This window comes from Spinacia oleracea, chromosome 6, assembly GCF_020520425.1.
Source record: "Spinacia oleracea cultivar Varoflay chromosome 6, BTI_SOV_V1, whole genome shotgun sequence".
NCBI lineage: Eukaryota > Viridiplantae > Streptophyta > Magnoliopsida > Caryophyllales > Amaranthaceae > Spinacia > Spinacia oleracea.
Window position 1 is genome coordinate 127,439,359 of NC_079492.1, and position 142,879 is coordinate 127,582,237.

The 142,879-nt window shown below is 35.1% G+C and overlaps 12 protein-coding genes and 2 long non-coding RNA genes across 22 annotated transcripts in view; 10 read left to right on the forward strand and 4 right to left on the reverse strand.

The window, feature by feature from the left end:
* LOC110787092 (threonine--tRNA ligase, mitochondrial 1) overlaps positions 1-12,793 on the forward strand; it is a 16,899-nt gene extending 4,106 nt beyond the window's left edge. The window contains exons 11-20 of the mRNA XM_021991668.2: positions 2,891-2,975; positions 3,306-3,400; positions 3,785-3,817; positions 3,895-3,981; positions 6,502-6,594; positions 9,169-9,261; positions 9,344-9,565; positions 9,760-9,831; positions 11,475-11,546; positions 12,214-12,793. Of these exons, the coding sequence (XP_021847360.1) occupies positions 2,891-2,975; positions 3,306-3,400; positions 3,785-3,817; positions 3,895-3,981; positions 6,502-6,594; positions 9,169-9,261; positions 9,344-9,565; positions 9,760-9,831; positions 11,475-11,546; positions 12,214-12,309 (948 nt within the window). The 3' untranslated portion in view covers positions 12,310-12,793. The remainder of the gene's footprint in view (positions 1-2,890; positions 2,976-3,305; positions 3,401-3,784; positions 3,818-3,894; positions 3,982-6,501; positions 6,595-9,168; positions 9,262-9,343; positions 9,566-9,759; positions 9,832-11,474; positions 11,547-12,213) is intronic.
* A 2,892-nt stretch (positions 12,794-15,685) lies between these two features.
* LOC110787091 (glutathione gamma-glutamylcysteinyltransferase 3) lies at positions 15,686-24,287 on the forward strand. Of its 2 annotated transcripts, XM_021991665.2 has the most exons (8): positions 15,688-16,525; positions 20,000-20,156; positions 20,712-20,950; positions 21,399-21,562; positions 22,396-22,447; positions 22,738-22,965; positions 23,069-23,563; positions 23,958-24,287. In XM_021991665.2, the coding sequence occupies exons 1-8, from the start codon at positions 16,448-16,450 to the stop codon at positions 24,021-24,023; spliced, it is 1,479 nt and encodes a 492-aa protein (XP_021847357.1). In that variant the 5' UTR covers positions 15,688-16,447; the 3' UTR covers positions 24,024-24,287. The 2 variants fall into 2 exon arrangements, with proteins under 2 accessions (XP_021847358.1, XP_021847357.1); XM_021991666.2 differs by lacking the exon at positions 20,000-20,156 and having other exon boundaries at positions 15,686-16,525.
* Positions 24,288-28,878: 4,591 nt separating this feature from the next.
* LOC110787046 (uncharacterized) lies at positions 28,879-30,629 on the reverse strand. Of its 3 annotated transcripts, none has more exons than XR_002533017.2 (3): positions 30,210-30,629; positions 29,873-30,109; positions 28,879-29,647 (listed from the first exon to the last, which is right to left on the reverse strand). It is a non-coding gene; the product is annotated as an uncharacterized lncRNA (long non-coding RNA). The 3 variants fall into 3 exon arrangements; XR_002533018.2 differs by having other exon boundaries at positions 28,880-29,647; positions 29,873-30,071; positions 30,183-30,629; XR_002533016.2 differs by having other exon boundaries at positions 28,881-29,647; positions 29,873-30,071; positions 30,210-30,628.
* Positions 30,630-32,528: 1,899 nt separating this feature from the next.
* Positions 32,529-33,302, reverse strand: LOC110787065 (uncharacterized). The gene has a single exon (XM_021991630.1). The coding sequence runs from the start codon at positions 33,300-33,302 to the stop codon at positions 32,529-32,531; it is 774 nt and encodes a 257-aa protein (XP_021847322.1).
* A 228-nt stretch (positions 33,303-33,530) lies between these two features.
* On the forward strand, positions 33,531-39,770 carry LOC110787089 (glutathione gamma-glutamylcysteinyltransferase 3). Of its 2 annotated transcripts, XM_021991664.2 has the most exons (9): positions 33,531-33,848; positions 35,363-35,519; positions 35,992-36,230; positions 36,338-36,501; positions 37,250-37,301; positions 37,672-37,896; positions 37,985-38,494; positions 39,487-39,563; positions 39,674-39,770. In XM_021991664.2, the coding sequence occupies exons 1-8, from the start codon at positions 33,594-33,596 to the stop codon at positions 39,547-39,549; spliced, it is 1,665 nt and encodes a 554-aa protein (XP_021847356.1). In that variant the 5' UTR covers positions 33,531-33,593; the 3' UTR covers positions 39,550-39,563; positions 39,674-39,770. The 2 variants fall into 2 exon arrangements, with proteins under 2 accessions (XP_021847356.1, XP_021847355.1); XM_021991663.2 differs by having other exon boundaries at positions 39,487-39,770.
* A 117-nt stretch (positions 39,771-39,887) lies between these two features.
* LOC110787088 (long-chain-alcohol oxidase FAO2) lies at positions 39,888-49,101 on the forward strand. Of its 2 annotated transcripts, XM_056830913.1 has the most exons (4): positions 39,888-40,024; positions 41,679-41,974; positions 44,241-44,513; positions 47,098-49,101. In XM_056830913.1, exons 2-4 carry the CDS (start codon positions 41,708-41,710, stop codon positions 48,832-48,834), a joined length of 2,277 nt encoding a protein of 758 aa, XP_056686891.1. In that variant the 5' UTR covers positions 39,888-40,024; positions 41,679-41,707; the 3' UTR covers positions 48,835-49,101. The 2 variants fall into 2 exon arrangements, with proteins under 2 accessions (XP_056686891.1, XP_021847354.1); XM_021991662.2 differs by lacking the exon at positions 39,888-40,024 and having other exon boundaries at positions 41,411-41,974.
* Positions 49,102-50,147: 1,046 nt separating this feature from the next.
* Positions 50,148-50,949, reverse strand: LOC110787064 (uncharacterized mitochondrial protein AtMg00810-like). The gene is made up of 3 exons (XM_021991629.2): positions 50,526-50,949; positions 50,378-50,475; positions 50,148-50,279 (listed from the first exon to the last, which is right to left on the reverse strand). The coding sequence occupies exons 1-3, from the start codon at positions 50,947-50,949 to the stop codon at positions 50,148-50,150; spliced, it is 654 nt and encodes a 217-aa protein (XP_021847321.2).
* Positions 50,950-58,780: 7,831 nt separating this feature from the next.
* Positions 58,781-65,566, forward strand: LOC110787087 (uncharacterized). Its single transcript, XM_021991661.2, has 2 exons — positions 58,781-58,998; positions 65,079-65,566. Exon 2 carries the CDS (start codon positions 65,088-65,090, stop codon positions 65,301-65,303), a length of 216 nt encoding a protein of 71 aa, XP_021847353.1. The 5' UTR covers positions 58,781-58,998; positions 65,079-65,087; the 3' UTR covers positions 65,304-65,566.
* Positions 65,567-65,668: 102 nt separating this feature from the next.
* LOC110787086 (cell wall / vacuolar inhibitor of fructosidase 1-like) lies at positions 65,669-66,392 on the forward strand. The gene has a single exon (XM_021991660.2). It carries the CDS (start codon positions 65,681-65,683, stop codon positions 66,227-66,229), a length of 549 nt encoding a protein of 182 aa, XP_021847352.1. The 5' UTR covers positions 65,669-65,680; the 3' UTR covers positions 66,230-66,392.
* Positions 66,393-69,034: 2,642 nt separating this feature from the next.
* Positions 69,035-71,227, reverse strand: LOC110787085 (uncharacterized). The gene is made up of 3 exons (XR_002533022.2): positions 70,428-71,227; positions 69,746-69,856; positions 69,035-69,645 (listed from the first exon to the last, which is right to left on the reverse strand). It is a non-coding gene; the product is annotated as an uncharacterized lncRNA (long non-coding RNA).
* A 2,873-nt stretch (positions 71,228-74,100) lies between these two features.
* LOC110787084 (protein BCCIP homolog) lies at positions 74,101-79,673 on the forward strand. Of its 2 annotated transcripts, none has more exons than XM_021991659.2 (9): positions 74,101-74,264; positions 77,452-77,613; positions 77,722-77,798; positions 77,911-78,135; positions 78,337-78,546; positions 78,646-78,711; positions 78,819-78,908; positions 78,996-79,052; positions 79,307-79,673. In XM_021991659.2, the coding sequence occupies exons 2-9, from the start codon at positions 77,463-77,465 to the stop codon at positions 79,403-79,405; spliced, it is 975 nt and encodes a 324-aa protein (XP_021847351.1). In that variant the 5' UTR covers positions 74,101-74,264; positions 77,452-77,462; the 3' UTR covers positions 79,406-79,673. The 2 variants fall into 2 exon arrangements, with proteins under 2 accessions (XP_021847351.1, XP_056689105.1); XM_056833127.1 differs by lacking the exon at positions 74,101-74,264 and adding an exon at positions 76,973-76,997.
* Positions 79,674-88,269: 8,596 nt separating this feature from the next.
* LOC110787083 (protein NPGR2) lies at positions 88,270-93,826 on the forward strand. 3 transcript variants are annotated; one of them, XM_021991658.2, is made up of 6 exons: positions 88,270-88,654; positions 89,295-89,533; positions 89,910-90,162; positions 90,557-91,761; positions 92,020-92,115; positions 92,303-92,441. In XM_021991658.2, exons 2-5 carry the CDS (start codon positions 89,318-89,320, stop codon positions 92,098-92,100), a joined length of 1,755 nt encoding a protein of 584 aa, XP_021847350.1. In that variant the 5' UTR covers positions 88,270-88,654; positions 89,295-89,317; the 3' UTR covers positions 92,101-92,115; positions 92,303-92,441. The 3 variants fall into 3 exon arrangements, with proteins under 3 accessions (XP_021847350.1, XP_021847346.1, XP_021847349.1); XM_021991654.2 differs by lacking the exon at positions 92,020-92,115 and adding an exon at positions 93,304-93,826 and having other exon boundaries at positions 88,276-88,654; positions 92,303-92,453; XM_021991657.2 differs by lacking the exon at positions 92,020-92,115 and adding an exon at positions 93,304-93,826 and having other exon boundaries at positions 88,276-88,654; positions 89,298-89,533; positions 92,303-92,453.
* A 35,080-nt stretch (positions 93,827-128,906) lies between these two features.
* LOC110787082 (40S ribosomal protein S16-like) lies at positions 128,907-129,607 on the forward strand. The gene has a single exon (XM_021991653.2). The coding sequence runs from the start codon at positions 129,002-129,004 to the stop codon at positions 129,455-129,457; it is 456 nt and encodes a 151-aa protein (XP_021847345.1). The 5' UTR covers positions 128,907-129,001; the 3' UTR covers positions 129,458-129,607.
* A 2,883-nt stretch (positions 129,608-132,490) lies between these two features.
* Positions 132,491-137,385, forward strand: LOC110787081 (rho GDP-dissociation inhibitor 1). Its single transcript, XM_021991652.2, has 5 exons — positions 132,491-132,749; positions 133,802-133,865; positions 133,955-134,176; positions 135,259-135,383; positions 135,934-137,385. The coding sequence occupies exons 1-5, from the start codon at positions 132,579-132,581 to the stop codon at positions 136,000-136,002; spliced, it is 651 nt and encodes a 216-aa protein (XP_021847344.1). The 5' UTR covers positions 132,491-132,578; the 3' UTR covers positions 136,003-137,385.
* The last annotated feature ends 5,494 nt before the right edge of the window (positions 137,386-142,879 follow it).

The following is a 142,879-nucleotide window of genomic DNA, read 5'->3' on the forward strand; positions in this document are numbered from 1 at the left end:
AGAAAGATGGTTTTGGTGATCATACTCTGATATTTGTATAGAATTCCTTTTCCTTAAAAACTTTCAGTCTTCTTTTCTTAATGCATGAACTGATTTTTGAAGCATGCAGCCTTAATATATTTGAAATTGAATGTTTTTTTCCCGTCATCTTTCCATGGAACAAAATGCCTCTAGTAGTTTGGATGAAATCAACCTACTTAGAGACAAACTTCCATAGAGAAATCGTTTATGAACATTGCAGGGAAAGATAAGTCATGGTTTTGCTAGTTAGATGGTAAAATACTTCTTTTAAGATTGTATTCTTGCCACGTTCCATATCCGATTGAGTTATTTTGCCTAATAGATGTGTTAAAGATTACAATTCATATTTTGTCTGTAGTGAACAAGGTAGATTTTGATGACTCATGACCAACTTCAGTAGGTCCATATTGTATGTCCCTATTTGGAGACTAGACAAAGTAGCTTTTGAAGAATCATGACCAATCTTACTAGGTCATGTCATCTTTCCCTATTGGAAGATGAGAAGCTAAATAGCAGAAGGCATAGATTTAGTATTAGGCTTTTGCTCTTTGTACCTCTTCCCAGCCGAGCTTTGCTAGTTTTTTGTTTTCTTTAAAATCCCAACAGAATGTTGCACTGTTTATGTTGGCTATGTTTTACACCTTTTCCAATACCATAAGGTTAATGATATTTAGAAAACAATAGGTTAGTTTCGGTCCAACGCACGGATGAGACTAAGTGATTTTTTTTTCTTCTGTTATGACTAATTTATTTAAAAGAATTTTTTAGTAAAATAAAGTAAACCATGTTTTATCATGGGTTGTTAGAGAAATAAGAGAAAACTGTTATTTATTCGAATTATTAAGTGATTAGTTCGGAGTACAATTTTAGAAGTTTAGGGTTTTGGCCAAAATATTTATGTTTGGAAAAAAGAGGATTTTTTTTAAACCGTTATTAGGTATCCGTTTTTTTAATAATTGAATGATATTCATAACCGTAAGCATGCCCGTATGGCCGTATCTGCTATCCAAAATTTCGGATCTGGTATATGATCTTATAACCATATCGATTATAAACTTATATTACCCTATTTTCTAGACCGGATATCTAACCGGGTTTTGCGTTTATAGGGAATTTGTTGAACCGACTTTTTAACTCTTGCTTTAACTAAAATGTAATAAAATAAAAGAAAATAAATAAATTCTTGTTTGGGTATGGACGTATAATAACATACGGAGTATAATTTATTTACTTGTACCTATCGTAGGTTTATAATTTTTTTTATAAAAAATCAAAATAATTTTAATATTGCTATTGCGAAGTAGTTACATACTACATATACTAGAGAAAAGCAATACCATAAACTTATGATTTTTTCCATTCTTAACATATATTATTCAAATTAGTATTAATATATTTTACTTTAGATTCTTGCTATAATACATGAAATCGTATTTTTTTTCATATACGAAGTACAGTCTATTATATAGAAGGAAACAAAAAGGAAAAAAATAATAATAGAGATTTTAAAAAATTCTTGAATTGAAATAATTTTTTATATAAAAATCTAAGGATACACCAGGAGATGACGCATGTCATTCCAGGTGTGTCTTTAAGTATATAGTTATTGGTGGTTGCCGCTATGATGCGGTAGTAATCATGATACTATTGTAAATTGATTGTGGCAATTTCATTATAAAATAATAATTAAATTCTTGCACCCTTTTTGGAATTTTGAAAAGAAAAGAAAGTTTTCTTGTGTTCAATAGTCCGAAGTTCATAACAACTTTGGTAACACGGTCTATAATGATCTTAAGACACTCACACGACTTTCCCTTAAACGGAAGTTGAAAAACCTTTATGTAACTTAAGGAAATGGCTTTGTTTTAATGCCTACTCCATATAGTCATTCTCTTGATTCTTAAATACTCCATCCGTCCCTTTTTGATTGCCATTATGCACATGGGTAGATATTAGATAAAGTGAGTCCATGAGGAGAGAGGTAGATAGAGAGCAAGTGGGAATTTTTTTCATTTAAGGTATGACGCAATCTTAAAGGGACATTCAATAGTGAAATATGGGGAAACAAAAAGGGATTGAGGGAGTATGCATTAAAAGCTATGAATTTCTTTAGGTATTTTAAGTGATTAATCTTTCCTCCCTCCATCCTTAGGTATAACCTCCTCTTTTTGGAGAAGGAGATGGGTGGTTGTCTACAGAAATATATACATCTTCCGTTATTTTTTTTATACTTGCACCATTTCCCTTATTTGGAAGTTGCATATTAATTGCATATTTCCTTTTGTAGTTTGCTTTCATATGCCTTTTCATGTGTTCACACAACAAATTCCCATTCTACCCTTGCATAAACATTTTATGTTTACCATTGTTACCCCACATTTTCTCTCTATTTTGTTTGTATTCACAATTTCACACGGGCACTTTTGATACATACTCTCTTTCTTAATCTTTGTGTCCAACCCAAATGTGCTATTATCAAAAGAGGAAGTACCTTGATTAAAATATCTATGTTGAGTAGCCATCAATTTAACTTTTAAGAGCTTGATTAGTAAGAAAATAGGGTGCGTTAGTAATCAGCCAACACAATCACTAGTAGTATAGTATAAATACTTTATTTCCTCAAACAGGGGAAGAGGAAATTACTCACAATTAAGACCTACTTAAACAACTCACAACTATTCTATTCACTGATTCTAGAATCACTACCTTTACTATGATGGGACAGTTCTTTGCAAGTAACTTGTTGCCACTGTGAAAGGAGAAAAAAAAGTTATGTTGAGTTTCTAGTTTGAATTTTGTCTTCTTACGGAGTATACGAAATGAGATAGGATTTTCCAATTGGTGTTTTGACTAAATTTTCCTCTTGCAGATTGAGAAACAAGAGTTTGGGCTTAAGCCAATGAACTGCCCTGGTCATTGTTTGATGTTCGATCATAGAGTGCGCTCATACAGAGGTATTCACTTCATGTAGCTCTGATGATATGCTATAGATATTGTTGGATTTATTCTTGTTTGGTGTGCTGTACAATTAGTTGGAATCTATCCTAAATTTTGGACACAAGGATGTGAAAATGCTTCCTAATTACACTTCTAATTAGATTCGCAAACGTGGCCATGTTAAAAAATTATAATGTGTAAATAGTTCACATTTTTATTGTAGTTTTCTATTATGTGATCTCCAGTGAAATGCACAAAGGACTTTCTTCTGCTTCTTACAGACTTTCTTAAAGAGTATCATCTTGTTCTGATTTGGTGTTCTACCTAACAGTTTTAACCAAATGCAGAACTTCCTCTTCGCTTTGCTGATTTTGGGGTACTGCACAGGAATGAGGCTAGTGGTGCGCTGACGGGATTGACTCGTGTTAGGAGATTCCAGCAGGTACCTTTTAACTATTCTGCAACTTTATGGTGTTAGGGTGAAGTGAACTGAGTTCCCGAGAGGGAAATTCTCTCATAAAAGGGGATTGAGTTCAAGAATATGGACAAAACCAAAGCTGGAGCTAAAGTGTGGCCCAATGAACTTTAAATGATGTCCACATTACCATATGTGATCCAATGAGCTGCATGCATTGGGTTATTCACTTAATTGCATGTTATAGGGTATAATCAATTCTTCTTTGCAAGTCACTAAGCTGGGTGGTTTCACAATAGAATTGTATGCTCAAGGCTGTCATGTTGCAATATCCCCCTCCCTGAATCCTTCGTAATTTCATGTGGGCCAATTGAATTTGTGTTGACAAGTTGAAGTTCACAATGGTTTCAGGATGATGCTCATATCTTCTGCAGGGAAGGCCAAGTAAGTTGGACTGTAAAACTAAGTCTGTTACTTTTTCATATACCCCGAATAACTAACTTGTGTTTGTTAATGTTCAGGTGAAAGATGAAGTCAGGGCTGCACTAGATTTTATCAACTACGTGTATGACAAATTTGGGTTTACCTTCGAGCTAAAGCTGTCAACTGTATGAGAATACCCTCTTATTTCCTTTTTAGTACTTGCTTTCATCTGTATTAGTATATGAAACAGTGTTTGTAAGATGATTTCCTGTTTTAATCCTCTTGTGTTTTGTTTTTATGTAATGTCTGGTGAATCTGGTCGTTCCTCCACTTAATGCCTTTACATACACGTGATACACCTTTTCTCAAATTACCAAAATCTGAAAGAAAAGGGGGGCGGGGGGATGTTTGCCATGTTTATCTGATAATTATCGCCGATGATGATCCTATAAAATTGCTGGTATTGTTTGAGACCTTTGAGTACATATAGCTTTTCAAATGTGTGATTGGTTCCCTCTTGTAGGAGGCCTTAAGCAGATAGTGTTTTCTCCGTATAAAAATCTACTATGAGTATTTCTGTGTTGATAACCTCTGGTGCCCGTTTGCCGAGTAAGAAATTACAGTAGGTCCTTTCTTGATGAGTCTGTCCTGCTAATCTGCTACCTTGCAGTCAGCTATATTATTCCTTTTCTTCCTGCGAGTCTGCGACCTGTGGAAAAATTGGCTGGTGAGTTTGGGCTCTGTTAGCTAATGTTGAACTGTTTTGGGCCTGGTGAACAAGCATGGGCCTGGTGAACAAGCATATATTGCTCCCTGGGTCATTTTTTCTAGAACTTGATCTAAGATAACTCATTTACGTATCTATAGGAATCTCGCATTTTTCTTGTGCAAGGTTATCATCCTTGTTACTTGTGTAGCACTTGTGTAAACTAGATGGTGAAACCATATTAAGGAAGTTGGAGTGTAAAAGGAGGTTTTTTCACATTGGATAAGAAGTTACTAGCATCACGTTGTGAAGGTTGTGAACCAAACGTCCCCTGAAAAGAAAAATTGTCCGCATAAGAGGTGGGGAATAGTTCCACTAAGAAATAATTTTTAATTTATTTACAGCCATTTGAGACTTGTGACCATAGACTCACAGTTAATCCTGATTTTAAATTTTACACTTCTTTTTCAAATTTTCTTCGTTGAATAAGTTTGAGCCATTGCTATAGTTATCTTCCCTTAGGGTTCACGGACTTGTAACTCCATCCCATGTAGAAACTCTGCTACATGTTCCTTTTCCTTCTTCGCTGAAGAAACTAATGGATGACTGACCTACTCTGGGTGAAAGTTTATTCTTCAACCTGAAACAACCTTTTTATTTAGTTGAAAAGAAAAAGGCCTGGCATTTCACATCAACTGTGCCACAGTGATCAACCCCACTGTCAAACTTCCTGAAACTAATCTGTAACCACTGTTTCAGAGTCAATGGAGAATTTTATTGACTCTCTGTTACCGTTCTACCTATAGCTGTCAAAAATCGACCCGACCCGAAAACCGACCCGAACCCGACCCGAAAATACCGGGTCCTGAACAAGATTTTGTGACCCGAAACCCGATTTTATCCGAACCCAAACAACCCGAAAAGGAATGGGTCAAAACCCGATCGAACCCGTTTTGGACCCGACCGATTGAAAATCATTGTATTTATAGTAATAAATGAGATAATGAGAAAATTTAAGCATAATAGACACGTTGTTTTTACTATTGTTGTGTGTAATATGATTTTATTTTGAATTATACGCCATTTTATGGTTGAATTTAACTAAATATAAACTTTCGTAGGAAAATTTGTTAATTTGTGCCAATATTTTGTATATTTATCACCTAAATTAATGAAAATATAATGCGCGTTTTAAAATCTCTCAACCCGTTGGGTCGACCCGAACCCGAAAGTTCTGGGTCTTGAACAAGCATTTGTAAACCCGAACCCGAAAGTGTCCAGCCCGATTCAACCCGAACCCGAAAGTAATTTTTTATAACCCGACCCGACCGACCCGTTTGACAGGTACTTCTACCTATAGCTAATGTATAAAACGGGTAAAGATTCTGTCTATCTTACAACTGTTCATTTTTTTGGGTCAAACAATGCATGCCAACTGTTTTCTTTCCCCTGACTAACGAATTTTCCTCAAAAAGACATTGTCAGTTCGCTCATTTACCCCTAATGACCTGATTCTGTTTGTATGTGTTTTGATCCCTATACTTGTTCATGTACTTTCCACTTGTAAAACCTTCGTCACGATTTTATGCATTAGGGTGTGTAGGCTTATGTTTGTTTGGAAACTGTACATTTTAGTTCTGTGGAGGAATATTCGGGGTCATATTTTTACTGGTTGTTATCTAGGGGTATGTCTTGCTGGAATTTTTTACAACAAAGGTAGGCACCTTGATTATACGGTTCTTTTTGTATGTGCATTATTTAACCAAGATGACCTGAGTCTGAGACTGTTAGAGTGCTCGACGAAAACAAGATATTTAGACAATTAAAAATTGTATATTTAGACAACACTGATGTCACATTGTACTTTGTGCTTTATATTTAGATAAATTTTCAACCTGTTTTCTTTGTATCCTTCACTGGATTTAGATAATCGATTCTGCATGTTTTTGCCTTATATATATTTAGAATTTAATTGTTTTTAACTGTTCTTTTTACATAGAGACCAGAGAATTACCTAGGAGAAAAAGAGACTTGGGAGAAGGCTGAGACTGCACTTACAGAAGCTTTGAATGAGTTTGGTAAGCCATGGCAGGTAAAATTTCGCCCTTCCAGTTAATCCCTTTATTTCCTATTCAAAACCTTGAATGCTTTCACTCCCCCTCAATCAATGAAAAAGTTAATTTTTTTCACATATAGTGCTTCAATTCAACTTGTAATTTTTCTTGCACTGAGACACTATCATGGCTTAAATATCATTGCTTGAAGTTGATTTTATGGAAGGAATTCATTTCTCTTATATAATGATGTCAATGCTATGATACCCCGACACTCCAGTGAAAGGAGGGTGTCGTAAAGATTGCTGTTGGCCGGGTTTTGGGCTGAGCCCATGGGCTGTGGGCCAGAACGGACCCACTCCCCGGCAAGCACACTCTGCACCGCGCCGGACCGGGTCAAAAATTTCAAAATGGGGCCTAGGCCCACAGGCCAGCATGCCCGGCCTGGCCCACAACCATCTTTAGGATGATGCATGTCGACACGACGGCAGGACGCGACACACGACACAACGCTTGACACGTGTCCTAGGAGGTGTCGACACCAGAGTCGGAAAAGGATCCGAAATCAGGTGTCGAGATCGGGAGGAGAAGAGAAAAGGAGTAAAAAAAAAGTAATCAATTTTTTGTTTCCAAGATGAAGATAAAGCTTCATAGGTGAATAGATGAGTCTTACCCGAAACCAAAGACACTGGATCTTGAAGCTTTTACTAATTCAATGAAATAGCTCTAGCAATCGAAGAGAAGAAAAAAATATGTTAGGGCTTTTGTTGTAGAGGGAAAAAGAGAAGAAAGCATTGTCGGCCTACTACTTTCTCCTTCCGTTATTGTGTTCCTCTTTTCTTGATGTTTCGGTGTTGCGGCCTTATTGCTGGTGGGCTTTTGCATGTTTTTTCTTTGATTTTACCTTTTATATTTTTTTTTAAGTAACTAGGGTGGGAATTGGGAAAGTAAAACACACCCACGTGACTACTCTTTATCACAATCTCAATGTTCGCTTTATTTATTTGTTAATTTTTTATGTTTACTTTTTTAATTTTTTAAAATACTTATTCTTATTATTATATATATATATATATATATATATATGTTTCTTATGTTTACTTTGAAAAAATGTTTTTATTTTATTTTATATTTATAAAAAGTATCGAATTTTTTTCCGATACTTTATATGGTAGCCATGTTTAAAAAACTAGCCAAGACAATCCTTTGACCTTGCTGGAGTGTGCAAAAATCTGGATCGGAGTATTAGATACTCCGCACAGACACAGTGTATGAAAAAGCGCGCTTAAGTGCTGAAGCGCTAGGGAAAAACGCTTAATTAGTCTTAGGCGAAGCGTGCTTTTCTGCTCTTCATTGAAATTATTTTTTCCTGTTTTCATTTTATGTTGGAATCTTCTCTTTGCATGTTGTTACTGTGTTATGGACCATGCCTTGTTAATCTTTAACAATAGAAAGTGGGCAAGAGTCCAAAAGAAAAGGAAAAAGAAGAAAAGAAGAAGATAACGGCCGGCGATGTTCATAGTATATTTGTTTCCTAGTGGGTAGTGCATGATAAACACTATTTTATATGCTTTAATTTTGTTAAAACAAAGAGTAATAAGGAAGCAAATCTGATGTTCATATATATTTTTTGTGGTTTAAATACTCTATTTTAGTCATATATATGCATAATAGTAAAGAAACCTTTAATATTTAAAAAGTGTGCTTCACTTTGATGAGGCGCGCGCCTTGCACTTTGCGCTTAGGCTCTAGAACTCTTATCGCTTTATTGTGCCTTGCGCTTTTTTATACACTGCTCTGACACCATGTCAGACATAACACTTCAATCCGTGTCTAAGCAACATAGTGTCAATGCTCTTCTAAATTTGTAAATTTTGACGTATTGAACTTCTTATTGTTGCCGTTGACTAACTACTTCCCCCACTTATTAAAACCCTTTGGTAAATTGAGATATTAAAGACGGTGTTCATTTTCACCAAGACTTCGTGTTTTACCTTTAAGTCTGCTATAATTTTTGAAAATTTCTGCCTTATTTTTAGTGCAGCGTGTCATTTTTCAATGAACTTTCAGTAATATAGATGGTGTGATGCTTAGTGGGCTGGGCATTAACGCATCACTGGAAGTAGGGTATTAACGAGTTGAGACGAGACCAAACCTAGGCTCGGCTCAAACTTCAAATGGTGAGATTGGGCTCGGCTAGAAGCTCGTGTAGCCTTGAAAATTGAGCTCGTGCTTGAAACTCACAAGGGTGAGCTCGACTCTAGGTTCGATTCAAGCTCGACTCTTAGGCTTAGCTTGACATGCAAATACGCAAGCAAAAGATACTTCGTATTGATTTGACAGTTCACTATTAATGAATTGTTTGTCTTGTAAATTATAATAAGATTATAATAATCTCATGAGAGAAGCTTTTTCTTGTGATGTTGTGCGTACTTTTTTTTTTTCCAATATGAATATAGAAGGATGTATGTTCGTCATGAGAAGGGCAAAGTGTGATGGCAAACAAGAAACTATGTTGTATTTTGTTAGTTGAAGGGCTAGTGTTATCTGTGTTTTTTCTTATTGCATGTGCGTCCATGTTATACTGATAAATTTATGTTCTTGTACCATAGTTAAATGAAGGAGATGGTGCCTTTTACGGGCCAAAGATAGATATCAGTGTCTCTGATGCCTTAAAGAGGAAATTCCAGTGTGCAACTTTGCAGGTTTGTTGTGTTCCACATTCAGATAATTGCAGAAAACTGGTATTCTGGATTTTAATGTTTGACACTATGAACCTAATGGCAGTTGGACTTTCAACTCCCCTCGCGATTTGATCTGTCGTACTCAGCAGAAGATGAAGCTAAAAGGGAGCGGCCTGTGATTATCCATAGAGCAATCCTTGGCTCTGTGGAACGTATGTTTGCAATTCTTTTGGAGCACTTTAAGGGTAAATGGCCTTTTTGGCTTAGTCCACGTCAAGCAGTTGTATGCACTGTATCAGAAAAATCTTCAGCTTATGCTCACGAGGTAATGAGATCAGACGATGATCATCACTGTTATTACTTTTCTTTAGGTGCTTATTTTGCTTGTTTGACAGCATCAGTTATTACTATACATCACAAGGAGTGCCCTGTAGCCTCGGATTTAACAATTAGCTCAATCTGCTAAGTGCTAGAAGAGTGTATGGATACTTTCTAAATAGCTTCTTAAAATGTTTGTAGGTGCGTGATCAGATCCACAAAGCTGGATATCATGTTGATGTAGATACAAGTGATAAAACCATCAACAAGAAGGTAAACAGTTTTTTTTTTCCTACGTAGTGTTATTTTAATGTAGTTATTGTCATAGTTGGCGCCTGTTTCCTTGTTTGTGCGGTTTTCAAGCATGGTATTGGTTCTATGAATATGACATGTATGTTTGTGCGTACTTATCTGTTTAAAGCATTGATTTATATGGTCCAATACACCGTTACCTGATTCGCGGCACCCCCCACGAACCACGAATTGGTTCTTCCGAGTTGGTGGTGGTTTGCAAATTGAAAATGATTATGCAGTATGACGATTTGTTATTAAGTTTTTTGTTAATTTATAATTGGACCGAATACTAGAATACCACAAACCATGATACAAAAATTTGTACCAAAAAAGTATCTAGCGAACCGAAAATCAACCCACTTGACCTCGAACCCTAATCTATACAATGTACCGAAGGGAACCACAAATTCTGTAACTCTGGTTCAATATTAGTAAAGGAAAAGAGTAGAAGGGAAAGGAAAGTGATTTTATTTCCAATGTTTGGTTTAATGAAAGGGAATGAAGGGAAGATAAAAGCAATTTGATTGTCAAACTTAAAATTTTCTCTTTCCTCTTAATATCCTCCAATGTTGGAGGAAAGGAAAGTGAAAAATTTAAAACGGAGCTTTCCTACCAATTCTTTTCCTCTCCTATCAAATCTCATGTTATATGTCTAACCAAGTTACCAAACATGGGAATAAAATTTAAAACTTCATTTTTTTTCTTTTCGTACCAAATCCCCCAACCAAAAAGGGTCTTAATAGTTGGTGGATGGACAAGGTCGTGGATATCTTATTTTCCATTCATCATCTTATGGATTTGTTTCCCTGGTTCCAGTCTCAAGTTGGCTACTTGGCTGTCTGTTATTTTAGGAGGTGCGAGGCTATTTCTTTATTTCCGTTTGTGTTTAATAGCTTTATCATTGCCTATATTATTTGTCTCTTCCCTGTCGAAAGTCTAGTGTACCCAAAGCATTCAAGTTATAACTTGATATTTTCCGGATCATGCTCTAACTGCGACAGAGTAATTTTGAATATGCTACGGAGTGTACTTTTTGTTTCCCTACCATATGAAACAAAGTTAGATTGAGCTTGGAGCATCTCGTGATATTATTTATTTATTGACAAAGAACTTTATCTACAATAACTCTGTATATTTCTTTGTTTTAACTTGAAGATTAAATTTTAAAATTTTGACCTTGGCCCCTCCGGCCAACTTGATGAATATTTTCAAACCAAGAATCTGCTAGTTGTATTGGCACCTGTGTCCGGTCACTCACATTGATGTTTTATCTTGTGTTGCATCTCACTTTTTTTAATTATTTTAAACTTTATTTATTTTATTATCGCTTATAATTTTTTTTTTCTTTTAACTTCCCGCTCCTTTCTGGTTTGTTCTGGTCACATTGACGATCTCCTATGACGATTCATGTTAGCCGACCTCAAATCATTTTGGGAAGGCTTTGTTGTTGTTGTTGTTGTTGTTTGTATTTCTGAAGACTTAAAAATATAAAGTGGGAGAGCGCTACCATATAGGAGTATTGTGCCATGTTGCACTTTTATTCATTGCTGAGAAGTAGTAATATTTTCAACCCCTTAAGTTGTGAACTAATGGTTGACGTCTGTTATTTTTGGCTCCTGCAGGTAAGAGAAGCTCAGATGTCACAATACAACTATATACTGGTAGTTGGGGAGAAAGATGCTGAAAATCGAGTGGTATGTTTTATGCTCAATTTTACCTTTTTTTGGGTGCATCTTTGAGTTGCATTTGGCTATATTTGTTACTCCCTCCGTCCCTTAATACTCGCACCGGTTTGACCGGTGCGGAGTTTAAGACATTTGAATTCACTTATTAATTTAATGAATGTTTGTTGATAGTGGGGTATTTTTTTTAATATAGTTAGTGGGAAGTGTGTAAGGGGTGGGGAGTGGTGAGTGAGGGGTGTTGATTTTTAAATGATTTTTTGTAGGAAATAGGGGTGTAGGTGGGGTAGTAGGTAAATGTGAGAAATAATATAATATTGGTAAAGATTTCCATTTATAGAAGCGGTGCAAGTATTAAGGGACGACCCGAAAAGGAAAACGGTGCAAGTATTAAGGGACGGAGGGAGTATTAACTTTTAGGCTTCATATCGATCACATTTTCCCATTCCTTGTTTCCTAATCTCAACCTACTAATATTACTTTCCATCTCCATTTGAGATTGTGACAGTCTATACTGATTAGCACTACGATGTTTAATACGCCATATTTCTCATTTTTATGAATAGTCGCATGTGTGTCTTTTATCTCATATGTCTGAAATTCATATCATTTTATCTCATATGTCTGAAATTCATATCATCTACCTTTGGGGCTCATGTATGCCCTGCTGTATACACAGGTGACTGTTAGGGTAAGAGATAAGAACGATCATTCCCCAATGTCCTTGGAGGATCTGCTTGTCCACTTTGGTGAAGAAGTGAAAGCATTCCACTAGCTTCTTGAATAGCTCAAGTGCGATTCTACAGCAGCATTATCAAATAGTTGATTTTGTTAGTTTTGCACGTAATTTAGTCTTTTTGGACCGCTCTTGGACTGACAGTTACTGATGCTTATTTCTGAGAATTCTCTCAATATTTTCGTTTCCAGATTGAGTGAAATGATAAATTTGGTTTGGTTCATATCTACAGCCAAATTAGTGGGTATCGACTCCAGCGAATAGTCAAAATTAGTTATAAGATCCTTCTTATTGTACACCAGTTTTCCAAAGCCTCTTACTTCGTATATCACACACCTGCTCTGTATTTTTATTGCCCAATCTTGAAGGTTCTATGGAGGAGAAAAAAGTTGTAACTTGTATGCTTTTTGACTGAAGAGTTGCTCATCTAATCTATTTTTCTGTATTTCCAATCTTGAAGTTGCAACGTAGGAGAAAAAAGTTGTAAGTTGTATTCTTTTTTAATAAAGAATTTCTCATCTAATTTATTTGCCAAATCTAGAAATAGACGTTTAATTTCTTGTATGATTACTTGATTAGTATTTAAGTGTCTAAAGTACAAATATTTGTTTAGAGACGTTTGAGTTGGCCAGAAGAAGCACCGCTCTTGGCTTGGCTAACCCTTATATATATAGGAAGACAGAAGGAAGACCTACTCTAAGATAAATTCTAAGCTTCTAATCCAAATTTATTTATACGGATTTTTCATGAAATACCCCTGAATTTTGGTGAAATTCACCAAATGCCCATCGACTTTCAGAAATTCACTCCTGTTTCATAACTTAATGTACCAAATATCCTTATGATGTCATCAATTCTAATTAACCCATTTAACTCACCCATTTTTCCCAATTAATCCAGTAAACTCCTAATTAACCCAATTTTTTTCTTTTTCTTTTTTCTTTTCTCTCTCCCCCACTTTTTCTTCCATCTTCTTCCATGGATCTCTGCCAAGCAACAATAACAACATCAACAACGTCGGTGGATCTCCCACCTCCACCAGGATTGTCAACTTGTCAGCCGCCACCATCGCCGCCAAGCAACAATAACAACATCAACAACGTCGATGGAAGCAAGCCGACGATTGATTTTCTTTGGTTTCCGGCTGCACCACCAACTCATTTTCTCTCCTCCCGTCGCGACAAGTCCAACTCCGTCAACCCCATCAGCGCCATCGATCAACAACTCCTACATCTCCCTTGGCAACTCCATCAACAACAAGAATTCTCTCTCTTCTGCTGTACTCAGCTACCTTCATCCCAAAAATTACTTACCCAGAAAAAAAAATCATGTAAATCTCTTCGAATTTCTCTTCGAAATACTTCGAAATTCTGTTTCAAGTCGGGCATTCTTGATTTTGGGGTTTGTTAAATTGATGAAATTTGTTAAATTTGTTCAATTGCTTTGACTTTTTTGCTTGTTTTGCGTTTTTTGGGGTTGTAATCCATTCAATTAATTCTGGGGTTTGTTAAATTGATGAAACTCGTTGAATTCATTCAATTGCTTTGACGTTTTTGTGTGATTAAATATGATGGACTTTGGTTTGGTTTCAATGGAAAAAAGTAGTCATGATTTGCTGGTGCTGATGGAAGGAGGAAGGAGGAAGGAGAGAGAGAAAAAATAATGGGTGGGCTAGTGGGTTAATGGGTGGGTTTTTTAGGTTTGTTAATGGGTGGGTTGATTAGGCTATTAATTAGGGATTAGCTGGGTTAATTAGACATTAATTGGTCGATTATAGTTTTGATGACGTCATTAAAAATATTTGTTGTATTAAGTTTTGAAATAAGGGTATTTGGTACATTAAGTATTGAAACAAGGTAATTTATGAATTTCTGAAAGTCGAGGGGTATTTGGTGAATTTCGCCAAAATTCAGGGGTATTTCATAAAAGATCCGATATTTATACCGAACCTCTTTGGCTAAAGAAGGTTTACCGGGCAACGCCATCATTCTTCGTACGGAGTATTCTTTAACGGGCAATAGTGCAATACCGATTGCCTTTGCCCTTTACAACTCCTATTTCTTGGACATTGTAACATTTTTTTCCATTAGTAAACTTTCTTGGTTTTCGTTTCTACGATAAATAGTACAGTAAAAAGAACTGGAGAAATACTAAGTATGCAAATCTAATTCTACTAGTACAAAATATATTACTCCGTATAAAAAAAGCTTACATTGTGGATTTAAGTATGCTCCCATGGCATGAAATATAAAATTCAAATACGGTACGACTTGTGTACAATAGGTCTCATGTTAGATTCTTCCCCGCCCCTATTTGTAATTTATATTGCCCTCGTGGCTCATTCGCACGAAAAAAAAAAAACTAATATTAACAACTTTAAGTCACCAAAGGGTTATAGAGGATGTAACACCTTAACTGCGTGTGAACTTTTCTGATCATTTGGACTAGACCTGATCAAGACGAGCCCGACCCGCCCCGCCCCGCTCGAATTTTTTGCGGGTTTGGGCAGAATTTTCCGGGCTCGGCCCAATCCGACCCGATTTTTTTTGGAGGGCGGGTCTGGGAAACACAAAAATACACTTTTTAGTTATAAATTTGGTCCGGCCCGAAAATGGCCTGAAAATCCCGGTATTTTAGACCCGAAAATAACGGGTATGGGCACAAATTTTTGGCCCGAATCTTGGCCCGGCCCGGCTAGACATAGCAGGTTGATTTTTTATGCCCAAGCCCGGCCCGCCGTTTGATCAGGTCTAATTTGGACAGAAGAATCACTGGACCGTCAAACGGAACCTAGCATTGGCATAAAATTATTCATACTTCTCGAAAAGGCTACATATATCCTCAGGATTATGAAACCCTTGGTTGTAATTGGTCTAAAATTTCAAATTTCATGTGGGATTGCTATTTTAGATTTAAATTTTAACCCCATGTGAGATTGTTTATGTGAAAACAACCAATAGGAGCCCATGATATGTTACTATTTGGTACCATGGGGGTGCATATAGCAGCTTTCCATACTTCTGGTGTAGTGGTGAACTGCTTTATCCTTCTCTGTTTCCTACGACTATTTTTGTTTTTATTAATAGTGTCTCGGTATTCGGTAAGAAGAACCCGTCCAAATAGGATCCTACTACATGTACATCTAGTGTACAACACATCTTGTACACCATGCCTTACTATTGGTTGAAATGACATATTTATTGTCTTTCATTCTCATTTTTTAGTGGGTTTGATGATGTGTCAACAAATTAATGATGTTGTATAAGATAATCTTGTATACTAGGCTTACATGAGGCTTTTTTCCGTCCAAATATGCAACAGCCTCCTTTATTGCATGAAAAATCATTTTCTCCTCCACATTCTGACCCCACTTTTCAATAGAGCCGGCCACATTGTTGAATTTCACACCAATCAGCAATCACACACACACACACACAATTTCTTTCGAAAATTCCCACTCTCTTTCTCCTTTCCTCTCCCCTCCCCTTGTTCACCGACTTCACTCCAACAGACAATTTTCCCGGACTTCCTTTTTCTTACTCCTATTCAGCTTTTCTTTAAGTTTAGTTATAGTTATTTTCAATGGACTTGTTCTCTCTTTTCTCTTTTCTCTTTTTTGATGCAAGCCAGGAACTAGAATAGATGTTCTACCTTTTCTCTTTGCGCCATATTCACAAACACTTGGTGTGCACTTCTTTTCTTCAATCATATTTACAACATTCACACCTTTTCTTTCCACATTTTCAGCTAATTCTACTACCTTTTGTTTCCACTTTTTCTTTAATCTTCATACCCTTTTCTTCTTCATCATCAAATTTCTTACTCCCAACAAAATCTTCATTTAATTTGACTGGATTCTGGTTTTTTTCTTCAATTTTTGCATAATCCGGGGAATCATTTTCTTGATCACAGGAAATAAATAAGAAACAATAGGTTGCTAGCACGTTATCTCGGTGAATATTCTCACTGTCCCACTTGTGTTGTGTAGTCGTATTTTAATCTCTAGTGTACTCCACTCGTTAGTACGGACTGCGTATCAAATAGTCTAACTTTTTCTTTTTCTTTTCTGGAAAATAATAAATTCCCAATTTTCAATCAATAGCTGACATTTTTTCGACACTACAACATTAAAAGCCGAGAAAATTAATTAATTTGGTGATAGCATCTGGGCAAAACAATGGCAGCAGTAGCTGGTCTGTACAGAAGGGCGCTTCCGTCGCCCCCTGCAATCGAATTTGCTTCTCCAGAAGGCAAGGTTAGTTCCTCTCTCCTCTCCTGGAATCTTCTCAATTTGTTTGTTTGATTTAGTGAACTGTGAAATTATATGGAATTATTATTTTTTGCAGCTGTTTTTTTTCTTTCTGTTTTAGTTGCAGTATGAAAATAAATTCTTTTGAGGGGAAAAGAAAATGCAGTTGTGCCCAATTTGATCAGTAATAGGGAAAGTTTGTATTTTTGAAAATAGTAGAACGAATCAAACATAATCGCATGATGACGATGTTTCATGTTTGATTAAGCAGTTTAATAATTAATTATTTTTTATGTAGCTGTCAAAAAAAAAAAAAAAAAAATTATTTAGGGTCATTGATTGTTTTATTGCATTGGTAATGCGCATTTTGATGCATGTTCAGGTTGCCCTTGATTAGTTATTGCAAATTTGCTAATTATGGTTAGGCCCTTGAACCCTTGTGGAGTAATGGTTTAAGTTTGCAAACTGTTTGATTGGTATTTATTGTAGTTGAGTGAGAAATCCTAATTCCATGATCATTTATTTGCTACGTTCATTTGAGTTGAAAAGAGGGAACTAAGGCTGATTTTCCGTCTTGCTTGTATGATTGCACCTTTCGTGTTACGGTGTTAGTAGACACTATCTTAGTTAGGGTTTGAAAGATAGTCTCAATTAGCAACTCGTGATCGTTTACCATCTTCCTCGATTTCCTTGTCAATTTGATGCATGTGTGGTTGGTGTTGAAACCCAATTGCTAGCTTCCTTTAATTCCTGATGTTATCCAATCCTGTTTCGTTTCTCTAGCTTTCAGAATTCAATTCCATTTATCTTCGAGCTAGCTTTTGCTTTCCTGCTTTTCATTATTAGACTTAGGTGAGTCCTAGTGGATTCGATCTTTACTAGCTGGTATGTTGGTTACTCTAGTTCTTTGTTTTAGGCGTTTTGTATGCAAAATTCCTATTTCAAATGGGTCCCGAAAAACTTGATTTGTTTTTCCTGAAACCTAACCTGACCAAACATGACCTGAATTGCCCGTTTTAGTCTAGTTCTCTAGAGACGCAAACTAATCTGACTGGTCTTGAACTAGAATGGTTTCCTACTCAAGCTAAATTGATAATAAGTTGGCCTGACATAACCTGACCCAAATCCCAACTTAAAAGGACATAGTTAGGAACTATTTTTGTCATATTTTGTTGGTAGAATATTGGAGAATTTTTTCAGTCTGAGTATGTGTAACAGTGGAAGGGACATTTTTTTTGACGGGGTGGAAGGTACACAATTGTATCTTAGTCTTCAAATGTTCCATGCTAAAGCTGGGTAATGAGTGACTTTCTTCAAATAATTGAGGCTAATGAAATTGGGTGTGTGACTTTTTTATGAGTGAAGCTTTGTTATTACCAAGGAAGCTGCCTCAATGCATAAAGCTTACTTGAATGGCGAGAAATTGTGAAGATAAACAACAAAAAGTCAAGAACCTGTTTTGGTTAAATTATCACTTGTGGACCTGTGGCGTCGAGGACTACTCAGTTTGGGTGCAATGGCCGCGAACACCTGGATATAGAAAACTGGTTAAAAAGTGAAGAAAAGTAAAACAAAAGAGTCGAGTTGATAATTATTTACGTGGAAACATTGTAAATGGGAAAAGCGGGAGAAATTTATCTCTCCAGTACACTGCAATGTTGACCTTGATATTACAATTTACAATTACTACCATGTCATTGAACTTTTTCTCTGGTTAATGTCAGATGGAATGAGGGAAGGGAGGAAGGTGAAATGAGAATTGTGCTGGAGATTGTATATCATTTTTATTCTTCGTGAGAATCTTGTTATAAGCCTTGATTTGTTGTTTTGTTTCTTAGTTGAAAAGATCTCTCCATACTTCTCCAGTTTCCTCAATCCCTTGTTAATTTAGTTGGAGCATTATACAATTATTGAGAGATTCTCACCTTTCTTTGCTGATCCTTCTATTTCTTGGTCAAGTTGTGCAAAACCTGTTTCTTCCTTTGTACTGCATTTTCAGAAAACATAATCTTCTTCATTCATGCCCATATATTTTTCTCTTGAGCTCATTGCTTTGAGTAGTAGCCATGGCCTCTAAGGCTCCATTTGTTTTGACAGGAAACACTTCCCTAGAAAATGGTTTTCCTATTTTCCTTTGTTTGTTTTGTTAATGGGTGAAAAACAATTTTCCCAAAGGTGAAAAATAACTTTCCCAAGGTGGAAAACATTTTCTTTTTGAAAAGAAGGAACGCCACATTTTCCTCCCTACTCCCGTACATTTCTTTTTATCTCCTCTTATCCATCTCTCCTTTCCACTTCCAATTTCCTTTTCTTGTAAGGAAAAACCAAGGGAAACTACTTTCCCCATGGTGTTTTCCCTTGAAAATTTCTTTCCATAGAAAATAATTTTCCTTTCTGAATTTTTTCCGTTGAAATATGCTTTAATCCTCCTCGTTCCGGTAACACTTTCCTATTTCTTGTCATCAATGGAATAATTCTTGTGAATTCAAACTTGTAAACTTGTTATTAAAGGCCTCTATTACTTTATACTAAAACATACATCATGAATGACACATGTCACTTCCTGGTGTAAAATTTTCCCGCTTAAAATATTTATCTTATTTTATTTTATTTTTATTCTCTACCATTTTTATAAACTATCTATATATGGAAAAAATATTAGTTTATAAATTATGGCAATAATAGATACCACGTAATAATAATTTTGCTAAATACTTTTTTATAATATTTTAGTCAAATCGGTACACTAATAATGGAAAATATATTCACTATATGTCGGTCAAATTAGCATATTACACATATACAATATGCATATTAGATGAATAAATTTAAACGAGTATGTTTTAAAAAAATTATAATTATGCAGTAGTTTGGGGATATTTAGTTTAATATTTTGTTAAAAAAATGATCATTATCCGTGTGTGCACGGGATCTAATCTAGTTAGTTGCTAGTTCCCTCCATTGGCAAAAATGTTACTTAAGGGGCGCACTCAAGGGAGGGACTTCCTTTCACAAATGAGGGAAAAATATTATGGCAAACCTATTTTACCCTTATGCATATGAATGTCTTTGAGCACAACATTTAAGAGGGGATATTGCAATCATCTTTAAGCTGTGTTTTGATTGCTTTAATAAAAATGTGCAAGTGTGCAACCTACTTTACTTCCTTAGTGTTTCCTTTGTCAACAGAGGAAATAACTATAATACACAATCTTAACATCTGATGAAGTATTAGACTGTGTTGTTTCAAGGCCGGTAATCTGTGTTCAAGTGAATTGCGAGTTTGTAACGCTAGGATGGTGTATTCTGTGACTTATCTCACTGACATCAACAGATCAATTATAGCTCTGTGATGTAAGACTTTGTGCAATGCTTGGAATTGGTGGTTGTCTATGCCGGGAATTCCTAGTGTAACCTTTATATGTATTCGTTGTATTTTATCTCTCATTTCCGTCTTTCATAAATTGTTCAAAATTGCAGAAAATATTTTCCGAAGCTCTTTGTGATGGAAACATGGAAGGCTTTTTTAAGTTGGTCTCGTATTACCAGACTCAGTCAGAACCTGCATACTGTGGGCTGGCTACACTTGCTGTGGTCTTGAATGCCCTAGCAATTGATCCTGGAAGAAAGTGGAAAGGTGATCTATTAAATTGTCAACTGACATTAAGAAGGATCAAGTGCTTAAAGAATCTTCTAGATCCCCCCCCCCCCTCACTTTTCTAATGCAGCCACTGCATTGAAATAAAGTTACGGTTACCAAGTGTCGATTTGGTCACGACTCTTGATCTTTAGCATGATTTACGTGCTTCAAGAGATACTAAGGGTATTAAAACACAATGTATTTGGTTAAATTTTCATTTGTTATTTTATAAGGAGTTTCTGGACTGGCCTCCACAAAGCATATTGTCAGTTAACTGTAATACTTAAAGAAATATAAGATGATACAGCTGCTACATCAGTGACTATACTTTGCTGCTAGGGGAATATTCTTTACTCATCACATATTCTATAGCTTTTGGCTAACGAGCTTATCTTATTTGATAACCAAGTCAAGTTTCTAAGATGAAATATGCAACTGATTTATATAGCGTCCGCTGATTTAAAAAGAAATTTGTTGTGTGAGCTTCTTGCACTTGCTTTGCATCGTTATTATAAAACATCTCACACGAGTTAAATGTTGAATTGCTGATAGGCCCATGGAGATGGTTTGATGATTCAATGTTGGACTGTTGTGAGCCTCTCGAGAAGGTTAAGGTTAGCGGTATCTCATTTAGCAAAGTTGCATGCTTGGCCCATTGCAATGGAGCAGAAGTTGACACATTCCGTACAAATGAAAGCACTGTTGGCAACTTTCGGAACTATGTGATCTCATGTACTTCTTCTGAAAATTGTCATATGATCGTCTCATACCACAGAGGATCTCTGAAGCAGGTACTCGATCCTTACTGCCACTAGTGAACTTTTGGAAACATACGTAGCTCATGTTACTTTGGCTGTCATGAGTTAAAGTTTATCTGTCAAGTTAAGTTGTAAGATAAAGTTAATTTTCATAAGTCTAATTCGAGATCCTTAAATATTTCTATTCTTGTTTATACCAAGGCTCTGTTTTCCTCACCTTTTTCACTTATTTCAAGTCTAATAAGTTCAGATAAGATAAGTTCTACGCCTAAATGTCTAATAAGTTTTGATAAGTTTAAGGCTAATAAGTCCAGTGCTAATAATGATCATCTTTTATATTGGGTATGTACCTTTATCCGACCCTAATACATGAGTCTGAATAAAATAGTTCTCTGATAGACTTAGTAGTTTGTGAATGTTATTTCCTTCTGAATCTAGTTAAAGAATGAAATTTGTTACTTTTGTTTTTGGCACTTGGCAGACAGGAGGTGGTCATTTTTCTCCAATTGGAGGTTATCATGCTGGAAAGGATATGGTTCTGATTTTGGATGTTGCTCGTTTTAAGTACCCTCCTCATTGGGTACCCCTCACATTTTTGTGGGATGCAATGAACACTATTGATAAAGATACTGGTCTTTATAGGGGGTATGTGCACGAACCTGCTCTATACTTTCTGATCTGCTTGCATAATGCCCAATTTTGTGGGATATTTTTTATACGTACACTATATTAGTGGGTACCCTCTATAAGGATTTAGAAGTCATCATCTTGTGATTGTCTGTGTTAATGAATAATGGCTTCAGAAATCCAGTCCCCATCCAAGTGATAAGTTGACTTAGGATTTGCACCTGTGTTCTGAAGATGCTGATTCTTCTTGAAATATTTAATGCATGGCAGGCCTTTAAATCTCATTGCTAGTATATGCTATTTCCTTGGAAGAGTATTTTGCAGTCTTAGGAATGCTTCTCATTTGATCAATAGCATGGTTTTAGTTGTCAATAGCAATGCTCTCAAGGATTTAGTTTGTAGCTGGATGTATAGTATGAAGTATGAAGTATGAAGTTAGTCTCAACAGAATATTGGAAAATTATACTATTGTTGTTGGATACACATGAAATAGATTTCTACATGCGGGGCATCAAAGGCGAGCTTGCTTCTTTTCAAACGGGAAAGTTTACGTTTGATTAAAGTCACCCTCGAAATACTAAGAAGATCTCAGGGGTTTCCTTATCCATTTTCTTGCCATCTTGTGATGCTCAACCTCTATGTGTTAGTACCTTCTTCTATCCCTCATACACTGCTTTCCAACCACCTGCACTATGCCCCTCACCCCAAGGCACAAGAAAAAGCAATAGGCGTAAAGAGAGGAAGTTCTTTCTTCAATGGTTAGATATGTCATCACTGCCGAAAATTTTAATTGTTTTAGCTTGATTTCATTGTGTTTGAAATTTCGTAAGCCTTATATTTATGGTTTTCAGGTTCATGCTTCTGTCAAGGTTTCAGACGGCATCATCAATTCTTTATACTCTGGTATTTTGTTTATTATCTTTTCCTGCCTAAGTGTTTCATGAAACTTTCTTGAATTTTCCAGCTTGTTTACCATTCTTTGAGTCCATCACAATAGATATATTTGTTTTTTTTTCCTTGAACAAACTTATAAAATGAAGGAATCATGTTTTGCCTAATGTTGTTTGTGGTTTATAGTATCTGGCAAATTATTAAAATTCTCTTAAATCATTGTTACCCTTGCATCTGTTTTTTCTGGTGTTCTGCTGGTCTACTGTAGTATTGGAGGAGCTGAACATTTGTATTCTTTGCAGAGTTGTCGTAATGATGGCTGGGATACTACTGCTAAGTACTTGAGTAAACAACTTCCACAACTTCTATCTTCTGAAGAAATTCATAACATTCAAGATATGCTATCTGTTATCGTGACATCAGCTCCTACAAATCTGAGTGATTTCATCAATTGGGTTGCTGAAGTTCGAAAACAGGAGAATGGGAGTAAACTTGTTACTGAAGAGGAACGGGGAAGGTTGGTTACCAAGGTTGGATTTTTTTTCTTCTTCTATCTTTGTCCTTGTTCACCGCTTTCTCGTAGTCTTGTTCAGTCTTGTTCTTTTCCACTACATAATTTCTTTTGGCTTTCAGGAAGAGGTGCTGAATCAAGTACGAGAGACTGAACTGTATAAACATTTATCTGGATCATCTTACATGCGCAATGCAATCTTGGATCGTCACCATTCTTTAGATACAATTGCTTCTGAAGTGTGCTGCCAAGGTGCTCAACTTTTGTGCGGTAAGGTTGGCTCTTGCAATGAAATCAGTTTGAAAACAACACAGTTGAGATCCTCAGACTGTGACAATGTTGAGTCTGTCACGGTAGTATCCGCTAAAGTTACTGCAGAAGATGCTGTTTGTGGAACAGAAATGCTGGTCCCAAGCTGCCCAAGGAAGTCTGGCAGTCCGTGTGAGTGTGGTTCAGATACTTCTAATAGGGAACATCCGTCGGTGGTTGATGGTCTAACCGTACTAATATTGGCCCTACCTCCTGATACATGGTCTTGTCTTAAAGATGCAAAGTTGCTAGAAAATTTTTGTGGTATAATATCCTCTAATAATCTTCCGGACTTGCTCCAACAGGAGGTAACTACTCTTTCTTAAATCTTAATATAGATTATTTATATGTTCCCTTATAACTTCCTGAGTAATTGGAACGTTTGAAGACTGAACTCATCATTTCAAAGCAAATATAGCTTAGAGTTGGTGTGTGTATATTGAGGAACATTAGCAAATTGATAGGAAAGCCGAAAGTGTTATTGATCTTTTAATGTTATGCACACATATTGAGAGAATGTTAATAATTCCTCCATACTTTGGCATTCGTTTGTAGTCTGTCGAAAGGTCTCGGCCTCCTGTCAATGATTCGTAGTTTTATTTACTGAACTGTGCTGTTCTATCTTCTTTTTTTTTTTTTTTTGAAAGATCTAACTTAAGAAGCCTAAAACCATGTTTGTTGTTTGGTGGTGATTTGTTGCAGATACTGCATTTGCGAAAGCAGCTGTATTTCCTTGTGGCTGATGTCTGCTGTTCTTCGGCATGCTAAGATAAATTGGTAGGAAAGTACGATTAGCAGTTCCGGAAAAGAAAGTTGAGGAACTTTCGGCCCGTTTGGTAGCTGGTGATAAATGGTGGGAATGAGAATAAATCTAAGTGTTATTTGGCAAGAAAAAAAATATCATGATGCCCATGGTAATGAAATTTTGTATCAAACTTAAATGTTTTTCTTTATAAATTTGCATTCCCGCCTAATACCACTCTCCAAATGGTAATAGAAATTTATAAACAAAAAGAGATAATTTTGAGTGAACGAGCATTACCATGGGAATGATTATTGATTTTCCTTATAAATTTACGTACAAATTCATTCTCATTGACACCACAGATGCTTTTGTGTCAGGCGGCCTGACGCGCGAGTGGGCGTCAGACCACGCTGACGTCAGCTTAATTGCCCACGCGCGGGTGACTTCACGCGCGTATAAATGCTGAATTTCATTTTTCTCCTTCTCGTTTTCTCCGTCTAACCCAAGCTCTCCTCCTCCCACCTCATTTTCTCTCTCTTCCTCCCCCACCCCATTTTCTCTCTCTTCGTCCTTCCACCACAAGAGAAACTTCAACAAATCGGGCCAAACTACAACCTCAACAAACGGTACTCTGCTTCTTGCGATGGTGGCTGCTGGTGGCCGTCCCAGACTACAACCTCAACAAATCGGGCCAAACTCTTCGATCTAGAGGAGATTAACCCTAACTCGGCTTCTTGCAATGGAGACGGAGACGAGTTGATGGCGACAGAAGGAAGGAGGAGATTCGCGGGGAGATGGGAGGAGGAGATCGCGGGGAGCAGAGGCGGCAATTCGCCTCCTCACAAAGCTGCGGCTGTGGTCGGTTGGTCGCTGCGGCTGGTTATTGTTGGTCGTGGAGGAGCAAACCAGTTCATAAGATGGTTTCATGTTGTTTGTCCAGATATTTGATTGCTTTGTTTATTAAATTACTGGACACAAAAGTGGGGCTCTTGAGATAAAGTCATGAAGAGATCTTGCCATCTGCAATTCATGATGTTGCTAGAACATTTGGAGAACCATGGGAACTTGATTACTCATTGTTAGTCTAAAAGCATATTATGTAAATTAGTTATAGTTTTCTCATATTTAGTTATGAAAATAAATAGTTTAGTTATAGTTTTCTCATACTGTATTTAGTTATGAAAATAAATAGCTTAATTACAATATTTTTGCATATTAGTATATTTTTGTTGTAATTAGTTGAACATACTTCCGTTTTAGTTAAGAATAATAATCGTTTAGTTAAGAACCATTGTACGCTAAAAAAAATAACTAAAACCAAGAAAATCATTACTAAAACTAAGAAATTTTAACTAAAACTCAAAAAAATCTAAAAGTAAAAAGTACGTGACTAAAACAAAATTATTTTTAACTAAAACTAAATTAATCTTAACTAAAACGAAATAATTCTTAATTAAAATAAAATTTATTCTTAACTAAAACGAAATTATTTTTAACTAATTAGTTTCAATATTTCACTAATTAGTTTCAATATTTAACTAATTGGTTTTATTACTTAACTAATTGAATTCCAGAGCTTAACTAATTGGTTTCATTGTTTAAACTAATTTATTCCATTGCTAACTAATTGAAGTAATTGCTTTATTAATTGGTTCATTACTTAACTAATTAGTTCATTTGCTTAACTAATTAGTTCATTTGCTTTACTAATTGGTTTCAGTGCTTAACTAATTAGTTCAATTGCTTTACTAATTGATTTCATTGCTTAACTAATTTAGTTCAATTACGTTACTAAATGGTTCTATTGCTTAACTAATTAGTTCAATTGCTTCACTAATTAGTTCTTTGCTTTACTAATTGGTTCCATTGCTTACTAATTAGTTCAATTGTTTAACTAATTGGTTCAATTCCTTAACTAACTAGTTCATTGCTTTACTAATTGGTTCTACTGCTTAACTAATTAGTTCAATTGGTTAACTAATTAGTTCAATTGCTTTACTAATTAATTGGTTACATTGCTTAACTAATTTGTTCCATTGCTTAACTAATTGGGTCAGTTGCTTAACTAATTGAATTTTAGGCTTAACTAATTGAATTTCAGACATAACAAATAATTTCCATTATTCGATTTAATCTTAACTAAAACCCTATTATTCTTAACTAAACCTAAGAAAATCATCACTAAAACTTATAAAATCTTAGAAACACGTGACTAAAACTTATTAATTCATAACTAAAGCTCCGAAAATCTTAACTAAACTTCTTAAATCATAACTAAACTTCTTAAATCATAACTAAAACTTCTAAAAACTTAACTAAAACTTCTAAAATTATAACTAAAACTCATAAAACATTAACTAATTGCTTTCATTGCTTAACTAATTAGTTCCGTTGCTTAGCTAATTAGTTTCAATGCTTAACTAATTGGTTATATTGCTTAACTAATTTGTTCCATTTATTAACTAATTGATTTCGGTTCTTAACTAATTAGTTAAGCAACGGAACTAATTAGTTAATATGCTTAACTAATTGATTCTATTGGTTAACTATTAGTTAAAATGCTTAACTAATTGGTTCCATTGCTTAACTAATTGGTTCTATTACTTAACTAATTGGTTCCAGTGCTTGACTAATTGGTTTTGTTGCTTAACTAATTAGTTCCGTTGCTTAATTAATTGAACTTCAGGCTTAACTAATTGGTTACATTGCTTAACTAATTGGTTCTATTACTTAACTAATTGGTTCCAATGCTTAACTAATTGGTTTCATTGCTTAACTAATTTGTTCAAATTCTTAACTAATTAGTTCGATTGATTAACTAATTAATTCAAGTGCTTAGCTAACTAGTTTCATTGCTTAACTATTTAGTTTAAATGCTTAACTAATTAGTTCGATTGATTAACTAATTAATTCCAGTGCTTAACTAATTGGTTTCATTGCTTAACTAATTGGTTCAAATGCTTAACTAATTAGTTCGATTGATTAACTAATTAATTCCAGTGCTTAACTAATTGGTTTCATTGCTTAACTAATTGGTTCAAATGCTTAACTAATTAGTTCGATTGCTTAATTAACTAATTGGTTCCAGTGCTTAACTAATTGGTTCCAGTGCTTAACTAATTGGTTATGTTGCTTAACTAATTGGTTTCGTTGCTTAACTAATTGAATTTCAGGCTTAACTAATTGGTTCCATTGCTTAACTAATTGGTTCTATTACTTAACTAATTGGTTCTAGTGCTTAACTAATTGGTTCTGTTGCTTAATGTAATACCCCGAATTTTTAAAACTGGATTAATTATGCTTAATTATTTTTATTTAGCTTAAAATCGTTTTAAATCCTAAATTTAAACTTTATTTTAATTAACGAAGTTTTATTTCGCTTGAATTTTTAATATTGCTACACGATTTTTTTTTTTTCAGTTTATAATTTAATTTTCATATTTACGAGCTTAACGAACTTTTTAAATTTTAATTATTTTCGGATTTCTAAATTTATTTTATTCGGAAACTAAATTAATTATGTAACGTTCTTATTTTATACGAAAACTAAATTTATTTTTCGTTAACGATATTTTTATAAAGAATTATTTTAGCTAAACATTTCTATTTTTAGTAGTTTCCTAAAATAGCAATTAAAATTCAGAAATTTGCCTAACTAGTGAAAATTACTAAAATGTCTTTGAAAGAGCAAAAAGTTCCATTTTTCTTCTTCTTGCATCTCTCCACGTATTTCTTCACTCCCTTTCCTAAAAATGAGTCTAAATTCATGCCTTGGGGAGCAAGGACTTCTCCTTCTCCTTCTCCTACACTCTACCTATTTACAAATTAGGAAACTCATTTTGAGTTTCATGAACAAAATCAAATCAATTTGACAAATTCACTTCCATCTTGTTTTTCTCTGATTTGATCATCCACCACCTATTGCCCAACCACACAGACTCACCACCTTGCTGCCTCGACCACCCTCCTCCACCGCACGCACCACCACACCCCTCGCCCTATCCTCCTCTCCTTCGCACTCCCCTGCTTCCCTTTTCTCTCCTCCTTGCGCCGTCGGTGTCAACCACCACCACCTCCAGCCACCTTCAATCACCATACCATAACCACCATTATCGCCACCTCAATCACCGTCCAACACCACCTCAATCCCTCGACCACCACCGTACCCCACCGTACTCCCCCTATTTTCTCTCTCTCTTCTCCTTCGCGACCCACCTCCCCTGCCTCCCCTGTTTCTTTTTCCCCTGCTCGATGCACCACCCACGCAACAACACCACTTCCCGGCCACCTCACTAACCCTCCTAGACCCACCTCCGCCTCTCAACCCCGACGAGCTTCTGTTCCGCCGCCCAGAACCGCCCAACCATCCTCAAACTCCTCTGCTTTCTCTCCGTTGCTCGACCTCCCTCGCCCCTTCCGTGTTGTTCCACCGCCGCGAACCAACCACCTTCACCATCACCGTCATGCTCCGGCGCGGTCTCGCGCTGCTGCGACACCAGGGTCGCCGCCCAGCCGCCCCTCTTTCCTCCCCTGTTCATGCTCTGTTTCGCACTCCCCTTTCCCTCTTTGGTCGACTTTCCAGAAACCAAAAACCCAATTCATGACTCTTGCTTCCTTGCTCTAATAAACCCAACACAAAGGTTGGCCCAATACTATTATTTGGGCTTTGGTAAAGTCTTTTAACTCCCTAATATAACAAAAGTATAACTTTAAAGCAATAATTCTTAACTAAAACAAAATAAATCTCAATAAAACAAATTCAATTATAACTAAAACAATAATCGACTTAAATGAATAAAAGTTTAACTAAACCATTTTATTTCTTAACTAAATACAACAAACATATAGCTAAAACAATAATTGAGAACATATGTAACTAAACCATTTTATTTTATAACTAAATATAAAAAATATGTAACTAAAACAATACAATTTTTAAACTAAAACAAAAATGACTTAAATATAAAATAAAGTAATCAAACAATTTTTCTCATAACTAAATATAACAAAAGTTTAACTAAGACGAAATTATTAACTAAAATGAATTAATCATAACTAAAACAAATAACAACACCACCAAAGCAACATGAGCTGACACTACTCTTCAAAGATTGCATCAACAACAACTAACAACATGAACCAAGTAATATCAGCAGAGGCGGCGACAGAGCTGCCACCGCAGACCACCAGGCCGCACCGAATCGCCGAAACCAAAAGGAGGATATCCTCCTGAAATCATACACCTTATGATTTATCAGATGCTTGCCATGATTTCTGCATATGAAACAAGAGCATATCAGACCACCTTCTTACTACCCTTACGAGCTTTTAAAACACTATTGTGTTCTTGGAGACTGGTTCGGGAAAGACATTGATTGCTGTCATGCTTCTTCGAAGTTTTGCTCATTCCCTTCACCGGCCTGCACAGTCCAATATTGCCGTATTCTTAGTGCCTACTGTTGTTCTGGTTACGCAACAAACAGAAGTCATTGAGATGCATACGGACTTAAAGGTGGGCAAGTATTGGGGGGATATGGGTGTTGATTTTTGGGATGTTGCTACTTGGCAGAAAGAGCTTGATCAACATGAGGTCCTTGTAATGACACCAAAGATCCTGCTTGCTGCTTTGAGCCATACTTACATCAAACTGGACAAAATTAAAGTTTTAATATTTGATGAATGCCACAATGCCAAAGAAAATCAATTAAGAGTAAAGTGTAACCACAAAACCACAAAGCTTAACTTAAACAAAGCAAAATCGAACAAAGCCAATAAGATCGAACAATGCAACAACAAAGACGCATTGTATTTGATCAAAATTTAACCAAACAAAATCACGAAAACAAAGGAAAAATTGAAAGATCAGACAGACCTTCTTCCGAAGATGATGATGCTATATGAGGCACGCCATAATCACGATCTGTGTAACTAGGTCTAGCATTATTTCGTTCACCGGAACCCTAACTTCTCGTCGGAACCATAGCTGCATCTGGAGACGACAACAAGGCCGAGATTACATCTCGGGAGGAGCTTTGACCTTCCATTTTTTCACGCAATCCTAACCAAACAACCTGAAATCGTCCAAATTTTCGACAAAATCCAAATCAACCTAATATAAAAAATCAACAACGAAAATCAAGTTATAAATCAAATATTTTTTCTTCTCAAAATGAATCACTTACTGAAAATTCAGAAGAATCTCAATATACCTAAACATAACTTCAAGAGTCAGAACAACTGTCGCCATGGAAAGGGAGAGGCGGAACTCGCCACCACCGCGTCTAAACTCTGCGAAACTCCTACTATCACCTTCACCTGCTTGTATCTCCTTGTCCGACCAGCCGAAACCAACCGCGCCTCCATTGATGTTGTAGGGTGTAAAAAAAAATCAATAATTAGGTTTTGGAAATCAAAATTAGGGAAATTAAAGATTTCCAGAGGAGCAAAAAAAGGAGAGAGTACCGGAGACGGTGTAGATCGTGACGGAGATGAGGACGAGAAAGAGGATGGAATTGTCGGACGCCATCGGAGAAAGGAGAGAGAGAGAGACGGAGGCGGAAGGAGAGAGAGAGGGGCGGAAGGAGAGAGAAAGTAGCGTTTGAGGTGAACAGTGATTTCAAAATCAGGAAAATGAATTGGCAAAGCGGATTTTATATGCGACCCGATAAACAACCCACGAATTAATTTCGACCCGCGAAATTAAGTTTGACCCGCGACATAGGGTGGTCTGACAGAAAAAGACGGTCTTTTTTGAAAGTTTGTATTGACACCATTAATGGCCGGCTACCAAACGGGCCGTTTAAGTTTTGGAGTTAGTGATGTATGTGCTCATATTGAATGACATGGAGAAGCTCCTGTGTAAATTTTTTTTTTTTTTTTTGGACAGCTAACTGGGTAAATTTTGTATCATCATACTCTTTGTAATTTGTATACTTATAGTTATCGATCTGTTCCATAATGCCATTGAAATACATTCATCCTGCTTGCAGATGAGCATATCTGATTGTTGGTCTGAAAATGCTGTAGCTGTTGATGGAAATGTTTATCTGATTGTGTTCTATATCTATACTAACAAGTACTCCGTATTCGTTTTGCTGGAATCGTAAACTGAGAAATCATCCAGTTTCTATCCTAATACTATAATCGACACAAGTTCAGAATTGTCAACTGAATCAATTTACAACACTGTCATACATCGTTACTCCCTGGATATAAACGTTAGAAGACCAATACTTGGTACTCTCTCCGTTTCTTTTTGTTTGTTACGTATTCATTTTAGGGTGTTTCACAATGTTTGTTACGTGAGAGAATCTTTCCTTTTATAAACTTATTATACCCGTCTTTTAAAGTTGCTACTTTTATTGAGGGTTTGGGATTTTAGTGCGAGTATATGATTTATATAGGGGTGAAATTTAAAAGTTGATAAATGTACTCCGTATAAAGTAGATTGTGAATTAGTGTTAAAGCGGGAAATGTAGTACGAGAGGTTGAATTATCGAATGTTGGAATTAAATGGTGATTTGATGTTGAATGAGTAAGATAGAATGAAAAAAGTATTGAAGCTGTAAAAATAAGTAATTCGTATAACAAACCACAAAAGGAAAAATTGAAAAAATAAATAAATAAATTTGTGGATGAAAGAGGGAGGAGACACTTGTCATATAATAATCAATAAGGTGGAGGTGACACTTGTCATATAATAATCAATGGTTTTCCTTTTTAAATACTAGGTATAGATTGGTCCAATTTTTTCAACTCATTAAATATTTTTGCAATTTCTCAAGTATGTTAAGTTAGCAATGTTTGTGCTTTTCCATTATTGGTTCATTTTGATAAACAAAATAATTTTATTGGTTGTTGTAATGATTAGTGGATTGGGGTTTTATTTGGGTTTATTTTTTTAATTAAAAAAAATCTTTATTATACGTTAATAAACGTGCAAAAGTCCAAACTTAACAAACAAAAAGAAACAGAGGGAGTATTTGGTAACTGAAATGAACAAGAACAATGCATAACGATTGTAAAAACACTAGTCATTGTAAAAACGAATGTCAAAAAACAATTTAACCATCAAACAACACCACAAATTTATAATTATATAATGTAATGCTTAAATTAATTATCAGATAAACATGCTTAAAATCTTAAAATGTCTGATTGTTGCTCTACAAAATGTAACTACTAAGTATAATTAAGAATTCTACTTCTAACGTGACTGTTACGTATAATTATTCAACAGAATGACAAATTCTAAACCAACTACTCTAAATCAATAACTTAAAAAAATAAGATCAATAACTTAAAAAAATTACATGGTGATCGAAAGTCAGGACGACAAGCCATAGATCTATTTAATTTGGAATTATATAAGAAAACCCTAACTATTCAAAAGAAAACACCATATATATCATACTCAAACAAATCTAAAGAGTATTAGATTTATTTATTTAATATTCCTAATAAAACCAAAAACTAATTAAAAAAAAAAAAAGCCAAATTCACCATGTAAACGAGGTACCCTTTTTCAATTATGGAATGGCTGGATAATTGAACAGACCATGAGGCTCAAGTTGCTTGCACAATGCCAAGTATGTATAAAGAAGCACCCGATTTTTGGCCCCGGTTCGATGAATATTAGTATGCTTGCAAAAATATTTAAGTTGATCCAAAGTACAACACCCTATAAGTTGACCTAGCAACAAAAACAACCAATTGATTGATTTCTTCTTCTCAGATAGTATAGGCTTACAACTATCTTCTTGTCCACAAAACTTGCACGTAGGAAGCTTAATCGCGGTCCATTGCTCGGGTGCACGGTCGTGCCAATCCTCTAGCCCTTCCATAACAAAATTAGCAATCCCTTCAAACTTGTCTTTGACATCATACTCAATACTATAACTCTTCTCACACTTTTTGCATTGCACTAGACCAGAAATCATTAGTATCCCATTATCTAACAAATACTTCAACGTATGAACCGTAGCCCGTCGGTCCGTAGCCCACGGGTATGGGTTCGGGATAGTCTCACTCTTGACTACCCTTCGTCCACCCTCGGTTCCGGTTCCGATTCGGCCGCCCCGTGTCGTGTTACGTCGACCACGTTGCGGCCTAGATGAGGCCGCATGCTTAGAAGGGAGTTTCTTAACGGGTTCCGGTTCTGGTTCAGGTACCGGAGTAATAGGGTTTGGAGAAGGAAGAGAGAGCGAAAGATCAAGTTTTGAATTATTAGCCTCATCTTCTGCTTGGTGAATTGCGTCAATGTACTTCCTTTTTCTTTGGGTATGTTGGTTATCACCCTTCATGGTCGTAACAAAGAAGCTAAGGATTCAGAAAGTATTTGATTTACAATTGAAATTAGGTTGTTGTTGTAGGAAGAATTAGATATATATTGATTTTTTTTAAAAGTAATTTAAATTCAAATTAGTAAGAGTCCTCATTTAATTAGAGATATTGTTTGACAAAAGATAAGCATGAAATCCTAACAAGATTATATTCCTAACAGTTAACAAAACGAGTCAAATATTTAAAATAAAAGAAGGGTCAACATTAAACATTTACCCGCCATTTAAAATAGGTAACAGACTTCAATTCAAATGTATCCCCTTGTGCACAGCGCACAAATCACAATCGGAAAAACATCCCCCAGATTCCCCTTTCTTGAAAACCCTAATTCCCAATGTCAATCCCTGTGTTTTTACCAATTTCAAATTCAATCGAGTAGGAAAAGACCAATAGCGAGGGCTTCAGTTGCTGATCAAAATCGACAAACAATGGCGGCAGTTGCTGGTGTTTACAGAAGATCACTTCCTTCTCCACCTTCCATTGAATTTGCTTCATCGGAAGGAAAGGTGAAATTCTCTCCCCTCAATACATTTCATCGTTGATTTTGATCATTAATTGTGGTATCTGCTTGATTCTGTCGACTATGAATTTACAGATTGTATGATTTTTTTTTAATTTCATCTATTGTAAATTGTGAGTAAGCGTGAGAACAAAAAAAGATTAAGCAGAATGTTTTTGATGTTCAGACTTCAGAGTTAATTTTTTTATTTGTGAATGGTAGTAGAAATTTGATCATTTTGATTATGTGGAAGGAAGGTATGAGAGAACAAAGCTTTGTTTGTAAATATGGGTAATCAGTTGCCTGGGTCTTGGTCTGCAGATATTACATGGTAAATTTTGGGAAGGCGTGAATTTAATCAAATGAATTAGGGTATATGAAATCGGGTGTTTGATTTTGTGCAAGAGAAGCTTTTATTGTAGTGTGAGGAAGCTGTGTAATGATAAAGCTCACTCGTACAGTTCAATAATATGAGAAAGGTAAACAAAAAAGAACCTAAGTTGGTCAAATTGTCACAATGTCAGCGCAAATGTCTTAAAGACAATTGAAAAAATTTGGAGAGTGCATATACTTTTTAATCTTTGTCACTTTCTTGTGTTGACTTTGATTTTCCAATTGCTGAATGTGAGCACCTAAGTGATAGAATGACAACAAGAATACGTGCTTGGAGTTCTATAGGAGACTACTTTTGGCTGGGGTCAGGTGACAGTGTTGCCTAAGTCTCGGGAATTTGTAGAGCTTTTCTATGGCATCGAACTCTGTCTAGTAATGTAATGCTCTCCGTGCTATAGCATGAAAAAGTGTTTGTAAACCTGAGAGTGCTAGTGGCTTAGGCATAATGAAGATTGATTCGTGGAATAATTAATGCAGCCGTAGCAAAGCATGTATAATGTATTGCCTGTAGCTAAAAAGCAAGACACTTTATGGGTAAAAATCTGTGGTCTAGTGCCTGAAACACTTCAGCAGTTGTTCTTTGAGTGCATGTATAGCAGGAGAGTATCACTGTTGGGTTCGTATCGTTGCTACTTCTCAATATTTGCAGGGGAAGATCAAATGGATAAAAAACAGGAGCAAATTCAAAAAGGGATATTTTGCTGTTTATAATATCTGGTTGGTGAGGAATGATTCTTTTTCAAACCAAAAAGTTCAGTCATTCAGTGTATAGAGGTGTTGACAGAAATAATTCAAAAGCAAGTTATAGGGAGAGTTCTATGAATAATCCTCAGGAAAACAACAAAGCACGATAGACATTGGTGTGTTAATCTAGAGTGTATAGATTTTAGGTCAGTTGGTCTTGTTGGTTGTGCTATGATTTTGGTGACTTGCTTGTCTTTGACTGCTTAGGTTTATGTTGTAATATGTATTTTTTTGGTAATATGATCTTACTTGCTTAACAAAAAAAAGGCAGGGAAATATTTGGTGTCTTTACCTGGAAATTCTCATGTAGCCGACATATTACTCCATTAATTTTTATGTTATTTTCTCTCATTTCTAAGTTTCAAAGGACGTTTGAATTTGCAGCAACTCTTTTCTGAAGCTCTTCTTGAAGGAAACATGGAAGGCTTTTTTAAGTTGGTGTCATATTACCAGACTCAGTCAGAACCTGCATACTGTGGGCTGGCTACACTTGCTGTGGTCTTAAATGCCCTTGCAATTGACCCTGGAAGAAAGTGGAAAGGTGATCTTTACATTTCGATACTGATATAAAGAATAATAAAGTGCTAATTTCGATACTAAATGACTGAAAAATATTTTACGTTTACCAAGTGTTGATTTGTGTACGACTCTTGATCTTTGAAACGAGTTGTTGGCTAATAGTGATGCTATGGGTATTCAGAAACAATTTATGTTCCACTGGTTCTTTCTGGCTATGTTATTTCATGAAAGCATACTATTGGCAAGATGACACTGCTGTTATTTTAGTGACCATGCTTTGCTGATATGGAAAACTTTATTGCTCATCACATTATACGGAGTAGTATATTGCTATTTGCTAATGATCCCGTCATATATGGCGGCCAACTCAAGTTTTTAATTCAGAAGATAGTCACGGCTCATTCATGTAGCATCTTTAACTTCGTAAAAATTCCGTAACGTGAACTTCTCTGCTTTATTGCTTTATATAATTAAAATGGATTACATTTTAATAGGTCCATGGAGATGGTTTGACGAGACTATGTTGGATTGCTGTGAGCCTCTTGAGAAGGTTAAGGTTAGTGGTATCTCATTTGGCAAAGTTGCATGCTTGGCTCATTGTAATGGAGCAGAAGTTCAAGCATTACGTGCTAATGAAAGTACCATTGAAAACTTCCGGAAATATGTGATCTCATGTACTTCTTCTGAAAACTGTCACATGATTGTATCATACCACAGAAAATATCTGAAGCAGGTACTGAGTTCTAACTGTCTCTAGTAAGCGTTCAAACTACATAGATCATGTTAGCTGAATCTGTTAAAAATATGGCAATTCTTTTTATTTTGTTGTTATTTTGCCAGACAGGAACTGGTCATTTCTCTCCAATTGGTGGCTACCATGTTGGAAAGGATATGGTTCTAATTTTGGATGTTGCTCGATTCAAATACCCTCCTCATTGGGTACCTCTTACAATTCTATGGGATGCTATGAACACAGTTGTTGAAGATACTGGACTTCATAGAGGGTACGTGAACACTTGTTCTGTAAGTGATAGGATGAAAGAGATACATATCTTTATCACGTATCATCTGGTTCTCTCTGCAAAGTTCCTTGTGATTACTAGCAATAGGCTAATGGTTTCACAAATTCAATCCTCACCCAAGTAATAATTTGGCTGGAGGACTTACAGATTGCGTTCGATATCAATGCATGGCTGGCCAGGTGGCCATGGAATATCATTGCTGGTGATATATTTATGATGTCTTCTTAGAAGAAGAGGACTTCATGTTTTCAGCACGCTAGTCATTTGATCAATAGCAGGTTTTTAGTAATCATCTCCAAGGTTCTTCGAGCCTTCTGAACTGAGTGCTGGCTCATCTCATCATCTTTGGGCATAAAACATTAAATTTGTTATTGCATATATCTAGTTAGTCTCATTGGAGAAACATACATTTGGGTGATTTCAACATCTTTAGCTTGCTGTTATTTATATGGGCAAGTTTACATTTTTATTAAATCACCGTTGGATTATTAAGAGTCTCCGGGTTTTCTCTCCCCCACATACAAATTCTTTCCATCTTGATATTACCATCCTCTGTATATCACTTCAAGAAAAAATTTAGAAGAAAAGAAAAGAGAAAAGAAGAGAGTCAAAGGGACAATAGTTTATTCTTTCATGTTTAGGCATGACACCACTCACCAGTAAAGCTTAAACTGATTTTGCTTGATCTTAAAAGCTTTGACATTTTATTAATACGAGACGATATTGTCAGGTTCATGCTTCTATCCAGGCTTCAGAGGGCACCATCAATGCTTTATACTCTGGTACTATGTTTTTTTCCCTGTTCCGCTATTCCTCCCTATTTGTGCCATCAAATTTCTAATGCTTTCCTTGCCTGTTTGCTATATAATCAATGAAATTTTATCAAATTACATGTATATATTTCAACATGAGCCCTAAATTGACGTGTCAATTAGAAGTAGTCTTTTTGTTTTACCCTTTCGTGTAGAAATTAATAAAAGTTGAGAGGAGTCGTGTTTTGTCTAATGTTGTTTTGTGGTTATAATGATTTGCAATTCATCAGAAACTCTCTAAAGTTTCTGTTACTCATTGCTTTGTATAATTTTTTTGATATTTTGCTGGCCTACTGTAGCATTGTGGGGCTGAAGTGCTGAACATATAGTTTTTCTGCAGAGTTGCCGTCATCAAGGCTGGGACAATACTGCTAAGTACTTGTGTAAAACGATTCCACAACTTCTATCTTCTGAAGAAATTAATAACATTCTAGATCTGCTATCTGTTATCTTTACGCCAGCTCCTGCAAATCTGAGTGTTTTTATCAATTGGGTTGCTGAAGTTCGAAAACAGGATGGAAGTAAAGTTGTCAGTGAAGAGGAACGGGGAAGGATAGCTATCAAGGTGAAAACTCAACCACAATTTGTAATTGTTCAACCCCTTCCGATAGACATTAGATTTTCATCTATTTGATTCTTTTTATTTATTTTAGGAAGAAGTACTGAAGCAAGTGCGCGAGACTGAACTTTTTAAACACATTACCAGATGGATTTTATCTGGGTCATCTAGCATACACAAGGCAATTTTGGATGGTCGTGATTCTTTAGATAAAATTGCTTCTGAAGTGTGCTGTCAAGGTGCTCAAGTTTTGTGTGGCAAGGTTAGCTCTTGCAATGCGACTTGCTGTGAAACAGCGGAATTGAAATCCTCAAACATTGACGATGTTGAGTCTGTCACTATAATCTCTGGTAAAGTGATTGTGAAAAATTCTGAGTGTGGAGTAGAAATGCTGGTCCCATGCTGTCAAAGGAAGGCTGGTTGTTCGTGTGAGTATGGTTCAAATACTTCTAACAGAGAACATCCATCAGTAGTTGATGCTCTAACTGTATTAATATTGGCCCTGCCTCCTGATACATGGTCTAATCTTAAAGATGCAAGGCTGCGAGATAATTTTTGTGGTATAGTATCCACCAACAATCTCCCAGACTTACTTCAGCAGGAGGTTTGTTTATCTCTCTAGTCAATCCTTTTTTGTTTCCCTTAGAACTTCAAAGTAGTAGGAACTTGTGTAGGGTCATTTCTGCAATGACATAATTTACAATTATTTTGGGACTTGAGGAACAGATCCATAAGATTCGAATTTCAGAGGTTTACAGTCTATACTGATAGTCAGATGGGCATCTCTGTTAGCCATAAGATATGTCATTATTCCGGCTAAACGTCAGTTAGTTTCATGCACACAAAGGATTAAACAGTGAGATTAAATACCCCTTTTCTGATGGAATAATTCTTCGACATAAACTGCATATAAGTAGAAAGTTAGAAAGATAGCTGATGAGTGTTGTGTGTTGGAAAACTAAGGTTGTAAGTAAAGTCTTTAGTTTGATGTTTATTTGGAAGTAGAGAGAGTATTAGTGAGGGAGAATATAATGATACTAACTTCTATTGCAATTTTGGAAAAAAAAATCTACTGTATGTTCTGAAGAAAGTATGCAATGAAATTAAAGTTTGTGGTTTGAAAGATAAAAACCCAACGACGACATTAGAAAGCAGATAGAATTTCAGGCTATTTGCAACACTATTTTTCACAAGTAGAAATGTAAAACTATCATTACAAAATGGTAAACAAAAATAAATTTAATTTGCATCTGCGTTGGACATTTTGCCTAAACAAATCCATCTTCTCCCTCCTCTCCCCCGTGCCCTCTGCAACTTTATGTGAATTTCTTGTTTGCTTTGATGCACAATAGTTACTGATATAGTATGATATAAGATTCATGCATGATTTCACAGCCCATAGCTTTAATTTTGTAGACGTTTGATTTTTATATTGACAGTAACCATCACATTATCCTCCTCTGATCCCCTTTATGTAGTGTAGAAGTCTTTTCATTTTGGTATTTCTCATTACTAGTTTTGTTTGGTATGTCCCTTTTCCAAGATCTTCTTTGGTATATAGACTCAGCAATTTTGTGCGGTTGTGAATTTTTGCAGATACTGCATTTGCGAAAACAACTTCATTTCCTCGTGGCTGATGTCTGTGCTTCTTGGACATAATACGTTAACTACTGGTGCCTCTTTTCTTCTTACTTACCCTTTACAGCAGCTGTTTTTTTAAAAAAAAGGAGAGATTTGATGAACTTGACCTTTTAAAGTTATTGATTGATATGTATTATCACAGGGATCAACACATGGGAAAATTCTGTGAGGATTTAGAGAGATGACGGAAATTGAAAAACCACAGCGTTTGTCAAATTAATAATCATTGTCTGTGTTTACTGATAGTTGTCTTTTACATAAACTCAGAGTTGTACATTCCTCTTGACACATACTCCGTACAAAACAATTTATGCACACATATACAAAACGAGGAATGGAATTGTTTATCTGATTGAGCGGTATGTTTGAATGGCTAGTGTAAGATCGTGGTTGTTCATGCTTAGGAGAGCACCCATACAGCTACACCCTTGACCATTGCTATGGGATCGGTGCTCCTGCAGTCTGCAGACAGATGCGTCTCATTTACTGTCAGGTAAGGCAAATATCAATATCATCCACCATGATTTTTCATACTGTCGCGTATGATGCACTCACAGACTTGGCGAGTTTGTAATATCCCATACCGACAACAGCATGTACATAACATAGCATAGAAATTTCCAATAATATTGCTATCAGACTATGATACTAATAGAGGATACTAAGGGTATACTCGTAATTGTACTACTGTACGATATTAAAATATAATGATACGACTTACCCTAATACGGGTGGGTGTCTGAGACTCATATATATAATAATGACGGTAGATATTAGTCAATTTCAAATTCTTTGAAAAGGATGTTTTGGAGTGTAATAATCTTTACCAGGGAAGACAATTTATGTGGCTCATCAATCATCATTGCACTTGTATATTTGTAGGTCACAAAAGAAAATGTCTTCGTCAAATTTCACAAGAGTTCTTTATTTTTTTTGTGAAATCTTTTATAGCCTATATGTATGAGTATTTTTAGATCAGCAAATTTCTCCGTAGGTCCAAAATTCCATTCAAACTCAAAACTAAAATACAATTAAATTTCAAAGTACGAATTTTGTCATCTAGATTCTTGAAAATTCAACCAATCAATTATATTTTTAATACTGCAAGAGTAACTTTATTTCTTTAATCTATAACTTTTTACATTGCTAACACAAACCTTTAATTTATATGAGTATATTTTAGAATCATAAAAAGTTAATATTTGATTGAAGTATTGTGCGAAGTATAATATACAAAGACAAATATAATAATATCTCACATCTATGTTTCTTTTTGCGTAGTAATTACAATATTTACTCAAAATATAGTATGTGTATAGTGTGAAAAGATAAACTTTGTTCGGCATTGAGGTTAGTTGTTAGTTACTTGCATTAGTTGTTGACTTTTAATCGATTGTATTAGTGGTGAACTTTTAGCTGATTGTATTAGTCGTTTTCTTAAACAATAAGCACCTGCTGGTGTCTGGTAAATCGACGTGATTAATTAGTTTTTCTCTGGTTTTACTTTATAAGGTCATTTGTATAACATGTAAGTTATCCGATGCAATTTTTACTTTTATTGTCTTATTGACCCTTATCTTATTTTATTTTATTAACCATTTATACTTCGTACTATATTATCTTATAAAAGATATAATTTGAACTCATTAACTTATAGAAGTATTATCTTATCTAAATTTATCTTATTGCTATATATTTTCTTATCTTATTAGACCTAAAATAAGATAAACAAATATAAGTATTTTTTAAGTTAAAAAGAGATCCTGTAAAATAATACGGAGTATAAAATAAAATAAATGAGATTTTGCATTTACAACAGATTCCAAAATATACTGTAATTCATTTTGATGGGAAGAGCCCACAGGCCACAGGTTCCCAAAATTGGATACACAGTAACCCTATTGTTGGGTAAGGAAGTTGAGTACTCCGTAGTTAATTACTCAGATGCAGTTAGAATCTTGAGTCTGATCTGAGGCCACGTCATCCTCAAAATCGTCACATGTCTATTTAAACGAGGGAAAATTCAACCAACAAAAACAGACTTTCACAACAAAACAAACACACATAACAAAACTCTATAAATAAATAAATAAATATAACACCCTGTTAATAATAATATCTACTCCGTATGTGTAAATTAATCGAAGGAGCAAATCAAGCAACAAAATCAGCCACCATGGATATGGATTGCCATCCTTTATTGAAGGGAGGGAGGAACCCAGAGAAAGGCGGTGGCGGCGACGGCGACTACGGCGGCAGTAGTGGTGGTTTTAAGCATGGATTCTCTGCATCTGAAATCCAAACATTGGCTTCTTTGTGTGAAGCTGTTATCCCTTCTCTTCCACCTTCCTCTGTCACCCAAGAAATCAAGTCTATCAATCCCAAAGAAGCCGTTTTTTCCTTTTTTGGTGCCTCTGCTTCTCAGTCTACAATCCCAGATGAGGTAATTTTTTATTTATTTTTCCATTGATTTTGCACAATTTTTGTCATGTTAAAATCTCGATACATATTTTTAATGTTCAAATTGGTTAAATTTCTACATATACATATTAAATACAGTAGCAGTTAAATAGGTGTCCTGTTGTAGTAGTATATTGGAGTGATAATTTTTTGACAAATTTTAGATATTTAATTCCCAATAAATTATATCATTGTGATGCTAAAGTTTAGAGCACCAATCAATTCGTATTAGATTATTAAAATTTGGCAATCACAGAATGGTCAACTTGTTTCGTTTTCTGGGTGGATGACTTTCTTTTTCTACAATAATTGAAAAGTTCATGGAAAACCTCCCCTTATTATTGCTGAAAATATTTAGTACAACGATTAGATATAATGTTGGTAAATATCATGGACAACATAACAATTATTATAAAGTTATAAACAATATATAGGGTGTATGTTCTTATATCAATTATGCCATATTTTTACAAATATATTGATTTGGATGCAAAGAAAACATTGTGTTTATGTGTCCATAGTCTAGATTTGGAGTAAGTAACGCTGTTAGTGACGTGTTTGCATGCAACCCTCTCACATAATAAATTAAATTATAAGTAAATTAAGAGCAAGTCAATTACTTTTTAGTTGTACCAAATCAAATTTACAATGATTTCCTCGATTATTTTGACTACCCCTCCCTACTTAATCTTGAATAAATCTACAATGATGGGCATATAATCATATATAATTTAATGGGTGAATCATTTTGTTTGTTGCATCCTTTGTATGACCGTGTCTTTTTCATGCTTGCTACTAGTAGTTGTAGTTGCCAGTTGGGTTTAAGAATTTTATTGTACAAAAAGTTTATGCATTTACTATTCCAACTTCTTTAATGCCCATGATTGCTCTACCAAACACCAATATTGGATACAAAAGTATCACTTAAATGATACATACCATTTCATTCCTTTGGAAACAACTGAACACTATCCAATTCCATTCTACACATGAGGTTCCACTAAATTTGTACCTATATTTTTTATTATTATTATTACTCAAACTCACACAAGATTAAACCCTACGTCCCTAAAATAATTCTAGATTTAATACTGATAATGTCTAAGAAGGCTGGTTCGATCTTCTCTCCCACATTTGTAATTTTATATTGTCCTCGTGGCTCATTTGCGAAAACAATAAAAAAAATCCAGACTTAATTAAATTACTCAAAATTTGATGGTGTGGAATGACTTTATTGTGAGAGAAATATGGATTGGCATTTGGCATTCAGCGTTCTCACGTGAAATGACCACCAATAAAGTCTAGAGTGGAGTTTGTAAATCCTTTTCAAACTTGCATGAGTTTCTTTACCTATCCTATGAGACTTGCATATGATCACACATCTTAAGACTCTCTTAATTAAATGCATCCTAAGTATTGCCGCCCTCGGCTCCCAGCCACACCAATACCCTATTGGGAAGATGGAAAAAGAAAACTTAATCTAAGATTTGTTTTTAAAAAAATTAAGATGGAAAAAAAAAAACTTAATCCTAGATTTGTGTTTAATAAAATTAGAGCGCATTCTTTTCAACTTAAGTAGAAAGCCCCCTCAAAAAAAAAAAAAAAAAAAGTAAAAAGAACTCTCTAATCTAGTAAGTTCAAATGCTTTAATAACTTTAGATAAGTTTCAATAAATTTAAAAAATTTCAATCAAGTCTAATTAAAATCTAATAAGTTTCAATAAGGAAAGTTTGTTTTTTTGTTTTTTTTTGCTTTTAAGGGGTTCAATAAGGCATTCTATATTTTTGTAAGTTTTATAATGTAAATTTCCTATTTCACCATCACATGGCGACATGGGTAAGTGAAATGTGGGTACATGGTTAACGTGTTAATGGGTTAGAACAAAAAAGAACGGAAGTAGTTATATACTTATATATACTACCTCCGTTTTAAAAAGATCTTTACATTTACTATTTGCATGAATTTCGGTGTAATGTTTGACCATATAATCAATTCTGTATGGCAAAAAAATTATAAAAAATTGATATTTATAAAATACATTTTGAGACGAATCTAACAAGATATCTCATTTTAATTTTTGATAGATATAATAGTGAGAATTTATAGTCAAAATTTTGATTTTTGGACACATTTTTCAAAGTGTAAAGAACGGAGATAGTAGTACTGTAATTGTAGTATTATCGAATAACAATATACTACTAGTATGTAATTGATTATTGATTGATTGAGTGAAATGAATTTGGATGCAGGTGGCTGAGTTGATAACCAAAAGAGGAGTAACAGAAGCAGTAGTTCTAATAAGAGTGGTGATGAAACTGTTGTCAAGCAGATTAGGGACACTATTGCTTTGTGGGAGGCATTGTTTGGAATGGAAATGGCCTTTTATTAACAAAGTATCAGAAATGAGTTTGGACAAGAGAGAGAAACTGCTACAAAGATGGTCTACTGAAAGTTATTGGACTTCCTTAAGAGTTGTATTTCTCTTCATCAAAGTTGCCACTAGCTTCGTCTTCTACTCCCGGGTAATTAACTATCTACTCCTTTTCGTCCTGAATTAATATTAATTGATGGATTTTGAAACATTTTAGGTTACGTGGAGATCGAGATGATTACATAACGTAACAAAACTAGTAAACGTTATGTTGTGGACCTTGGTCTTTTGTAAAATCGTGTCACTTTTATATTATATGGTTTAAATGTCGTGACAACTAACTTTGGACGAAAAGTAAACAAGCTAGGGACGAATTCGAATTGAATAAACTACTTGTTGGACAAAACTTAGTAATCAGAATCGAATTCTGTCACTGTTAGCAACCCCCGTTTCTTTGATTAACATTTAACAGCATCATTAATCAAAGAGTCAACAAAGTAATTATGGAGTATTTATATAATTATATTGTACTAACTCCTCAATATTTTAGCCCAAAGATTATAAGATCATTAATCCCTGCCTTTCAAAAAGTTGTTGCTTTAGCAATTGCGCAATAATTTAGGATGAGGAAATTAAATGAGATATTTACTTTGTTTTTAACTAATATTATTACGGATTAATTAAAGACCATAGAATCCAATTCATCATAATTTGTTGTTCTCTTGTACTCTGTAAATGTTATTTCACGTAAATTTCTCTAGGAGATACGACTCTAACTTCACATTTCCTGTGCTTATTTTTATAATTTTAACACAATTTCGTAATAATGGTCAGTATTTTTGTGCAATTTTTAATGTGAAACTTATATCGATAATTCAAAACGGAAATTAAAAAAACAACCCGTATAGTTAATGAACGCATAATGAACGCATAAAGCACAGGAAATCATTAATTTAATTTCAATATGGTTCGGAAGTCTGCTTTCAAAGCAATTTAATAATTCAATGTTGAATAATGTTGTCTCAATGTCTTTAATTTGAACTTATCTAGATTGAATTGTCTTTGATTTGATTTTGTGTCTCATTAGTCATTAGTCATTAGTCATTATATTCCGTAATTCACAAGAAAAGAATTCGGCACAAACAAGGTAGGGGGATTTAACTTTTAATTTGTTCATCTTTTAAGTGAGATGTCAATTTTCAAGTACGTACGTATTGAGTTAAAGAAACTGTTTTCAAGTGGGTAATTATGTTATTTTGTACGTACCAAACAATTATGCGACAAACGTTAAAGTTCGTACATTATATTATCTCGGTGTACCTTATTTAATGGTACAATTGCGTTCTATTTAGCCGATTTTTTCTAAAATTATCTGAATTTAATTGAATTTATGAAAACTTATAAATTGTACTTGAGTAAACCTAATTTTTGATGAACTTATCTTATCTTAAGTTATTTTCCTTGTGAACATAACAAATTTTTTACTTTAGGATAAAGGATTTACTATATCATCGGTACATACTTTCATAGTTAGACTTACCCTTTTGTCTGAGATTAGAATCTTGGTGCGAATGAGCCACAAGGGTTGAGATTAGGATCATAGCAGGTGGGTATGGGTAATGGGTGTGGAAGGATAAGGTACGTGAAGAATTGGAATGTTAAGTGTAGAACAATATGTTAATGTTATTATCTGGAGAAAATAATCGACAGAGTTATCACTTGCCACTTTTCCCCATACCTTTCAGATTTCCCTTTCATTTGTCTTTTTATGATTTGGTACATTCAGATTTTTTTTGGTTGAGTTATTCAATATTGCCAATTTAGCTAGCACAATATGTAGTATAGTGGTCCTAGTTAGCATTTCCTTTACTTGAAGGTTTTAGTAGTGTGCCCACAATCATATGCTTTGTGGGTTGTGGCCCTGTTGGGTGGAGTGGACTGGACTAGTGGAGGGCTATTTGGCAATCGTTAAATTTTTACCCCCTTTTATTTTAGGTGGTAAGTTTCAAAAGTGTGTATATAAAAATTAATAAATATAAAAAATAATGCGTAATTAGTTGTCACATTACATCTTTACAAAAAAGTATAAGACTTGTTTAGTTGTATTTCTCCAAGCATATTTTTTTTCCTGTACCAAAAGTTATTTACTACATAATTTATTTAAGTTATTGTAGCAATGGATAATTCAATGCATTTCGTTATTTATACTCCATTTATACACCATTTATACACCAATGATATCGTCTGAAAGGCTTGTTACATGAGAGAAATGCAGATACAACACACTACAAAATAATCTTTTTATAGAGACGAGAAATTCCGTCTCTATATAGTCCAAATCCGTGTCAAAATGATGTTTAGAGACGGATTTGAGATGTTTGCAAATCCATTACAAATTTGAGACGGAATTTTCGAAACTCCATATACAATTCTATCTCAATTTTAATGTAGAGACAAAATTTTAGTAATCCATCTCAATTTTGAGACGTTTATAGCATCCGTCTCCAAATCCATCTCTAATTGATGCATAATTTTGTAGTGAGCGAGTAATATCCTCTGGCAGTACTCATTCGATTATTTGAACCTTTGGACTGAAAATTCACCTTAGTGAAAAAGGAACAAGATTAAACAATGATTACTGAGTTACATAACAGCTATGATCAATTTCATCTAGAATCTCATGTCACCTAATTCCTAATACCTTAATTTTATTTTTCTTCTGTTTTTTCCTGCAGGTTGATGGCAATGCTAAAAATCCGGCATGGGAAGCCATTGGTTACAAGGTGGACACTAGAAAGCCATCAGTGAACTCCCAAGAAGAGAAACCACTTGAAAAGGGTATAATTGACTGCAGGAAGTTGAGTGACTCAACCCTTGTTCAAGCTTTCCAAGAAAAAGGCCTAAAAGTTGCAGAAGATGTGAATCAACAGGGAGTTATAAAGATAAAATGTGATGTTGTAATAGTTGGTTCTGGTTGTGGTGGAGGAGTTGCAGCTGCTATTCTTGCAAATCAAGGTCATAAAGTAGTAGTCCTTGAAAGAGGGAACTACTTTGCTCCAGGTGAATACTCTTCTTTAGAGGGCCCATCGTTGAACGAGTTATACATGTCAGGAGGATTATTCACAACTCTTGATGGGAAAATGACAATCTTTGCTGGATCAACTGTTGGTGGAGGATCTGCTGTCAACTGGTCAGCTTCCATTAGAACACCAGATGATGTTCTTAAAGATTGGTCAGTGAATCACAAACTACCCATGTTTGGTAGTCCTGATTACAAATCAGCCATGAATGAAGTGTGGAAGAGGTTAGGAGTTACAGAGGATTGTTCAGAAGAAGGGTTTCAGAACTTAATTCTTCGAAAAGGGTGTGATGATCTTGGGTTGAAAGTTGAGAAAGTGCCTAGGAATACATCTAAGGATCATTACTGTGGTTCGTGTAGTTATGGGTGTAGAACTGGTGACAAGAAAGGAACTGATACTACTTGGCTGGTTGATGCAGTAAGTAAAGGTGCTGTGATTTTGACAGGATGTAACGCAGACAAGTTCATACTAAAACAGGAAAAGAGAAGAAAGAAATGCCTTGGAGTCCAAGCAACATTATCGAGCAAAGATGTATCGAAGAAGATTTACATCGAAGCTAAAGTATCAATTTCAGCTTGTGGGTCTCTCGCAACACCCCCTCTTTTGATATCTAGTGGACTGCAGAACTCAAACATTGGCACAAACCTCCACCTGCATCCTACTCTGTTAGCCTGGGGTTACTTTCCTGAAAGTGAAACTACACCTGTTTTCAAAGGAAAATGTTATGAAGGAGGAATCATTACTTCAATTCATAAAGTGGTTTCTGATAAATCTCAAGTTGATACTATCATAGAAGCATCAGCATTAGGCCCTGCAGCATTTTCCTCCTTAATGCCATGGGTATCGGGCCTTGACTTCAAAGAGAGGATGGTTAAGTATGGAAGAACAGCTAGTCTGTTTGCATTAGTCAGAGATCAGAGTACAGGTGAAGTTAAAAAAGAGGGAAGAGTTAAGTATCACTTAAACCAAGTTGACAAGGAAAAACTGAAGAAAGGGTTAAGACAGTGTATGAGGATACTAATAGCAGCAGGAGCAGTTGAAGTAGGAACATATAGAAGTGATGGACAGAGTTTAAAATGTAAAGGGCTGAAAGATGAGGAGGTGGAGGAGTTTCTAGACACGGTAATTGCGCCAGGTGGCGCAAGGTCAAGGACCGAGAAGTGGACAATATACGGGTGTGCTCATCAGATGGGTAGTTGTAGAATGGGGGTGTCTGAGGAGGAAGGGGCAGTGGATGAAAATGGAGAAAGTTGGGAAGCTAAAGGGTTGTATGTATGTGATGGAAGTGTTTTGCCAACTGCATTAGGGGTTAATCCTATGATTACTATTGAATCAACAGCTTACTGCATTTCAACAGGAATTGCAAGAGTCCTTAAACAAGGAAATATATAAGGAAATTAATATACATTTTAACTTGCACAATATGCACATAGCCAACCTTAGCATACAAATAAAGTTAAGTTCTTGTAGACAATAGGTCTTATATTTTAAATTCAAATATTTACAATAAAATTTATATTTCGTGTTGCAATAAAAGGAACTACAGGAGTAGTTTTTTAGCTTTTACCATATAAAGGATGTGTACACACATTTTGAAAGTCAGTTTAATCATTATTTTGCGTACAAAAGATGAAAGGGTACGTGATCATTCATGCCGAATATTCGACTATTTCAGTACTCCATATTTTCTTTGAGCTTTATCATTTTTATCTGAACTTATTTATTTAAACTTATTTTATCTTATCTATAATTATTTTATCTTATAGAAGTTTATTTTTTTAAAATACTTATGTTATCTAAATTTATTTTATCTTAATTAATATGAACTTATTTTATTTTTTACGAATTTATATGAATTTATTTTGTCTGAAATATGGAGTAACTTAAAATAAGTCGAACATAATAGAATCTTAATTATTTAAGTCATTTATGACCGTATGAAAAAAAAAAACATTGAATTATATCCGAGTTATTTCTAATAAGAAATTCTTTTCTCCTGGTATTTATTAAACTTTAGCCGAATTTAAATTATTTTTGTTGGACTTAAATTATTTTACTAATTGGTTATTGTATTTGTTCATGGAAGTTTTTTTTTTTAGGTGCGAATGAGCCACAAGGGCGGGGATGAGAATCGAATCGTTTCCCCTTCAATACCTCAAAATTACTCTTCCATGTCTTTAAAAATTAAAATTAGGACATGCAAAAGACAAACCTGAAACCGGCCAAACTAACTCTTAAAGATTTGGAAATGAAACTGGATCGAAGGGTACTGATACCAAATCGGGTATCCACACACGTATTTATTTATTTTTTAGAAAAACAACTTTTAAACTTTTTTGGACTTGTACAATTTTTTTTATCGGGTCTAATAATTGAAATTTGTATAGTTGTAGGCAATTTAATTTCAAACCAGGTTTTAGTGCTTTTTTGGGCTCACTAATTCAATACAAACAAATTAATATATTGTTAGATTTTGTGAACTCTGTGAATTGGAGTGTATTCCATTGATCAAATATATAGTGATTACACTGAGTCCTAATAGAATTAGAAACACTAATATGACTAGAAGTCTAATATACTTCAAAATCCTAAGAGATTAAATCCTAGTAGATTTCTATCTCTATCATACCCCCGCAGTCGTAGTGGGAGGAGGTCGTACGCTAAAAATGGATCTGAAATCCAAAACCAATTGTCGAGGAATGCCCTTAGTGAAAATATTTGCAAACTAATACCGCGAAAGAACGTGCAACATCCATACCTGACCCAACACCACTTTCTCGCGAACAAAATGGATGTCCATATCCACATGTTTGGTGCGCTGATGTTGGACGCGGTTGCTGGATAAATAAATAACACTGACATTATCACAATAAACAATGGTGGTTTGGCGTAGAGGGCAATGTAACTCTAGAAGAAGGTTACGTAGCCAACACACCTCTCTAATGACGTTTGTGACGCCTCTATATTCTGCCTCTGCACTTGATCCAGAAAGAGTAGGCTGACGCTTAGAAGACCAAGAAATAAGATTGTCACCTAAGAAACAACAATATCGTGAAGTCGAACGGTGAGTGTTAGGAACCCACCCCAATCTACATCAGTATAAGTAATCAATCGCAAAGTAGATGTAGGATATAAGTGTAATTCGTGATCAATGGTGCCTTGAATATAACATAGGATGTGCTTTAATGCATATAAATGAGGCTCCCGTGGATCATGCATAAAAAGACACACATGTTGCACCGCATAGGCAATGTCAGGGCGAGTAAATATAAGGTACTGCAGAGCACCTGTCAGACTGCGGTACTGAGTTGGGTCCGCCATAGGAGGACCTGAAACTGCACTAAGCTTTGCATTAGTGTCAACAGGAGTGGCAACATGCTTACAAGTCCTCATGCCTGCACGTTCCAAAATTTCATGTGCATACTTTTGCAGAGAGAGAAGCATATAAGAAGGTGTACAGGAGACAAAAATTCCCAAAAAGTAATTCAGAGGCCCCAAATCAGACATCGGGAATTATATTTTCAAATGGGAGATCAATCTTTCACGCAAAGCATCAGATGATGTGCATAAAATTAAATAATATCATTAACATAAAGTAATAGGTAAGCCATATCATCACCATTCTGAAAAGTGAACAAAGATGTGTCACTTTTTGCAATGACAAAACCCATAAGTAATAGAAAATGTGAAAACCGTTGGTACCATGCACGGGGTGCCTGTTTTAGGCCATAAAGTGCCTTACAAAGCAAGCAGACATAGTAGGGAGCTCGTTTGTCAATAAAACATGGTGGTTGATGCATATAAGCTGTCTCCTGGAGATCACCATGTAAGAAAGCATTTTTAACATCAAGATGGTGAATAGACCAACGCCTTGCCATAGCAAGGCCCAAGACCGTGCGAGTAGTCGCCGGTTTGACCACCGGGTTAAAAGTTTCATCACAATCAACTCCCTTTTCTTATGACCTGCCATCACAAACAAGTCTAACTTTGTGCCGTAAAAGGTCACATTTATCATTTTTTTATGAAAAAAAATTCCACATGCAATTAACAATATTCACCCCCGTAGGTTTAGGCACCAATTCCCATGTCCCGGTATTAAGTAAAGCACCATATTCATCTTGCATCGCCGCATTCCAATTTCGGTCATTCGGGGCTAGCTTGTGATTTTTCGAAATAGGTGAGCGGGTTAGGTTAGGGTTAGTGGATTGCACATTGATGCCATATTTGGATTTGGTTTTGGCTCCTAGTAATGCAGGGAGAGAGTGGGGCCGGTCTAGTGGGCTGGAGTGGTCGGACACCACGAAGGGGAGGTAGTGTGTAACGTAGTTAGGCTGTACTGGGGGTCCTATGGGCCGATTGGGAGAGGTGCGGGTCCAGTCCACAAGGGATAGGTGTCATTGGGCCGCGTTGCACTCCTTGGGAAGGGGGGGGAAGTGTGCTGCTGGGCCTGTAAGGGGGAGGGTGGACTAAGCTCCTGCTGGGCAGTATTGTATAGGGAGTTGGGTCGTTGGGCCTGGTTGTGAAGAACATAAGGAGTTGAAGAGTTGTTGGGCAATGCATGCTGGCACGGCTCAAGGTTGGGCGTGGCGGATTGCTCAGGCCCACAGCCCAACCGCGAAGCGGACTGTCCAGTGGCACCTATTGGATACACTACTGGGTCGTCTCTAATTGGGCTGGTGTAAGCATTCTGCTGCAATATGTGAGAAAATAAGGGGCTGGGTTCATTGGGGTCCAAGAATGAGTAATCAGAAACTTGAAATTGTCCCAAATTCTGAAAGGGGAAGGTATGCTCATCAAAGGTGACATGACGGGAGATAATAATTTTCATAGATGAGAGATCTAAGCATTTATACCCTCTATGGTTCGTATGATAGCCTAAAAATACAAATGGGGTGGACTGAGGTGCAAGTTTATGTGGGGTCGTGGCTGATAGATTAGGAAAACAAAGACACCCAAAAATCCTAATGTGCTCATAAGAGGGAATATTACGAAATAAAATTTCGGCGGGAGTTTTATTAGCGAGTGTTTTAGTGGGCACTATATTTACCAAGTAGGTGGTCTTTTCTAATGAATCTACCCAATAAGGTGGTGGAAGAGAAGCATGAAAAGGGAGAGTACGATACATGTTGTTAATTGTTTTTATCATGCGTTCTGCTTTACCATTTTGAGAACAAGTGTGTGGACAAGAGAATCGAAAAATCAATCCATTCTGAACACAAAACAATTTAAACGGGTCATTATCAAATCCCTCCCATGGTTACAAGGTTAGTAACATATTTTTTTAGTTTTATAATTTGATTTAAAAAAATAATTCTAGGGTTTTTTTTATTTCAGTTTTTAATTGGGGATAAATTTTGTTGCAGTAAAATTGATCTGGCCATCAAATTTTATTTTATTTATTTTCTGCGTTTCCCATCAACTTTTTTAAAATATTTTTTTGTGGTTTACTTTGTTGCGTTTGTTCTGCTATTTTTCTTCAATTTTCTATTTAATTGGGTACTTTTTTTTGGCATGAATGTTTTTTTGCAGGGTTAATAATATCAAATTCGGGGAGGTTAAAATTGATCTGGCCAAGCGTCAGCATTTATCTCAAAAATTTGCAGGTATCTCTTTTCTCTTTCAAATTTGTTGATTGATTAGAAAGAGAAAAGATATACCATAAGATAAATTTATTCAAAGTGAGGAATACAATGCCTGGATTTCACCATAGCTCGGTAAGAAAAATTAATAATTCAATTTACATTAATTAAGATATTGTGTTTTGAACTTTGGAGAAAATTATATGATTATGAAGTAAGATATAATTCTTCGTTAAATACAAATTTTTGGTATGCATAATACACAATTACACATCGTAACTCTTTTCTGCTAGAGATTACAAGATACATGAACATTGAAAAGGTGTTTGTCGCTTTCTATGAAGGGAAGTAACACGAATATCAATGGAAAAAAAGTTAAACTAAAACTATGAAAATAATATGAGAATTTGACCCCCAAATGTGGGTTTCTATAGATGGTAAAAAGTTCAGATTATTCATGTTAATTTTTGGGGAACTTTGATAAGTTAGTCCCCATTTGTTTCCTAGGAAATTGGAATTGTAGTGACCATATTTTTAATTAAACATGCATACAATTCTAATTCACATTAATTCAAATTTCTCAAATAGTTTCCAATTAGAAAAAGACCTTTAGTTTTGGGGTGGTTGCGGGTGGTTGCGGGTGGTGGTGGTTGCTTTCGGGTGGTGGGGGGGGGGGTTGTGGTGGATTTTTGTGGTTGTGAGGGTGGCAGTTTTGGTGTTGGTCTGTTGGAGTTGGGTGGTAGTGTGGTGTATAAGTTGATCAATGTTTGTCAAGGAAGATGAGTTAAAGAGGAATTTGGGGGTAAGGTTGATACCCCGGGGGTGGGGAATCATGGTAAAGGAAATCTGGGGAATGAGAGGGGTAAAAGAATGATTGAAATGGATAACAAACAAACAACAAAGGGAATGAGAGGTATTGATATCCTTTTCCTTTCCTAAAGACTCCAGAACAAACGACCCCTAAGTTGCGTGGGTTTGTGGCCAAGTGGGGGTATGTTTTATCGTTTCACAAAAAAATTCCATTTACTTTTGTTATCAATTTTTTATTATAACTAGTGTGTGGCCCGGGCGATGTCCCGATCGCTACATTGAATAGTTAAAATTTTAGATTTTTCTTGAGCTCAATATTTGACGAAATGCATGTATACCTTAAAGTGAGAAACATCAATTAAGTTTGTCAACTACACAGACACACTACGTCATTTATCATGCCAAGTAATTTTTCAATTAGATCATCTTACAATTGTATAATTTGTTTTCTAATGGAACTAAGTGCTTCAAATTAATAACACCAAATTAGATATAAGCAGCCATGCAAGGTATTTCTATAGTTGATGCTTATGAGATTCATGACATCATGTTTCTTCATATAGTTGTCCTAATTATTTATTTTTATTTTTATTCAAAATATTCCATAGAAAATAAAAAATCAAATAAAAATTTAGTTGGTTTAGACATCATGTTAACATTTATTTATAAACTAATGTGAAGAAATAAACCACAATTGGTGGTTGGTTAAGATGGTAATGAGAATTAACATTCAGACATGAGGTCTAGAGTTCGAACCTCGTTGTATTGATTTTTGGTTATCCATGACATGACATACCACTTGGTGAGTGAATGATGTGGCGCAAAGGGAAGAGTACTACGTGACACATAGACGTTTTCCAAAACGCCTTTTAATATATTAGTATAGATTGTACAACTTACTAAATATTTGTGGGGGCCATTGGAGAGGAAGAAATAATAAAATAAGTATGGTCCCATACTAAAAATAGAAAGTGTTGGAAGTATTCAGGAACGGCCGAAAAAGAAAGGTGTTGCGAGTATTCTTGAACGAAGGGGGAGTTGTTATGTGTTGCTAGTTGCTTCTTCAATTCTCTGAGAAAGCTACTATTGTAACAAACTCTAGGCTAATGCCTAATTAATATGGAGTATAATCTCCTTTCCGCGTTAAAGAAAAAGAGCGGATACTGGTTCAAAAACATTAGGAATCAAAAGTGAACGACCCCACACAATCGTTTCCTAATTTTATTACCCGGAATCCAAATTACCAAATCTATTTTTCTTTTTTATTTCGGGTACCCAATTTTACTCACCCCTACAAAAATCAAATACATCTGTAGAACTTCTACCCATAATTTTTTAATTTGGAATGAATTATTATCTCTCCTCAAACTAAACTCCGTCCAGTCAATATCGCTCATTGGCTAGCAAAGAATATCAAGAGAAGTAAAGTGTCAAAATATATTGTTTGAATATTAAATATACAATGTATCTTATAATGTAATTATTTTCTTTTTTTATATATTTTTTAAATATCAATTAGACTATAAATGCAAATTTTAGACTGTATACTCCCTCCGCTTCCTTATAAAGTCGTCCCTTAATACTCGCCTCATTTCTATAAATGGCATACTTTTAATAATATTATATCATTTCTCTCACTTAACCATGGACCCACACATATTCATACTTCCTAAAAAACCATCAAAGAATTCAACCCTCTCCCACCCCCACCCCTTTATTTTACTAATTTCTCACTAAGTATTAAGAAACGATTTTTTCATGAAATGCCCATGAGGTTTCACAAAACGCACCTAATACACATGCGCGTTTCAAATCACATAATATACCCCTGTTTTTTTTAAATGCACCAAATGCCCTTAAATATCTTTAATGACTAACGATTGTTAACTCCGTTAGTATTAACCTCTAATTGCCTCTAATTAACTCTAGCTAACAAATATAATTGAATTTGAAGCCCAAAATTGAAGAACAATAAATCTGAAAATTGAAGAACAGATTAAACCCATAAAATTGAAGAAGAGAATATGAAATATTGAGAGTTTAATTCCTAAAATCGAAAATCTAAACTACAAATTCGAATTCTAGTGGCTCTAATCTCTCTCTAATCTACCTAAATTCTGCTGTTTTTCACCCCTTGTTGCTGTTGCTGCCGCTGCTATTCTATGATCACGAAGAACTCGACTCCAAAATCTAAATTAGGAAAACCAACGAAAATCAAAATCTGAAAAACATAAAACAAATCATGTTGCGCTATTCTCTATCTCCTCTAATCAAAGATGCCCCCTCGAACCAAAAAGAAGAACAGAAATGCTGCAGAATGAATTCGAGAACGAAATTCTGATTTGTATTGGGCGAAGTAGAATAGCAGTAGTTGCGATTAGGATAGAGAATAACGCAGGGTAGTTAGAATTAGATTAGAGAATTCGAAATAATTCGTATATTAGAATGAATTTCGTTTTCAGATTTTAAATTCTTTTCCGATTTTGTTTTCTTATTATCGTTCTTGGGGCCGAGTTCTTCCGCCGGAAGAGATAGCAGCAGTAGTAGCAAATAGGCGAGTAGAATAGCAGCGATTGGCATTAGAGTAGAGGGGGATTGGAATCGAATTTGTAGTTGAGAATTTAGGAATCAAACTCGATCTCAAATTTCAGATTAGCTTTTCCAATTTTTCTGGTTTATTTTGTTCTTCATTTTCAGGTTTATTTTGTTCTTCATTTTCAGATTATCAAACTCTCCAATTTTTCTGCTGCGTTATTTACGATTTCAATTCACTTCAAAATCTTGGGTTCGAATATTGGGGGGTTTGAGTTAGCAATTAATGTTTGATGAAGATGGTTTGAAGAAGGAAACATTATGGTTGGGTTCACCATTTTGATACCCAGAAAAAGGAGACGTGGGATTGAGAGGAGAGAGGGGATTTAGAGTTAGTTAGGGTTCATTAGGTGTTAATTAGGATTAATTAGGCTAATCAATAGTTAATTAGGGTTAAATTAGATTAATTAAGAGTTAGACTTCCGTTAAGTCTAGGGGCATTTGGTGCAAATATGTTTAAAATAGGGGTATATTATGTGAATTAAAACACGCAGCCGCGCATGTGTATTTGGTGCGTTTCGTGAAACCTCAGGGGCATTTCATGAAAAAACCGTTAAAAAAATCTCACTATCAACTACCACCTAATAAATTAAAAAGTTAATTAAATTGACTAAAACTTTGTGACGGTCAAACCGGGGCGAGTATTGAGGAACGAAGGGAATGTACAAATTTGATCATTAATATATAATTTTTTTTAAGTAAAAATTATAAAAAATTGATATTTTGAAAATACACATTAAGACAAATATAACAAGATCCACGTGAATATGTTTTATCTTACGTATAAATCTCCAATAAATCAAGGTAGAATATGTGAATAGTGTTGCGGGCATTAAAAACGGTGGAAGTGTTTTATAATGCGGATTTTTCATGAAATACCCCCGAATTTTGGCGTAATTCACCAAATGCCCCTCGACTTTCAGAAATTCACCAAATGCCCCTCACAAATGACTTAATACCCAAAATACCCTTACTAATGACGCGCCGTTAGTCCTCCGTTAGCCTAATTTTTAAACTCACCAAATACCCCTATTTTATTACTTATTTCACATAATACCCCTATTATGAAACTTAATTCACCAAATACCCATAACTTAAAATTACCCATTTTGATGCTCAACGGTTAGTTTTTGTGTTTGAAAATTAGTCGTTGCTTATTGTTTGCTTATAAAAACCCCTTTTCTGACTATTTATATTGTTTTGTTAATTTCTTATCACTTTTGTCATGAGTTTTATTTCAAAATCATCATCCACACCCATGAATCCACATATGTAAGAGTCCCAAACAATTTCTAATATTGTGGGAGGAAATTTCCATTCGAGGCTCCTATACAACACTCAGTAAGTTTCAATTATGATCCAATAAGTTCAGGCCTCATCCAGTAAAGACAATGCACTTTAGCTGAGCAAAAGTCCAAAAAACACCCCTTTTCAAAGGAATCTTATGTGAGTGAAGCTGAAGTAATTCAATTTAAATCTAACACCTTAATTTTCTTATTGTCCGAATGGTGAAGATACTAAGAAATCAAGTTCAATAACGCATACATTTTTATCACAACCTCGATTTCAACTTGGATTCATGATGTGAAAATATTGAGTTTGGAGGCAAATCTTTGTCCCAAGATTCGTGTTTTTTCACTAGTTCATGAGATTTGGAACATACTTTAGTTTCATTTTTTTCTTGTTCCCTCAAATCCAAAAATAGATATTTGTCCATAAATCTGACTATCTCAATAGGACCTAGCTCAAAAGAAAAATGGGAAAACCTTTATGCCTCGACTGTAAAGTTGAGAGAAAATTAGGAGATGGAAGAAAGATGTTTGGAGGCAGTAGAGACAAGAGACAAAAGGGAGTTAACGTTAAATAGGTGGCATGGAAGCGATATAAGCCGAGGTAGCTGGAACATATGCGTTAGAATAAAACTAATAGGAGCTTTATTTTTAATCTGTTTGCACATGTTAAAGATATTTCCCATATTGGAAAAGGAATACCTTCCGATTGCGTGGTAAATATAATTACTTGGTCACATAAAGACTAAGGTACAAAAGAAGTAGCTATTTTCTTGAAGAGTTGCGACGTTTTGAGGTGTTTTTAAGTTATTGGTATTTGGTGAACTAAGTTTCAGAATAAGGGTATTTGGTGAAATAAGTATTAAAATAGGGGTATTTGGTGAATTTGAAAATTAGGTTAACGGAGGACTAACGGCGCGTCATTAGTAAGGGTATTTTGGGTATTAAGTCATTTGTGAAGGGTATTTGGTGAATTTCTGAAAGTCGAGGGGCATTTGGTGAATTACGCCAAAATTCAGGGTATTTCGTGAAAAATCCGTTCATAATGCCTACATTCACATATTTCGCCAATCTAATACGAGGTGGATTGTTTAGAAATTTCTCTCAAACTCCAACTTGCGTTGCTCTCATTTCCTTCCTCTTCCTACCTTCATCCAATAAAAAAAATCGAGTAGTTGTATCACCACCAGTAGTCGGCGGCGCCTCTGCCATTCTGGATTTTCAATTTGGAGGATCCCGACCACCACTCCTTCTCTGCCGCTTCTATTCTCGGTGTTCACCACAGTGTAAAACTTCTTTTTCCTCATCTATTTTCTTCATTTTTATCGAATTTTTGCGAATTTCTTGTTGATTTTATTTATATTTTATACATCTAGAAAGTGTTTAAATACATTATGTTGCCTGATATGATGCTTCAAATGATGAAATATGTTGTTAAAATATATTCTGGTGGGTTTTTTTGTTGGCATTGTTTTTGTGTTGAGCATAATAAAGTTTTGTTTGATTGATTTTTTTTATACACACGTATCGTTTTTTGAGTTTGATTGAATAAGAATTTGGCAATTTTTTATTTTTAATTTGAATTATGGAGCTCGAGGAAATGTAGGTGGTGGTGTATGTTCCTGAGAAGTAGTGTATTAGGTTAGATTTGAACCCCTGATGCCTTAAGAAGGTTGATGATTAACAAAGCCTCAATTCAGCCTAATTTTGCAGGCTTTTGTTTATTACCAGGTTGGGAGGTCCTGTTCACTTTGGAACAAATATAACGAAAATAGAAGAGAGGTGAGTAGATAACGGGTGAGTGAGCCCAACTTTTGTCTAAAGTAAAAGAAAAAGGTGAAAGGGTACTTAATTTTGGGACATACTTTTGTGGTAATATGGAAATCTAATATAGGCCGACATTAGTAGAAGATGATTGTGCTGCTATGCTTTGCAGGCTTCAAGTTCTTCTTGCTTAGTTATTTGAATCATACTTGAAATGTCTTGGTTTGACGAGGTGTAGGCGTAGATGTTTAAGATAAGAAAATGTTCCTTTGGAAGAAATGGTTCATTGAGGGGGTGAGTTTCATCAGAAATATGCTCTTTTGTCCCTCGTATTAAATTTTCTGTCTATAGCCCCACTGTAACCTGATTCACCAGTATGAGATTGGGTACGGGTTCGCAATTCGATATCTATTTTGCTAAATTAGACTAAACTTGTAATTTGCCTTTTCGGTTGGCGGTTCATGGGGTGATTAGGGAATTAGGTAACTCTGTATAAGCATGTTGTGGGCAGGTTTCCGGTGCTTTATACATTTTAATAGTTATCTTACAGAGCCATAAATGAGAGAGCTTCTCATATTTTCGCTTGGCTAGTGCCTTGTGGGTGCTATTTATTTTCCGGACGATGATTTTGCAGCGTAAGAGCAGCGTAAGATGTGTTGGTCATTGCTAATATGCTATGGGTTTTAGATTTGATTTGGATAAGTGGCTGAGAAAATAATTCTGTTGACATTTGATGGCTATCAGATACTTAGATGACTCTCAGGCTTTCGGTTGATTCTGTTTTGCTGCTTAGTTTTTACATAGGCATGTAATCAGTGCTTAACCACTTCAGAGGCTCAGACATCTTCAGAACTTTTCATTCTTCTTGTCACTGCTTTCCTTGGGAATTATTGATCGACAAGTGCCCTCGAGAGTTGTATAATATAGAATGTTACGCTGGCGTGCTGGACAGCCTATAAGATATCGAGAAACTTCTAATTGGTTTTTGTCCTTCGAAAGTATAGGGTCATTCAGGTTGACATGCTACTAACCCCCGTCAGCATTTATCTTAGTAAACACGATTCAAACTGGTCTAATCCCATCATTAATGTGTAAAAGATAAGCCGTCCTGTAGTGTATTGGAAGGACTATAAGAAGTAAACGCTCAAGCTAGCTTAGTATCCTGGAGTCCATTGGATGCAATTCAATGTCAGTGTAAACTTTAGAGATAACTTCCATCTTAAGAAGTTGCCTCCTTATGTAAAAGGTTTCTGTGAAATATTGGATGAGCTATGGGTAGTTCTTCCATGAAAACTACATGAGAATTTTTTGACCTTTCAAAGATTTTATGAAATATGTTGAATAGTATATCAGGAGGCATCTGAAACATATTCTGTTAATTATTACTCTGGTGTACACTCTAAACAACATGAGGTCGATATGGATGCTTATCCTGCTTCTGCTATAGGACTTCAAAAACTACATGAACTTTTTGACTTTCTAAGATTAGTGAAATATGTTGAGTAGTACATCAGGACTATCTGAAGCATCTGCTGTTAATTAGGACTCCGGTGTATACTCTTAACAACGTGGGGTCGATATGGATGCTTATCCTGCTTCTGCTATAGGACTTCAAATTTTAGATGTAGATGCTAGGTAATGTGAAAGAAAAGACAGCACAGGGTTGATTGGGGTAGGGGGAAACATTCAGAAGATATGCAAAGAGTGCCAGACTTTGATTTAATATCCTTTATTGACTTTGGTTAAAAATCAGGTGCTTAGGATATTATTTTTCTGGCTCATACTTTTTACTTGCTGCACTTGAGTAACGTCTAGGGAGATTTGAAACTCCCGCTTATAACTTGAAAAGACAGACTGACTGACTGACTTGCGTAGTGCATGATATTCTTTATTTGAGATTGTGTGATGATATTTTTGCCTTCCCTCTTCTAGTCCCTATATATCTTTTTTTTTTTTTTTTTTTTAACAGGTAAGATTTTATTAATAACAGGAGGAGGTTTTTGCAGACAAAAAACCCCCTCTATGAAAAGGGAAAAGCCATAATCTCCCTAGGAGGGGACAACCCCCATTGTTCGAAGTAAACCTCCACCTACAATAATGTTTCCATCAACCTAAGGCTCGAAGTACCTGAAAACACTAAACAAAATTACAACTGTTTAAACCAATCCCCATTACTATTCACTAGTAGAACAATTTTTTAGGTAATAGAGTTCTAATAAACTTTCAAAATTTCGAATACATGTCTTGATTCTCTGGATTACATCATCAGGAGCCTCCACTTTCAATAAGCACAGTTCCGGTTTTCCAGATCTCATATACAGCAGCATCATAATAAAGCTTCTTCTGCAAAACATTTAGCCGTCTTGATTTCGTATGCCATTTCCAAATAACCTGTATATGTGAGCTTGTGCAGGCAACATTCAACCAAGTAAAAAGTACTCCCTCCGTCCCTTAATTTTTGCCCCGCTTTCCTTATAAAGTCGTCCCTTAATACTCGCCCCGTTTCTATAAATAACATGCTTTTACTAATATTATATTATTTCTCTCACTTACCTTGGACCCACATATGTTCCTACTTCCTTAAAATAACATTAAAAATCCAACTCACCCCCACTCCCACCCCCTTTATTTGACATTTCCCACTAACTATATTAAGAAAATACCCCACTATCCACTACCACCTAATAAATTAATAAGTCAATTAAATTGCCTAAAACTCTGTGTCGGTCAAACCGGGGCGAGTATCAAGGGACGGAGGGAGTAGCAGGTAGAATTTTACTACTATAATTACACTGAAAAAAGAGACGAGCGATTGACTCATTTTCAGTACTACTGATTAAGCACAAAGGACCAACACCTACCCCATATGAGTGGAGAATCATGGTAGTCCCCAGTTTTTCCTTGCATAACCAATGAACCTATGATTAGGCACACTTAGCTTATTCCATACCCATCTATAACAAGAAACTCTAGGAGCAGTAGGCCAGTACCTTAAAGCCAATTTTAACCACTTTGGATGGAATAAACACTTTTAGCACTTGGGATCCAGGTTGAGCCAGAATAGTCTTCTCTGAGCCTGTCCTTGATTTTTCGGATTTGACTTCCATTACCAAGTGGGGTCTTTAGGGGGCTCCACCACAGTTCCCTTTTAATGTAAATGTGATTGACCCATTGAATCTATAAGTTGCAAGTCTTAATCCTTTAATTGCAATATTCCACGCAGACTTGGCTATAGCTGACATATACCGGTGCAAACAATTATGGATATCCAAACTCTCTTCTGCCTTGGATCTACATAAAGTATTTGCAAGCTATCAGAGCATTCTACTACTCCCCTGTTTATCTTGTTGGAGCTGGATATCTCTAAAAGACTGTTTTAAATGTCCTGATTGAGCGTAGTGGTGTTAAGAATTTAGGAAAGTCATTTGGATACGAGTATGATAATTATTGTATATTGCTAAATATTGTATCGTGAAATAGGTGGTTACCTAAACTGTCTTTAGAAAGTGAAAGTTGGAACCTGGTGGCACTTGAGTTATACACACTGGAACTTCTCATCCTCAGTTTTACTGTCTTTGTACCAAAAGGAGAACATAGTTACACATAAACTCTAGATAAAAACAATCTGAATCTGGCAATCTGATCTGATCACTGCTAAATGCTAATTGTTAATTGAAGAACAATGACGAGTAGCTTTGCTGTTTTAGCCTTCTTGTATCATATGAATCCCTGAAACCAAAAGAGAACTCACCAAAGAAATGAGAAAAGCCACTGTGTTTGTCTACTCTCTCTTTATGCTTTGACCGCCTCATTCGTTGTTGGGTTGTTCCAGCCGTGACACATATGTGCTATTATGGTGACTAGTACACTTTTTCGAGGTTGAGTGAAAAACAGAAAAAGTAAATAATCACGAGCTGTAAATTGTCAGACTGATATCTTTTCATGTGTTTCTATTGTTGAATTTCCTTCTTGCCTGACCGGACGCCAACTTTATCAAGTTTTGGAGGAAAAACTGGGTATCAGAGAAAGCACATACATTTACATTGTTAGAACCAAAATTTTCACACTATTCCTTTTATTTCCCTCCTTGCCCTTCACCTCCTTCCTTGCGTATTTCGGGTTTCCTTTCTAACCAAGATTCCAAATTCATAGAGTATTAGTCTCACAATAATATACTTCCTCCAATTCTTTTTAGTTGCAACACTTTGCTTTTCACGCTTGCCAATGCTATCTTGAACAATTAATATATTAATTACCGATAAGTAAAAATTGATTTTTGCAAAATATACATTAAGAAGAATCTAACAAGATCCCACATGAATATGTTTTTCCTAAAGTATAGATCATCAAAAATAAACAAAGTAGATTATGTGAATAATGAAAAAAACAAAGTGTTGCAGCTATTTTGAAGCAGAGGAAGTATATTTCTTGTGTTGTGATTCTTGGTGTTTTGAGTGGTTTCATCCATTTCCGCTATGCTTAAGTTTGACCTTTGCCTGGATCCTCCCAATTTTTATGATTTCGTCTCCTATGGTTCCTATAAATTTGAGTCTTAGATTCTTAGTGGATAAAGGTCATAAAACAACAGATTGTTTAACTTGAATTAGAGATCCACTGCATTATTTTCTAGGTGTTCAAAACTTTTATGTTAGGTCTAAAATCCTTTCTTTTGCAGAAAATGTGAAGGAAACTTTTTATCCTTTAGGTGCAAACTTCCATGGTTTGACCGGTAAATTGGTAATTAGTCCGTTTTGCACTATATACTAATACTCCAAATGATTTGGCTTGGCTGATCTGGCATGTCCATGGTCAGAATGACTTGGCTTGGCTGATCTGGCATGTTCAGCACACTTTGAGCCACCTATATTTTCTGTACAAGGGGAGGTTGAATTTTTTAAATAGTACATTTTCATTTTAAAATTTGTGAATAAGATTGGTTTTTGCAGCCATACAGTTAAGACTGTCTATGTCTTCAATTTCTATAAAAAACCGTCACCTCGTGAACCATAAGCCCGATCACTTCTGAAAGCCATTATTTTGCATCATGCTATTTAGTTTTGCGTCCAGCCAAAAGCCCGCCATCAGACTGTTTGTCTTCGACGAAGAGGAAAGTAGAGGGGGGGATAATGAATGTGAAAATGTTGGACTATTTTCTTCCGCCTCTTTTTGCCCTCTACCATGTTTCTCCAGCACTCGTATAGTCATACGTACTGGAACTTTTCATCCTCATCTTTACTGTCTCTGTAGCACAAATTTGAGCTCCGAGGGTGCTGGTGGTTTGGAGACTCTGGATTGAGCAAGTTCATAGATTTCTTTTCCCAGAGATGCAGTGTGTGATTTCTAATATGAACTGCAAATAAATTTTATAGATAAATTGGAGTTTTTCCTGCAGCATAGAGATTATTACGTTAATGTTAAAGACCTCCCCCCCCCCCCCCCCCCCAACACACAACCACCACCACTACCCCCAAAACAAAAGCAATAAATAAATAATAAAAATGTAGGCATGTGGCAAATGAATGTTTAATTGAAGCACCTTAGTTGAGATTAATATGTTTAATTGAGACATCTTTGTATAATTTTTCTTGTGCATCATCTGTAGAATTTGACAATGAAGAAAGGCTTGCACCCTCAGATGCAATGGATATCCTACGTCACACAGAGTGGTAGATTACTGAATGTCATGATGAGTAAAATTCACCGAGAACCCAAAGTCTACCACTTCAGAGCAAAACGTCAGATGGCTCAAAGCTTGGGTCAGATTGCCAAGTTCAAGCGCCGTTATGAGCAGGAGCAAAAGGATGAAGTTAACAAGGAAGAAAAATAGGACCTCTAGCTTTTTCTGTTTACTAAAACTCAGTTTCAATGTGTTGAAATAAATTTATTATCTTGGCATTATCTGACAGGAATTTCAGTACTCTCATTTGGAAGGTACTTTCTTCCGTTATCTTAATCCTTGATTTCTGCTTAGTTTTAGGAAAATATCCGGAAGATATCACTCCAGATCACAGTATTGATTACTGATTACTTTTCATTTGAGACAAATTGGGGAAGAAATTATTTGCAGATAAAAACATCCTTGTTACTTTATTAGCAGATCTGATTTATTAGCTTAAACAGAAACATGGAGCTGAATCTTTTATTGCCTATATATATAAGTCAGCAACAACTTCTGTGTGTCAAAGTTCTCATCAATAGGTAAAAATGCATTCATTCATTTTAAACATTGCTCTGTTCTTTATCTTGATAGCTTCATCATCAACTCTATGCAATGGGTTGACGAGGAAGGTGAGTGGCGAGACAGACCCAATAGTACTAACATGTAGGAAGGTGACTGATTTCGGGTTCTGTGTCATCACACTCCGGTCAGATCCACGAAGTGCCAAAGCGAGTGTCTACGGGTTGGCCCAAATAGCCCTTGGTAAGCTCGGGAATCATGCAAAGGACACTTCAAGCTATACCCGAGAGCTGCAAAAAGGTTGCCCTGTTCAGATGAAGAGGGCAGTTGGTGTTTGTGTTCATTACTATTCCATAGCTACTCTCAAAGATGTCCCTGCTGCTGTTAAATTTTTGAATGCCAAGGCGTATGGAGTCGCCAAAAAGGCGGCTTCAGCTGCTATGATGGATGAGGCACAGTGTCAGGCGGTAATTAACAAGAACCCTTCACCAATATGGCAAATGTTGAATAGCAGGAACGAATATATGCATGATTTGTCTCAATTATCTAGTGATCTTATTGGATTAATAAGGTAGTTTTAATTTTTTATTGAAGGCATAAGAACGAAATTTCTGTTACTCCATTGATCATTGCGACTGCAAACTAGTGCTACCATTGATGTAGGAGAGCAGTTGTGGTGAGATTGACTTGGATGTTTTATTTAGGCCTTTCGTTTATCCCATAATAAATATTCAATTTTATCACCAAGTGCTAATTAGTAATTAGATACCTTTGGGATCCCTACGTTTGTGGACAATAAAACAAGGTTTCAGGGAAATTATACAAAATTACTATATTATATAGGGAACATCTGACGTCTCTTCAAAAAAAGGAAAAAAAGAATGTCTGATGTGGCGTAAAAAGTTGGAGTTTTCAATACCCTTAATTGAACTAAAATCACTATATTTATTATTTTTTATTTTTTACTCCATATTATCAGTAATATTCAGGTCAGTTCAGGAGCATTCAGTTAATTCCAGGCCAGTTCAGCTCTAAAAAACAGGGTTTAACTTTAACCTGGTCCTTTATAGCACACACCGCTCCTCCTTCCTGCTCCTTCCTTCCTATATCCTCACCCAAAAACAAATTTGATTTAAGAGAAATTATTGATGGGGGGATGCAAAAGAATCCAACATGATAAGGTCAAACAAGTAGGTGTTTCATTTCAAATTTGGAATTTTACTTTAATTTGGGGATTTCAATTTAATTTGGGGATTTTGGTTTCAGTGATTTGTTTTACAGATTGGGAGTAGTTGGTAGTGGTTAGAGTTGTTATGAATTAAATTCATATTGAAATTGGGTATTGCTTTATGAATTAGGAAAAATTACTTTAAATAATCCAACATTTTGACCATTTTCCGTTAATAATCCAACCTTTTGATTATTATCTAATAATCTAACCTTTATACCCTATTAATTTTTATTGCACCTAAACCACTTGCAACCGGCACAACAAGTCATCACCTTTATTTATTTATTTTTATTTATTCTAAAAAGAACCCATCCTTCCTCAAAACTGATTGCTGTATTTTTTTTCCTTTTTGATGGAATTATTTTATTTATATTTCTTAAAATTAATTTTACCTTTATGTAACAAAAAATTTCTCTCCATCCTTTTATTGTCTGTACCGCACCACCACCACAACCACTACCCAACCAATTAAACCAACCATCTTTCTCCTTCACCTCTCCTCCCCACCGTCTATTCTTCACCACCAACAAACAATCACTAACACCCAAAATCAACCACCACTGCTAATACCCCTCACCTCGGAATGTCCCTAGCTCTGTCACCACCATCAAAACCATCTACAAAGTGGGGCGGCAAAATCTAGCAGATATATAACCACACCCTCATCAAGATCTACAAATCCGTTTCCTCATACTAAAATTTCAATTGAAATTCTCTTTAGTTATTTGAGTAATCCTTCATTAATTTTTTTACTAATCATAAAAAAAAAAATCAATAGAAATTTCACTAGTTGAAGAGGCATAACTTGTTGGTGATTGACAAGAAGAATAAAGAAGGAATGATGATGAAGCGGAAGAGGAGGAGTTGCGGTGGTGGATATAGGAGATGAGGAAGTTTTTTTTTTTAATGTAATTCAAAGAAATAATATTAAAAATGAAAAAAATGGTTTTTATAATGGATTTGGTTAAGGGTTAGAGTTCTGGTGGAGGCCGCGACTAAACAAGGAGGAAGGGTAAAGAAAAGAAGAAAGAAAAAAACTAGAAAAAGGAAGAAGGTAAAGGGAAAAAAAAATATATATTAATTATTTTCTAATATAAAAATAACAAATGGTTGCATGACACGTATATAGGTGACCTGCTATACCGGGTTGGTGACTTGTTAGGTGCAATGAAAGTTAATGGGGTGCAAAGGTTAGATTATTAGATAATAATCCAAAGGTCGGATTATTAACAGAAAATCGTCGAAAGGTTGGATTATTTAAAGTAATTTTTCCTATGAATTAAGGTTTTTTATGTTGTAGAATTTGGGAATTTTTAATTTTAGACAATTAAACGGGTTTAGGGTTTAAATGTGATTGTTGTTGGATCTTTTGTGACAAGTTGAATGAGTTGATTATCTGGAGCACATGTGCAAAATCTAACATCCTAGACTCACGAAAATCCAAGTCGGACATTCATAGCTTGCAAGTACTATAATAGAGAAACATACACTCGAACTTGTACTTATTTCTATTGGCTTGTTAAGGAAAGCACTGAATGACATAAGGTTGTAATAAACCAACAACTTGTAGAAAAAAAAAAAGTTGACGAAAATGGAGATGGATGCATTGAAGGAGGTTGATGATTTGAAGTACTAGAACATCTTGATGGACGAGGTTGATTCCCTCAAACGGAAGAATCAATAAGTGGGGTTTGAGAGAGAAATTATAAAATAATGCAAAAAACATTCAATGAGGAAGTGGCGCAAGTAAATAAAAACATCTATTTTTGGTAAGTGATGCGATAAGTCTTATTGATGAATCAAAATGTCTTGCACGTGATAAATTTTACACAATATTTTGTAAGTTTTATTATGTTTTCATTAACTTTTATATTATGAAAAAGGAGTTGAAGGATGAATATTTAAAAGGATTAAATGATTATTTTTATACGTTATTAGTGATTTTGAAAAATTAATTTTATTATAATGAACAAGTTTATCACAAAAATAGATGACTTTTACATATATCAGGGTAACTTTTACTCCAGTATACACCACTTTTAAATAAGAAGTTGTGTTAACGAATAATACAAATCAAAGGACATAACCGTAAATAAGTATACTTTGAAGATATAAATTTAAACTCAATTTTTATTCATTTAATCTCAAGTTTTATTCAATTATTCTGTTTTCTTTTTATTTCCACTATTTTTAATAATGTTGTTACCGATATAATTACGAAAATACAATGTAATTTGCGGTATTCACGAATCACAAATACATGCTCGTCCATGTATACGCTACCCGGCCCTTGAGATGATGAAGAAACAATCTTTGAGCTCTTAGATCGAGCATATTGTAATGATGATTGGCGTTTGAGTTTTCCCGACCACTGTGTTCGCGTTGGCGGTCCGACGAGAGATGTAAAAAGCATGTCAAAATCAATATTGGATGCAATGGGTGATCAGGTAACCTCGTTCTTCTTCAAAACCGTCAAGGAAAGAAAGGCCCATAACTTCATTGGCGCCATTAAGAAAGACAACGGGGAGTGGATTGCGGACCAGAATAGTTTGAAAGGAGAATTATATTTCTGGATGCCAGTCCTCAAGTGGAGGAGGAGGAGGAGGAGGAGGTGGTGTCTGATCCTACAATGCAAGAATGGCTTTCGTTGGAAACGGGCAACGATATTTGTGACATGGTCAAGAGTGTAACGCCCCGACTTTTCCGCACCTTAATTAGCGGATCACTTGCAGCGGAATTAGGCTTAATTAATCCTGGGACCTGTGGGTATGGACCCACAAATAAAATAATCCTTAATAACATTCCATAAATAATACAACTTTCCCATAAAATAAATATAAATCAATATTCTTATAACAACCTCAATAACAGGATTTCCATAATAAATAATTTCTCATCTCGATATCTCCATAATAAATAACCAACTCCAGTAATAACTCTCGTTTGAGCAACTTGAGCTCCTTAATCGAACCTGTGCATCATCATAAAAATAGAAAACAGGAAAAACATAGAAAATACAAAAATGAGTAGAAAACTCAGTAATATTACTCCAGCCCGTCAAAACGATTTTGTTTTTGAAAATCATTTGGCACATATCAATCATTAGCATTTATTGTTCGGAAATAACTAATTTAATCTCGTTATCTTGAAAACTGTTCCGGCAAGTAATCATTTCCTTTACAGCTCATTGACAAGTACAGGCTTTGGCGGGACTTTTCTTACATCTTTTCAGGGGGGAACTGTTTCCCAAACTTTAACTTTAACTTTAACATGGCCTCTACCTGTAACTTGCCCATTTACTAGTTCAGTTCACTTTTCCAGGCCGACAAAATCAACATCGTATTTCTTTAAAATAACTTTATAAAAATCATAATTATTTCCGAACAATTAACATCATAAGATAGTAATATATTATCATAATCGTACTCATAAACTTTAAATCATATATCATGCCATTAGCACATAAATCACATAATAATCATATAATCACACATAACACACATACGGGCATATAAAGCTTAAATGCTGGACATAATAGTTACCTCAATCAATAATCTGTATTGCTTAACTCAACTCTCAATTCGTAACATACTCCTTGACAATCAACCTTTACTCCTTAATTTGCATAACCATAACCTCAACAATAAATAAACATAGGAATTAATAATTAATAATTATTACACATTATGTAAACAACCCTTATTTAATTAATTGCTTACCCCTTTTTGTCTTTCCCCTTAACTTCCGGTCAAACAAGCAAAAGCCCTTAATAATATATACTCCATCACATAAGCAAATTAAAGCCCAATTTATATTTGCTCCTTAAACTCATGAGTCATGGTCCACTACCAATTAGAAACCCTTTTTCTTTGTACTTTTGGTCAATTCACATAAAAGAGGAACACACAAGCAGTAACAACGAGATACTCCGTACTGGGCAGCGAAGAACAGAGGAAACAATAGCTTCACCAATCCGACTGAGAAAAACAAAGTGGCGAAGCAACACCGGTGCGGAGGAGCTCCTGTGGTACAAGGTGGCCGAGAAATAAGGTAGTGGCAACATCAGGCCATGGCTGCCGCAAAAATCGCAGATAAAGGAGGGAGAAAATGAGCGAATCGGGTTTCGGGTTTTACAATTTATGGGTTTTAAATGGACGGTGCTCATGGGTAATTTTAGAAGTGCAAGAAGCTTTTATGGCTTGGCTATGGCATTTATAGCTCACGAAAAGAGGAAGAAAATAATGGGAAATTACCCAACTTGAATTAATAAGATAGAACGTTGAAAATGGTTTTAAGATGACTGAAATTGAAGTGCAATATATACATATTATTGACATGGTGAGTCATGAAGTTGAGAAATTCTTTAACATTTGGCAATCAAACTATCAGCCACGCAGGGAAGGAGAAGAAATAATGGATTTTGATTTGTACAATAGAAGTCAAACAACTTGGGGAACAAGCTCTCTTTTTACACGTATGAAATGAAGAAGTAAAAATGGACTTTGGTCTTTTAATTGACCAAGGGTAAAACTGTATTTTACAAAGATTAAAATGAATAATCAGATTTTTGGAGTAATGAAATGGGCTTGTACAAAAATAAATTGGGCTCAATTAATTGGTATTATGTCACAATAAAAAGGTAGACATAATACGATAAATAAAATAATATCGGAAAAATTTAGGACGTAATTACGTGAATAATCGTAATTACAGATTAATAAAAGAGGCTTAAAATACGGGGTGTTACAAAGAGTTTTTTCAATGGGAGTCGTATGTTAGCCGAAACAAATAAGACTTTCATTGCCCTTATTCCAAAGGTTCTTTGCCTGGAAAAAGCTTCGCAGTTCAGACCAATTGGCCTTTGCAATACATCATATATGATCATCTTAAAGTGTCTCGTGTTACGAATGAAAAAGATCATGGGTTCGATTACTAGGGAGTTCCAGAATGTTTTTGTTCCAGGTTACTTGTTGATAATTGCTTAATAGCTCATGAGTTCATGCAGTTTGTTAAGAAGAGGAAGAAAGGTAAAGATTTTGCAGGGATTCAATTCTGAAGATGGATTTAACAAGGCGTATGATAGGATCAGTTGGGCCTTCGTGTGTAGAGTCGTTGTTGCGTTTAACTTTCCGGATTCGTGGGTCACCTGAATTATGGAATGTATTTCAAAAGCCTCTTACTCGGTTCTAGTGGATGGAGAAGTCTCGGACCAATTCAAACCCGAATGCGATCTCCGTGAAGGAGACCCTCTTTCTCCCTATATCTTCATCATGTGTATGAAAGTTTTATCACGGAAAATGCTGCAGTTACAGGATGATAATCATGTGCGGGGGCTAAAGTTAAGTAGAGGAATGCCTAGAATTAATCACTTGTTCTTTGCGGATGATGCAATGTTCTTCTTCAATGCTACGCCTGACTCTTGTACGAAGATGAGAGAAGCTCTTGATGAGTTCAGTTTGATTTCGGGTGAGGTTGTCAGTTTAGAAAAGTCTTTCATTATCTTTTCCCCGATACCCCCAGGAGGTTTATCTCGTTTTTGAGAAAACCTTTGGGGATGAAAAATAAACATACAATTTATATTTGGGATGCCCGATGGATGTGGATGGTAGGAGCTCTCAACAGTTCGAGTTCATTGTGGAACGGATAGCAAAAACAATCTCATCGTGGAAGTTCATCACCCTCTCCTAGGCAGTTAAGCTGATTTTGGTAAATAGCATAATTGTGGCAATGACTTCCCATGTGATTTCCCTTTATATGGTTCCTAAGAAAATCTTAAGGAAGATCACGAGCTTGTCCACAAAGTTCTGGTGGGCTACATCGAGTGATAAACGACCCATCTATTGGAGGAGTAGAGCTTTGTTGGAGAAGCACGTGCCTGAAGGAGGTTTAGGGATAAAAAATATAGAGCATCTGAATACTGCTCTAGTCGGTAAACAAGCATGGAGGATCCATAAAAACCCGCAACTTCTTGTCAGTCGAGTCATTACAAGGAAAATACAAGGTCTCCCCCATTACAAAAGATAAACAGATCATTAACCTTCGTCTGCCGTCTTGGGGCTTTAGAAGCATGTTTTGAGCATCAAGAGCCCTAAAAGAGGGGGTGGGTATGTGTGTAGGGGATGGCATGTCAGTGAGTATAGAAGAGCATAAATGGGTGAATGGTGAGCAAGTTAAGAAAAATAGGGGTGCAGGCACAAGCATTATGAGGGTTGCAGACAGGGTTGCAGACCTCATGATGGAAGATAAGTGTTGGAACCCTACACTAGTATGGGGTTCTTTCGACACCGCTACAACTAGAAAGATCATGGCAATTCACGTTAGCAAGATGGATTAGGAAGATTTAGAGTACTGGCACCCAATTGTGAATGGGCTATATTTCCTTAAATCGTCCTATCAGCTACTTCAAGGGAGAAAACTACACTAGATGTTGGTCTTTCATGGAAGGAAAGAAGAGGGGTCGTACGCGCAACCTAACAAGCAATACAGTTGTGTATGCAGGGGGATTTTGGTCTTGTGGGTGTAGTTCAGGTGCCCCGGCCCTTCGGCAATAATGGAGATAGACGGAGCTTGGAAAAAGATCAAGTATGCGAGCAGGGTGGAGGGGAGAGCAGGGGCTGGCTGGTATGCAACATGGGAAGGCAGTGTGAGGGAAGGCCGACAACATATTCTTGCTGCTACGCCTATGCAGGCTGAAACAATGGCGTTGTGGCTTGGTTTGAGTGGCATACAAGGTCTCTCTGCTAGGATATACAAGGTCTCTCTGCTTGGTCTGAGTGATATACAAGGTGTACACTGGTTGTGCGGAGTTGGTTCGTGCATTTTATTGGCCAAGCAAGGTGAAGTCGGAGATTCGCAGCTTAATCTCTCATATTGTTAGGGCTCGTTCAATATCGTTTTTTGTTTCCAGCTTTATTTTTGTTTATAAAACTAAAAACCAAAATATAAAACCAGAAAAAAAAAGTTTTCAGTTTTTTGTTGTCAGTTTTCATAATTAACATGATTACAATAGTTATGACTATTTTTTAGTTCGTAATTCAATCTAAATCATATGACTTATAGAGCCAGAAAAACCAAAAACTAAAAAGTGTTAATTATAGTACATTAAATTATTTATGTATCTCAAAAGTGGATAGAGTCTACGTAACTAGAGCCCATAATCTAGCTATTAAGGCTAGAAAAAAGGACTAGTTTGGTTTGGTTTGTTTTCCTTCTGCCCAAAAGAAAAAAAAAAAAAAAAAACAAAAACAAATACATGCTCCGTACATTTCTGTTTCGAAAATCGTGGTGAACAAGGACTAAAACACACGCCCATCGTCTGTCTCTAGTCTCTACTGAACTCCCCTACTCTCCTCTTCGCCGCCCCTTTTGCTCTTCTCAAGGTTAGCAGCTGTTCTATTGTGTTCTCTTTTTGGCTAATTAGGTTTACAATTTCTGATGTTTCAATTAACTTTTATGCTATATTTTGTCGAATAATTTAGTTGGTTTGCGCATTTGTTTGATCCCTTCAATTTATATTTTGATACTTACATATTGATGTGTTGATATTGGAGAATATCAGGTTAATGGGGGGACGAAACTGTGGGGAAATGTCGACTGACAATTGCGAGCTAGGGTTTTCAATTTTAGTTTCTGGTGCAGTGAATTAGTCAAGCAATCCCCTAATTTAGGCTTTTCTCTTAGGGTCTTCTAATTCAGATAATTTAGATTGAGAACTTGGATTTTAGTTACTACGGAGTTTTATCACTGTTGTCTTCTGAATTTTGAAGAAAAATGTGCAAATTCACTCGTTGATTATTTTTGGTTTGATCTGTCCTTACTCAAGTGTTTGTTTATGGTCTTGAAGATTGTTCAATGAGCATGCGAAACGTTTTATTCGTTTGGTATAATTTTGAATAACATAATTTTAGTTTTAGTTATTTCCGGAGCTTCCGAGCTTGTAGCTGAGCCTAAAAAAAGTGTGGTGAGCTTGACATGAGGCAGCGAAAATGCGAGATTGAGCTTATATGTTTGACATTAAGCCAGGAAAAATCAGGCCTTACTTTACACTAATCTCATTGAGAGGAGTCATGTAAGAAAGGGAGAAAGTGAAAGAGTTTTGGGAACCCCTTTTGCCGCTGCTTGATTGATTAACCGTTACAACTAGAATTATTTGGTGACATTCACCATGGATTAGCATGACTAGTTAGTCCTTGTATTTTTATTAGACTGGATGATATTTTCTTTGCTGTGAGTTGGTGGGGGAAGGGAGTGCAAAGTAAAGTTTTAGGAGATAGAAAATTTTCATCGGCTCATTTGTTTTGATTGGAAGGAAAAGGCATTCTTTTTTAATGGGTTGATTATGAGGTAATAAAAGGGAAATGAAACTTATATCCATTACGGTGACTTGGTGAGTTAGATGTTGCCATGTTGGGTAAGCGGATATTTTTGACCTTTGGTGGAGTGGATAAAAGAGTGTTTTTTGTTCACGCTTCTTGCTTGAATTTGCTTTTGTAGAAAGAAATTAATTTGAAATGAATTTCCCATCTCCTCAGACTCCAACTCGCACTGCTCTCATCTCCTTCCTCGAGTAATTCCTCCTCCAACCCTAACTACTTAGTCGGCGTTGTGAATTTTCAATTTCGGGAATTCCAACCACCACTCCTTTTCTGCCGCTGTTATTCTTGGTGTTCTCCACAGTGTATATCTTCTTTTCCGCATTCATTTTCTTCACTAGTCTATTTATCTGGATATTTCTGTGGATTTTATTTATATTTTTATTGATTTTATTTGTATTTTTCCGGTGTATAGCAGAATAGAAATGAGCAATAATTTAAGGGTATAACAAACTAAGTTTGATTGAATTTATTTATATTTTATATATTTATGAATTTGATTGAATAAGAATTTGGGCAATTTTTTAAAAAATTAGAATTCTGAGCTTGAGAAATGTAGGTAGTGTGGGGGTTTTGTTTATGAGGAAATAGTGTATTAGGTTAGATTTGACGCCTGATGCCAAGAAGTTTGATGATTAATAAGGCCTCAATACCATTGAACCACTTCAACCATTCAGCCTAATTTGCTGGCTTTTTTTTTCATAACCCTTTTATGTTAGGAGGAAAAACTGTGAAAATTGCATTTTCCTTTTCTCCCTAGCGAGGCTGGGCACCCTACTGTCCTGTCTCAGGGACAGCTCTTATTGGTTAAATTTCCATAGTGGTTGTTGGTTTCTTGGTGTTTGATTTGGTTTGGAGTGATTTCGCAGAGTGTTTTTTTGTGATTCTGCAAATCAATTGTAATTCGTAATGCATTAATGTAGACAAAACAAACCCACATAGGTGGATTTTCGAGGCGATGGGTTGAAGGGGATATTTGAATTCAATGTTCGTCCCTGTTTCTTAGAAGGCAATGTTTCAAAAAATTCTCTGATGAGTGTCAGTTTTTCTAAGAGGTGATGTACTGATGTGGTGAGTTCTGGCTCGAAATAACGGGTGCAATGAATATTATTTCGATGGTTGTAGCTAGTTGATTAGGTTTTAATGTATTGAGTTTCAACTTGATTGGTGTTGCTAACTGCGGCGCTCTGGATGTGTAAATACGTATTGGGCTTACTGTTTTGAGTAATGAGTTTGTTTTCATGTATGACAAGCTTGAGAAACTTTCGTCTAATGGATTCTAACTATTACAAAAAAAGGAATATGATTGAAGATGGTAATTATTACATACTGTGAAATGTGAATTACTAGAACTATAAGATGAAGAAATTACGGCATAACCACTGTATTGAGTAAACAGTTGAGCCATGGGCTGACTAACCTAACTCACATTGTAGCCGTGCTTGTTGACATGGTGGGATTGGAATATTGCTCGGAGGATGGAACATTGAGTATGGTTTTAAATCTCAGTTGAAGTCATGATTGCGTAACCACTTACGCGGACAATGTGCATGGTTTTCAGCTGTTGCAGTAACATCTCGGTTCAAAAACCTTTTGCAATGTGGTCACAATGCGGTGATGGGTCGGGATTCAATACCATGACACTGAATTCTGTATGCACTGACATTTATATCTACCCCGGGTATTTAGGATCACGTCATAAGGGATAAAAATACAGGCATCTTCTTCATTGCCGAATGTGTATGAGTCTCTTCTCTATTGTTCTACTAGTGTTTGGATTTTGGTACTTATATGGTTCTGCTTGACCTTTTCTCTGTTGTTTATTGTCTGGTAGACATTCTAGCTAACAACTCATGTACTTATATTTATTTAAGATTCTAAGAAACCCAATGGAAACGATTGGTCTTTGTTTTATAACATGGACCTGCTCATGCCTTGGATGTTAGCTGAGATAGTTAGAGGTCCTCAGTTTGTGTCCTATGGATGTCTGAGTTTTATATGAGATTACCTTTGAGTTTTGCTTGTTACGTAGCACTGTCTATTTGGACCAAATAAACATAGCACCTTCTGTGAAATTCTTTCCTCTGAATTATGTTTATGCCCGTTGAATTTTCATTTCGAAAGATGAAAGATGTGAGAATAAAAATTTGAAGTTTTAAGATGTATTTTGACCAATTTTTTTACTTAACTGCAGAAATAAAGGGGATGCCTCGAAAACCACGAAGAAGTGGCCAGCTAGTGCCTCGACCTTTCGCATTTTCTCCATTTGCTCGTTCAGTGACTAGAGTTGCAACAGCTTGTTCATCAAAGGACAAAGTTTCTATTTCAAAATCTGACAGAACATCAAAGTTATTAGGTGTCTTTTCTAGTAATTTTTTTCCTGTATTTGAGGAGCCTTGTTCTTTCTATTTGTGTTTTGCGGTTCATGTGACTTTTGAAAATCTTTTCTATTATACATTTTCAGCCGATAAATCTAGTAGCAAGCACAGTTTGAGGGAGAACGATTCAGAATCTGAAACTTCTGAAGAAGAAGCACCTGAAGTAAGAATTCCTTTGTTGGTTGTTGTTATTCTCCATTTTAGCTGCACGCTGCCGTTCAAATAGTCCTTATTTCCCCTGACCATTTTACCCTTCTTTTGAATTATTTTCAAAGGAAATAATCCAAGCAGATTTTGCCTTTTTTGACCCAAAGCCTGATGACTTTCACGGAGTGAAGATGTTGCTACAGAGCTATCTTGATGATAAGCAGTGGGATGTGAGTGGTTTTGTAGACTTAATATTAGCGCAAACGACAGTGGGCTCTGTGGTCAAGATAGAGGATGATGAAGATGAGGGATTGTTTGCACTTCTTACAGCTTTGAACTTGGGAAGATATAAGGTAACAACAGGCGTCTCAATACCACTTCTTGATTACTTGCCATGGCGTGGCTTGCTCCTTTAGAATTTCATTAAGGACCCTTGAAATTGTCTGATTGGTCAAATTGTTCTGATACATCTACCACGAAATTCAAGAAGCCACCATTTCTCAATCGATCATAATGAATTAACTAGTTATGATTTTGGGTTCTTGTGATGGCAGGATAATAAGTGTATCAATGAAGTTAGAGACTACTTGCTCAAAGTATGCGGGGAAAAGAATACAGTTGGGGAGCTAAAGAGACTTCTAGAAGACCAAGCTGACCATGTTGGTCTATTGGTTTCCCAGCGTGTCATGAATCTTCCTCCCCAACTTTTGCCACATCTTTACAATTCCCTTTTTGATGAAATTTCATGGGCTACTGAAGATGAGGTAATTATATGTAGAAGCTTGTTTCTTGCTTGTATTTCTTATCTATTTTGACGGATGGTGATCTAAACAAGTCGTATTTTTATTTTGCGATAATTTAAGCCAACGAAAGATCTCCGTGAGTCATTTCGCTTCAAACATTATCTACTGCTCACCAGAATATATAAGGTAATTCAATACTGTTCTTTCTTTATAACTCTTCAGGAATTCATTGCAGTTTGCAGTTCTGATATTCATTTATCTTTTGCATTCTCCTACTGTTCTGCTTGTTGCAGAAGAAAGCACAAAATAAGAAGGGATCTACTAGTAGTAGCAATGACGAGGATATAATATATGTAAAGCCAGAAGATGAACTTTTCTTCGAGGTTTTCACCAATCCAAGGCCTTTGTCTTAATGTGAATTTAATCACTTCCTGAACTTCTTTTTGATGATTTCTTAATGGGGTTTTCAGCTTTGTTCATGGTCATTTACTTTCCCTTTGCACATTCAGCCTCCAGCAAGTCAAGAGGTCAGTTTGAAACCTTCCCTTGCACATCTTTCTTGGTATTCGCTTTTTTTCTTCATTTTCCCACTTGTTCTTGTAGTTCCTCAATGTTCTATTTTGATCTGGATACTTAAGATAACTATAGGATATCATGATACATTCCTTCCTATCCTTTTTCACCCATGCAAGTTAAATACTTAGTCTTATAAGGTGTGTTCAGGATTATTTGGCAGCAATTCTGACTGTTTTAGCTTGTTTGTCGATGATTGTGGATGCAGTTAAAAAATTATAGACTGATGGGGCTTGTGATGGCTGTTGAGGCAGACAAAGCACCAGCATTCCGGGAAAAATTGCGATCTCTAATTGACGAGCCTTGATGTCTTGTTTCCCTATAGGTTATTTTCTTGAATATGTCAGTTAAGCAATTTTGATATTCAGGACCAAATTTCAACAGATCCATATGGAGAAAAAGAACTTCTTAATCTTAATCTTAATCTTAATCTTAATCTTACGATAGAGCTTGAATGTAGTGAAAGAGCTTGAATCCAAATATCCAATGTTGTTTATTTCGTAAGAATGAAATGATCAATTTTTCTATTTGGAAATGAGAACACAAAAGAGTCAAAAGCTTTGATAGATTGTCAATGATAGAAGTTAAAAGAGTGTTTGGTTGGGTGGAAAGTTTGCCAATTCCCTTTGTTCGGTTTTTAAATGGGTGGAGTGTAGTTTCTGACTGTATGGAAGGAAGCCATATTTCTACCTTCTTTCTTCTCGCCTCCTCTCCTCTCCGTTCCTTTCAACTTTCATTTTATTCTTGTAAAAAACTAGACGAAGTACAAGTTGGCAAGTTGCACAACAAATATTTTTCATGTTATCATTGAAAATGTTTTCCGTTGAGACTAATGGAACCTTTCTATTCTCACTTGCGTAGTGGGCAACTTGAAGTTCAACTTAGTCTTTAAAGGATTACTATTTGCTGTTGTTTGTAACAACGCTACTATTCTCATAGTTGGGTTGCTTAGGGTGAGTTTATCCCTAGTCTTGAAGTGAGTCTTGAGGTGAGTCTCAAGCCTAAATCTTGGGATAATGTGATAAAAGACTACACCAAGTCTTGAAGTGAGTTTGAAAATCCAAGACTCACTCAAGACTCACTTAAGACTCCACTTTTTTTTTTCCTCCAATCAAATCATGCCACACCATCAAACTTAATTTATCTTATTTCACCCAATTAAATTATTGATGGTTTATGTATTATTTTGTTTCATTTGCCTTTAAATTTATGTTTTAGATCTTTTGAATTTAATATGTTGTATTATTGTTTCTAATTTGTACGGAAGAAAAATCGAAATTAACATTTTCTGTTTTTTTTTCATGTTTTTCCCGAATCATAAATTACGTTATTTTAGAGCTGGTCAACATGGGCCCGACCCGTTGGCCCGACCTGACCCGGTCCGAAAATTATCGGGTTTTGGGCAGAAGGTCTGGCCCGACCCGAATGTTTTTAAAAATTTACGGGCTTGGACAACGTAAAACTACAATTTAGTTATAAATTTGGTCGGTCCGAAATTGGCTCAAAAGCCGGCTATTTTTAGCCCAAAATAGCGGGTTTTGGGCATACAAAATTGGCCCGAAGCTTGGCCCGCCCCGCCCCTACATAACGGACAAATTTTTATGTACTCGACCCGGTCCGACCCGCCTTTTGATCAGGTCTACTTTGTTTATATGTAAGAAAACATAGTTTCAATATTATTTAGAAAATGTACCAAAAAAAATAAAATATACATAAAATATTATTTTAAGAGTTAGGTGAGTTTGAGGTGAGTCTGGGGATAATGTGTAAAAATAGGGTGACACACCATTATTGGATTAGTTGTTTGTAGTCGTTGCTAAACTTTTTTTTTTTTTTTTTTTGACATTCAACACCCTGTGGTTGCCAAAGTAGCTATCAATAATTAATTGAAAGAAAGTACGAGCAGGACCACATATAATTATAATAATAGTACTTCGTAATAGTAATAGTACTTTTTTAAAAAGTTTATAATAATTCTGATTTTTATTTCACTCCCTGCGGTTTTTATTACAAGTGTTACGGTTGATTTGACCATTCCTCCATCTGTTCCTAAATATGTGTCACTTATAAAGTGGTGTTTTTTTATATGTGTCTATTTTTAAATTTTTGAACATATACTTTTTCCACTTTTGTACATCACCATAAATTTGTTGACACATAATAAAACCCACTAAAAAAGGAGAATTAAAGACAATAAATATGTCATTTCAATCAATAGAAAAGCATGGTGTACAAGATGTCTTGTACACTAGGTGTACATGTAGTAGGATCCCACTTTATCAATAAATAATCATTTTCCCAAAAAAACACTATCAATCATTGTTTTCTTACACACTTTTCATTTTTATTAATTACCCTGCAATCCTCGATAAGTGACACCTGTTTAGGGACGGAGGGAGTAATATTTTTTATTGTCCATGCGTAAAATTTGTGAAAAACGTTGTGACAAATTTAACATTATCTTACATGATAACATTTTTTATAAAAAAATTATCGGTAAAAAAATATCGAATCGAAGTTAGCAATCGAAGTTAGCACTTAAAAAAATATCGCTCCTCTCTCTCCCTCTCCTTTTTCTCTCTTCTCTCTCATCTTTTAGGGTTTCAATTTTCTTGGCTGTTTAGGCCGAAAGTAGTCTAATTTCTTCGGAAATTAGACTATTTCCGATCCTTCTTCTTGCTTTTCATTGTTTTATTTTCATGTTTTTTCTTGTTTTTGGTTTCTTTTCTGTTGATTTGTTCCCAATTTATTATTGGGTTGTTCCCAATTTATTTGGATTTCTCCTGGAGTTTTCTAGGTTCTTGATTCTCATTCATGGATGAGATTTTTTTTAAGGTTTCAATAATTGGGAAGGAGATTTGGATTCATACAGGTTTAGGGTTTATCATCAACTCGTCGATCATAACAATTCGTGCGCAGATTGCGAAGGGCTCTACTTGGAAAGATGTGAAATCATCGAAAATCACTGTTCGCGTCAAGCTAGAAGCGGTGGAGTACGAGATGTGCTTTAGGATGCAGAATAGTAATTGTTTTGATTGTAACAGTTATGTATTTTCTTTGAATCTGTGGTATGCAGATCCTTTTTATCATTGTAGATGCCGTATGGCTTATTATTAATGGATATTGTTCTTCCCCGTCAAAAAAAAAAAAAAAGAATAGTGCAAAAAGTCAATTTATAATACATAGAAAAAACAGGGAGAGTAAAAAAATTTAAATTTAATCGGTAAGTTCATTAGATTAATCTATCAAAAAAAATGTTTGGATCATAATAAATCAAATCAGATCAGAAAAATTTAAAGTAAACTGAACAAAGCCGAATTAAGTAGTTGTACTCACCTGAAATAAATGGATATGGTATAAATCTTATTCTCCCATCCCGAATTAAGTGACACGTTTGATTTTGCATGACTTACAAGGGTCTTTGACCCCTGTTATTTTTTTTTATACAAACTTTTGTATAAGGCGGTCTTACGAAAAAGACCGCCTTGATGGCAGCCTAACATGCCACGTAAAATCTGACGTGGCAGAACTATAAACTTTTTTTTTATGAAAATATAAATACCCATTTTCTTCCCATTTTCATTTCAAAACCCTAATTTCTTTCTCTCTCCTCCAAATCTCTCCGTCTCTCTCCTTAAACGCCGCCATACTCTCATCAAAATTGATGACGGAAATGACGAAGCAGGCGGCGGAGCTCCTCCACTTTCCAGCGGAGATATTACGGTGGCCGGCGAGTAGCGCGAAATGATGGAGAATAGCGATGAAGGAATCAAAAGAAGGAGGAGAGCCGCTCTCTTGCCGTAAGAAGTCGGTGGCCGACGAGATAGGGAAGCAAGGAGCTGCACGGCGAAGGAAAGAGATGAGGGAGAAGTGTCCGTCCTTGCCGTCGTCGCCTTCCGAGTTGGCGTTGCACGGGTTGAGCCGTGGGTGTTAGAGGCATTGCGCGGGTCACCTCCTCGCAAAGCTGCGGCTTCAATGATTTTAGGTTTTAGGCCACCGCAAGATTCGCCGCGGCCATACTGATTTTTGATCTCGTCGCCGCTGGTCATCAAGATTCGAGAAGTTGTAGAACGACGAAGGAAAGAGAAGAAGGTAGAAGTCGATTATGATGATAAATGGCGAAGGAAACAGGTTTGATTTTCTACAATCTGTAGATTTTAATTTTATTTATCTGAAATTATCATGTTGCCGGATTTTTTGGATTTTGATTTTTATGTATGCGATTTTGTTTTTGTTTTGATTAGGTTTATGTTTCGTTTCGATTGAATTGTTTAGGTTTTTCTAATTTCCTCTTTTGATTTAGGTTTTTTCTATTTTTGAATTTCTGACAGGAGGAGGATTTGCCGCTGGTGGTTGCTTCTGGTGGTTGCCGTGGAGGCTACAACCGCCACCCTGGTGCTGGAAGTTGCGGTGCTCGGGACTTGCTGGTGCTCAGTGTTGTTCATGTTGTTGGTGTGGTAGTCGGACTAATTGATGCAGAATGGAAGCCTTGCGGTGGCTGCTAAGACTTGCGGTGTCACGAATGAGCAATTGATTGCTGTTATTTAATTAGTTTTAGGTCTTTTGTTTCAGTTAAGAATATGGTTCTTTTAGTTAAGAATGTTGATGGTTTAGTTAAGAATGTTGATGGTTTAGTTAATTTCGATTCGAATGCTTCTTTTAGTTATAATTGATTTTGTTTTAGTTACGAATATTGTTGTTTTAGTTAAGAATTATTTCATTTTAGTTAAGAATTATCATCTTTTAGTTAAGATTAAATTTCTGAGTTTTAGTTAAGATTTTCTGAAATTTAGTTAATATTTTCTAATTTTAGTTACGAATTTTCGAGTTTAATTTAAAATTTCTGATTTTCTATGTTTTAGTTATGAATTTATCAGTTTTAGTTACGATTTTCTTGGTTTTAGTGAAAGTTTTTTGAGTTTTAGTTACGTATATTTTAGTTTCAATTCAGGGCTTTACTTACGATTTTTTGAGTTTCACGAGTTTAAGTTACGATTTTCTTGGTTTTAGTTAAGATTTTTTGAGTTTTAGTTATGTATTTTTGAGTTTTAGATAACGAATTTCAGAGTTTTAGTTAAGATATAAAATTTTAAGCATTGAAACTAGAGCTGTCAAAAATCGACCCGACCCGAAAACCGACCCGAACCCGACCCGAAAATACTGGGTCCTGAACAAGATTTTGTGACCTGTAACCCGATTTTATCCGAACCCGAACAACCCGAAAAGGAATGGGTCAAAACCCAACCGAACCCGTTTTAGACCCGACCGATTGAAAATCATTGTATTTATAGTAATAAATGAGATTATGAGAAAATTTAAGCATAAAAGACACGTTGTTTTTACTATTGTTCTGTGTAATATGATTTTAATTTGAATTATACGCCATTTTATGATTGAATTTGACAAAATATAAACTTTCGTAGGAAAATTTGTTAACTTGTGCTAATATTTTGTATATTTTTCACCTAAATTAATGAAAATATAATGCGCGTTTTAAAATCTCTCAACCCGTTGGGTCGACCCGAACCCGAAAGTTCTGGGTCTTGAACAAGCATTTGTAAACCCGAACCCGAAAGTGACCGACCCGATTCAACCCGAACCCGAAAGTAAATTTTTACAACCCGACCCGACCGACCCGTTTGACAGGTCTAATTGAAACTAATTAGTTAAGCAATTGAATCAATTAGTTAAAAAATTAAACTATTAAGTTAAGTTTCGGAATCAATTAGTTAAACAATGTAATAAATTAGTTAAGCAATGTAACATATTAGTTAAACCATGCAAGAAATTAACTGAAACCAATTAGTGAAGCACTGGAAGTAATTAGTTATACACTGGATTTAATTAAGTTAACCACTGGAACTAATTAGTTAAGTTTGAGATTCAATTAGTTAAACAATGAAACTAATTAGTTATACAACGAAACCAATTAGTTAAGCACTGAAACCAATTAGTTAAGCATTGCAACTAATTAGTTAATATTTTATGAGTTTTAGTTATTAATAAGTTTGTTTTAAATTAATAACTATTCGACTCATAAGTTTAATTATTTGTTTTTATACCTTAACTATTTTGTTATTCAATTTGTTATGATTTTATTTCTTTTAGTTATGTTTTACACTAGTTTAGTTAGTACCCAAAAAATTTACCAATTTTAATTTCGAAAAAATAAAATAAAATTTAAGCCTGAAATCAAATTAGTTAAGCTTGAAGTCCAATTAGTTAAGCTTAAAGTCCAATTAGTTAAGCCTGAAGTCCAATTAGTTAAGCCTGGAAATCCAATTAGTTAAGCCTGGAAAAAAAAAATCGAAAAAAATATTTTTCAAATTTTTTTTTTTTAAAATTCGAATAAAAAAATAATAATTTAAGCCTGAAATCAAATTAGTTAAGCCTGAAATCCAATTAGTTAAGCTTGAAGTCCAATTAGTTAAGCCTGAAGTCCAATTAGTTAAACCTGGAAAAAAATCAAAAAAAAAAAAATTCGAAAAAAAAAATTTTAAATTTTTTTTTGAAAAAAAAGAAATTTTAAAAAAAATTACATGCTGATGTCAGCACATGCGCCAACATGGCTGCCAGCAAGACTGCCAACAAGGCGGTCTTTCCTGTGAGGCGGTCTCACACAAAAGTTTCTGTTTTTTTTATGTATCATTACAAATTTATACATTTTTTGTGCTGAAAATATAAATCAATTTTTTTTTATATCATTAAATTTTTATACATTTTTTGTGTTGAACATATAAATCAAAACAAATGGTACCAAAGGTCTCTTTGATATTGTTTAACTCAGTACGTTCAACAAAAATAAGGCAAAAAAAAATATAAACTTTGACTTTGAAAAGTCAAAACATGACACTCAATAAACCAATTTCAAAAGGTCTTGCGCGCACAAGGTGTACAATAAATTTATTGTACACCAAGATAACTTTTATGCAGTTTTTTGTAACTTTAACCTATTTTTCTGTAACTTTTATATTATATAATTAAAATGTTGATAGATAAACATTTTAAAGGGTTAAATGATTAATTTATACATTATTAGTGATTTTGAAGAATTTTTTTTTATTCAAATGAAAAAATTTATCACTAAAAAATAGATAACTTTTACATATATAAATATAACTTTTAAGCATTTTGAGTCAACTTTTACTCCGGTGTACAATATTTATTATACACCCATTATAAATAAGAATTTGTGAACCAATTTATATAAAGTACTACCTCCGTTCCTAAAAGTTCTTTACGCTTTCCGTTTTAGTCCGTTCCTGAAAGTTCTTTACACTCCTACTTTATTCCATTTTTACTCCTATTTGGCCCACCATAAATAACTCACTCACAATACTTTAATATTAGTTTCCACCCACTCACATTGTTGGACAATTTATAGCCACTCATTTTTCATTTGTTACCCCATCATCACATGTTTACCAAAATTCCTTAATTACTGTGCAAATAGTAACCGTAAAGATCATTTAGGAACGGAGGTAGTATAAATTTATATTTAGCTTGGTTTGAATATTCCTCATCTAGTCTAATCTAATTGGATTATTCAATTTCACTAAACTTTGACATGTTTTGTACTCCCTCCATTTCTTTTTGATGTATCCATTTGGAATTTGGTGTGGTTTTTAAGAAAATTGGAATATTGGTTTGTATGGGTATAACCGTATAAGTGTAATGATTGGGTGTAAGAGAAATGATTGAGTGTAAGAGATTATAATAAATAAAGGAGTGAGAAAATAATAAAAAAAATAAGGTAAGAGAGATGAGTGATAATAATGGGTGATAAAGGAGGGGTGAGAGTGGGTATATGGGAAAGGGAAAAGAATTAAATATTGTGGGTGGGGAAAATTAAGTTGGAATATGGGTAGAATCTTTAGGTATTTTGGTAATTAGATAGAAATGTAAGGGTATTTTAGGATAAAATGTATGTCCAAAAATAGAATAGATTCTAAATGGATAGAACAATATGAAACGCTTAAAATGGAAACGGATACAACAATAAGAAGCGGAGGGAGTACACTATAAGAAATAAAATGTTATAAATTAACACAAATTCTTATTTACAAGTGGTGTACAATAAATATCGTACACCGGAGTAAAAGTTGACTCAAAATGCTTAAAAGTTACCTTTATATATGTAAAAGTTATCTATTTTTGGTGATAAGTTTTTTTCATTTAAATAAAAATTATTTCTTCAAAATCAATAATAATGTATAAATTAATCATTTAACCACTTGAAATGTTTATTTATCAACTTTTTATTTTATAATATAAAAGTTACAAAAAAGTAGGTTAAAGTTACAAAAAAACTGCATAAAAGTTATCTTGGTGTACAATAAATTTATTGTACACCTTGTGCGCGCAAGACCTTTTGATAAATTAAAATGTTATGTCAAAAAAAGGTATTATGAAGTGGGATTTTCTTAGATTCATACTCAATAGTACTGGTGTTATGCTATCAGAGATATTTGACAATAAACAAACGCAAATAAGGAAAAGAAAAACCAATTTAAGAAATAAATTGAAAGAAAACAACACCTGACTTTGGTATATTTCATTTGAGTAGACTACCGAACACACACATACATATATATATATATATATAGCGTCACCTAGGATTACTATTGATTTCGGTCAATGAAAAATAATATTTCTAATTTATTTTTTATTTATAAAAATTAAGTGTCACGTAGATAATTAATTAGGTGCGACGTAAATAGTTTAATTAATTAATTACGGAGTACTAATATATACAACTCCATCCAAAATCAAATACTCAAATGATCAAAAAATAAATCTAAAATGAAATTCATCCAAATCAAACACCAATCTAAAATAAAAATAAATCCAAATCAAACACTAATCCAATATACAACTTCATCCAAAATCAAACACTCTAATAAAAAAAAATAGAGTGTTACTTTAACTTAACAATTTATTAGAGTCCGTGCGTCGAACAGGCTAAAAATTTATTTTGTTTAGATTTTTTTTTTTTGGTGTGCAAATGAGCCACAAGGACGAAAATGAGAATCGATCCCAAAATTACCTGGAACCGGGATGAAAACTCTAACCAACTAAGCTATCATCACTCTCTAATTTGTTTACATATGAAATGAATGCGATAAATCAATTTTTAGTGCCAAAATGCGAAGAAAATCGGTTTACATTTGACACAACTCCCAAGATAAAATTCCAAATAGAAAAAGAAAGGCTGAGCTCACAAAATCTTTCCCTTTACGTTACAACAACTACATTTTCACAATTCCCTAAACATCCTCTCCAGGCAACAAAGCGAAAAAGGGTCTTGCCGCTTACCTGCATAAAAAGAATAGTTAAAAATCAGATTAAATAATTGAAAAAGTGAAGAAAAATTCATTGTTCTTGATTGGTTTTTTGATCAAACAAGAGAATCCTTCAAAAAGGCAATCAAACAGTGTCAATGAAGAATTAATTGAAGGGCCAAATCAATTTAAGAGATGGGCACCATCTTTTCTGGCACTGTCTGTTTTGCTCATCTCTGCACACTGTCCCCCACTTTTCCTTTTTCCGGCAACAGGTTGGTTCTATAATCCTAATTTCGAGTAAAATTAGTGAATTTTTATGATGATTTTTGTTGTACTCTAGGTACTTTTGGATGATTTTATTCTGAATTTTGTGCCATTTCTCTCGATTAATTTGTGAGTTTTTTTTTTTAAAAACAAATTATTTATTGTGGAAGTTGTTTGGGTTGATTTTGGAGTTCTATTATCTGTTTTCTATGTGAGGTTTTCATGGGTTTTTGAGGATTTATGATCGGTTTCTGGTAGTTCATGTAAAACGGGTGTTCATAATTTTGATCATGCTGAATGTTATGTTATAGTGTATTGGCTTGATCTTTGAGTTACATCATCTTTTTCCCATCTGGGTTTTCATGGGTTTTCAGGATTTATGATGGGTTTTTGAGGAAATTTTTTATTTTAAAAAATAGGTATCATAATTTTGATAATTTCAAATGTTCTGTTCTAACTACGTATTTGCAATTTAGTATTATCATCAGTTGCTCTACTTATTTAAGAGTTCAATTTCGTTTGTACTGTTGAGCTATTGACTTGGTAGCTCTATTTTTGGAGATTGTATCAAAATCATTTCTATTCATGTGGTTATTGAGAGACTTCTCTTGGTCTTGATGTTGATCTTGTTTGATGTGGTTGTGGCAGAAGTCATCGGAGTTTTGAGCAATATGAGTAACAACAAATCTGTCAAAGGGCTGAAGAAGAGTAGTGGTTGCTGGAATAATTCGAGTATAATGCAGTGCTTCTCTTCTAAAGACCAGATGAGAGTGGATGAAATTTTGAAGTTGTCTGATTCTTTTGATGATGTCCAGCCAAGGCCTGATACTGTCAACATAGAAGAAGCCGAGTCATCACTTCGTGAAGGTGGTGGTCTTAACTATGAGGTTTGTTTTTCCTGTGTTCTTCTCTAGAATGTTGATTTTGCTTCATTCAGAAAATCAGATGGATGATGAGAAACTCTAATGGTAATCAAGGTTTGTCATTCTGTTGGTTGACACTTGTCATAAATGTTACACTGTATCGGATCCTAGTTGAGGACAATGATTTCATGTCTTGGGCTAAAAACTACTTGTTGAATTGCATGAGTTTCCTTGTAGAGTAGCTTCAGTAGCTTCAAATTCAAAGGAAGTTCGTTGGCCTTTTGTGTTGTTTGATTCATATCAAAATATGTGAAAGTTGTGCTTGTTATCTGTTAATATAGGAGCCAGTGATTAGTGACGATGAATAATTTTTTAAGCTGAATAATATTCTAATTTTCAGGAAGCAAGAGCGTTGTTAGGAAAATACGAGTATCAGAAAGGAAACATAGAGCAAGCTGTACGTGTATTTGAAGGGATTGATATTACCTCAGTGACTCCCAGGATCAAACTTACTCTTTCCAGAATAAGAGATCGTCCAAAAAGGAGGTCTCGTAGTGATCCCGCCCCACCAATGTCATTACATGCTGTGAATCTGTTTTTCGAGGCCATGTTACTCAAAGCAAAATCATTGCAGTCCCTTGAGAGGTCTAAAGGTATTTCTTCAGAACGCTTGCTTTACTCAAAGCAAAATCATTGCAGTCCCTTTGTCTCTTTGCCATGACTTCTCCTTCTTTGGGTATATAGGGATAATTGGATGTTTTGGAAAAATGACTATTGGCCTCATAGTCTTGCTAATCACAAAATTAGTTTCCTGAATCTAAAGTAAGAAATTATTAGGTATATTTACTGGGTTCCATGGATTCAGCATTTCTTTAAGTTGCCATCTATCTGCTTGATTTTTTTTTGTTGGCGATGATTGTATGGAAGTGTATTCTGTATTCTTGAAGTGCTATAGAATAATTGGTGGTGGAAACATTTTATTTGGGCTTTGGAGGAACCAGACCTTCATTTCCTAGCTAATATTATTTTTCATTCGTTTTTGTACAGAAGCTGCTCAATCATGCAAAGTTATTCTGGACATTGTTGAATCGTCATTACCTGCTGGCTTGCCTGAAAACTTTGGTGCTGACTCTAAATTGCAGGAGACTCTGATCAGGGCTGTGGAGTTTCTTCCAGAACTATGGAAGCTTGCTGATTGTCCGCATGATGCAATTTTGTCTTACCGGAAAGCCCTTCTGCATCGTTGGAATCTTGACGCTGAAACTTCTGCTAGGATACAGAAAGAGTTTTCTGTTTATCTGTTATATAGTGGTGGCGAGGCAAGTCCGCCGAGTTTGCGTTCACAAAAGGATAGTTCGTTTGTACCTAAAAGCAATCTAGAAGAGGCTAGTCTGCTGCTACTGCTTCTGTTCAGAAAACAGATTAGAAAAGAAATTGAGTGGGACCCCTCAATTGTGGAACATTTATCATTTGCTCTAAGTGTTGCTAATCAACCCCAGGCCTTAGCCTGGGTGATAGAAGCATTGCCTTCTGGGATTATTGAGAGAAAGGAAATGTACCACACTTTAGCTCTTTGTTATCATGCACATGATGACACTTTTTCTGCCTTAAATCTTCTAAAAACGCTATTGCATCATTCAGAGGATCCGAATCATATCCCTGGCCTACTATTAGCGTCAAAAATCTGCAGTGAAAACCCTGGCTTGGCAGAAGAGGGGGTTGCTTATGCTCAAAGAGCTCTAGTTTTCAAGGAGGATAGGTGTCATCTTACAGCAGGTTGTATGTACACTTTGCTGGGAGTGTCACTTTCAGAGTATGCTGAATCAGCAGTCTCTGATTCTGAGAGGGTAACTAGGCAGTCGGAAGCTTTACAGGCACTGGAATCTACTGGGAATTTGACAAACTTAAGTGACTCTTTATCTGTTTACCATCTAAGTCTACAGTATGCTTTGCAGAGAAAGTTGGAACCTGCAGTATATTATTCTAAGCAATTGCTGAAGTTAGAAGGTGGAACTAATATTAGAGGATGGCTTCTGTTAGCACGGATTTTATCTGGGCAGAAATGTTATGCTGATGCAGAAACAGTCACAGATGCTGCTCTGGATCAGACTGGGAAGTGGGATCAGGGAGAGCTGTTGAGAACAAAAGCTAAACTCCAATTTGCTCAGGGTTATTTGAAAAAGGCTATTGAAACGTATATGAAACTTCTTGCAGTTTTACAAGTAAAAAAGAAGAGCTCTGGATCTCCGAAGGTACTTTTCAGTGTCTATTAGCTTGCTCTCCTTAGCTGTATTCGCTTATTATTTTTTAATCTGCATGATGATAGAAATTGGAAAAGATAACCGCTTTTGAACAAAATTCTCCATGTTCGTGCTTGTGAATTGGTTGCTTCTGTAGTTATAGGTACAGTAGGAGTTATTTGCAACAATACATCTTAGGAATTTCTGTATGCACTTTGTATGCGTGTGCGTGTTTGTGTATGTGAATTGTTTACACCTTCATATACACAGGTTCAACGTGCAATAGGGGCCGCTCTAATCCGGAATAGTCAGAGTCTAGTAGGCTCTGGATTGCCGGGTGAGATACCCTAAAAAAAGGTGCAATAGGTATATTTTTCAAGGATACTATATTAATAGATGCAGTGCATCCCTGATGGAAGGATTTCCAATCTGGTCTGCAGCCAATTTACTTGCAAATTGAAATTATCAAAATCTGACTGTATGTTGTTTTAAGAATCAAGCATTAACTGTCTAACTAGTCTTTTGCGCTCACAACTTTGTTTTTTTTTGACAGATTGATAATCATGTTTGGAAGTTAGAACTGCAAACGTGGCATGATCTGGCATGTATTTATATCAACTTATCACACTGGAAAGATGCTGAGATTTGTCTGTCTAAATCCAAGGCCATCAGTCCTAATAGTGCTTCCAGATGGCATATTATAGGTACATATATAGTCCCTTGCACTTTCTCTATATTTTCCTATTAAAATTTTATCATTTGCAATACTCGGATAAGCCAAATCGTACCAATAGATAGGTCTAACTCCTGGTTAGAAGTGTTATTTTACTTTGTACCATGCCAGAATTTTAGCCTTTTTCATAAAAGCAAGTGTGACATTTAAACTGGAAGGAATTCCCTCCCCTAAATGACTGTTTGGAGGTCCTTTCTGATATCTGAATTCTTTCTCCCACTCTTTTTCTCCTTGATGCTTGTTAAATTTGTTTCATTGGCAAATTCATAAGAACCTAAGAGTTTGGTGCTCAGAATGACAGTTAACTTCAGTACTGAACCAGTTTTTTGTCATTGTTGCGGTATGCCGGTATGGAGTTTGTAGGCTACCATGGTTAGTTATTATGGGATGTTATTGGAGTGACAGGGTGAGATAGGTACCTAGCCTTATGCACTACATGAATTTGTTTAGTGAGAAAGTATGGAAGTTTAGGCCTATGGGATATACGTATAAGCTGGTGTAACTCGTGTGATTGATTTTAGATGAATCATATTGCACATGACGGAGACTTGAAAGTAACAAATGCTTATTTATTTATTTATTTTGGTGTATGAACTACTACCAGACTATTCATAAAAACACGCAGAAGATGTTGCATTTGCATATGACCTATGCTAGTTACCATTCTGCAAATGAGCTTTACTGCTACATTCACCATTCCCCAAAGCCAGAAAAAGAAAAGAACAGAAGACCCACCCTGTAAAATTTTAGAACCGATTCTATTCTCTTCAGCCACATATTTTAAGTATCTGATAATTCATGTTGTAATTATTTATGTGCAGGTTCATTTCATGAAGCAAAAGGCCTTTACAAGCAAGCACTTGATGCTTTCAACACGGCCTTAAATATCGACCCATGTTATGTTCCAAGCTTAGTCTCCTCAGCTTTGATACTCAAACAGCTCAACTGTAAGCATAATTCAGTGATTAGGAGCTACCTAATGAATGCGCTGAAGCTTGACAGGACTAATCATGTTGCTTGGTATAACCTGGGATTGCTCTGCAAAGAAGACAACGAATCGTCTGTTGCAGATGCTGCAGAATGCTTTGAAGCTGCCGTATTTCTTGAAGAGACTGATCCCGTGGAACCCTTTAGATGACCAAATGCGATACCAAGACCTGATCCTGTAAGTGTAGCGCTCATACATAGATACAGAGTAGATACCTCTTTTTGAACTTCTTGGAAGAGCAATAAAAGGAGAGAATTCCCCCTTGTTTTTCCCGAGTATATTTCTTAAGATGCCTTTGTAAAATGAATAGTTTGCTGCTTTCTGTAAATAATTAAATTAGTGGACATGATATGCAACTGTAAAGGGTTTAGGTATGTGTTGATCATATTTGTGCAACTCTTTTATTTCTCACAACAAATTAGCAGCTCGATCTCTAACATCTAATGAACAAACGCAAGATTCAAGTATCAAATCAACTTGATTTGGATTGTAGAAGAAGATAGGAACAAGTAGGTACCATCAAAACTAAGCATTACCATATTATACATGTAGTACTCCGTATATAGTAATTAGCAAGTAATGGTCATGATTTGGGATTATTATTACTGACATAGAGATGGATAATGAGAAGGTATCTGAACCCACATAGGCAGTCGACGTAACTTCAAATTAGAAAATGGAGTAAAAATGAGATCCTGAATTCTTGTTTCGTAGGGGGAGGTTAACTCATAAACGCCCATGGTGACATCAGTAAATACATAACCATTGATATTGTAAATGCAATTAGGCTTACAAGTATAAGGAGATGGAGATGGAGATGCCTGTAGTGAAAAGGAAGAGTTATAACTCAAGAAAAGTGCTCTGTTTCCCAAATTGTGCACCTCTTTAGTATGGCCGTTAACAACGTTGACCTCCAACACTTGGAATGCCCTACCACCACTATTACCAAACACTCGCAGTAGTGCTCCATCTGATTCCACTAGGAATACGGTTTTCCCCGACCGATATCGAGAGGTGGAATCGTATAGATGTCTGATAATAGCTTTTCCAGAAGCCACACTTGCAACCATCAATGATCTTCCCTTAGTATCACAGGCATAGAATTCCCGGCCCCCTTGTAAAAAGTAATAGCAAGATTATCAGCTGACTCATGATTAGCTGGTCCATGAAAACATTCACCAAGTTCCACTTCCATCCACTCCTTACCCCGGCCCCTACTACTGTTCCAAAAGGCCATATTGTAGTTATTGTTACAAATAGGGTAAATAAAGGCAAGAGTGTAATCTGAAGTGGTTGAAGGGTTTTCCGACAATGCAAATTTGGCGTAATCGAAATCGAAATAGACTAATTTGTGAGGTTGATAACGCAGAGACAAAGGTGAAGGGCATATTATACGTCGGAAAGTAGTTGGAAGAGTAGGGGTTACAATTACCACTCCAGAAACCGGGTGCACTAGACTCAATTCAGCATGATCCCCTACACTGTGTACACAAACTAGCCACCCGTGCGAAGAGGCCACGTAATATCGCTTTCCATCGTTATCAATTTCTGGTGTTGGAAAGTTAATGCGTTTGGTCATGTGGTTGTAGTGGCTGTAAAGCCGGGCACCCTTTGACGTGGCGGTGGTTGAGAACCGTGGAAACATAATCCAGGGGATTGGGGTTTCACGACGCCATCGATTAGCGAGTTTCATAGCAGTCCTCCACAAAGTACAAACTTGACCAAATGCCTGAAGATCTTCATAATATTCTATACCTTCTGCTATCTTCGTTGTCACGTCTAAAGGAACATCATTGTACCTCACCATCTTCGTCACATCTAAAGGAACATCATTGTACCTCACCATTTTCGTCATAGCTTTTTTGGGTTTTACCAATTTGATTTTAACACCTAAATATATGAGACCGTACCTTACGCGAGGATCGACTTGGAATATAAACCACAAAAACCTAATTCACTCCTCCTCCTCCTCTTTTATTCTGCACAAACCCTAAAAAAAACCAATTACCAAAACAAAATTAATTTCTTCATGCATTTCAACAGTACGGGCTACATCTATCAAATGGGCCGAGTTGGGTTAGTCAAATTGGTTTCAAATTCGATTATCATCCGGTCAGGTCAAATAATGTTTGTTTTTTTTGAGGGGATCATGACCTAATGGTTTGAATTCAGCTTAACCCAATGGATTAAGAAACTTTAATAAGCTTATTAATTTTCATTAATTAGTGTGATAAATGTAACCATGTATTAATCTCTATTATATAAGCCAACAGGGGAGGGTTATTTTCGTAATCACGCTTTTGGTGTCACATGTAAAATATTTCACTAAATATCCTTCGCATTTCACACTTACATATTGTTGTAAATCTGATTATTTGTTATTTTAAAAAACTGATTAATGTTATGAAATATTATGTGGATGCCCATTATACCCCTAGTATATTTCTGGAATATTCTAGATCTAGGGTTTATGGTTCTCCAAACAAACTCTATTATATTGTATGTATATATACCCTGTTGTTCATGGAATAAAACATATCGTTGTTCTCTCCCAATTTCTCTGTCTCTTTCTCTCTATTTCACAACACGTTATCAGCACCATAGATCTACCCTATTGATTTAATTAACTAGGTCTATCAAATTGCAAACCATAACCATATCTCGCCAATTTTTATAAGATACATCTGGAATCCTATGCTATTATAAACTCTATTTTTCTTTCCAACCGATTGCGAATAGATCTCCACAATCGGTAAGTCAACTCTATATTCTAATTAAGTTTAAAATTTTACTTTGCTTGTGGCATTTTCCCCTTGTTTAATACACAGATTTTTATTTGCTTGCTATCTAACTATCTTCAATGCGGCAATACATATTATTTTCTCGTAGTAGTTTCTTTGTTTGCGATTACGGGATTTAATGTGTTTTTGCGGCACGATTGTTTATACTTTTGATAACTATATTGGATTTGTATATTGGATTTGTATGTCACTCATCAGTTACCTTTTGATAACTATATTGGATTTGTGTTAGTTTACATTTGCGAAGTTGTTTTGGTTGATTTCAATCATATATTTTGGTTCTTTAGATATTTTATTTGTGCCGCAATTTTACTCGGTGGTTTGCTATTATGGTTGAAGGATTTGTTGACTTTATGAGAGTAATAACAATTAAACTTTATTAATTTATCATGTATTGATGTCTAATGTTGCAATTTTAACATGTTTTAATGATATTCTATCTGTCATATACGAAGTATTGATTTTGTTTTCTTTTCATGCATATAAGTGTCTTATCTCGCAAATGTATGTTTTTATGATTCTGGGATAATGATGACATATTATGTTGTTTAAGTTTATCATGATTAATCTCTCTTTGATTAATTTCCAATCTTGATTTTTGGCAAATAGTATGTCACTTTTATTACCAATTTTCATAAGGTTAATATACCAAGTTCATAGCCAAATTTAAAATTTGTTAGCAATTTTTGTGGAAAAGCTATAATGCATTTGTCTTCACTGTATCATGCCCTTAGATAAATTTTAGTACAAGTAGTATTTTTTTTCAATGAGTTTGAGCCAAATCATTACACTAAATCTCCTATTGAGTAGTTTTTGTATAGTGAATTATATGGAACTTTACAATTTTTGAACTTGTTCCCCTTAATATTACTGAAAAGAACTATTTGTCTTGGATGTTAGATGATGAAATTCACCTAGATGCAAAGGAATTTGGTGGTACAATCAAATGAGTAAATATATGAACAAGTCAAAACAAGGCAAAGACACAGTGGTCTTAAAATTGAGTTTTTGACTGTAAAAGATCCACAAGTCATTTGGAATAATCTAGATCACCGGAAAACTGCAATATTACCTAAAATTCGATATGACTGGTTACATTTAAGACTACAAGACTTTAAGTCTGTAACTCAATATAACTCAGCTATGTTCAGAATTACTTCACAGTTGAAATTATGTGGGGAGAAAATCATTGATGCAAAAAATGATGGAGAAAACCTATTCTAACTTTCACTCAAATAAGTTGTCCTGCAGACACAATACAGTGAAAAGATATTAAGAAATATTTTGAACTTATATCTTGTCTCCTTGTGGTTGAAAAAAAAACGAGCTATTGATTAAAAAAAATTAAGATTCACGTCCAACTGTTCCTGCTACATTCCCTTAAGCGAATGTGACATCCCATAATGGGAAAGAAAATACCACACAACAAAAGTGGTTGAGGACGTGGTCATGGACGTGGGCGTGGATACGAATATGGTCGAGTTTGAGGCCGAGGTGGTTCTCTAAATAACTCATATCCCCACCAGAAGTGGGACAAAGATGGCAACAAACAAGAACAAGTAAAAATGATACTTGACCAATGTATGTTACCGCTATGGAGAAAAAGGATATTGGTCTACTAAAACAAGTAGAATTTATAATAGAATTTACTAGATAATATTGAAGAACTTAAATATGTGGTCTTGCTCTCCCCTGAAGAAAATTATTTATCAAGGGTGTTATATGTTAAAATGCGAATGTACCCTTGACTGTTGTTTATAAGTCAAAATAGGTTCACGACTTAAGTTTAGAGTTTTGACCATTAAAGGCCCGCGGACCTTTTGGAGAAATACAAGAAAATATGACCTAGAAGACTATAATAGTTTCTAAATCTTGTTGTCAAGATACCCTTCATTTCTTTCATGAAACTAGTGTGGTCCTGCAGACACGATATTTTTGAGACAGATTTAAGAGTGTTTTTAAATAGTTATATATTGTCTTTTTGGTGGATGAGACAAATAACGAAATCCTGAAGAAAAGTATTATGATCACGTTCAATTAGGTAAACTATTCCCAGAAGTGAATTAGAAATTGTATGACTAAAGATAATGAAGATAATGTCAATAGTCATGATCGAGAATGTGAAAGTAAAATATAGTATAATCATGGGTGAATAAATGAGTACAAATGTGATTTCAAAATACACATATACACACCAGAAGTGAGATTGTAAATGATGAAAAGCATGTGAAAGTTAATGATGAGAAAATACAAATTTTATATTTTTGGTTGGTTGCAAAGGAAAATGAACAAATGTTTGGCCCATATAGCATCTTGTTGAGCTTTATTAGCACCCATCAAAAGGGAATAAATTGTAGATAAACATGGTGTATGAAAATATATGTCTAGAAAACATTATAGCGCTCTCCAAACCAAATTTATACATGAATACATGCAAGGATTAGTGGGAAATAGCTCTCAACATAATAAAATTAGTAGTATATGATCAGGATTATAATGCAATGTGTTAAACTTGGTACAAATATTTGATCATGTCTTATTGACTCGCTCTATGAGCATGAGTAATATACTACATTCTGAAGATGTATACTTTTGTGATATGTACCAAAGTTGTAATAGATACTCTTGAAGAGTACAAGCTATCTTCCATAAGTTTTGTTTAGATTGTCTTGCCGTTATAATTGAGACACCAGTTTGTGTCGTTATATCACATCACAATATGTTCAAATTATAGTATTCTATAATTAAAGTGATCACTTTGAGAAGATAACCAGCAGTTATCGAATGAAACATTTTATATGATATTATATACGCATCATGTGATAATCCAGGCTATCCGGGTTTAAGAACACCCGTTATGAGAATTTGAAAATTCTTATCAAATAAAATTTTATGTGCTGACACTCCCTCATATGTTGTATACATTCCAAAGGCAGGACAAAAATGACGAGGTTGAGTTGTATTTCAATCGAATAGTTATAATGAATCGATTGAGAAAATAAATACAAGAGATATTAATGATTTTGAAAAATTGTATTATGATAGGTGATTTGAAGTTCACCATGATAGTAAGTGACCTGAAGTTCACCAGAATGATAGTAGGTGACTTGAAGATCACCAATAAGTTTACAAGTATTTTGTGATTGATTTAAGTATCATAAATAAACATCATAAATCTCTTGATCGGGGCAATCATACGTCAGCACGAAACGAGAAAATATGAAGAAAACAACTGCATATTATATCTACTCCCCATAATCAATGTTGATCTCCAGAAGAGAACAAAAGTATGTAATATTTATCAAAATACGCGTTGAAAAATGTATTATTTAGTTGGTGAAATTTTTTATGCCCCATAACATATTGAAAATATTTTCCCAACTTAGGGGGAGACGAGCAAGAATAAGTTGGCAAAATTGAAAGATAATAAACTGATCCCCATATGAGTAAAGTGTAAATGCCAACTTTATGTCCTCAGAGTATGTTTGGACATAAATATCTATGACTTGATTGTGTTAAATTGTTATATGTTCAAAGGCATAAAGGTTTATGATAGTCATAGTGTTCGATGTTACATATAGTAAGTGTTGATAAATATATATCTTGCCAATATTTATTAAAATCTCTACACCTGAAGTGTAGATTATTTATACGGTTCCAATATAGTGATTATATGAAAAGGATGGCAAGATAATGCAGTTGGTTATATTTTTGAAAATAAAGAAAACACTATTAATTATATAGTGTATGAAATACCCTTGAAGTGGTATAGATATCTGAACAATAATAGATGGCTCGTGAGAAAAAATGAATGGTACCTATTGAATAAGTATTCAGATATCATTGATGAATAGCATGCAAAATATATGTTGAATAATTTTGATGATACCGGTAGATGAGGGAGCCGAAATATAATATATATGCGAGAAATAATGGATTTTGAATAAGGGATCGTAAATCTATGTCTGTTTCGATGTAGACATAACTATAATGATCAAATGAGCTCATGGGCCTGAAGTCCAATAAATTATGGATTTGAAATATCCACACTGTACAGTGTTTTGCATTTGAGTCCTACTGTAACGCCCCGACCTCTAATTCAATTATTAAAGCATAATTAGCAGCGGAATTAACCTAATCGGTCGGGACATTACCTGCCGTAACTTCCTTTTTGGAAATTACAAGGCAAACATCAATCATAAGCCATTAAATACTCCAAAATATATATATATTAATCCTTTATATTATCAAAATAAAAGTACATAACTTACTAAAAGTCTTTAATTAAAACTATTAAAACTTTAAGCATAAACTAGGTGAATATTATTAACGTGAAATTCCTCGCCACTACTCGTGCCCGTCGTCCCCATCAGTACCTAAAACAGAAAACAAAACGGTGAGCCGAAGACTCAGTAACAACTACCCTAGCAACGTAAATTCATTTCAACTCATTTTATTTAATAACACAGGGAGAATAGAATAAGTAAAACATTTAATAAAACATCATATTTAATTCATTTATAAACTTTGCAATTTAACATGCTAGTTGTCGGCAAGTACGAACCGTGAAGGATTTCTCCACTGGGCCTGGGCCCTGAGCCTGGGCTCATCATCGTAACATGGGCCTGGGCCCTGAGCCTGGGCTCATAAACCATGGGAGCCTGGGCTCGTAATCCATGGGTGGACAGGTGTCCGTGGTGCATGCATGACCAGTAGATAGGAAGATGGTAGTTTATATACCGCCAGACAAACCAGGTCTTTCACTTTCATTTATCATGTTTTATGTATTTTTATCAAGCCTTGGCTTTGTATTTCAGTTGAAATATCATAAACTCATTTAGCTCATAAAACATCATTTTGATCCTGGGATCAATAAAATATCATTCTTTCATAGCGTTGCATAAACATCATTTTATGAGAAAACTCAATCAAATCATATTATAAGAACAATTCAATCAAATCATATTTTATCCCACAATCCATAAAACACATCAAAACATTTAATTCATAAATTCAATCATAACGTCATATTTTCATAATACATTTATAAGGGGATTGCGGGTACTAGCAATAGCCGTTACCTCACTTCCGCGATTTTGCTAAGGAATTCGCTTGGTTCGTTCGTCCTGAGCTCCGAGTCCAGTTTCTTTAAAAAGTAGTAAATAATTGAATTAGTACTAAAATCGATAAGTAATTATAAAATCAATATTTTATAAATCATAAATTTTATAAGTAATGAATTTTATAAATAACGAGTTTTAATAAAAATATAAATTTCAAAATTTAACGAAATATTATTATTGTTACTCGGATTTTCAATCAAAATACATATAAGTCTTTAAATCAATTTTTATGAAAGTACTGTTTAAATTTCATTTTGGATAAATAACACTAGAATCCTATTCTCATAAAATCGATAAAAAAACCTGAAAAATAATAAAGAATTTTATTAGTAAATATACATTTTACAAAAATTATTAAATCCTAAGAATTGATAAATTAGATTCTGAAATTATAAACCAGGCTTAACTCACCCAAAAAGCCCAAATTATAAATGGCCCAATCTGAATTTAGGTTCGAGGGAGGATATAAGCAAGTTCCAAAAAGGAACTGATTCTTTCTTTTTTTTTTTTTTGAATGGGGCACGAACAGGGGAAGGGGAAGGGGGCCGAAACAGGGGAAGGAACGAGAAGGAGGAGGGAGAGGAGGGAGGTGGCTGGGTGGCTCGGTGGTTTGGCGCGGCGCCGAGGTGAGGCGGCGATGGTGGTGGTTGATTGGTGGTGGCAGAACGGCGAGGGAGACAGAGAAAGGGAAAGACAGGGGCGGACAAGCAGGGGAGTTTTTGGTGGGTTTTTCGATCGGTTTTTGGGAAGGGAGAGGGCGGTTCGCCGGAGTTTCTAGAGACGGAGGGTGGTCGGCGAGAGGTTGAAGGTGGTTGGAGGTGGTGGTGCGTGGTGTGGTGTTGGTGCGGCGAGGCGGGGAAAAAGGGAGAGACAGGGGAGTGTGACGCGACAGAGGAGGGAGAAGGGGGAGTTCGGTGGTGGTCGAGTGGTTGAGGTGATTGCGGGGTGGGGGTGGCGTGGTGCTGGGTGGCTGAGGCTAGGTGGTTGGTGGTGGTAGGCAGACGGTGGTTGCTGCAGTGGTGGCAGGTGGTGATTGATGGTGGTGGTTCGAATTAAGGAAGAACAAGGGGATGATTTTTCTCACTTTGTGATTGGTAATGAAATTGATCAGAAATTGAAGGAATTTGTAAGTTTTGTGAAGGATTCTAGAAGAGGAAGGCCTTGGGGCTCAAGAAAATGTATGGGGACTGATTTGAGGGAAGGTGGGATATGCGTGGAGAGCAAGCAGGCATTTTTCCCTTTTTTTTCTCTTTTTTTTTTAATTTAATAAATTCACCATATTTGGCAAAAATCCAGAATTTGTAATTAATTTTCAGAAATAAAAAAAAAAATTAATTAAAATATTTCCTTAGAAATAAATAAATTATCGTTAACGAAAATAAATAAATAATTTCAGTTTAAAAATTCGTCGTTTAAAATAAATCGTAAAAACGATTAAAATAACGAAATTCGATTATTCGTAATTTAATTAAAACGAAATCAAGTTAATAAATATTTTTAATTTTAATAAATCGAGTTTAGAATTTCGGGGTATTACATCCTTACCCCCTTAGAAAAAGTTTCGTCCTCGAAACTGGAGCTCAGTCGAATTAGCCATTCATAGAAATCATACAATTCATACTTATTCGTTCTATTAACTTTACAAACATGGCAGAATAACATTATAACATAATCATTCAAATAACATATTAAAAACTCATACATCTTATTGTTTCTAAACGAATAACTGGGGATATTTCGCTCTCATTTGCGCTTCGACTTCCCATGTAGCTTCAGATGTCAAGTGATTGGCCCACAAGACTTTAACCATTGGAATTATTTTGCTTCTAAGTCGTTTCTCTCTTCGTTCTAGAATTTCAATTGGTTTCTCCTCGTAAGTCAAATCGTTTCGCAACATTAAGGGTTCGTGCGTAATCACATGGCTAGGATCAGGAACATATTTTCTTAACATCGACACGTGGAACACATTATGCACCTTTTCCAAGTCGGTTGGCAAATCTAGTCGATATGCTACTGCGCCTACTCTTTCTAGTATCTCATATGGCCCGATGTATCTTGGGCTCAACTTTCCCGTTTGACCAAATCTCATTATTCCTTTCGTTGGCGAAATTTTCAAGAACACGTGATCTCCAACCTCAAACTCTAATGGTCTTCTGCGTTGGTCGGCATAACTCTTTTGCCTACTTTGTGCTGCCATCATTCTTGATTGGATTAAACGAATCTTGTCGGTAGTTTCTTGAATCAATTCTGGCCCTATAATACGTGCTTCATCGATATCACTCCAACATAATGGTGTTCGACATTTCCTCCCATAAAGTGCTTCGTAAGGTGCCATACCAATAGTGGCCTGATAACTGTTGTTGTACGAAAATTCAACCATAGGCAGAAACTTTTCCCACGTTCCTTGAAAATCCAAAACACAAGCTCTCAACATATCCTCAACAATTTGGTTAGTGCGTTCCGTTTGTCCATCAGTCGTTGGATGAAATGCAGTACTGAAGTTAAGTTTCGTCCCAAGAGCTTTCTGCAATTCTTTCCAATAGGTTGATTGGTACCTTGTATCACGATCAGAAACAATCGAACTAGGCACTCCATGCAATCGCACAATAGTGTTCACATATAGTTCAGCAAGTTGATCTAAACTCGAGTTACTCTTCATTGCTAAGAAATGCGCTGACTTTGTTAATCGATCAACAATGACCCAAATAGCATTCATTCCCTTGGTTGATCTTGGTAAACCTATGATAAAATCCATTGAAACTGAATCCCATTTCCACTCGGGCACATCCAGAGGTTGCAACAACCCTGCTGGTCTTTGATGCTCGATCTTGATTCTCTAACATGTTAGACATTTAGCCACATATTCTGCCACTTCCTGCTTCATGTTGCTCCACCAATACACTTGCCTCAAATCCTTATACATCTTATTTCCTCCAGGGTGAATCGAGTATGGTGAACTATGAGCTTCCTCTAAGATTCTCTTTTTCAACTTTTCATCATTTGGTACACATAATCTTCCCTGAAACCTTAACGTGCCATCCTCTTGAATGACAAAACCAGGTGACTTCCCATTTTCCACTTCACTCCTTATTCTTTCTAATTGTGAGTCCTCACATTGTGCTTCCTTAATCTCATCAATCAAAGTTGGTTTCATTACTAACACATTCAAGCAAGCATCTCCTTTGATAAACTTAATTTCCATCTTTTGTAGATCATCTCGGTTGACTCGGGAAAAAGTTAGGATAGAATTTAGGTGAGACTTCCGACTTAATGCATCTGCAACAACGTTAGCCTTTCCGGGATGGTATTGAATATCAAGGTCATAATCTTTAAGAAGTTCTAACCACCTACGTTGCCTCATGTTGAGTTCTTTTTGGGTGAAAATATACTTAAGACTCTTATGGTTAGTGAAAATTTGACACGAAACTCCATACAAATAATGTCTCCAAATTTTGAGGGCGAAAACAACAGCTGCAAGTTCGAGGTCATGGGTAGGGTAGTTTTGTTCATGGACTTTGAGTTGGCGTGAAGCATAAGCTATAACTTTTCCGTTTTGCATTAAGACACATCCTAACCCATTCTTAGAGGCATCACTATAAATCACAAATCCGTCAGTTCCAGATGGAAGGGTAAGAATAGGGGCAGTGGTGAGACGTTTCTTAAGTTCTTGAAATGCACATTCACAATCATCATTCCACACAAATTTGGTATTCTTCCTAACTAATCGGGTTATGGGTAAGGCAACCTTAGAAAAATCTTGAACGAATCTTCGATAATATCCAGCTAAACCCATAAAACTCCGTACTTCGGGTACATTAGTTGGTCTAGGCCATTCCATAATTGCTTTTATTTTCTCAGGATCAACAGATACACCTTTCTCAGAGATAATATGACCTAAAAATGATATTTCCTTAAGCCAGAATTCACATTTCGACAATTTAGCATATAACTGGTGTAAAGCCCCGACCTCTAATTCAATAATTTAAAGCATAATTAGCAGCGGGATTAACCTAATTGGTCGGGACATTACCTGCCGTAACTTCCTTTTCGGAAATTACAAGGCAAACATCAATCATAAGCCTTTAAATACTCCAAAATATATATATAATAATCCTTTAATATTATTAAAATGAAACTACATAACTTACTAAGAGTCTTTAATTAAAACTATTAAACTATTAAAACTGTAAGCATAAACTAGGTGGATGATAATAAAGTGAAACTCCTCGCCACTACTCGTTCCCATCGTTCCCAGCGGTACCTAAAACAGAAAACAAAATAACGGTGAGCCGAAGACTCAGTAACGAACTATTCTAGCGACGTAAATTCATTTCAATTCATTTTATTTAACAACACAGGGAGAATAGAATAATGTAAAACATTTTATAAAGTCCTTTATTTAATTCATTTTCAACTTTTAGGGTGCACATGCTAGTCGTGGCAAGTATGACATGGTGGAACGTCTTCCACGATGGACCGCTGTCCATAAACATGGGGCCTTGGCCCGAAAACATGAGAGCCTTGGCTCAATGGGCGGATGCCCCATGGGTACATGCATGACCGAGAATCGTAACCTGTGAACATATACTGCCAAACGGACTAGGAATTTCACTTTCATTTATCATGTTTCGTTTAATTTTACATTTTAGTCTTTTTACTTCAGTTGAAGTAACATAATTCCTTTGGATCATAAGATCAAACATCCTTTCTTTCCTGGTTTCTTATAACCAGCATTTTATAAGAAATTCAATCAATCATCATAGCATTTTATAATCAATCATAAAATAAGGAATAATTCCATCAAATCATATTATAATAAATTATTCAATAAAATCATATTTCATTTCCCGCAATTCATAAAACATGTCAAAACATTCATTTGATAAATCAATCATATGTTGTAATTTCATAATCACATTTATAAGGGAATTGCGGGTACTAGCAATAGCCGTTACCTCACTTCCGCGATTTGCTAAGGATTTTCGTTGGTTCGTTCGTCCTGAGCTCCGAGTCCAATTTCTTTAAAAATATTAAATAATTGAATTAGTACCAAATTGATAAATAATTTAACTTAATAATTTCAAAACTTTATAATTAACCAATTTTCTAATAATAATGTTAAAAATAATATATAATTTCATAGTTTTAATGAAAATATAATTAAACGCCAATTTTAGTGAAGAATAATTAATTGAAATTTCAATCGAAATATATATATTTTCCTTAGTTAATTTACACGAAAATCTTGTTTAAATTTTGTCCTTGATAAATCCATTTAGTAACTTATTTTAGTAAAATCGATATTTGATAATTAAACCTGAAAATAAAATCAATTTATTAGTAAATAATTATATCATAAAACTATTAAAACATAAATATTGCTAAATTTAAAATCTGAAAATTCAGATTGGTCTTACCAAAGGCCCAAATGGTTAGTTGGCCCAATTTAATAGGGGTTTGAGGAGAATAAAACAAGGCCAAAGAATCTGATTTTTGGTTTTGGGTTTTGGTTGAGGCAAGAGCCGCACGACAGGGGAAGGGAAAACGAAGGAAGCAGGGGAGGAGGGAGCACGGTACAGGGAAGGAGAGGAAGGAAGGTGGCTGTCTAGGTGGCGCAGTCTGATGCGACGGTGATGGTGGGCGGTGGTTCGCGACGGTGGTACAGGCGAGAGAGGAGTAGGGAGGGCGAAGGAGGCGGAAAAACAGAGGAGTTTGGGAGTGGATTTTCGATGGATTTTGGGGAGGAATAAGGGTCGTTGGTGGCTGGCTGGGCGGCGCGTAAGGGTTGCGCCAATGGGGTTATGCTGGCCGGTGGTGAGGGCGTTGCGTCGGTGGTGCTGAGTGGTGTTGATGGCACGGTGGGTGAAGAAGGAGAGGAGGGCAGGGGAGGCGTGGATGGTGCGCGTGGTGGTGGTTGATGGGCGAGGCAGCAGGGGATAGGTGGTGGTTGCAGTGGTGCTGGGTGGTTGAATCCGGGTGGTTGGTGGTGGTAGGCCGTCGGTGGTCGTTGGTGGTGGTGGTTTAAATTACAGAAAGCAGGAAATAAAAATTGAATTGTGTTTAGTTTTGTTGGAATTCAATGAGGTTGAAACTGATTGTTACTCACGATTTTGAGTTTGATTTTTTTCTCATTTCCTGCCTATTTTGAGAGCTATTTCTAGTGTGAATTGGTGTTCATTGACTCAGTTGAGATTGGTTGGAATGACAAATGTGAAGAGAAACCTGCAATTCTGGTGACTAAGGGAGTTAGGCAAAGATACGTGGATCAAATTGTGAGAATGTGTGAGACAAGTGTAAAGGGAAGTTTGACTTCCATGGGCAAGAGCTGCGTGAAGCAGAAGAAGAGGGAAGGAAGGAGACAAACTAACTTTGGCTTATTTAGGAGAATAAGGATATCTTGGAGGTTGTGAATTGTTAGAGAAATTTTCAGAATTTTATTCCCTAATTAAGCTTCAAAAGATAATTCGAAAATAATTATAATTTAAATAAGAGAACTAATTGAATAAATAAATAAATAAAACTCGAAGTATTATTTTATTTTATTTTTACGACTGAAATTAAAATTTTCGAGTTAAATACGATTATTGCTAATTAAAATTAAAGTCTGAAATTAAGATTTAAAACGATTTTCAACAAATAATAAAAATTAAATTAAATTAAATTAAATTATTAAACATAGTAAAATCGTGTTTTAAAAATTCAGGGTATTACATCCTCACCCCCTTAGAAAAAGTTTCGTCCTCGAAACTGGAGCCCAGTAGAACTAGCCATTCATAGAAATCATACGATTCATACTTGTTCGTTCTATTCGCTATACAAACATGGCGGAATAACATTATAACATAATCATTCAAATAACATATTAAAATTCATACATCTTATCGTTTCTAAACGAATAACTGGGGATATTTCGATCTCATTTGCGCTTCGACTTCCCATGTAGCTTCAGATGTCAAGTGATTGGCCCACAAGACTTTAACCATTGGAATTACTTTGCTTCTAAGTCGTTTCTCTCTTCGTTCTAGAATTTCAATTGGTTTCTCCTCGTAAGTCAAATCGTTTCGCAACATCAAGGGTTCATGCGTAATCACATGGCTAGGATCAGGAACATATTTTCTTAACATCGACACGTGGAACACATTATGCACTTTTTCCAAGTCGGTTGGTAAAGCTAGTCGATATGCTACTGCACCTACTCTTTCTAGTATCTCATATGGCCCGATGTATCTTGGGCTCAACTTTCCCGTTTGACCAAATCTCATTATTCCTTTTGTTGGCGAAATTTTTAAGAACACGTGATCTCCAACCTCAAACTCTAGTGGTCTTCTTCGTTGGTCCGCATAACTCTTTTGCCTACTTTGCGCTGCCATCATTCTTGATTGGATTAAACGAATCTTGTCAGTAGTTTCTTGAATCAATTCTGGTCCTATAACACGTGCTTCATCGATATCACTCCAACATAATGGTGTTCGACATTTCCTTCCATAAAGTGCTTCGTAAGGTGCCATACCAATAGTGGCCTGATAACTGTTGTTGTACGAAAATTCAACCATAGGTAGAAACTTTTCCCACGTTCCTTGAAAATCCAAAATACATGCTCTCAACATATCCTCGACAATTTGATTGGTACGTTCTGTTTGTCCATCAGTCGTTGGATGAAATGCGGTACTGAAGTTAAGTTTCGTCCCAAGAGCTTTCTGCAATTCTTTCCAATAGGTTGATTGATACCTCGTATCACGATCAGAAACGATCGAACTAGGCACTCCATGCAACCGCACAATGGTGTTCACATATAGTTCAGCAAGTTGATCCAAACTCGAATTGTTCTTCATGGCTAAGAAATGCGCTGACTTTGTTAATCGATCAACAATGACCCAAATAGCATTCATTCCCTTGGTTGATCTTGGTAATCCTATGATAAAATCCATTGAAACTGAATCCCATTTCCATTCTGGCACATCCAGAGGTTGCAACAAACCTGCTGGTCTTTGATGCTCGATCTTGATTCTCTGACATGTCAAACATTTAGCCACATATTCTGCCACTTCTTGCTTCATGTTGCTCCACCAATAAACTTGCCTTAAATCCTTATACATCTTATTTCCTCCAGGGTGAATCGAGTATGGTGAACTATGAGCTTCTTCTAAAATTCTCTTTTTCAACTTCTCATCATTAGGCACACATAATCTTCCCTGAAACCTTAACGTGCCATCTTCTTGAATGACAAAACCAGGTGACTTCCCGTTTTCCACTTCACTCCTTATTCTTTCTAATTGTGAGTCCTTACATTGCGCTTCCTTAATTTCATCAATCAAAGTTGGCTTCATTACCAACACATTCAAACAAGGGTTTCTTTTCATGGTAAACTCAATTTCCATCTCTTGTAGATCATATTGGTTGGCTCGGGAAAAAGTTAGGATAGAATTTAGGTGAGACTTCCGACTTAATGCATCTGCAACAACGTTAGCCTTTCCGGGATGATATTGAATATCAAGATCGTAATCTTTAAGAAGTTCTAACCACCTACGTTGTCTTATGTTGAGTTCTTTTTGGGTGAAAATGTACTTAAGGCTTTTATGGTCAGTGAAAATTTGACACGAAGCTCCATACAAATAATGTCTCCAAATTTTGAGGGCGAAAACAACAGCTGCAAGTTCGAGGTCATGGGTAGGGTAGTTTTGTTCATGGACTTTGAGTTGGCGTGAAGCATAAGCTATAACTTTTCCGTTTTGCATCAAGACACATCCTAACCCATTCTTGGAAGCATCACTATAGATTACAAATCCGTCAGTTCCAGATGGAAGGGTAAAAATAGGGGCGGTGGTGAGACGTTTCTTAAGTTCTTGAAATGCACATTCACAATCATTATTCCACACAAATTTAGTATTCTTTCTAACTAATCGGGTTATGGGTAACGCAACCTTAGAGAAATCTTGAACAAATCTTCGATAGTATCCAGCTAAACCCATAAAACTCCGTACTTCAGGTACATTAGTTGGTCTAGACCATTCCACAATTGCTTTTATTTTCTCAGGATCAACAGATACACCTTTCTCAGAGATAATATGTCCTAAAAATGATATTTCCTTAAGCCAGAATTCACATTTCGACAACTTAGCATATAACTGGTTTTCAATCAACATATCTAACACTTTTCTCAGGTGCTCCTCGTGTTCCTCATTACTCTTAGAATATACCAAAATATCATCAATGAAAACGACTACAAACTTATCAAGGTATGGTTTAAAAATACGGTTCATCAAATCCATAAATACAGCGGGCGCATTGGTTAACCCAAAAGGCATCACAACAAACTCATAGTGACCATATCTAGTTCTAAAGGCTGTCTTTGGAATATCCTCAGGTTTAATTCGAAGTTGATGGTAACCTGACCTCAAATCAATCTTAGAAAACACCTTTGCACCTCGAAGTTGGTCAAACAAATCATCAATACGGGGTAAAGGATACTTATTCTTAATGGTAATCTTGTTTAACTCTCGATAATCTATGCATAACCTCATAGTTCCGTCCTTTTTCTTCACAAATAAGACAGGGGCTCCCCAAGGTGAAACACTAGGTCGAACATATCCTTTTTCAAGTAACTCATCTAATTGTTTCTTTAATTCTTGTAACTCAGCTGGTGCCATTCTATATGGTGCCTTAGAAATAGGGGTGGATCCCGGAATTAATTCAATGCTGAAATCTAATTCTCTTGGTGGGGGCATACTAGGTATTTCTTCTGGAAAAACATGTGGGTATTCACAATCAACAGGTATGTCAGTAATGGAAGGTACAGGGGTATTTAGGTCAACAACACTACATAGGTAACCAGATAACCCACTCTCAATCATTTTACGTGCTCTCAAAGCATGGACAATTTGAATCGTTGGTTTTCTTACTAACTTATGGAATGAAATTCTATCTCCACTTGGTGTTCTAAGGGTCACACTCTGCCTCGAACAATTAAGGTTAGCTTCATACTTAGTCAACCAATTCATTCCCAAGATTACATCAAATTCAGATAGGTCAAAGGCTACTAAGTCTGCTAGAAACTCTACTTTTTCTATTACAATGGGACAATCTCTATACATGGTTCTACATTTCACTATTTCTCCACTAGGAAGGGAAACACTCATAGCATGAAAGTCACAACATGGTTTCAAACTTAAACATTTAGCAAACAATGGTGAAATAAAGGAATGTGAAGCTCCAGAATCAAAAAGAACATGGGCAGGTAACGAATGGATAGAAAAGGTACCGGTGATAACATTATCATCCTCATCTGCTTCATCTTGTCTCATCACAAAAACTCTTCCAGTTGGCGGTGGTCGAGGTGGGTTGCGGTTTGAACCTCCTACATTGTTGTTCCGACCACGATCGTTGTTAGTTGAAACTGGTCCTCTCATGGTTGGCGTCACTTGATTTGGGCAATCTCTGACGTAATGATCATGGCTTCCACATCGATAGCAAGCATTCGTGCCAACACGACATTCACTCTCCACATGACTCCTTTTTCCACATTTGGCACATCCTTGCGACCGATTGTTCCTTCCTTGAAATCCTTGTCCCCTATTATTTCCTTGATTACCATCATTCCTCCTTTGATTTCCCTGGTAACTTTGGTTGGGCTTCTTTGCTCCTCCTTGGCTTTGGTTATCATTTCTCCTTTTATACCCAACATTCTTCGCTTCTCGAAGTAGTACCACTCGCTCCACATTAGCTGCAATATCAACCATATCCTGGTATGAAGTAAACCTCTGAGTAGACAACCTATCCTGGTACTTAAGGTGCAGACCTCGTTCAAAACGGTTCATCCTGGACTGCTCTGTCGACACCAAGTCTGGTGCAAACCTTGACAACTCCATAAACTTATTTGCGTATTCCAACACGCTCATTGTTCCTTGTTGCAAGTGTAGAAATTCATCTTCTTTTTGTTTCCTCAAGGATGGTGGATAAAACTTGTCTCTCATTAACTTCTGTAGTTCGTTCCAACCAAATCCAGGCCCATTCTTTCGTTCCTTGTTAACTTTCCACCATAATCCTGCTTGGCCTGACAGGTAGAACACTGCGAAATCAACTCTCCATTTCTCAGGGCACTGCAGGGTTTCAAACAACTGATCAATGCGACTTATCCAATCCTCGAACTCAACTGGATCAGGCTTGCCATCATAGGATGGTGGGTTGAGTGACGAAAAGTTCTTGAACATCGTTGCGCTCTCGTTTCCACTAACATCTTTCTTTTTTCCGAGAATCATGGACTAATTCTGCCAACATTGAACTCACATTTTCCAATCGTTCCATCCTTTCCTCGTGGCCATTAACATGGACATACCCTTCATGAGTGATGTCGTTATCATCGTGAACATGATGCTCGTTGCGAGCTCCGTTGGTAACATCGTTGATAGCATCGATGGTCGACATTCTGCATAACATATCTTATCAGGTTGAAGCGAAATAATAATATAAAATAAATCCTTTGATCCCGTTCCTACACTCACACTCATATTCATTTTAACTTAGCAAGATTTTAGAACATTCTTTTTAACTCATTCCTTAAAATTCTTTACTTAAAGCCTAATGAATTCTATTCGTGCGAAAACCCGTAAGGTTTAGCACTTATGGTCCAGAACCTTTGCTCTTGATACCAAACTGTAAAGCCGCGACCTCTAATTCAATAATTTAAAGCATAATTAGCAGCGGGATTAACCTAATTGGTCGGGACATTACCTGCCGTAACTTCCTTTTCGGAAATTACAAGGCAAACATCAATCATAAGCCTTTAAATACTCCAAAATATATATATAATAATCCTTTAATATTATTAAAATGAAACTACATAACTTACTAAGAGTCTTTAATTAAAACTATTAAACTATTAAAACTGTAAGCATAAACTAGGTGGATGATAATAAAGTGAAACTCCTCGCCACTACTCGTTCCCATCGTTCCCAGCGGTACCTAAAACAGAAAACAAAATAACGGTGAGCCGAAGACTCAGTAACGAACTATTCTAGCGACGTAAATTCATTTCAATTCATTTTATTTAACAACACAGGGAGAATAGAATAATGTAAAACATTTTATAAAGTCCTTTATTTAATTCATTTTCAACTTTTAGGGTGCACATGCTAGTCGTGGCAAGTATGACATGGTGGAACGTCTTCCACGATGGACCGCTGTCCATAAACATGGGGCCTTGGCCCGAAAACATGAGAGCCTTGGCTCAATGGGCGGATGCCCCATGGGTACATGCATGACCGAGAATCGTAACCTGTGAACATATACTGCCAAACGGACTAGGAATTTCACTTTCATTTATCATGTTTCGTTTAATTTTACATTTTAGTCTTTTTACTTCAGTTGAAGTAACATAATTCCTTTGGATCATAAGATCAAACATCCTTTCTTTCCTGGTTTCTTATAACCAGCATTTTATAAGAAATTCAATCAATCATCATAGCATTTTATAATCAATCATAAAATAAGGAATAATTCCATCAAATCATATTATAATAAATTATTCAATAAAATCATATTTCATTTCCCGCAATTCATAAAACATGTCAAAACATTCATTTGATAAATCAATCATATGTTGTAAATTCATAATCACATTTATAAGGGAATTGCGGGTACTAGCAATAGCCGTTACCTCACTTCCGCGATTTGCTAAGGATTTTCGTTGGTTCGTTCGTCCTGAGCTCCGAGTCCAATTTCTTTAAAAATATTAAATAATTGAATTAGTACCAAATTGATAAATAATTTAACTTAATAATTTCAAAACTTTATAATTAACCAATTTTCTAATAATAATGTTAAAAATAATATATAATTTCATAGTTTTAATGAAAATATAATTAAACGCCAATTTTAGTGAAGAATAATTAATTGAAATTTCAATCGAAATATATATATTTTCCTTAGTTAATTTACACGAAAATCTTATTTAAATTTTGTCCTTGATAAATCCATTTAGTAACTTATTTTAGTAAAATCGATATTTGATAATTAAACCTGAAAATAAAATCAATTTATTAGTAAATAATTATATCATAAAACTATTAAAACATAAATATTGCTAAATTTAAAATCTGAAAATTCAGATTGGTCTTACCAAAGGCCCAAATGGTTAGTTGGCCCAATTTAATAGGGGTTTGAGGAGAATAAAACAAGGCCAAAGAATCTGATTTTTGGTTTTGGGTTTTGGTTGAGGCAAGAGCCGCACGACAGGGGAAGGGAAAACGAAGGAAGCAGGGGAGGAGGGAGCACGGTACAGGGAAGGAGAGGAAGGAAGGTGGCTGTCTAGGTGGCGCAGTCTGATGCGACGGTGATGGTGGGCGGTGGTTCGCGACGGTGGTACAGGCGAGAGAGGAGTAGGGAGGGCGAAGGAGGCGGAAAAACAGAGGAGTTTGGGAGTGGATTTTCGATGGATTTTGGGGAGGAATAAGGGTCGTTGGTGGCTGGCTGGGCGGCGCGTAAGGGTTGCGCCAATGGGGTTATGCTGGCCGGTGGTGAGGGCGTTGCGTCGGTGGTGCTGAGTGGTGTTGATGGCACGGTGGGTGAAGAAGGAGAGGAGGGCAGGGGAGGCGTGGATGGTGCGCGTGGTGGTGGTTGATGGGCGAGGCAGCAGGGGATAGGTGGTGGTTGCAGTGGTGCTGGGTGGTTGAATCCGGGTGGTTGGTGGTGGTAGGCCGTCGGTGGTCGTTGGTGGTGGTGGTTTAAATTACAGAAAAGCAGGAAATAAAAATTGAATTGTGTTTAGTTTTGTTGGAATTCAATGAGGTTGAAACTGATTGTTACTCACGATTTTGAGTTTGATTTTTTTCTCATTTCCTGCCTATTTTGAGAGCTATTTCTAGTGTGAATTGGTGTTCATTGACTCAGTTGAGATTGGTTGGAATGACAAATGTGAAGAGAAACCTGCAATTCTGGTGACTAAGGGAGTTAGGCAAAGATACGTGGATCAAATTGTGAGAATGTGTGAGACAAGTGTAAAGGGAAGTTTGACTTCCATGGGCAAGAGCTGCGTGAAGCAGAAGAAGAGGGAAGGAAGGAGACAAACTAACTTTGGCTTATTTAGGAGAATAAGGATATCTTGGAGGTTGTGAATTGTTAGAGAAATTTTCAGAATTTTATTCCCTAATTAAGCTTCAAAAGATAATTCGAAAATAATTATAATTTAAATAAGAGAACTAATTGAATAAATAAATAAATAAAACTCGAAGTATTATTTTATTTTATTTTTACGACTGAAATTAAAAATTTCGAGTTAAATACGATTATTGCTAATTAAAATTAAAGTCTGAAATTAAGATTTAAAACGATTTTCAACAAATAATAAAAATTAAATTAAATTAAATTAAATTATTAAACATAGTAAAATCGTGTTTTAAAAATTCAGGGTATTACATCTGGTTTTCGATCAACATATCTAACACTTTTCTCAGATGCTCCTCGTGTTCCTCATTACTCTTAGAATATACCAAAATATCATCAATGAAAACAACTACAAACTTATCAAGGTATGGTTTAAAAATACGGTTCATCAAATACATAAATACAGTTGGCGCATTGGTTAACCCAAAAGGCATCACAACAAACTCATAGTGACCATATCTAGTTCTAAAGGCTGTCTTTGGAATATCCTCGGGTTTAACTCGAAGTTGATGGTAACCTGACCTCAAATCAATCTTAGAAAACACTTTTGCACCTCGAAGTTGGTCAAACAAATCATCAATACGGGGTAAGGGATACTTATTCTTAATAGTAATCTTGTTTAACTCTCGATAATCTATGCATAACCTCATAGTTCCGTCCTTTTTCTTCACAAACAAGACAGGGGCTCCCCAAGGTGAAACACTAGGTCGAATATATCCTTTTTCAAGTAACTCATCTAATTGTTTCTTTAATTCTTGTAACTCAGCTGGTGCCATTCTATAAGGTGCCTTAGAAATAGGGGTGGATCCTGGGATTAATTCAATGCTGAAATCCAATTCTCTTGGTGGGGGCATACTAGGTATTTCTTCTGGAAAAACATGTGGGTACTCACAAACAACAGGTATGTCGGTAATGGAAGGTCCAAAGGTATTTAGGTCAATGACGCTACACAGATAACCAGATAAACCACTTTCAATCATTTTACGAGCTCTCAAAGCATGGACAATTTGAATCGTTGGTTTTCTTACTAACTTATGAAATGAAACTCTATCTCCATTTGGCGTTTTAAGGGTCACACTTTGCCTCGAACAATTAAGGTTAGCTTCATACTTAGTCAACCAATTCATTCCCAAGATTATATCAAATTCAGATAGGTCAAAAGCTACTACGTCTGCTAGAAACTCTACTTTCTCTATTATGATAGGGCAATCCTTATACAAGGTTCTACATTTCACAATTTCTCCACTAGGAAGGGAAACACTCATAGCATGAAAGTCACAAAATGGTTTTAAATTTAAACATTTTGCAAACAATGGAGAAATAAAGGAATGTGAAGCTCCAAAATCAAAAAGAACATGGGCTGCTAAAGAATGGATAGAGAAGGTACCGGTGATAACATTATCATTCTCATCTGCCTCATCCTGTCTCATCACAAAAACTCTTCCAGCCGGCGGTGGTCGGGGTGGGTTGCGGTTTGAACCTCCTGTGTTGTTGTTGTTCCGACCACGATCGTTGTTAGTTGAAACTGGTCCTCTCGTGGTTGGGGTTACCTGCTTCGGACAATCTTTGATGTAATGATCATGGCTCCCACATCGAAAACAAGTGTTCGATCCTACACGGCATTCACTTTCGATGTGGCCTCTTCTCCCACATTTGGCACATTCTTGTGCCCTATTATTCTGGTTTCCACGATAACCTTGTCCTTTGTTTCCAACCTCGTTCCTCCTTTGATTTCCCTGATAGCCTTGGTTAGGCTTCTTTGCTCCTCCTTGGCTTTGGTTTTCATTTCTCCTTTTATACCCAACATTCTTCGCTTCTCGAAGCAGTACCACTCTCTCTACATTAGCTGCAATATCAACCATATCCTGGTATGAAGTAAACCTTTGAGTGGACAACCTATCCTGGTACTTAAGGTGCAGACCTCGCTCGAAACGGTTCATCCTAGACTGCTCTATCGACACCAGGTCTGGTGCAAACCTTGACAACTCCATGAACTTATTTGCGTATTCCAACACGCTCATTGTTCCTTGTTGCAAGTGTAGGAATTCATCTTCTTTTTGTTTCCTCAAGGATGGTGGATAAAACTTGTCTCTCATTAACTTTTGTAGCTCATTCCAACCAAATCCAAGCCCATTCTTTCGTTCCTTGTTAACTTTCCACCATAATCCTGCTTGACCCGTCAAGTAAAACACTGCGAAATCAACTCTCCATTTCTCAGGGCATTGCAGGGTTTCAAACAACTGGTCAATGCGACTTATCCAATCCTCGAACTCGACTGGATCAGGCTTGCCATCATAGGATGGTGGGTTGAGTGACGAAAAGTTCTTGAACATCGTTGCGCTCTCATTCCCAATAACATCTTTCTTTTTCCGAGAATCATGGACTAATTCGGCCAACATTGCACTCACATTTTCCAATCGTTCCATCCTTTCCTCATGGCCATTAACATGGACATACTCCTCGTGAGTAATGTCGTTATCATCGTGAACATGATGCTCGTTGCGAGCTCCGTTGGTAACATCGTTGATAGCATCAATGGTCGACATTCTGCATAACATATCTTATTAGGTTGAAGCGAAATAATAATATAAAATAAACCCTTTGATCCCGTTCCTACACTCACACTCATATTCATTTTAATTTAGCAAGATTTTAGAACATTCTTTTTAACTCATTCCTTAAAATTCTTTACTTAAAGCCTAATGAATTCTATTTGTGCGAAAAACCCGTAAGGTTTAGCACTTATGGTCCAGAACCTTTGCTCTGATACCAAACTGTAACGCCCCGACCTCTAATTCAATTATTAAAGCATAATTAGCAGCGGAATTAACCTAATCGGTCGGGACATTACCTGCCGTAATTTCCTTTTTGGAAATTACAAGGCAAACATCAATCATAAGCCATTAAATACTCCAATATATATATATATATATATATATATTAATCCTTTATATTATCAAAATAAAAGTACATAACTTACTAAAAGTCTTTAATTAAAACTATTAAAACTTTAAGCATAAACTAGGTGAATATTATTAACGTGAAATTCCTCGCCACTACTCGTGCCCGTCGTCCCCATCAGTACCTAAAACAGAAAACAAAACGGTGAGCCGAAGACTCAGTAACAACTACCCTAGCAACGTAAATTCATTTCAACTCATTTTATTTAATAACACAGGGAGAATAGAATAAGTAAAACATTTAATAAAACATCATATTTAATTCATTTATAAACTTTGCAATTTAACATGCTAGTTGTCGGCAAGTACGAACCGTGAAGGATTTCTCCACTGGGCCTAGGCCCTGAGCCTGGGCTCATCATCGTAACATGGGCCTGGGCCCTGAGCCTGGGCTCATAAACCATGGGAGCCTGGGCTCGTAATCCATGGGTGGACAGGTGTCCGTGGTGCATGCATGACCGGTAGATAGGAAGATGGTAGTTTATATACCGCCAGACAAACCAGGTCTTTCACTTTCATTTATCATGTTTTATGTATTTTTATCAAGCCTTGGCTTTGTATTTCAGTTGAAATATCATAAACTCATTTAGCTCATAAAACATCATTTTGATCCTGGGATCAATAAAATATCATTCTTTCATAGCGTTGCATAAACATCATTTTATGAGAAAACTCAATCAAATCATATTATAAGAACAATTCAATCAAATCATATTTTATCCCACAATCCATAAACACATCAAAACATTTAATTCATAAATTCAATCATAACGTCATATTTTCATAATACATTTATAAGGGGATTGCGGGTACTAGCAATAGCCGTTACCTCACTTCCGCGATTTTGCTAAGGAATTCGCTTGGTTCGTTCGTCCTGAGCTCCGAGTCCAGTTTCTTTAAAAAGTAGTAAATAATTGAATTAGTACTAAAATCGATAAGTAATTATAAAATCAATATTTTATAAATCATAAATTTTATAAGTAATGAATTTTATAAATAACGAGTTTTAATAAAAATATAAATTTCAAAATTTAACGAAATATTATTATTGTTACTCGGATTTTCAATCAAAATACATATAAGTCTTTAAATCAATTTTTATGAAAGTACTGTTTAAATTTCATTTTGGATAAATAACACTAGAATCCTATTCTCATAAAATCGATAATAAAACCTGAAAAATAATAAACAATTTTATTAGTAAATATACATTTTACAAAAATTATTAAATCCTAAGAATTGATAAATTAGATTCTGAAATTATAAACCAGGTTTAACTCACCCAAAAAGCCCAAATTATAAATGGCCCAATCTGAATTTAGGTTTGAGGGAGGATATAAGCAAGTTCCAAAAAGGAACTGATTCTTTCTTTTTTTTTTTTTTTTGAATGGGGCACGAACAGGGGAAGGGGAAGGGGGCCGAAACAGGGGAAGGAACGAGAAGGAGGAGGGAGAGGAGGGAGGTGGCTGGGTGGCTCGGTGGTTTGGCGCGGCGCCGAGGTGAGGCGGCGATGGTGGTGGTTGATTGGTGGTGGCAGAACGGCGAGGGAGACAGAGAAAGGGCAAGACAGGGGCGGACAAGCAGGGGAGTTTTTGGTGGGTTTTTCGATCGGTTTTTGGGAAGGGAGAGGGCGGTTCGCCGGAGTTTCTAGAGACGGAGGGTGGTCGGCGAGAGGTTGAAGGTGGTTGGAGGTGGTGGTGCGTGGTGTGGTGTTGGTGCGGCGAGGCGGGGAAAAAGGGAGAGACAGGGGAGTGTGACGCGACAGAGGAGGGAGAAGGGGGAGTTCGGTGGTGGTCGAGTGGTTGAGGTGATTGCGGGGTGGGGGTGGCGTGGTGCTGGGTGGCTGAGGCTAGGTGGTTGGTGGTGGTAGGCAGACGGTGGTTGCTGCAGTGGTGGCAGGTGGTGATTGATGGTGGTGGTTCGAATTAAGGAAGAACAAGGGGATGTTTTTTCTCACTTTGTGAATTGGTAATGAAATTGATCAGAAATTGAAGGAATTTGTAAGTTTTGTGAAGGATTCTAGAAGAGGAAGGCCTTGGGGTTCAAGAAAATGTATGGGGACTGATTTGAGGGAAGGTGGGATATGCGTGGAGAGCAAGCAGGTATTTTTCCCTTTTTTTTCTCTTTTTTTTTAATTTAATAAATTCACCATATTTGGCAAAAATCCAGAATTTGTAATTAATTTTCAGAAATAAAAAAAAAATTAATTAAAATATTTCCTTAGAAATAAATAAATTATCGTTAACGAAAATAAATAAATAATTTCAGTTTAAAAATTCGTCGTTTAAAATAAATCGTAAAAACGATTAAAATAACGAAATTCGATTATTCGTAATTTAATTAAAACGAAATCAAGTTAATAAATATTTTTAATTTTAATAAATCGAGTTTAAAATTTCGGGGTATTACACCTACATTCATATACATATGTAGTTAATAGGTAAATGCATCATTCATCATACATTTAGTTTGTTTTATGTTTTATCATGGTATGGTATAGAATTATCCTAGTTATAATTTCATATAACATGTTTCAAAACTATTGATGTCGTATGTGAAATATGAATCCAAATAATGGTAAGACGGATTTGCAACTTTATGGAAATTCATAAGATGAGATTCCTGCTTCATTGGGCTAGTAGTTGCAAAAGAAATATAATATTGATTTAATAGTATGTTATGAATCATGCAAATAAGAAAAGTTCCTGAAGAACTTATTCATGATGTTCTTAAACATCTAGCCTTTTGAGTTTTGCATACAAACATCCCAACATTGATGAGATATTATCAAAACTCTAAAAGAGTGTTTTTGGAATGTCGTCTCAACCAGTAGTTTGAGTACTTGAGAGTTTTGAAATATACATATTAATTTATTCATGAAAGAATTCTTGTACAAATATGAATCATTTTAAAATATAAGATAAAGGTATGTAATGTCCTTCCAATGGATATTATGTCATGGTCCAGAAGAACCATAAATAACATTATTAGCTATATTTATACCTCCAAGTTGGACGATGATATTATTATTTATCATGTATTTTCATGACCAAAGAAATTTTGATCATTATTGATTGAAAACTACCATTTATGACCTCCAGAAGAAGGTATATATGTCCAATATGTATGAATAAGTTTTGTACAAGAAAATGCATCTATCTAAGGTGAAGCTAAAATATTATGCTATTGAGAAACTCGAAAACAAACGTATCGAATGAGAAAGAGAAAAAAAATGATCTTACAGGTCTTATTTTCAAAGCATTGGTGATAAAGATATTCACTTCATTTGTTCAAGTGGAGAATTGGAGATTCAAGTTAAACTTTGGAGAATCAATTTTCAAGGAACTTCATGCTGCAACATTTGAAAAGCTACTCAACAATATTGGATGGATTGCACAAAAGATCTCAATTGATGTATTCATCAGGGGGAGAAATACGCGTTGCACTCTTTTTCCCTTAACTAAGGTTTTGTCCCACTGGGTTTTCCTGGTAAGGTTTTTAATGAGGCAACATTTCAAGCGTATTATGAAGAGCGATGTACTCTTTTTCCTTCACTAGGTTTTTATCCCACGTGGTTTTCCTAGTAAGGTTTTAACGAGGCATAATCTTCAATAATGGACATCCAAGGGGGAGTGTTATGAAATATTATGTGGATGCCCATTATACCCCTAGTATATTTCTGGAATATTCTAGATCTAGGGTTTATTGTTCTCCAAACAAACCCTATTATATTGTATGTACATATACCATGTTGTTCATGGAATAAAACATATCGTTGTTCTCTCCCAATTTCTCTGTCTCTTTCTCTCTATTTCACAACAATTAATTAATTTTTTTCACGGCAAATAATTACCTATATTAGCCATATAATATTGGCAAATTTGTTAAAAATGATCTTTTATAACCCGAATTTTGCGAGAAAGGAACTTATATAATTTTTTTTGTGAAATAACACCTTAATGCAAAAAAAAATTGGGAGAAAGGACCTTATATAAACTTTTTTCTTTTGTGAAATCACACATTAATGTAATTTATTTTTTTGCGAAAGGCAACCAAAAGTAAATTTCCGGCATTGACTGAGCTTTTCCGGCCATTGACTTGCACGTGAGAAGCATATATGGCATTATTTTGTTAATCACACCCAATTTTCCTCCAAAATTCTAAGCTTTAAAACCTAAAGTTGAAAAAAATAACCGAAATAAAATCAAGTTTGAAAATTCAAGAGTCGGAAAAACATTGTCTTTAGCTAGCGTAAGCCACACGTGCTTCTCACGTGCAAGTTAATGGCCAGAAAAGCTCAGTCAATGCCGGAAACTTCCCTTAGGTCCTTTCTCGCAAAAAAATAATTACTTTAAGGTGTGTTTTCACAAAAAAAATTATATAAGGTCCTTTCTCGCAAAATTTGAGTTATAAAAGGTCCTTTTTGGCAAATTTGCCTATAATATTTGATTTTATTATGTAAATCAATCACGGCAAATAATTATCTATATTAGCTATTTAATCTTTGATTTTATTATGTAAATCAATCACGGAAAATAATTACTTATATTCGCTAGCTAATTATACTCCTGTATATTAATTGTCAAAGATACTCCTAAAATTCAGGCTTTCATCAAGCAATGTAAGTAGTATATATTACTAGATTAGGTCTCGTGCACGCACGGTTATTTGAAAATTATTAATTGACCATCTTTTTTAACTGAAATATTTATCCCTTAAATCTATTGCGTAATTAATAAATCTCAAACATACTCATTTTGTCATATAATATACAATTTTTTCTCTATTACGTACAATATATTTTATATGTTTATTATGCTGATTTGACCAAATTAAATATTTGATATGCTTAATATGAATAAAATATTGAGTAAAAATGTTTTTTTATTATTGATATGACGATCTGACTAAATATTACCAAAATTGTCTAATAATGTCATATTTAATACTCCGTAATCCTATAATTTTTTCTATTTATAAACATTTATACAAAAGGAGAAAAAATAAAAATAGAATAAAGTAATTTGATTTGTTTTTTTAGGAAAGGGTTTTTGGCGGGAAAAAATCGCACCGGAAATTGACATGTACGTGTTATTCCTGGTGTCTCTTTTAGTATATAGTAATAGATAATAGATGTGATTAACATCAATGCAAGACACACAATTCCATTCATTTATGAAATTTGGGCTTCATTTTTATGTCGTTTTCTTTAGTTTAGTACTACAATTTAGATTTTTCGTCATATAATACATGTATTACATTGTTTCACTATGTAAATGTTTTTCTTATCTAGAGATTATTATATCTAATTTTTATTCATATGAACATTTTGAACAATTTTTCTAACATATTATTTATGCGATTAGTTATCATAACACAATTTTTAGTTTTTATATCTCGCAAACATAGCGTGCATATAAGACTAGTAAAATATAACTAAAGTCGGGTCACCAACTTGAGCTGCCGGCGGCCACGTATGTACAACCAAACACTTACTGGGAGAAAGTAAGAATGTTGATACGCCCAAGTATCTATTTTGTAGTCAAATTCATCCAAAGATGATTACAAATCAAATTAAAATCGTATTGAACTTCTTCTGGCCCTAAAGGTTGTTATTGGGGGTGTTTGGCAATTGGTTGTTGGCAGTTGGCTGTCGGTTGTTTTACTTATTTGGTTTGACTGATTGTTGACATTGTCTTTTCAGTTGGTTGTTTGACTTATAAAGGTATTCGGTAAACTCGTTTGTTGGCGGTTAACTTTGACAATGTAAAATGAAATTTATGGTCACTATTATGTTTTATTATTCATTTATTACATTCTTAGTAATTAAGTAACCAAGTTAATTAGTATTTATTATTAAATAATCTAATTAATAAATAATAAAATTAGTAATAAAATAAATGTTTAATAAAAATAAATATTAATCATATCTAGTTCAAATAATTATTAACTTAAACAATTATTTACTAGTATTAATTAAAAATTATGAGTTATTAATTAATCATTGTTAATGAATACTTTATATTAATTATTTAATAAATTATTTAATAAATTATATAATAAATTATATAATAATTTAGTTAGTAAATAAAAAATATATTAATTAAAGTTCTATTTAAATTAATTAATTAATTACTTCTATTTTAAATAATTACTAATTACTTAGTTAGTACTCCCTCCATTTTTTTTTGATGTATCCATTTGGAATCTGATGTGGTTTTTAAGAAAATTGGAATCTTGGTTTGTATGGGTATAAGTGTAATGATTGTGTATAAGAGAAATGATTGGGTGTAAGATATTATAATAAATAAAGGAGTGAGAAAATAATAAAGAAATAAGGTAAGAGAGATGAGTGATAATGATGGGTGATAAAGGAGGTGAGAGATTGGGTATATGGGGAAGGGAAAAGAATTAAATATTATGGGTGGGAAAAATTAGGTGGGAATATGGGTAGAATATTTAGGTATTTTGGTAATTACATAGAAATGTAAGGGTATTTTAGGATAAAATGTATGTCCAAAAATAGAATAGATTCTAAATAGATACAACAATATGAAACGCTTAAAATGGAAACGGATACAACAATAAGAAATGGAGGGAGTAGTAATTAATTCCACTCTAAAAAATTTATTTAGTAGTGATTAAAAATTCTGAGTTAGTAATTAATAGTTCTAATGCATAATTAATAATTGATTAGTCCGTATTAAATTTTTTAATTGCTAATTATTTATTAATATCATTATTATTTGTTAATTAGTGAAAAGTTAAGGATAGAAAACTAATTTGAAGATTGAAAAACCAAAAGCCATACATTTATTTTTGGTGAATAAGTTGGCTTTTCAGCTAACCAAAAAGCTACTTTACCAATTTTTTTTTTTGTTGTTTGACCAACAAAGAAAGGCAACAATTAAATCTATTGAAAAAGCCACCAAAAAGCCATTTGCCAAACACCCCCATTGCCCCGTGGTCAAAATTCATTTTATTTAGAATTGAGTGAAAAATATAACATGGGTTTGTAAAGTGGGTCCATGGGGAAATAGAGAGAGCAATTGGAAATACTATTTAAGATATATGACAAACTTAGACTCTGTTATGTTCATCTTATTTCCATTTATTTCAGGAAAAATAAGTTCAGATAAGATAAGTGTTTAAGAAAAAAATAGGGTTCACCAAGTACAATTTATAACGTAATAAAATAAGTTTTGATAAATTGTAATAAGTTTAGATAAATCCAGTTAAGTTTAGATAAGTTCGAGATAAGATAATTGAAAATCAGGTGATATAATGTATTATTAAATTGAAACACCAGGAAAAAAAAAAATAGGACAATATTTTTCGGACGGGTGAAGTATCCAATAACAGGTTTATTGTGTTGGAAAAGTGAAAAGTCCTCATACTAGTCATAGGCCCTGTTTGGCAATTGGTTGTTGGGCTGTTGGCTGTCGGTTGTTTTAATTGGTTGGTTTGACTGGCTGTTTAAGTTGGTTGCTTTTGTTGGTTGTTTGGCTATTAATTGTTTAAAAATATGTTTGGTAAAATCAGTTGTTGGCTTTTGGCTGCAGATATGTAAAATGACATTTAAGGACATTTATTTTTTGTTATTCATTTTTTTAATAAATACTTCGTATTATGTAGGGAGTAAAACGTAATAACAAATAAATAATATTAAAAATAACTTACTGTATGGAGTATTATTAATTAATAATTAATTATTATTAATTATTAAATAATAATTACTAATGACTAATGACTAATTACTAATTACTAATTAGTAATTAGTAATTATTAATTGTAAATTGTTAATTATTTATAGAGTGTTACATTATTAATTATTAGTTAATTAGCAAACCAAGGATAAAAAAGTAATTTAGATAGTGAGAAGCCAAAAGCCAACTCCAATAATCTAGTAACACTGGCTTTTCATTTTTGGCGGAAAAGCTGGCTTTTCATTTTTGGCGGAAAAGTTGGCTTTTCAGCTAGCTAAAAGCCAGTTACCAAACATATGTTTTGGCTGTTTGACCAGATTAAAAAGCCAACAGCTAAAAGCCAACAAAAAAGCCAAAAAAAAGCCAGCAACCAAAAAGGGATAATCTCGTTTTATTAATGTAAATATAGTGATTTCAATCAAACGGGTTAAAAAGACTGGGTATGTTGAGAGTTAAACCTGTTAATTTTCGGCTTCAAATAAAATAAGACTCATGTCATAAAATCTTGTTCATAATCAAGTTTTTTTGGGTCAATTTTGTATTGGGCAGTGACAGGCTTAAGTCGTATCACCTAATCAAAGATAAACCTAAAATCACTAGCTAGGTAGCAAGAGAAGTCAGGATCGAATCCACAGGGAAACGACGTTCTTTCTATTACTGAGAATAAAATCTAGACTATTGGGAACAAGATTTTGGTTGATTTGTGTACTAAGACTACGACAATAATTAAACAAATAAGAATTCAGATATTAAAGAATTTAGGGCATAGGTTCACCAACGAATAACAATCCAGGATGATAAACAATCGACAACAATCAATAAAGCAATTAATTAGACTAGCACGCTCTCTCGAATCGGTACTAATCATAGACTCAGAATTAACGGGCTCTCGCTACGTATTAATTCCAATTCTACCTATTGACACAAGCCTAAACATCAAATTGCATCTCTCGAATCTTATCTTGATATTGCTTGACTAATACAATTAAACCTGCGCAAATCTAATTGCATAGTAAATAAAACCAATCAATAGGAATTAACCATAATACCAACAATCAACAACATTCAATCATCCCTTCATATTAATTCATGGATCCCAAACCCTAGAAAAATGACTACTCACTCATATTAACAATAAACAAATCAATTAATACTTTTGGGAACATGATTAAAGCAAAACAGTAAATCAAAGTAAGAAGCAATACCTAAGTGAAGAACAATGAATAATGAAAGCTTGCATTTTTTATTGAAATTAAAAACTAAGTGTTGAAACAAATTGAGAGAATAAACTAAGCTAAGGAAAATAAACTAAGTGTTGAAAGTAGAAAATAAGATGTCCAACTAAAACATATGGGCTTAGTATTTATAGTTTGCCCAAAATAACATTAGGGAACCGGAAGGAAATCCGCGAAAAAGCGCCCAGGGTTGTCGTCGCCCGGTCCGGCAGACATCCGCCCGCCGGGCGAGAAGCTCGAAAACCGCCCGTCGGGCGCAGGTCTGCCCTCCGGGCCAAATATGACGTTCCTCAAATTTTCTCTTTTCTCCCGCCGGGCAGACGTTCGCCCGCCTGGCAGCCTTTCGCCCGCCTGGCGCGCGTACAAACTACACGATCCTCTATCTTTAAAACGCCATACCTCCTTCGTTATTCATCGGAATTAGGCTAGTGACCACTCGTTGGAAAGATCTTGAAGTCTATAATCCAACCCAATTGGAATCACTTTATTTGAAGTTGTAGAAAGTAAGTTATGATCAAAAGAGTAGACGAATGTCGGTTTTCTACTTGTTTCACTATCCGCTTAGCTCGAAAACTCTTCCAACTCAATGGGTGTGCTCTCGAAAGTACATAATCTCTTGTATTTATTCAAATGAATAGGAAATGCACAAAAATATGCTAATTCCTACAATGATGAACCTGAAACTACAAACACACTACAAGGAGCACATTAGTACTAAAAATCGCTCTGAAGAGCTCATTTGAGATCAAAAAGTACTAAGGAACGGGGGTAAAAACACTATAAAATATGAACATATCAGGTAGTCAAGACCTGTCAAAATCAACCCGATCCGAAATACGGGTCTTGAAAAAAAGAATTGTGACCCGTAACCCGATTTTATCAAAAGAAACTAAAAAATAACGAGTCAAAAGCCCGACCGAACCAATTTTTGACCTGATCGTTTGAAAATCTTTGTATTTATAGTAATAAATGTGATTTCGAAGAACTTTAATCACAATATATAAACACATTATTGTTACTATTGCTGGATGTAATATGATTTTAATTTGAATTATACGTCATTTCATGGGTGAATTTTACTACATATAAACTTGTGTATGGTAATTCGTCAGTTTGCGGACATATTATGTGTTATTGATACATTAAATTAATGAAAATATAATACGAATTATGTCGTTTAGAATTTCGCAACCCGTTGGGTCGACTCGACCCAAAAATTTTGGGTCACAAATAAGCATTTGTAAACTAGAATCTAAAACTGACTGACCTAAACTAATCCGAACACAGAAGTAATTGATTATAGCCCGATCCCACCCGACCGATCCGTTTGACATGAGTATCAGTAATTCAGTAGTCTAGCATTGACTCACCGATCCGCATAACCATATTCGTTTAAACTCGACCCAATAATACCCGACCCGTAAGCAATCCTCAGACTTGAATTGCATTCGCTCTTTTCCTACTAGTTTTCACCCTTGCGCACAAACCCTCGCCTCCAAGAGAGAGACTGAGTGGAGAGAGAGGAAATAAGCTTGAAAACCCTCCAACAATGGCAGCACCAGCAGCCCAAGCCCCAACCACCACCCATGCCGTCCAATGCTTCGGACGCAAGAAGACCGCCGTCGCAGTCACCCACTGCAAAACCGGGCGTGGCCTAATCAAAATCAACGGCACACCAATCGAGCTCGTCCAGCCAGAGATCCTCCGGTATAAGGTGTTCGAGCCAATCCTTCTGCTCGGCCGTCACAAATTTAATGGCGTCGACATGAGAATCCGCGTCAAAGGAGGGGGTCACACTTCTCAGATCTACGCCATTCGACAGAGTATTGCTAAGGCTCTTGTTGCTTACTACCAGAAGTTTGTTGATGAGCAGCAAAAGAAAGAAATCAAGGATATTCTCATCAGGTATGATCGTACTTTGCTTGTTGCTGATCCTCGTCGCTGTGAGCCCAAGAAATTTGGTGGTCGTGGTGCTCGTTCTAGATTCCAGAAATCTTACCGTTAGAACAAGGTTTTGGTATGGCGTAGCAGAGAAAAAACCCTAATTTTGTTCTGTTTTTGGTTTAAACTGTATTCGAATTTGTTATGGAATTGAGCTCTTGTTTTCATAGTTGAAACCCTAATTTTGGTTTAGTAGTTATCGTTGGATTTCAAATTTTGATGAGTATCGTACTGGTTTGATTATGCTGCTAAATTTTATTCTATTGTGTTTGCAATACATGTTTGAATGTTTTGTGATGTTACAATTAAATGGTACAGCAATTTCATCATACTTGTTCTTGTTGTTTAGTTGATTGGATAACTGAAGTGAGCACTAGTTCAGAAAGCTTGGTATCTCTATTTTTTGATTCAATTGTTAGATTTTTCTGAATGATTTTGAATGATGATTACTTCGTATTAGTTAGTTCTGTTTAGGATTCTTAGTCATAATACTAGTACTGCCCTTCGGTTCGCATTGGTTCGATTTTTGGCTATAGGTGGTTGGGATGCATTTGAGAACACAGGTTTAGGCCTAGCCTTGTTTTCACTGTAACTTCAAGTTTGTGTAAATTTAGCTTAGTTTGTGCTGATCACCTGATGTATGTCTTTAAGTTCTATGACTTTTGAACTTTTATTGTCATATTAGAAGCCTCTTTATTATCAACAAAGTCGAAGTTGAGTTGATTGGAAAACTTCCAATTTTAGCACCTCAAAAGCTGAGATAGTTTTTGTAATTCATCTTCTTGCAAATATTGCAATGCGTTTAATACTGTAAGCTTAGTGTACACAGTGGTTGTTTGTTAAGTTGTTATTAAGGTGAAAAGAACACAAATCTTATTTCACCTTTGAAGTTTGTATTCATCAGAAAAAGCGAGGTCAAATCTATTAGGAGATTAATAGTATGATCTCATTCTTTGATTAATCATCCTTCATTGACTGAAAGTTTAGAAAAATCCTATTCTTTTCAGGAGAGCATACTGTTTACATTTGTTGGTGAAATTGTTGGTGAAATTGACTGAAAATTATAGTATTTTTGTTTTTATAGTTGTTTGTATGCTTTGAATTGTGTTAATTATTTTTCTGGGGTTAAATTTTTGTAGGGGTTCAAGTGTTCAACTTGATTAGAGGTTAGCTATTAACATAACTGAGTGAATAATTAGTATTATTGGCTAGAATGTGCTATAAGGGTGGAATGTATTACTTTTAGATGCCTCAACTCTTGAGATGTTATGGATTTACTTTAAGATAGTGACATAGTGACTCAGTAGTGTGTTCAAAAATCAAAAGTTATGGATGGATTTCCTAATGTTATCTTGATGGGAAGTGAAGACAGTAGATTGTGATTCAAAGCACAGACATGAAGTGGATGCAAGTAGCGTCCATCTGCATAGAGCTTATACGGAGTAACTCCGATGTGCAACATTTGTTATAGCACTCTTGTAGAGTGTTGATCTATATAATTAGTTAAGGTTTAATGTTGATAGCCTGATATCATTGTATGCTTCACGTACCATTAACAAAATGGATTATGTTAGTCTATATCGGCTGATTTTGCTTGTTTAGAAGAGCAGATTCATGTTCGATATGATTAAGGGATTAGCTAATAACCCCAATCCAGGCAATAGCTAATTACTGACTCAATTATTAGGTTTATAGCTAATCCTTTATATATATATATATAGCTATTGCCTGGATTGGGGCTACTGGATTGCCTATATATATATATTAGATTAGCGTGATCGAAACTATGAATTGCTACAAGAAGTGTGGTCATAGTAGCCAATTCAATTGCGTCATAGAAAGCCTTTGATTAGGAGAAGTTGTTTTAGTTTAGGATATGATTAGGAGAATTTGTTTTAGTTTAGGATAGATAAATTTTGTAAAAGAACATACTTACAGACTTGTTAGTTTCCTAATACGATTCTAATTATGTTTGCAACCCTATAAATATAAAAAAAATATTGATCATTGATCATTGTGATACAATTAGCATCGATTTTCAAGTACATACAGAGATAAGAAGTCAATAAAAACAAGATGGGTGATTGGTCTATGTTGCCCCCTAATCTTCTCCGCCAAATTGCTCTGAACTTGAGATCAATTGAAGGCTTCATTGACTTCTCTAATGTATGCCATTCGTGGAAGGATGTTTCATCTGCGGTCAAACCGGAGTGGGCGGTGAATAAACCATTGCTAGCCGAACACAAGCGCGAGTCCAAATACAAGAACAAACACAAACACAAGCATGCCCACCAGTCCAAGCACAAGCGCACGAACAGATAAGGGGAATGAACCAGCCGATTGAGCCGACCTTTTGTATTCATATTATTAACACAATTTATTTTTTCTTTGATCTTTTAATTTTAATTTGTTTTTACCAGCGCTTTGCCACTCTAGCTAATGTTAATACTATGGTCGATATTTGTTACAATTGTATAATATCTATGGAGAATATTTACATACTACCTTTGTTTCATAAAGATCTTTACATTTACTAGTTGCACGGATTTCGGTATAATATTTGACCGTTAATATAGCGGTTTGAGCTCCTTAGTTTAACCGTTAATATGAGATGCAAATTGAGTTATAGCCTTATAGGTCTCCTCAGTTTGCTAGCGGTTTGGATTCAGGTCTTGAATTCACAGATTAAATCAGATCTCAAGTCAAGAACAGATCGATTGGATTGATTTTGAAATCATAATCACTACTCCGTATTTCGGTTGATTTCAGTCAATTATTTGGATTAGGCCACTTACTAGGGCTCCATTTGGTAAGACGTAAAACGTTTTCATTGTAAAATGATTTTCCATGGAAAACAATTTTCAAGGGAAAACACAATTCCAAACTAGTTTTCCTTTGTTGAAAGAATGAAAAGTGGTTTCCCTCCCTTTCAAATAGGGAAAATTCTTTTCCATGAAAACGTTTTACGCCCTACCAAACGAAGCCTAGGTGTAACGCATACAAAGTCCACTCGAAAATGTTCACACTTGAATTGAAGACCCATACCAAAAAAGAGTGGGCAGACATTCCCGCCCCACAAAATCAAACCCTTTATTTTACTAACTTTTTTTTTGTCTCTTTCTTCAAATCCCTTCCCCTTTCTTACTTTTGAAAAATCCTAGAGAGAGAAAGCTACTGAGTCAAAAATGGCGGATGGGAAGAAGAGAGAAGAAGCAGGTTCATCTTCAATTTCTGGGGTTGAACACAAATTTAAGAATGAAGAAGATGAAGCTGAAGAATCGACAGTTGATGGGTGTTTTGCTAAGTTTGTTCCTCCCCCTCTTGTTCCTCTCCAACACCATCTTGAAAAAGACAAGGTTTTTCCTTCTTTTTGGTTTCTGGGTACCAATTTCTTTGTCCAATTATGCTGATTTAAGAATTAAATACCTAATAATATGTTCTGGGTTTTCTGGGTATTTAACTAATTAATTAGACTCTGGCTTTTTTTTATTTTGATTTTCTGCAATTCGTTTTGCAATATGTTCAAGTGAATCGAAAATAAAACCCCATAATTGCTATTGCTAATGATGGAGTGTAAGAATTGTGTTGAATTTGGATTAAACTAGTGTGCAGCTGAATGTTAATGAAATAATTAAATAAATTTAGGAAGGGTTAAGGTTAATCCTATTGGTTGGGAGACATATGTTGAATATTCCGTCTAGGGTTTCAGTTGCTCTGTGTTTTCTATGCATATGTTGAGTTTACTTTGGTAAAATCGAGTACAAAACTGGAGAGTGATAGGGTTGGATTGTTTTCGTGCTACTTCAAAACTTGATGCCCTTGACTCCCTTGAGTGCACTGCTATTGTGTGAAAGAAGTACAATTTCGACAAGAACGTGATCTTTTGGGGGACAAGCTAAAATATGATATTTTAGGGGATTGATATAGTTATTCTGCTTAATGAATAAATTTGCTACTTCAATATTTCAATATTTGCCAATATTCCTACATATCTTCTAATTATTGCCAAGGTGTAAGTATATATAGTCTGTTAATCAACGCAATTCAGTGTTGTTTTTGTAGAGATTTCAGATGTTGGAATTGGTAGATTTAGTACTTTGTAACAAATGTTTTACATTCTAGTTATTTGCCCCATACATTTTTCGTAGGATTTATTTTCCAGTGTTACATTTCCAATGCGTTGAAGTCGTAGTCACATTGTCCCAGCCCCTCTTAATAAGACATGATTTGGCAAAGCAATCCTATATAATAGTTGTGTTATTTCTATCTGTTTCATTGAGGAAGTCGGAAATAGATTTCACTGGTAGAGTGCCATTTTTTTTGGCCCTTATTCTAGGTACATTATACTGTCTTCTATATTTTCTGGTTCAAATCTTGAAGAAGTGTTGAATTTACTTAATTGTTGTAGGATGATGAGAGCTTAAGGAGGTGGAAAGAGAAGCTACTAGGTCGTGTTGAAGGAGACTTAAATGGTTGGCCTTTGGATGCCTTTCTTTTGCCTTTTTCCATCAAATTTCTTATATTCTGAATATAAGTTGTTCTTTTTGCATATCTTTGTCAGGCCAAGTGGAACCTGAAGTTACATTTCACTCCATAGGAGTTATGTCCCATGACCTTGGAGAAAATAATACTCGTTTGCCTCTGGATGAAAGCCAAAGCAGCAAAGTTCTGTTTTCACTCAAAGAGGACTCTCAGTATCGTTTTAAGCTCGCATTCACTGTCAAGTACAATATTGTCTCTGGTCTCACCTACTCTAACACCGTATGGAGAGCAGGAGTTCAAGGTGAGTATTGCTGCAATGAGGTTAAAATGTAAAATCGTTCATTGAGATTTTTGTACATGTTATCTCTGAACTTCAGCTTTTAGTTGAGGTCATTGGGAGTTAAACTTTGCTGTCAGCAACACATGATTTTGAACAATGCTTTCTGATCCATATAGATGTTATTCTGGTTTGGCAACATTGGAATTGTTAAATCAACTTATTAGTTACTTTTAGTTATTTTGACTGTTTTATCAAAATGGGAAAGATTATCTTGTTCGGCTTGGCCAATTCACTTCATGCATTGTCTTCAGTCTTCACTTGTTCTCTGTTTTATTTTTATCAAAATTCAAAAGGATGTTTGTGCTTAACCAGCTAATTTGACCAAGTTCACTTCACGAGTCTCCATCAGATGTTTCACTTTCATCTTCGGTCGTTTTCTTCAACTAATATTTGCAGATCGTTACCTACGTAACTATAGCTAGTGTGCCCATTTTGGATAAACCAAAGATTTGTTGTACTGATGATTTGGTTAATTGTGCAAGAAGGAAGAACTTGGACTTGCATGCTTAAGATCCCGTTTTCTTTACTACCTACTCTCCTTCAGATTTGATTTCATAAATGTGTATTCTTCTACTGTTATCTCTAGTTGCGCATAACCTTTGCTATTGTAGTACAAAACTATTTTGGTGGCCTCTTCTGAGTGAAATAAAATGAATAATTACTGTACAAGAACATAATAGGAAGAGCAACATCAATGAGGAAGAATAGCTGATAAAATGTAAACTCTTTCATTCTTTCTTGGCATCAAATGTGTTTTCGATAAATCTTTTCCCCAAGTAAACTTGATGAAGTTCTATTCAATATGACCTATGTTTGAAGAATTTGATTAGATACATAATGATTTTGGTCTGGTGGTTTATCATGTCAGTATGCCTCATAGGCTCGTACTTTTCCTTCTCTTTTCAGGCTGTCATCATAAGTTGCGAGTACATGCACAATTGCCATGATAGTCCTAGTAGTTTTTTGTAGAACCATATCATCGTGGCTTCTCACTACTCAGTGTACTTTCCCGTTGTATTCATTTGCTGTTCCATCTGTTTCAGTGGATCAAAGTGAAGGAATGCTAGGCACCTTTGCTCCTCAACCGCTACCCTATATACACCTCCTAGATGAGGAGACTACCCCATCTGGTGCTCTAGCAAGAGGAGTTTACTCGGCAAAGCTCAGGGTAAGTTCCACTACATTGCCCTTCTTATCTCCATCATTTTGTCTTCTTTTCTTTTTATTGTGCACTAAGAGTTTCATTTATCGCTCCATCATAAGAGACAGTAGTTCAATACTTTGTGCAAGTTCAAATAAAACAGCAAGTATGTAAATACAATATGTAGGTAAAAGATGATCCTACAGACCCGCATAATTGGTGGTGGTCTGCCAATTTAATTTATACGTCGTCTTTCTTTTTTGTGCAAAATTAGTTAATACATATACATCAAACTAACAAACAACTAATCAAGGTGCTTGCAACCAATGGCCTGCAATATTCAAGTTGTATGTGTCGTTTTTTATATGAAACTGATTTAGGTCAAACACTCACGTTACAATTCTTAGAAGTAACTGCAACATCATTGTCAAATGTCAAGCTATGGGCCTTCTAAAACAAGGACAACGAATTAGATAAACGCAATGCTATGAAAAAAAAGGATTTAGAGATGAGCTTTCTTTCAGTACATTCATTCTTCCAGCATTTCCCCCTGATTCCATTTTGCCCTTGTTTGCAGTTCGTGGATGATGACAAGAAATGTCACATGGAGCTAAGTTACACATTTGAAATTACAAAGAGAAGTTAGTTCATTCTTCTTTGGGTCTCACTGCACATGATTTCTGTTACGTTTCTTTCTTCATCGTGTGTATAACAGGTATTTTTCAGAATGCTGCAATGGAGTCGTTGTAGACTTGTAGTTTCGTTGTTTAGGACAATACCTGGGTCAGGTGAATCTTAAACTGACAAATTGGGAATTATCAGCTCAAAATTTTCGATGAACTTTATGATTAATATAGTTTTACTAGATATTTACAAAGTAAATTCTCTTGATGCCATGTACATCTTACAAATCCCATATTACAAAAATAGAAGTAGACGAAGTTGTTTTCAAAAAATGAAACTCAAAAGGTAGTTGTTGACAAAAAAAAAGTCCGTTAAAATAAACAGATGAAGTCTGAAGTGTCAACTACGTTAGCTAGGAATTAGGATGCTACATAGACATTCTCCTTGTTGTATTGGGGTTATAGTGCATGGTGGGATCTTGTAATCTCATAACTTGTTGAGCACAAAGAGAAATATTGCTAATCCCATGGAAGTCTTTGTTGGAGTGTTGTTGTTTTCATTGGCCTTGGTGAAGGTGCCCATCTTCAGAGTTCAGAGGGCTGGTGACAATGGTTGCCCTCACATTATCGCGAGCGGCGAAAAGCCTTGCCATATCCAGGGCTGGAATCATGTGGACATGAGCCATCAAGGAAGGCAACCCTTCGTTTACCAACTAACTGTACTAGCGACTTCAACTCATGTGCCCCAAATTCCCAACTCCACTCCACTCTTTCCCTCTCTCCTCCTTGTTTCACCCTTTCTCTCTCCTCCATATTTCATTACTTCCTCCGTCCCGAAATACTTGACCTGTTTTCCTTATCGGGTCGTCCCTTAATACTTGACATGTTTCTAAAAATGGAAATATTCTAACAATATTATATTATTTCTCACTCCACCCCTATTAACTCACCTACCTCCTACTCCATACAAAAAATAATTAAAAATCCAACCCCTACTGTCCCCCAACCCCACCTCTTAACACACCTCCCACTAACTACATTAAAATAATACCCCACTATCAACTACTACCTATTAAATTAAATAAGTCAATTCAAGTCCCTTAAACTCTGTGCCGGTTAAACCGGGTCGAGTATTCCGGGACGGAGGGAGTAGAAATTAAAAAGAACCGTAAGATTGCATATCCCTTTTCTCTCTCCTTCATATTTTACCCAAATAAAACCCCACATATTCTTTCTCTTTCCTCCATTTTTAATTAGCAGATCTTGAAGAAGAAGAAGAAGAAGAAGAAGAAGCAAGAATAGCTATTGTAATTACGAAATTGAAGCTTGTACCATGAAATCGTCCTCTATGTTCATTAGATTTTCAATAAATGTTCAACGGGATGCACAATTGCGTTTGTGGTTGGTCTTTGAAGTTGAGGAGAAAGAAAAGTGAGAATTAATTTTCGTTCTTGTTGGGTTCCGATTTATTCGCCCAAAAAAATTGCATCAATGTTATGTCAATTCATTTGTCTCGCCTAAAAAAATTGCAACAATGTCAATCTGGTCTGGAAGGAGACAAAGAGAGGAGGGAGATTGACAAATATGGCTCAGTTTTTGTTTTTGTTTTTTTTTGGTTCTACTACGAGGAGTTCCCATCGCTTTCGACGAATGGACTAATCTTCCGTGGGAGTTTGCATGGGTATCTCGATGGGCAGCATCCCTCTCAGTTGAGGTTTTTTCCATTTTCAAGGCTCGAACCCGAGACCTTGGTTAAGGAACAAGAGGCCCTTAACCACTCATGCCAACCTTAATTGGTATGGCTCAGTTTTTGTAATTGAGCTAAATAATTTGAATATGTAAATTTTGCTCATTCATTACAAAATTGTAGAGATGCACACACCATGAGGCACATGAACCTCCTGGAAAACGGTATCAATTTAGTCAAGGAACAGTCATATTTGTCATTAGTGAAGAAAATTGAGGAGAGAAATAAGAAAAATGAGCAAGGAGGTAGAAGAAGAGGAGTTCAGTTTATATATTTGGTTCAGTGCTGCAAATTTTAGTTTAAATATCGTTAGCATTTGATTTTTAGGTTTTGGGACTATATCCTTACTTCTATAAAAAAAGCTGATCAAAGGTGATACAAAATTTTGCGTAATTTTTTGTTCCTTACTTCTATAAAAAAAGCCGATCAAAGGTGATACAAAATTTTGCGTAATTTTTTGTTCCTATTTTACCCCTTTAGTCTTTTATTAATTACAATGATTAATTCATTACTCCCTCCGTCCCGGAATACTTGACCTGTTTTCCTTATCGGGCCGTCCCTTAATACTTGACCTGTTTCTAAAAATGGAAATATTCTAACAATATTATATTGTTTCTCACTCCACCCCTATTAACCCACCTACCCCCTACTCCATACAAAAAATAATTAAAAATGCAACCCCTACTCTCCCCCAACCCCACCCCTTCACACATTTCCCACTAACTACATTAAAATAATACCCCACTATCAATTACTACCTATTAAATTAAATAAGTCAATTCAAGTCCCTTAAACTCTGTGCTGGTCAAACCGGGTCGAGTATTCCGGGACAGAGGGAATAGTTTTCTTTCTTTGCATGCATGACTTCAAGTTGACTACCGCAAAACAAAGCCAACAAGGCAACAATTCAACAGAAGTCATTTACTTTACTTAATTTTATTTTATTTTTACATGTAAGATACACATTCCCTTGGTGCCTCGTTCTCATCTAAGGGCAAAAAAATATACTACTATCTCAGTCCTTTTTTGTTCTTTAAGTTTTTCTTTTTGGGTGTCCTAAAATGTTCTACATTCCTTGTATATTATCACATATGCCTTAATTTTCTATCAAAATTTGTGTCATATTTATTTTAACCAATTAAATTCATTGGGTTATTTAATCTCTCAAACTTTTTCCATTATAACATTAATTTTTTTTCATTTTCCTAATATCAGAATTTTGATAAAAGTGAAAACATTATAAATAATCGTAATTTGATTTGTTTAAATAAAAAAATAAAGTAATCTCAATGCACATCAATTAGTCGTTAAAACGCGTGCAAAATATCAATATAAAGAATGAGATCACCAACTTTACAAATTTGGATATTTTAATTTTTTTCCTCCAACAGGTTGGCTTTTTCTTTATGAAGTACGGAGTATATTGTTTGGGAGTCAAAGAAATTGTAGAAGTGTTCCCCATGATAGAAGGTATAAAAAGTTGTGAACTGTAATGTATTTCTCATATATCTAGGCAAGAGTATGTATATATACATATTTGGCTTACAAATAAGAAAAATACTACTTCCTCCGTCTTTTAATACTCGCAACGTTTGGACTTTTGCCACTATTCATATAATCTACTTTGACTATTCGTAGTGTTTTTTATATAAGATAAAACATAGTCATGTGGGATCTTGTTAGATTCGTCTCAATGTGTATTTTCAAAATATCAACTTTTTATAATTTTTGCATAAATAGAATTTAAGATATAAATGATCAAAGTTGTGCATCGGCATGCGTGAAACTAACAAACGTTGCGAGTAATAAAAGACGGAGGAAGTATTCGTTAATGTAAACAACAATATTATGACATTTTAGAGCAACTCCAACAATGAGCTACAGATGTTGTGGCTAAGTTTGCCACATCAAATTTCTAACTACAATTGATTAAACTACAAATTATCACATTGGTGGGCTACAATAATTTATAACTTCATATAATATTTAATTTAAATAATATTTTTATTTGAGCTATATTTTTTTTGAGCTACGTAGCCCAAAATAGCTACAAGGTTTTAACAGCTGCTTATGTCATTGTTGTACCAATGACGGACTACCTGCTCACATGTTCTTTTTTTTTTTGTGAGGAGGTCTCTTTTGTAACCATTGAAGTGTATTGTGCTATAGCAAACAAATTAATCCAACATTATAGTTACTTAGTGGACGTGCAACGCACGTGAGTTTGACTAGTTTTTGTTAAAACATTGGTCTTGTATCCCCCATATAGTTATTTATTTCCATGAAACTTGTATAAAAGTTTACGAATTTGGGGACATAGTAAAGAAGAGTTTGTAAAATTTGGTCATTTCATCAAGATGAGCAAAGCTAAGTTTAAATGAGCAAAAAAAATTTAAATGAGTAAAAATATATTTAAATGAGCAAAAATTTTTAATGAGCAAAACTGATCTTGACTGACCATGTTGTATGTTCCAGATTCCTTTTCACTCTTCTCATTTTAAGGTGGCTTCTCATTTGACTATAAACTATAAAAAATGAGCAAATAACTTGAATGTTAAGTAATCTGAGATTTTAAAATATTTGCTCATTTAGCCACAATAAGAAAAATTTTTGAATATTAACAAACCCGAACTTTAAAATTTTTAAAATGAGCAAAAAACATTTGCTCATTTATGTAAACTATAAAAATGAGCAAAAATATTTGCTCATTTATGTAAACTAAAAAAAATAAGGAAAAATATTTGTTTATTTGTGTAAACTAAAAAAAATGAGCAAAAATATTTGCTCATTTTTGTAAAATATAAAAAATGAGCAAATATTAAAGTTCAGATTTTAAAGTTTTACTCATTAATTGTGTCTAAATGAGCAAATATTAAAGTTCGAATTTTAAAGTTTTGCTCATTGTATCTAAATGAGCAAATATTAAAATCCGAACTTTACACTTTTGCTCATTGTTTCTAAATACGCAAATATTTAAATTTTTGCTCATTGTGTCTAAATGAGCAAAAGTTTTGAATATTAACTAACACGAACTTTAAAATTTTTAAAATGAGCAAAATATTTTTGCTCATTTATGTAAACTATAAAAATGAGCAAAAACATTTGCTCATTTATGTAAACTAAAAAAATGAGCAAAAATATTTACTCATTTGTGTAACTAAAAAAAATGACCAAAAATATTTGCTCATTTGTGTAAATTATAAAAAATGAACAAATAATAAAGTTCAGATTTTAAATTTTTGCTCATTGTGTCTAAATGAGCAAATATTAAAGTTTGCATTTTAAAGTTTTACTCATTGTGTCTAAATGAGCAAATATTAAAGTTCGGATTTTAAAGTTTTGCTCATTATGTCTAAATGAGCAAATATTAAAATCCAAACTTTACACTTTTGTTCATTGTGTCTAAATGAGCAAATATTATAGTTTCGATTTTAAATTTTTGCTCATTGTGTCTAAATGAGCAAATATTGAAGTTCGGATTTTAAAATTTTGCTCATTGTGTATATATGAGCAAATATTAAAGTTCGGATTTTAAATATTTGCTCATTGTTTTTAAATGAGCAAATATTAAAGTTCGGATTTTAAATATTTGCTCATTGTTTTTAAATGAGAAAATATAGTTCGATTTTAAATTTTTGCTCATTGTGTCTAAATGAGCAAATATTAAAGTTCATTAATTATATTTTAAGTTTGATTTTGTTAATATTCAAAACTTTTGCTCGTTGGTTCTAAATGAACAAATATTAACAAAACTTTTGTTAATAGACCACGCATGTAACAAAAACGTCTATTCTAAATAACAAGTACTTCGTACACATTTTAAACATTTTAAATAAGCAAAAATAAAAAGATGAGCAAAAATAAAATCAAATGAGCAAAAATAGAACCAAATGAGCAAAAAAAGTATAAATGAGTAAAAATAAATAAAATAAGTAGTACAAAATACAGGAGGAAAACGAAAAGCTTGGAAAACTAAAATTTTAAATTTTAAAAGCGGACAAAAATATTTGCTCATTTGTGTAAACTATAAAAAATTAGCATTTTTTTTGAATGTTAAGTAATCTGAGTTTTTAAAATATTTTCTCATTTAGACACAATGAGCAAATGATTTGAATGTTAACAAAGCCGGACTTTAAAATTTTAAAAATGAGCAAAAATATTTGCTCATTTGTGTAAACTATAAAAAATGAGCAAATTTGAATGTTAAGTAATCTGAGATTTTAAAATATTTACTCATTTAGACACAATGAACAAAAGTTTTGAATATTAACAAACCCGAACTTTAAAATTTTAAAAATGAGCAAACATATTTGCTCATTTGTGTAAACTATAAAAAATGAGCAAAACTATTTGCTCATTTGTGTAAACTATATAAAATGAGGAAAACTTTTTGCTCATTTGTGTAAACTATAAAAAATGAGCAAAGTTTTTTTAATGTTAAGTGATCTGAGATTTTAAAATATATTTGCTCATTTAGACACAATGAGCAAAAGTTTTGAATTTTAACAAATTCGAACTTTAAATTTTGCACATTTGTTTGTAACTACAAAGGTTTAAATCTTTATATGTACTAAATAAACCGATCCTTAATCCTTCCGAGAAAAATAAAAATAGTTAGTTATTCTTATTTCTTGAAACATAATAGCTCAAAAAGAACATGAACTAATAAGAACTTAATAATAGTTAACCCAAAATTCCAAAAGTAAATAAAACAATACAAAAAGTAAAGATCAACCTACATGGATTCGAACCCACATCTTTAAAATCATCACATAAGATTAAGCTAATTTACTTTTCTTTTCAAATCATCACATAATACACACCTCTTTAAAATCTCTACTCTCTCAAACAATAAATAATTGATTACCCTGGTTTCTTTTAGAGTTTTATCTCGTTTAAATTCCTTATCTCAACTATCAGACAAAGGGGATTAATCAGTTAGCCAAAACAATGGAAAATATTGTACATAGTTAAGAGTATAACAAATGACTAGAAATTACTACCTCCGTTTCAAAAAAATCTTTACAGTTACTATTTGCACGGACTCCAATGCAATATTTAGCTACTAATATATCCAATTGCGGATGTGAAAAAATTATAAAAATTTGATATTCTGAAAATACATCCCGAGACCAATCTAACAAGATCTTACA

Coding starts and splice junctions, on each gene's coding strand:
- LOC110787065 (XM_021991630.1), bottom strand. CDS start 33,302: ATGAAGGGTGATAACCAACATACCCAAAGAAAAAGGAAGTACATTGAC.
- LOC110787089 (XM_021991663.2), top strand. CDS start 33,594: ATGTATCCCCTTGTGCACAGCGCACAAATCACAATCGGAAAAACATCC. Junction 35,520..35,991: donor CCCTGGAAGAAAGTGGAAAG/GTGATCTTTACA, acceptor ACATTTTAATAG/GTCCATGGAGATGGTTTGAC. Junction 36,502..37,249: donor GATACTGGACTTCATAGAGG/GTACGTGAACAC, acceptor CGATATTGTCAG/GTTCATGCTTCTATCCAGGC.
- LOC110787088 (XM_021991662.2), top strand. CDS start 41,660: ATGTGTAAATTAATCGAAGGAGCAAATCAAGCAACAAAATCAGCCACC. Junction 41,975..44,240: donor AGTCTACAATCCCAGATGAG/GTAATTTTTTAT, acceptor ATTTGGATGCAG/GTGGCTGAGTTGATAACCAA. Junction 44,514..47,097: donor GCTTCGTCTTCTACTCCCGG/GTAATTAACTAT, acceptor TTTTTCCTGCAG/GTTGATGGCAATGCTAAAAA.
- LOC110787091 (XM_021991665.2), top strand. CDS start 16,448: ATGGCAGCAGTAGCTGGTCTGTACAGAAGGGCGCTTCCGTCGCCCCCT. Junction 20,157..20,711: donor TCCTGGAAGAAAGTGGAAAG/GTGATCTATTAA, acceptor AATTGCTGATAG/GCCCATGGAGATGGTTTGAT. Junction 23,564..23,957: donor CGGACTTGCTCCAACAGGAG/GTAACTACTCTT, acceptor GATTTGTTGCAG/ATACTGCATTTGCGAAAGCA.
- LOC110787086 (XM_021991660.2), top strand. CDS start 65,681: ATGCATTCATTCATTTTAAACATTGCTCTGTTCTTTATCTTGATAGCT.
- LOC110787087 (XM_021991661.2), top strand. CDS start 65,088: ATGAAGAAAGGCTTGCACCCTCAGATGCAATGGATATCCTACGTCACA.
- LOC110787083 (XM_021991654.2), top strand. CDS start 89,318: ATGAGTAACAACAAATCTGTCAAAGGGCTGAAGAAGAGTAGTGGTTGC. Junction 90,163..90,556: donor GTCCCTTGAGAGGTCTAAAG/GTATTTCTTCAG, acceptor GTTTTTGTACAG/AAGCTGCTCAATCATGCAAA. Junction 91,762..92,302: donor AGAGCTCTGGATCTCCGAAG/GTACTTTTCAGT, acceptor TTTTTTTGACAG/ATTGATAATCATGTTTGGAA.
- LOC110787081 (XM_021991652.2), top strand. CDS start 132,579: ATGGCGGATGGGAAGAAGAGAGAAGAAGCAGGTTCATCTTCAATTTCT. Junction 132,750..133,801: donor ACCATCTTGAAAAAGACAAG/GTTTTTCCTTCT, acceptor TAATTGTTGTAG/GATGATGAGAGCTTAAGGAG. Junction 134,177..135,258: donor ATGGAGAGCAGGAGTTCAAG/GTGAGTATTGCT, acceptor CATCTGTTTCAG/TGGATCAAAGTGAAGGAATG.
- LOC110787082 (XM_021991653.2), top strand. CDS start 129,002: ATGGCAGCACCAGCAGCCCAAGCCCCAACCACCACCCATGCCGTCCAA.
- LOC110787064 (XM_021991629.2), bottom strand. CDS start 50,949: ATGTCTGATTTGGGGCCTCTGAATTACTTTTTGGGAATTTTTGTCTCC. Junction 50,476..50,525: donor TTATACTGATGTAGATTGGG/GTGGGTTCCTAA, acceptor GTTGTTTCTTAG/GTGACAATCTTATTTCTTGG. Junction 50,280..50,377: donor TCACAAACGTCATTAGAGAG/GTGTGTTGGCTA, acceptor TTATTTATCCAG/CAACCGCGTCCAACATCAGC.
- LOC110787084 (XM_021991659.2), top strand. CDS start 77,463: ATGCCTCGAAAACCACGAAGAAGTGGCCAGCTAGTGCCTCGACCTTTC. Junction 77,799..77,910: donor CTGAAGAAGAAGCACCTGAA/GTAAGAATTCCT, acceptor TTATTTTCAAAG/GAAATAATCCAAGCAGATTT. Junction 78,712..78,818: donor TGCTCACCAGAATATATAAG/GTAATTCAATAC, acceptor TGCTTGTTGCAG/AAGAAAGCACAAAATAAGAA.